The sequence below is a fragment of the Haemorhous mexicanus genome, chromosome 2 (genome assembly GCF_027477595.1).
Source record: "Haemorhous mexicanus isolate bHaeMex1 chromosome 2, bHaeMex1.pri, whole genome shotgun sequence".
Lineage (NCBI taxonomy): Eukaryota > Metazoa > Chordata > Aves > Passeriformes > Fringillidae > Haemorhous > Haemorhous mexicanus.
In genome coordinates, this window is record NC_082342.1 from 61,152,351 (window position 1) to 61,296,529 (window position 144,179).

The 144,179-nt window shown below is 40.1% G+C and overlaps 2 protein-coding genes across 6 annotated transcripts; one reads left to right on the forward strand and one right to left on the reverse strand.

Moving 5' to 3' along the window:
* Positions 1 to 789: 789 nt before the first annotated feature.
* DNAJC15 (DnaJ heat shock protein family (Hsp40) member C15) lies at positions 790 to 23,074 on the reverse strand. 2 transcript variants are annotated; one of them, XM_059839073.1, is made up of 7 exons: positions 22,921 to 23,074; positions 16,459 to 16,510; positions 14,975 to 15,048; positions 8,210 to 8,286; positions 6,275 to 6,345; positions 4,052 to 4,125; positions 790 to 3,224 (listed from the first exon to the last, which is right to left on the reverse strand). In XM_059839073.1, the coding sequence occupies exons 1-6, from the start codon at positions 23,020 to 23,022 to the stop codon at positions 4,085 to 4,087; spliced, it is 417 nt and encodes a 138-aa protein (XP_059695056.1). In that variant the 5' UTR covers positions 23,023 to 23,074; the 3' UTR covers positions 790 to 3,224; positions 4,052 to 4,084. The 2 variants fall into 2 exon arrangements, with proteins under 2 accessions (XP_059695056.1, XP_059695055.1); XM_059839072.1 differs by lacking the exon at positions 4,052 to 4,125.
* Positions 23,075 to 30,625: 7,551 nt separating this feature from the next.
* EPSTI1 (epithelial stromal interaction 1) lies at positions 30,626 to 81,659 on the forward strand. Of its 4 annotated transcripts, XM_059839074.1 has the most exons (13): positions 30,626 to 30,914; positions 41,801 to 41,859; positions 43,826 to 43,909; positions 47,793 to 47,866; positions 48,499 to 48,582; positions 54,647 to 54,720; positions 66,233 to 66,326; positions 69,525 to 69,608; positions 72,358 to 72,431; positions 73,884 to 73,931; positions 74,397 to 74,494; positions 79,546 to 79,578; positions 81,034 to 81,659. In XM_059839074.1, the coding sequence occupies exons 1-11, from the start codon at positions 30,721 to 30,723 to the stop codon at positions 74,482 to 74,484; spliced, it is 957 nt and encodes a 318-aa protein (XP_059695057.1). In that variant the 5' UTR covers positions 30,626 to 30,720; the 3' UTR covers positions 74,485 to 74,494; positions 79,546 to 79,578; positions 81,034 to 81,659. The 4 variants fall into 4 exon arrangements, with proteins under 4 accessions (XP_059695057.1, XP_059695058.1, XP_059695060.1 ...); XM_059839075.1 differs by lacking the exon at positions 79,546 to 79,578; XM_059839077.1 differs by lacking the exon at positions 73,884 to 73,931 and having other exon boundaries at positions 30,628 to 30,914.
* The last annotated feature ends 62,520 nt before the right edge of the window (positions 81,660 to 144,179 follow it).

Sequence of the window (144,179 nt, forward strand, 5' to 3'; positions counted from 1 at the left end):
AAAACTTCCACCGACAAAGAGCAAAAACCAGGCAGATGAGCAAGTCCCGCTTCACTAAATAAACTGGGAATCACCCACAGCAATGCCATATAAATGCACTCAGTCCTGCCTGACTTCTGAAGCTGTAGAGGATATCTGGAACTGGTTATCATCCAAGTAGAAAAACACCTGGGAATTCCCAAGCTAAGAAGTTACAGATGAACATTTTCTGAACATTAAAGCAACACATGAAAAATGAGTCTGCTTTTACTACAGATGGACAGAAATTGCACCAGAATAAATCAACCTCTATGCACTTTCCTTACACAAAAACACTTACCCATTTGACAAGTAAAGAAAATAGTCTCAAGAGGCTGAATATTTTTAAGATTAAATTACCAGGCTATGTTTTTAAAAATAGTAGCATCCTGTTCTTCCTAGCTCAGCTAAGCATCAATCCAGGTGCTGCTTTGCAAGGCAGTATCCAAAGACATTCCTCAGCCTGCCACGTTGACTATCAACAACAACAAATTGCGCAGCACTTCCATGATTTGCTTTTCCCTGTCCTATATTCATTCTTCTAAACATCACTTAGTAGGTAAAGCAAGCTGCTGTGCAGGTAAACAGACAAGAAAAAATATGCTATTGTATGTGTGATGCTTTCACAACTGCTCCTCATTAGCTTCATTCATTTTACAGCATTTTCCAGAGATAGGACGAGCCAGTTAATCTGCTGAATTTTTTAATTTGTTAATTTATCAAATTTGTTAAGCAGTCAGTATCTGTTCTGAAAAAAAAATGGAAAAAGCAGAACCAGAACTCAGTTTTATTTCTTTTTGTTAAGGACAATCTCTCTCATAACTAAAAGGCAGAAAAAAGTGTTTCATCCAAAATAATCAGATATAAATAATTATATCAGGAAGGAAATTATCAACAACAGAATCTCACAGAATAAAACAGACCCTCTACTTCTTACAAAGACATGGGAAGTTCATTCTTAAGAACAGAGCAAGAAGCCATCTTTAATGCATCTGTTTTAACTGATACTTTAGAACAGCTCTCTGCAACACATTTTATTCAGGAAAAATAAGGTAGCTATATGAAAACAGCAGCCAGTCAGTTCAAAATCATTAAGCAGAATGTTTTTACCACCTACCATTCACATCAATTTTGATTTTGCACAATGACTCATATCACTCACAGATTCCACTTCAGAAAATTAGTAACAACACCATTTCACTTGTCTCCTCCCAATATGAGAACTGTCATGGTTCCATTTTTTGCCAATACAGACTGATACACCAGTGAAAAGAATGACTAAACCTAAATGTGCATTAATTGATAGCTACTCCTTTAACAGGAACCAATTAAAGCTACAGCATAGGAATAAACTATTTTCATTCAAGATTCTTGTATCAGAGCACTAGTTATATGATGCAACTGTAGTATTTGTATAGCGTATGCTATTCCCAGGCAGGTTTCTCCTGGCAGTCCTTTTTGCTTTATGAAGTGAAATTGTGCCACATCTTGCCACTATAATTGCAACAAAGTCTCTAAAGTACTTAGAATTATTCTTTTCTTTTAGGGTTGATTTAACATGTTTCATCTCCCTTTAATGAAAGTAAGGGAATTGTGACCAAAGTGTGAGGAACCTGATAAAAAAAAAAATCGTACTTTTTCTTCCTTTCAAGGAAAAATCCACATAATCTGAACATCCACCACTGGATGAACTACAAATGCATGTCCTGGTGAATGAATAATTAAAGCATGAAACCTCATATTAACTGCTCTTAGCCACATACCTCTGGCTAAATAACCTAGAAAATGGAGTATCTAAATTTTCTATTTGTAGCACTTCAGTCAGCTGTTTGTTGTACCTTTAATGATAGAGTCTGAATGGACACTAGAGGTTTTTCAGTCTTGCACTGAATGCACTAGACTATCTGTGCTTAGGAGATTTAACTCAACTGCAGGCAACTTGGTGGTAGGTATCTGCAGCAGCCAAGTACCCCAAGTAATACCTACCCTGAACTGTCAATTAAAACTTGCTCTCTCTGAAGTCTGAGATCCATGGCTTCAGGATTCCCCAAAGCCAGCACAAGATTGCTAGGACTCTATATAAGGAGGGAGGTATGTATGTTCTGGGATATGAAGCAGAAATGCAGAAATGTAAGCATTACTGAAGAACTAACCCAGGAAGTGCTCCTGGAGCCATGTGCAAAGAAGGTATTCCTGTTTGTTACCTGCTGCTATCAGTCCTACATTGGGCTCACATGACTCGGCTAACCTAGACAAGCAGTAGCCAGGAAAAACCACCTAAACCATGCTACATGGACCTATCTCCTTCAATCCCATTGCCATGAAAACCCTTGCAGAAAACTCCATGTTTACCCCAACTGCTAGAGATTAAACATACTCTGACTTGAAGTAACACCATGTCTAAATAATTACTTGACAATTTCAGAGATCCTTTAATATGTAAAAGAAGTAACCAAACCCAAGAATCCTCCTTCATAGCTCCAAGCCCCAAAACCACACCTAGTGGAAGCTGCTGTCTGTAGTCCCATCAGTCATTTTGTCCTGAGCGGCAGCTCTCAAACTGCACCCATGAACAAACCCCACTACTTCACAAATGAACAGACTCAAGCGTAAGGTGGTGCTGAAAACTTGCCAAATGGAGTCTGTCATATTTCCTGTGACTCAATGCACTGTCACAGATTTTATGGTGACCCTAAAGATAGGGTTGTTTCTTTACTAGTGAAGAAACAACCCTATATTAAAGACTGTTTTTAAATTTTTATTTTAAAAGATCCAAAATATAACAAAAGAAACAAAAAAGTACTTCTGAAAAAAACACCGTTAAAAGAACTTTTTTCAAGCTTATAAGGGATTATAATTCAGTAAGAATACACTAAAATTGGGACAGAATCATAGAACATCTTGAGTTGGAAGGAATCTGTACAGATCATCATTCTAACTCCCTGCTCCTTGCAGGGGCATAACTGTACATTACATAACTGTAAAAGATTTCAGTTTCCTTTTAAATAACCTTAACATTTTAATTATGACAATAAATATGAACAATCAGTGTTAAGAAACTGTGCAGAACAAGCAGACAAGAAAGTTATTGCACAATATATCTGCTGAATCTCCTATGACCCAAGGCTTCGGGTTTCAGTTTTTGGCGCTGGATTCCAACAAGTCTTTTGCTTCATTAATTTTTGTTGCTAAGTAAGGTGATCCACCTGAGAAGAGAAAGGGGAAAGGAATACTGTTTACACATTAGTATTAAGTACCAAACTACGTCACTTGCAGCATCTCTTTATTACTCATTTTTATTAGCTCTTTCCTACACAGATCCTTTTGGTACAAATGACATTGATAAGAAGTAAACTAATGGATAAAGAAACATGAGAAATGTAATCAAAACTGAAATCACTGTAGAATAACACAGAACAACTTGTCTCAGAGAGAAGACTGAAATCACTTTACATCCTCTGATTTAAATCTGCAGTGGGATGCTACTGCAAATGTATGCAAGGTCAGCTGTCCTAAACATTCATTCAAACCTAACAGCAATTACTTCCACTCATACTAAAAACAGAGAGGTAAAATTTTAAAATAACTTTGACAAAGAATTATTGCGCAAGCATCTCCTGGTGTGAGATGCGAAGAGTTACCAGCCAAAAACCATCACATTAAAGCTATTTAAACATGGTACACCTTCTAACTCCTAGTGCTGACCACTGCCATTGCTTTATGCTCCATCTAACCATCTGATTACAGTTCAGCAGGCTTTTTGTGTCTGGGCTTTTTTCAGTCTCCCCGAGTGCCAGCCATCTGCCCACAGTCACCAAAAACAACACTGCAAGGTCTATATCAGTAACTTACCACTTACTATAATACACCTATATTTTAATGTGAAAATGTGACTCCAGCAGTACTGTGCACTGCATAGCCTTTTCCAAGGCATTTGTTAAACCTTATTTTTTTCATTCACCATTTCCTTCATTCTATTCATCAGAAAAAACAATGATAGAAGAAACATGTAGAGCTAGTTGTAGACACATACAAATAAAAAGGTGAGGCTTGCTTAAAGACTTCTTTAGGTCATTGCTGCAGGAATCCAAATCAGTGTAATTTCAACTGGGAAAAAAAAAAATGAAGTTTTTCCATGGTTTGGTTTTGTTGAGTGTCTTAGTTCTAATAAGGAAGCCACACTGGAGGAAAGTGAGGGAGGGCAAGGGATGAGTGATGAACTGACTGTTGAAAACAAAGAATTTTTTTTTATTTTCTTAAATCAAGTAGCTTTGTAGCAAGGAATAGGATTACTACATTGACTACTGCTTCTTTCACAGAGTAGATAAGAAGATCAAACAAACAGTAAAGACTAAAACCTGCAATAAACAATGTATTCCAAGTAATTTTTAAATGTGCATTGATTTTCTACATGTCTATAATACAGCATCTTAAAGTAAATTCAAATCTGTTGGAAGTGTTTTCACTACATTTACATCCTTAAGTGCCATATTAATTTTGTAGCCCTCCAATGAGAGGAAATTCAATCTCATGATTGCCTAAGTGTTTGTTTATAATTAAGGCAAGTCCAAAAAGTTTCTCTCTTTTTTTTTCTGTGAGGAATGTTCTTTCATAAAATTTGTAACTGATAACTTAGCATACAATGTATATAAAAACACTTTAATACTGAACTGTAAAGATTAACAAGCAACCATTTCAGTAGTACTCTCTGGGGATGTTTTTATGCAGATTTCTATACATTTCTTATTTATTTCTAATATTTCTCTCTCCAACAGTTTGGATCTCAGAACACATGTAACTTAAAATCTTCAATTACTGCTCTTTTTTCTATCATCTCCAGGTGGTAAAATATTATTTCAAAATTACATTATACCATTGAATATTATTTTTAAATGAACATCTGTGCTACCCACAGCCAGAATTGATCTATACACAAGCAAACAAGCCTCTCTGTGATGCCACATGTTCAAGATTACTCCAGGCCCTCACTGTGCAGCTGAAGATATTAAGGTTTTTTTCTACAGCCATGCCAGAAGAGCTTCAGGGGCATCAAGAAGTACAAATCCCTACAACTGGTGCTCCCACTGAGAAAACACTTGGTGTCTCACTAGCACGCTCACTACATCCATCCAAACCTACACTGTGCCCAGCTGCAGGGACATTAAAACTCTCAGAGTGCAGCATTAAAATCTTTGTTAGGGTCATTAGGATCTTCCTAACAAGAAGCATCTCTTCACATACACTCAATATCCACACAGAGATTCACAATTCTCTTTGGCTTACGTGTCCACATACTGCTACAACAAATGTAGAAGTTCATTATTAATAAAACTTGACCTAATAGAGACTCTGGTGGTTAAGAGACTTTTGACCACTGTAATATATTAGAAATGATAAAGAGAATTTCTTTTCTAGGTCTGTGCAACTTATACATTACAAAAAGAATAAAAAATAAAAGTTTGAAATCAAACAAGCAGGACAGCTTTTAAACTAAACTGAGGGATGAAGAGAAAAAAGCATCAACTAACCACTTCCCATGGCCAGTGGACACATTGTTTCATTTTCTTAAAATGGGGTGCTGGTAGGGAGCCTATAATTCTGTCAAAAAGATATAAAAACCCTCTGATTTCCCCTTTTGACTTCTGAAATACAGTGCAACTCTTCACCATCTGTTATTTTAAAGCAGAGACAGCAATGAACATATGGGCTTTCTTTCTCAACCAGCTGTAGTGTAGTTAAAGTTATAATAATAGCCTTTCTCTAAGATAAATTTACATTAAAAACCCGGCCAGTAAAGCAACAGTGCCCAGCTTTACATTCTTTCCAAGTGAATTCCATAAAGTCTGAAATTCATCAATGATGTACATAGTAACTGCAAAACATTTCCCCACAGAAAATTACTTTCATCCATGCAACTGGTCCATCACAGTTCAAAACAGGAATTTTAATTTAATGTAAAATTTTTATAGCTTATTTTTCCCTATTTTTCAAGAAGTTTTTGCCAAGTGTGGAAAACTGGTCCCCGAGCTAATAGTCTTAACTGAAGCAGCACAAGTACAGAAAACAACTTCAAATAAAAATGACTAAAACTGGTTCATAAAGCTCAGTTTATCTGAGAGGACACACAGAAGCTCAAGTCAATAAACAACAAACATTTGCACTTCATGTGGTTATTTACACAGTCAGAAAACTTAAAAGGATTTCGTTTAAGCCTCTTCCTTTCCAGCTCTAGTTAAGAAAAGTAATAATTATTTACCTTTATCAGGATGATTCAAAATCATGATTTTCCTATGCGCTGTTCTGATTTTGTCCTTGCCAGCAGATGGACTGCAAAATCAAATTGAAGTGCTTACAAGAAATGCCAGAGCACTCAGGCTAAAAATTAACAGTTTATACTGGCTTCAAAAATAATTGAAACTTGAGATTTTCACCATCTTGTGGACAAAACATAAAACTGCACCTCTGAGGAAGCAACAACAACAAAGGCATGTAAGGCAAAGAGAATGACATTTTTCAAAAGCCTGTGTATGTGACATATACAAGTATCTTTCAGGTTTTTGTAGAAAGTAATACATCCACTCATTTAAAATAAAAAATTTGAGGGGAGGGAACAGGATAGCCCCAGCAGTTCTAGGGTATATCTGGTTGGTTATTCTAGCATTAAATGCAGAAAACACAATTTTTCCTCCAAGAAAATAAATATCTTTATGACCAGTGACAAAACAACAAATATTTAATATTATCACATTTTGTTCTACTGTAAATATTTTTATAGCAGCTATAAATATTTTTTCTTTCTGCTGGGGCCTGAAAATAATGCCTGTATGTGTTATTTTTGCAAAGCTGCTCAGCCTGTTACATTCAGGGACATGTTGATTTACAGGTGCTACCTACATAATATTGTTTACTTCAATGACATACATAAAATATGTATTTGGCCTAAATTAAATACAAAATATGTACCTTACCAGACAAATAATCACTTATGGATGCAGTATGCCAACACAGTAAAACTCTTGTATGCAAAAGGACAGTTTGAATGCTTCAGTTTTCTATAATTTGTTAGTATGCAGAAATGAATCAGTGTTTTCCACTTCAGGTGACTTCTTAATCAGTGATGATTCAATTAATTAATCTTTTTGTAGATACAGCTTGAATGCAAGGTATCAGCCCAACTAAATTCACGAGGTAAACAACTTCTCTAATTATTATTCTGTCACAGTGAAATTAGGGTATGTTGCAAAAATAGTTCACAGAACTGCATAAGAAAAGAATACTCCAGTTGAACAGAAAGTGACATAGAACGTAAGAAACAAACAGAGGGTGAAGGGTCTTGGATTATATAGATACAAAATCAAAATGATTTATCACATAACCATAAATAACAATCATCTATATTTTGATTTGTAAAGCTGTTTTTAATACTAAAAAGGAAAGCTGTTATACCACATTTAGAACCTCAGATGGTTCTAAACCATAACTGGGGAAAAGTGGCAATTGCATATTACAGAAGATCATGCAAGTCTGCTCAAAGAAGCAGTTGTGAAATGAGGGGTTTACTTCAAATTTCCTTAGTTTATGAGATATTGTTTATCCCACAATGGGCTCTAAAGATTCTTTATCACTAGGAGAAAAATACATAATGTCAAAATCATATTTTCCTTGACTCTCATTGTGACTCACACCAACATCATGCTGCTTTCTAACATCACCCAGTGGCCAAGAAGTCTATCAATGTGGTGGGAACAACTGATATGCTGGAGGGCAGGACTGACATTCAGAGGCACCTCCAGAGGCTGCAGGAAGGGACTGAAAGGAACCCTTCACAAAATTCCACAAGGATGGGTGTAGAGCTTGGTACTTGGGATGAAGTCTCCTTTGCAATGCTAGAGGCTGAGAAATGCCTGAGTGGGGAATGGCTCTGCTGAAAGGGACCCAGGGCACAGAAAGAACAATTCTCCACTGCAGTATGTTACCATGCCTTCAATCCAAACAAAAGTCACATTTTTTTCTGAGCATGTTATTGCTTGCTTTTTTGTCTAAGCAAAGTACTAGAATAATTTATAAGGCATTAGAAGTCTTTTACAAAAAAAAGTTATGGTTTCGGCAAGATTATTCCACATTCTTGCAACATGCATCTGCTTCATTCAAGACTTGCTGAAGTAAAAACATATTGATGCAACACACCTACCTTACACCTAAAATAAGACTTGCTTCTCGCCTACTCATTTTCTGTTCAAATCCTCCCTTATAGTATGATGAAAGACTCTAAGAAGAAGAAAGGGGAAAAAAGCAATAATTAGTTCATGTAAAAGGTGCCAGGAACTAAACTGTAGTTATATGACCTCATTCAGAGCATTACATTCATCTATAATTTATTTTGAAGGCATGGAATGACTGGAAACCAGGTAATATGAACGGACCTCTCCTGAGTGATAACACATACAAAAACAACTTAAAAAAGCCTGCCTATGTTTTCACAATCTTCTACTGGTAATAAGAGATATTAATAGCTACAACCATTGAAATCCTGCCTCCAGGAAAAAAGTCCAGAATCAAAGTACATACCAGCATACAATGCTACAGTGCATTTGTTGGGGAGGGCATGGGAAGGAAAGTAGGATAATTGTTGAGAACAACACTGCTACCATCACAATGACAAATGCCAAAAGTGACAATATTTTGGCATCCATGGATATTAGGGACAATCACTCCAGATACTTGTACGAAGCAAGCTGGTAAAAAACCCCAACTGATATAAGAACAGATTTGATGTGAAGGAATGTTACTGCAAAAAAGTGTATAATGAGGTCTTTGAAGGAATCCTGAGAAAGAAACAAGAAAAAAAAAAAAGAAAAAAAGAAACAAGAAAAATAAATAGAAAGAAACAAGGGAAAAAAAAAGAAGGCTTAGCATAAAGCTACAACCTCTGTTTTAGGAAACCACTGAGCTGCAGAACACTGGAAAATAGTGAAGTATATGGGGAAATCCTAAGCCTTTACATCCTTCCTTCAAAATCAATGACTGAAAACTACTATAAACAGGATCTGGGGTTAATTTTTTTAAACTCACTGTTGTTTGAAACTTTATACACTGTTTTAAGAAGGGAAGAAAAAACAGTGGAAAAAGAACATTAAAAAGAAGATGGAGATGAGAGCAAATCATTACAGCTACTATCATAGAGAATGGGTTGAAAGCATATTTGTCAACCATAAATCTATTTTAAATTATGAACAAAACCTGTGGAACCATCATTGATGGTTAGCAGTGATCACAATGTGAATGTTTCTGTAAGTCCCAGAGGTAGCAGATGTAGCTCCAAGCCTTGGCGAACTGGCACACAGAAATCACTCAACAAGACGAAAGTCTTTTTCTCAATGCAAAACCTATCAACTGGGGGGAAAAAAGCTTCTTTTGTTGCTATCAAAGGAGAGTCTGGCCTAAAGGCTGAGATATTTTTAAGTATTCCCTTTACCCCCAAGTAAAATGTGCCTGGCCCTTGAAAAAACACTCTTCTCACTAAATAAAGCCATTCATATTCAGTGAGAATGCTGCCTTATGTCTACACAAGCTCTCTTATATAATTTCAAAACCATTATATAGCATTTAAAGGACTCTGTCTATGATATCTAAGAAAAGCCTTTAAGCTTAGGAGAGATATTCACCCAAAAGCATGGCTCAGAAATACTTCACCTATTGCTACCATAAAGTCACATGCAACTACAGAAGACATTTTTTTCAGTGTGCTGTTATCGTCCAAAATGAATTTTATCTTCCTTCTTCCCACCCCAAACCATGAACAAAGTAACCACTACTGTAACACTACAGGTATCACAGCTGAAGGAACTGGGGACATACCATGCCAACAATGAGAATCTGTGGAGAAGCCACTTCTGTAACTATAGGGTAACACAAACCAGGTCTGCAACAGTGCACAGGGACATGACAGGTTAGAGGGTGCAACACTTAGGGAACACACAGCGCTTCTCTGGTCCTCTGAAGGGAAATGATGTCAATAACTTAATGGCCAACAGGTAACACCCTTGAAGAGCAGAACTGCACAGAAATTTGCAACAACACTAACAATTACTACAAGCAAAAGAGAAAAACATACTTTAATGGTCTCTGAATTATTTTCCAGAAACATTTGCTCCCAAAGCAGTCTAGGTGCAGATGGTTTCCTAAATTCTTCTCTGACCTTCAACTCTTGACATACAACTCTAATGCAGGAGAACACTAGCTTGCTATTAATGTAGAGAAGAGCAACATTTGAATTTAACACAGCTTGTCTCTGTTCCTGGTAGATTTCATCTAAAACACAATTTAAAACAAGAGACTAGGGAGGGATGGCTGCAAGCTTACATTCAGAAATATTTTTTCATGTTTTTAAAGCCTACTTCTTTGACACTGTTCTAACCTTAGGAAGCCTCGGTTCACCTCCAAAAGAAATGAAAAAAGAAATTCTGTACCCTGTGTTCTTTCACACACAAACAGTTTGTTGAATTGATCTCAATGAAAAAAAACTTTTTTTCATAAGTGAAGGATGTAGAAACAATAATCAATTCTTAAATTAAGATCTGCACCCTAAGCAGAATTTAAAGCAAAAGGAAATTACACATAAAAGCATTTTTCCTGTTGGTTAGAAAAAAAGAGGAAAAAACACTAAGACTTCATTTTAGGCAACACGTAGGCAAATTTCTAGTTCCCTAATGAAAGCACTTTCGCATGCTACTCAAACTAAAACATTTTTTTCCTAGTTGTAAATTCTAAGTAATGGCTGGAAAGATATTTTTCTGTTATGAGAACTCCTTGATGAGCAGGCAGCTCTAGACACTTGATTATTTATTAGCTCCAGCAATTGCAAAGAAAATTTTGTACTGGAAAAATCATTGAAATTAGCTCTTCATTCCTTTGTACTTTTTGGGGGAAGTGGAGGAGGTATCATTTAATTTACTTAATTTCCTTGCATATTATTACTGCTTAGCAATTTATGTAACTCCTCCTTTCTGAACAAATGCTATTAATAGGTTTGGGGCATAAGGAGGGACAGAAAATGGCTGCACTTGCTTTGCAAACATCTATTCAGTCTTGCAAATCTTCACAAAAGCAACCAGATAAGAAAATCCAATGCACAGGGACCATGACATCTCCAAGATACTCTTTCTTTTGTAGCACAGGGAAAGCATAATCACTGTTTCCATGCCAGTTAAGAGAGTGAAAACACCAAAACTGAGACCATACATTACATTACATGGAGTAGTGAATTTTTCTGAAAACTGTATGCTCCTGTTCCAGGACCAACAGAGTCCTCGACCAAAAAGGGAACAAACACCAGAGGGGAAAAAACCAAACACAAAAAACAAACTACAGCTACAAACTATAAGAAGCTGGGATATAATACACAATTCTGCTAATATCAACTTTAACTTCCTTAACTTCAGTTGGAAAAGAAATCTTATTAAATGGACTGCATTGTTCTCTAGAAACTTTATTTTCAATCAAGGACAAGAGATATAGTTGCTACCCTTACCTCTCAATTCACAACTCCATGAGTCTGAGCAGAATTAGATCAACTAAAAGAAATACAGCGAGAAAACCTAATGATGTGCTACAGAAGACATAATTTTCTTATAGAACACGGAGTTTCATGATTGTGGGATTTGAGTATCTTGATAGTTCATTTTGCCTAGAATTTCTGTGTTTGTCTTCAATATCTTCTGTCTGTCTGTCTTTCAATCCTCAGTATCATTGATTCCACAAAGAAAGCTAATGAATGCTATTGAAATACTTGCTTCTTTATCTCATACTTTAAGGAAATATTAATAGTATAACTAATGGCATTAACCCTGAGGAAGAAAAGCCAAATGACTACTTAGAGCTATGCACCTTCTACTGGCAACACTCTTCTCACTCCACACAGAAACAAAACAGTGTCACTGACACCACTGACAAAACTACAGTCACACTAAACAACCACTTCTGTGGGAGCATGCATTATGACTTGCCACAGAGTGGTAATGACAATGTCTCCTCTAGTGTCTTTCTCCACTGAAAGAAAGATGGTAGAAAACTTCAAGACTAAATTACAGAAGCATTTACAAATACATATTCTTAAATACGAAGTGACTGCCTTAAATGAGATGTAGAAATTCAGAATAAAGCTTTTACTTGCTTCTGCTTACTATTTCTGACTAAAAGATGAGTGCAGTTGTTGACTATACATACTTATTTACGTAAGTAAATAGGAAGTGTAAAATCCTCAAGATACAGCAAGCAGCATTTTAAATTATCACTTTGTAATTTCTCAGCTCAACCTTTCCCAAATCATTTATTAGTGAGCAGACAGAAAGAATAAACTGCATCTCTATTATATGGTGCGATTGGGAGGGACCAAAACATCAATTCTGATTTCTACTGCAAACACAATGGGGGACACTTTGTAAATGGGGGAGGAAGAGTGGCAGCTTACAGAGGGAGGCAGCTAGCTTTTCGACAGTCAACTCGTCAGACTCTCAAGGAAAAGAAGGGCATGAGAGACAAGGTTTCATTCTAGAAAGCTAGAATAAGCACTGAAAATTATAGCGACCAAGTTAGGTGCCTTCACCATAGAAACCCAGCAAAATAACACTGAGCCCACACACTGAAGGTCATGAAATTTTGTTTTTCAGTAAGCACAGGTAGAAGTACCAACTTCTTGGTAACCTTTGTCAGTACAGTGTAAAGGGCAATAGGCTGTCAAGAAGCGTGATGAAACTGCTAACTCACAAATTATACTCAGCAGGTTCATATTAGACAAAGTCATGTGAAACTACTAAAATAAGCAGTTTCGAGAATAAGCACTTATATAGGACCTTTGCATTTAATCTTTTCGCTATTGTTTCAAAGAAAATAATCCATTGTTAAGGAGAGAAGAAAAAAAAAATTAAAATATAAGCTGAAAAAGTAGTATCTGTAGAATAGTAAAAGTCAAATAATCTTGGCCAAGAATTATACAAGGATCTTCAATTTGGACCATGGCTGCAGAAGAAAAATATTATCACTATCCTCTCACAAATATAAAGCCAGAAAATACACATAGTAAATGGCAAACAGGAAGAGATTTTTTACTGTCTCCAGTAGATCTCATCTTACACTGAAAACTTGTACTTTCAAGCTCAGAAATAGAACAGCAGAAGAGATACCCTACTGGGAATCAACACACAATTCTGGGCAGAAAGGCAGGATGTGAAAGAAGACAGAGGATACTGCTCCAGGAACTAGGAACTCTAAGAATGCAGAAGCTCATGGTTTGCTCTTTATGGTTTTTCATGAATTCTGCAGGACTCAAAGTCACTGAGGTAAAAATGAGATAGGTCTGTAATGAGCTTGGCTCAGTCAGTATTGAGGGGTGCAGTTTCCTAGGAACAGACACCTCTCCATGCAGTAGCACATCACATTTCAATGTGTTAAAAAGAGTCACTGCATGCTTTCTTATGTGAGTGTATCTGAATTTAGATTCTCCAGCCTGTGTCTACAAATGGATAGAAAAAGAATGGCTGGAGTAAATCAGCTAGGGAGGGAGGGAGGGAGGGAGGGAGGGAGGGAGGGAGGGTGAAGACTGAAGCACTCCATACTCTGAAGCCACATGTACTGCCAGCTACATCTAGCAAGTCTGCAAGTCAGCCTGTATCTGTATCATGTGAAAGCAATTTAATTCACAGTACCTAAAGTCCCCTCTGTTGTTTTGGCAGGCAATATGGGAATATCTCAAAATTTTTTTTGGAATAGGAAAAAAAAAATGACATCGGTCTCACAACAGCAATGCAATAAGAGCAACAGAGAGCAAAAAAAGTTTTCCAGGAGCACAGTTTCTGGCTGAAGCACATGGCAAGCGAACACAAATGGCAACCAGCCCCAAGAGGACAGTTGAATCTCCTCCCCAAGAAGCTTGCCTTGATCAAGCTTGCACCTTCAGCACACGGGAACACAAAGTACAGATGGCAAATTAATTTGGACCACAGTGTCTGTCTAGACAGGCTCTGTGCTGCAACTGGCCTAACATTAGTAGGTACAATGCTAATACCATATTTTTTAAAAACCTACTTGACTATATTCTTCAGGAAATAATAATCTGCAACAACTACTCCCTGAATGTGCTCACCCATCAGCATCATGAAGGGAATAGTACACAGGGGTAATTGGGTAAGTGTACACAGACTATGAACTCTGAAGGAACATACTGCTACAAGCAGACATCTAGCTCACTGGGAATTACTTCAATCAAACAGGAATGGAACACATGTATTTATTTACCAGAGGAAAACAGCCACTGAAGTAGTAAGTAAATGCTCTCAAATATTCCCTACATATGCATCCCACACAACACTCTACTTCTTGATTTTTTACCTAATTATTGTATTTTTTAACCAGTAGGAAAAATCAAAGAACAAAAACCTGGTTGTAAGTTCACATTAGCTGAGGAAGAAGAAAAAGACAAATCATATGTTAACTAGCACACAAGCTCTCCCATCTCCTTGGCAACCCATCCTAGAAGTTCATCTATTTGTCTTCTTGATTTTTAACACTGTATCTAAAAGACTAAATTCTTTCACTTTTAGCTGCTGGAAATGAAATTGCGTGTCATCACTTTGCAATATTTAGGAATTAGTGACTTTCTCACTGTGTACGTGAACAATTTATCTTTACACTTACTAGTAAAGGGTTCCAAAACAATGAACATCAGTATAAAAAACTGCAACAGTTTATCAAACTCATAAACATCTTTTGATACAGCTTCATCCATAGGGATTTAAAATATAGAAGACAACATGCCAGAACTTACACAGCAGGGAGCAGCCCTACCCTGGGAAAAAAATAATCTACCTGTCACTTTACTGTATTTAACATAAAATGTCTCCCTTCTGAATACTTGAAATACAAAATCATAAATTTAGCATAAAGTAGTATCTAAACTTACAGAAGTTGAAATCCTCCTTGCAGCTTCTGTAATTGCCTGCTCCAACGGTTTCCAAACATGGAAAGCATAACGACCTAAAAAAGATGGAGGTTAAATGAAATATTCACTAACATGCAAAAAAACACCCCATAAAGAAGCTCCAATTTATGTTCATCAGTTTACAGTGGAAAGAATTTTGTTTTTAAAAAACCCCAAACTATGGGGAGAGGGAAAAGAATTTTAGTACACTGCATCTAAAAACCTAGTCATGGACTGCGAAGACCCATTGTGTTCACTCACTATATAAATAGATTTAAATACATTTCAATATGATAAATGAAGATAACTGCCTTGTGAACTTTAAAAAAAAGGGCAGTTTGAAACATTGGCTTTGGGTATACATTATTTATTAAATACTCTTCAAAGGTTATGTCTTCAAAAAAAGAAATCCATGTACTACACGTTTCTTGCTGTGATGCTGTATGCTTAATTACACACCTTGTAAATACTGCATTTTTAATTTCGTTAGAAAAAGACGATCTTCTGGGATTCAGAGCCATTCAACTCCCCACTAGCACTGAGTGTCTATAGCGAGGAGAGACTATAGAGGAATTCCTGTAAGGCTGTGTTCCCAGAAGAACAAAGCAGCTTTGCCAACACCAGAATCAAGATTCATGCCATGTTACTGGAGGATTTTCCATGTAAATCCTCTCTCCCCAGTTATTTTTTTAACTATTCTTTAGCAATGTAACTTAATCTTACACACAATAGAAAAACTATTTACAAAAAGTGGCTCTGCTTCATTCAAATAGCATCTTGCATTTATTCTTACAACACATACCCTGTCTGTAAGTTTTAGTGATCTAAGCTTGTGCCTATGGTAACACAGAAGTCAAAACCACATTAGACTCTATTGAAATGCTGTGATGTACCATTACCTCACTCTCTTCTTAATGCTCTCTGTTAACCATTATTTAATGTTAAACTCATGCCCTGTCTTCAAACTAGAAGAATATTTTTAAGAATAACAAACAGTCCAGATGCAAAGAGTTCAAGTAATAAAAAATGTAGTATGGAAACAGTTACTATGATAAATCACTAGTCACTAAAACCTTTTATTTTCCTCTATTTCAATTTGTTGAGCATCACCTTCACATCACAGCATCTTCTTGCACTCTTCTGTACTAAAGGGCCTCTACACTGCAATATGTCATTAAGTAAATAAACTTTTCACCTTTCATGTTGCAGACAAAAAGCAGTGGAGCATTTTAGCTGCTGTCCATGACATTACATTGTCCAGCTTTCTCCACCGTTTTCAAAAAGTATTTTGGAATTTATTACTTTGAAGGTGGACACAATTCTTATGACTTCTATAGGTGGACACAATTTTCCATAGTACTCTCGAGCAACCTTTCCACTTTCCACTATTTATATTCACAAAAACTTCATTAACCCTTCCGCAAACTGCAGCTCACAAAGTGAGTTCTGCTGGCAATTTACCTTACCTGCAAATGCAACAGTTGCAACGCCAAGTCCGAGTGCTATCATAGTCCGGGCCTAAAGCAGAAAAACAGGAATCAGAATAACATGTGAATTCTAATTTGATATATACATACTTTATACTTTGACAAAGAGCACTTCTGATGTCTGATGTGGACATTTCATTTATAAGCTATGAAAGCAATGAAAGTAAGTTCTGCATTCCAGAAGCTGTTAAATTTTATAGTTCAGTCCCATTAACACCCACCATTGTATCAGGTTTAACTTGAACTACCCACTAGCAAATCAGTGAACACACACTGAAATCAGCTCATAGTATGCACTGATAAAAACACAAGACACATAACTATACAGGATTATTTGAAATTACTTGTGCAGTCTAGTTCTACATAACAAAGTATCAGTTTACGACAAAAACATGAAGAACTAACTCATAACTCTCATATCAGGTGTATGCATTCTACTACACTTTAGTGCTTTAAAAAGTCAGGCACTTCAAGAAGGGTAAGAAGTATTCCTGCGTTGATCAAGAAGCTGAAGAAAGATATGAAGTAAACCTTGAAGAAAGGACTGCCTTTTCACATGTTTGCAGAAATCAGGAAAGGTAACAAGCTCTCCACTTCTGAAAAGCCTCCATGCAATCTTTGAAACAAAGGAAATAGTCATCTGTGGTATTACCTGTCTTATCATACAACAGTTCAATAATGCCTTGAATTTCCCCCCAGGAAACCTGAGAAATCAGATTAGGTTTATCTTGAATTCAAAACATAATGACAGTGAAAATGCTTTTATCACCAGTCTCCTATATATGACTTACTTCCACAATTATCCCATAACTGGTTTATACCTTTTATACAAGCAATTCTGACAGAAGGACTTAAAGCTCCAACTTCAAAGTGAATGCCCTAGTAACTGGATCTGGAACCCAGAAGCCTTTACCACTAAGATTTCCAGGGCTAAAATAGTTTGTTTTCAATTGTACCCAACCTCATTTCTAGACTGTGGGAGCAGGGGAAGAGTTCAGAAAAACTGTTTTCAAAGCCTTCCTACAGCTGGCTTAGTAGGACCTAGATCATGGGTTGGCAACTTGCCCAGAAAAGGGCAGCTGCATAAGACGCCCTCATGCCCAGTGGCTCCTACAGTTTCGGCTCTGAAGGCGAGGGGCTGTGACTGCTGCCTGTAGCACTGAGCTCAGGGCAGAAGAAGTCCCAGCCTCCTCTGAGGTCACCGGTAGATGCAGCTATATTCCTCTGGATCTGGCATCTGGATGCTGCAGATTTTAACTAAACACCTACCTCCCACCTACCTGAGGGGGAATTCTTGCCTTAGATATTTGCCTGTATATTACATTTTAGTAATTTAACTCTTCCATTTCAGTGTAGTCTTCAGTCTCAATATTAGCATTCACTTTTGAATGTAAAAATAATGTAGTAGCTTTATGTCTGTTGTTCCGTTCAGTTCCACAAAATTTCCTCTCATCTTTTCCCCATGAAAATGTTCAAGCATGTTATCTTAAATAGTAAATTCTGTAAAATTGTAAAGCATACAGTTCATCTTCTCACTAAACTAAAACTCTTTTCACTTCTTCTCAGAAATCAGTTTTCCCAGGCTCTCAATATTCAAACATTCAAAAAAAAATTCCTCCACTTAGACACAAACCACAAACAGCCACCTTTCTGGAAATATCCTAACCCTATAGGAATTCTATATTATTCTGTCTTGTGGTTTGTGACCATGGATTAATATTCAAGAGTTTCCTGGACTTACTCAGACTGACAGCAAGAATCTTTTACTAAGTGGTTACAGGCAATTAAGAGCTCAATAATGTGTGAAACATATCATGCTGGAAAAAAAAATAATTATTAGCCTTTGATTGTCCAAATTAAGTTATACTTGCTTTGTCACCAAAAAGGTGATTTAAGTCAGCAGTTTACAAGACTTGCAGGTTCCAACAAAGCATTAGCAGCAGACACCTCATCACAGGCAAGACCAAGCACAGAGACCAGACTAATAACACCAGGATTCTGTCAGGTCAGTGCAGAAGTAGCTGAAATGTTTTTGCACAGTAGTCTGGGAGAACAATGGGAGACCCTGAGGGCTTTTGACACAGTCGGCCATGTCCGCTGGAATGCATGAATCCAACCTCAGTGGAAAGCACCAGCAGTCAGTGGAAAGCTACTGCTGCCCAAAGCACAGCAGGTAAAAACTATGGCAGCAGCCCTTGAATAGGAGCACGATGCAAGATCAAGGGGAAAATAAAGACAAACTGGTACAAAGCTCAAGCCAGAGAGGAACGAAAGACTGTCCACACATTTAAGTGAGGTACAGACAACAGAAAATCTGAAAAATACTGGTTTATGGTAACTCACGTTATTTGCATTCTGAGCACGTTAGAGAAGAGTCACTTGCCACATATTAGTAAAGAAGTGATAACTTGACACACCAAAGCATCTTGAATGTTATGGTGTGAGTGTATCCTAACTATACACATGTGATAAAGACGGAATTTGGATCAGTGTGAGATTGCAAGTTGGGTCTTTTTCTTGACACAGACTATCATAATAGCAGTGGCAATTCCAAGTATTAACCAGTAAATTCTTCAAGTCCAACTTGACTCAGTTTCCTTTTCCAAGCTCTCTCAACTCAGTTGAATATTTAAAAGAATAAGTCAAGGTTAGCCTGGTGCTTTGAAATGTAAAGTCCAAAGCTTTAATTAAATGCACTCCTTTCACGTCAATATTAAATGAAAGCAACTCACTCTCTCTGTGGAAGGCAGCAGTTCATTTACAGCATGCTAATACAGCTACCACCACGACCATTTTTGTCTCCTATTGCTTGAAATTGCATTGCATAAGGGATAAATAAATAAATACATACACACTGACTTTCAATTATGACAGAATTGATCTCCCCCCCCCCCCCCCAAAAATGCTGTTAAGAAACTTCCAAGATGGGGATTTTAAATGAAATCATTATGTTACAATCCAAGAGGGAAAAATAAAGAAATAAAATATTAAAAACTAACATCTGTCCCTTTCTTTATTTAATGAATCAGCTCCCAAAGGTTAGTCATCAACCCCATACTATTCTGCTGATCTCAGTATTTTAATTTTACTATGTAATTCAGTCTTCAATAGCAAACCCTGCTAAAGGAAACTAATGAAAAAGTTATGCTAAATCTGTAAAACCTGAATTCTCTTAATCCTTTCCAGAAATTAGTATAAGAAAACACAAGCATTAGAAAGGCAACTGCCAAGACCTGATTTACCGAAGCACTTGGCAAACAAAAGACCATAAAGCATATTAATTAATGCACAGTATGTTAGAAAACCGAGAATTCCTGCCTATTCCTTTAATATTTAATTCTCCAGTAGCCTTAATTTTTTAGCAGAAGAAACGGGAGGATGAGATATTATTTTTGCAAATCCCCAATCCATGGTGCCCTTTTAACTTACACATACTCAAAAAATAAAATTACATATGGAGTTCTTAGCATTAGAGCTTCTTCTTCTTCTGTGTAGTAGAAAAAAGTTAAATTTATAAACAAAAGGAAAATTTCAAGTGCATCATTTTAAAGCTTCAGCACAACACTCCAACATCTGACAATGGGCTGCAAATGCTAGTGCTTTCCAAATGTTAAAACCCATCTGCCTGCATATGATTTGGATTTTATAGTGGTTCTTCTACTACAACTACTGGAACACCCTTCTCAGTCAAATGAAAAATATTTTGCTCTCCTCACTACTAAGTTTCACACACACAGCAGGAGTCCTACAGTCTTTTGCCTCAGAAACCTACAGTGAGCAGAACAGAATAAAAAGCACAGAGAAAATAATAATTTGTTTTCATGGATTGAATGGCATTTTGCAATTAATTCACGCTTAATCGTGGACCAGCAAAATAGGAAGTAGGTACCTACATTCAAATACACACAAGTATAAATTGCTTAACTAAAAATGTTTAAGGTTTGGTTTGGTTGTTGTGGGGTTTTTTTAGTTCTGTACGCTGCTAAGAAGTAGGACACAAAAGTATATTAACTAAGTGTACAAAAATATTTCTGAAAATAGATATTCCCTTAAATAAAAATTCTTGACTGGAAATATAATTGATTGTTTGGCAGTCAGAACAGGGCTTCTATTCCTCAGAAGAGTAGCTACAGTTTATTGGAATACTGCTCTAGAGCAAACCACCTTACTAACACTATATGGAGGCAGAACCATTGTGAAGTGGGATTATATTATAAACTCTATGCAACTGATTTGATTTCATCATCTAGTGTTTCCCCTCTAGTCTTAACCTTCCTATGAAATTTAATTTGTTTTCCTACAGTGAATTAAAAGTAATTTCAGCTGGATACTGTTCTCCATACGGACACAATTCTCACGTCATTTTGTGTCCTTTAATTTCCAGCAACCTTTTTGGTTTGTATATAAAGCTACAACTACAGTTCTGGATGGTTTTTCACGGGAAATTGAACCAGAGCAAGATTCACTAATAGAACAATTACCATAAGGTATTTAAATCAATCTTCTTGAGTATGCACTAATTAGCAAAGGCTCCTGTGGGTGATCTTTGAGAACAGACTCCTCACGCTTCCGCTGCTGCTCTTCCATTGCTCCAAATGCTTTTGTAAAACAACTATGAGAGTAAATGTGACCATGATCAGGTGACTTTTAGCTAATACCCTGGACTAAGGAATAAATTCCAATAGAAAACTGTAGACATCCAGATTTCAGTCCTCTTCAGGCCCACCTCAGTCTCCAGACCTCAGTAAGAATGTGACAATACTCACAACAACAAAGCAAGCCATGATAACTCCAAATGCAAATTTTTTCCCAGATGGGTAAGAAGGCCCAAAAAATCAACAGAATTCTAGGAATTCCCTGCCAGCATTCCACAAGGAGAATGGCCATGACAATAATGAGTTTCAAAGCCAGCTTCCTAAGATTACACACTTGCTGTTAAATACACAGGAAGACTCTTCTGTGGGGAAAAAAAAAAGTCCTAGACTGTAGTAACAATGAATAAATAACTTAGAGAACTGTGATTTTTAAACTGTATTTTAAAAAAGTAGAAATATTGTAGAGACAACTTCACACACACAATTAGGTTAGGCAAGTAAGACTTTTAAGCCATTTAAAAAATGTGAAAACTTCACCATCTGGGGCTTTAAAGCCGCGTGTTTTTCCCAATTCTCTTTTCCAATGGGAACTGGCTGTTCCCTGAACTAGTTGAAGTGACAGGAATGAAGAAGAGGGATAAAATCCCAGCATCCTTTCCTCTAGAGCATGATACAGCACAGGAAACTTTGGAGACACTGCCTCCACCCAGCCTTTCCCACTGCACAAAGTACCAGATGAGAATTACTTTTCTGAAGCAGAGCTCTACAAAACCTTCAACACTCAAACCTGTCTGTGGTAATAACACTTGCACAGCGGGTGAAAACACATCAGGTATCACCTTTTCACGGCAGGGAACAAAATTTTTGGCCTCGTTTGTGAGTGCTGGGACTGAAGCGTTCCCACGTACCCTGCTGTGGAATCCCAGCAGATAAGGGACTAATGTGTATGTTCCAAACACACACTGACTGAGGAGCCAACCACGGACGCTACGTGGTGACAGACAAGAACTGCTGGGAAGAAGCAAGGATCATTGGCATTAACACACCATGGGAAAGAACAAGATGTGGCTGGAGAAGGGGCCTTGCAGAGGCAGGGCAGCGCTTTTCCCTGCTCAAGCTCCTGGAAGTAAACACAGTACAGGGCAGGGATGAGGCCAAGCACTGGGCACGGACTGTGGGGGGGAACAAAACCACCAAAGACACCCCAAGCCCTCCAGCCTGTTTCCAGAATTGCACAGAAAGAGAGAAACCTGTCTTCTTGGTAGGGAAAAAAATATCCATAGAAAAGTATCCCCAGGTCCCCCCCAGAGAATTTCATCAGCTGTACTGAAGCTGGAACCAGGACTGGTGATCTCCTTCACTCTCTCACTTTCCCTCTCTTTCTTTTTCTCTTTCTAGTCTTCTTTAATTCACATCTTCTTTTCTCTCTTGCCTTCCGCCCTACCCTTGTACCCAAAACCCGCTGCCGTGTGCTTACACAGTAGGCCAGAGCCAACATTTCCACACCGACCGTGTAACGCACTACTAAAACTTTCCGATTGAGGACCCTCTGCCTTCCGCCGTCCCCTGGGACCACGAGCACCCACGAACCCCGGCTGTGCCCTCCCCTCAGGGGTGGGACACCACGGCCGCTGCCCACGCTGCAGCTGCACCCGCGGCACTGGCCAAGGACCCGCTGCCCCCAGCCCCCTGCCCGGCCCGAGGGGAGCGCAGAACACCTGTCCCCGCAGCCCCGGCCCCCGCCCCGCTCACACACGTCACCCTTCACACGTGTGAAGGCCCGGGGTACGGACGGGGCAGTAGCGGCCTCACGGCCCCGGGGGTGGGGGTCCCGCCATGCGCTCACCAGCCCCCGGTCCAGCTCGGCTTGACCCTTGCCGGCGCCCGTAGGGGTCCGGGCGTACTCGGCGTAGCGCAAGCCCTCGGCGGAGGCCGCAGGGCCCTCCATGATGGCGCGAGGAGGAGCGAACACTACGGGCCGGCCGGAGGGACAAACAGCGCGTCAGGACGGAGCGCGAAGAGCCTCCTCCCGCGCGGCTAAGGCAGGCGCGCCGCAACCCGGGAGAAGCGGGAAACGGAGCGATAAGGAATAATCAGCGCATTAACAAATGGGATCAGGAGGGGGAAAAACATTCAAGGAAATTATTTCAAGGAAATTATTCGTGCCCATCTTCAGAATACAGGATTTTAGAAAGAGGGGGCGGGGGGGATATATGTAAAGGAAAGTATAAAGCGTAATTAATCTGGGAAAAAAACCCGCTAAAATGCGTTTTAAAATTTACATGCTTACTTGCACCTCACTTGATGTCTGTTTATGTTTCACTGTGTTTATACTTTGATTCCCTGCAAATGCTGCCACTTTGGATCGTAGCTCACCCTTCTGGAAGTGCTTCTCATCTGACGCCTATCTGTGCAGAAGTTGTCCAGTGCCTTTCGTCCCACACCACAATCAGTAAAATGCCCAGCCCCGTGTCCGTACAGCAATGAAGCCACTCTTCCCTTGTGCTGCTTTTCCTTCCCTCCTGCCTGGTAGTGCTGGCGATGGAATGGGATCATCTCCGTGTTGCTAAGCGGTGTGACTGGACAAAAAGAATTATTCTCCTTACCTCCTATTTCAAACGACGATTGCTCTTCTGAGCATCTCTTAAGTATCTTTTTAAAGTACCGCAGAGGAGAGCTGACCACATACAGCATTTCATTAACCTTAGAAAGACATATAAATTTAACTTTCTGCTGAACAGAAGTCATTGGAAGTTGCATGATGATCCGTTTGTCAAGAAATGCATTCATTTTCACTTCTTCCTTGGACATATAACATACAATCATGCATGATTAATTCTTTAAACCTTCAGTGGAATTGGATTTCTTAGAAACTTTAAAATTATCTTAGAATCAATAAAAATGTCCCCAACTAATCTTTTTTTTATTCATTTATTTGCATAGAACGGATGCAGAATAGCATGTCACTTACTACTTTCTTGATTAGCAAACTCATCTTAAAAAACAATAAATTGAAAGTTTTAGAATTTAGGGTCTCTTCCTAAGTTTTCCAAGCTGATCTCTGAGACCCCTTGACAGGGCAGATTCTGTTCTCATTTATCCAAAGCTATTTTTCCCAAATACTACTGTCTCCTGGTCACAGCAGCCAAATTCTTCCTCCTTTGTAAGTATCAAATCCAGAAAAGCATCTGCCCCTGTCAGGTGCTTGATCACCTTTGTATGGAAATTATAATCTATGAACTCAAGAAATATTTGATGTCATTGTAAGGGTCCAAGCAAAATTGGACTCTTAAAGACACTAGGTTATAATGTGGTCCATACAAATACATCCAGGCACACTCTGAGATGGAGAACAGTGCTCAAAACATCTTTTTCATATCACCAGCCACACCACTGCTACTGTTTTCTGGACAGAGAGCCGCAGGAAGCGTATTGATTACACGGAGCAAACCAGATAATCAACACGAGGAAAATGTATCTTCTGCCAGGAGTGAAACAGTGCAGTTTGTGTTCCTTGGAAGCCAGGAGGGAGGAATGAAAGCAGCTGGGTCTGGTTATGGTTCTCTCCCGAAGCTCCTCTCAGCGTGGCACAGCTGTGTGCTACTTTATGCACAGGATGGTGCTGGTAGAGACAATCTGTCCATTACTATTTAATTCAATCCTAAACACTGGTGTGTTCCAGCATATTGTCACTATTAATGTGTAGCAATGTTGTCCAGATTTGTTATGCCATTGAAGTTAATTGTCTGCATACTTTTCCCATAAATTATTTCCCTAACCGGTCTGTGCTGCAGTATTCCATGTTGCAGTTAGGATCCATGCTGGAAAGAGTCTCTGTCAGGAATGAAGGAGAATCTAGAAATGGTTAAACCAGGTTAAATCTTGTGAAATTGATAACAAGGATCCTGTGTGTGTTTGGGAGTTTTACCATTGAGAATTTCCAAAGAACCTGTAAATGTAGCACCCGATCAGTGAAATTAGAATGGCTGTGACCAAAGTTTCATCCTAAAGATTAAAGTTTCTGAGGTCAGGCAGAGAAAAGAGTATAATTGAAAGTTATCAAGGAAGTCATGAGGCATATCATATAAAACTGGAAAAGTCAGTACTTGAGCCTTGCTGAATTGTCATGTGCATACAAATGAATGAAGAATAAATCTTCCCAGCCAGGATTAGAAGTTGTAAGAGTTAACTCTCCTACAAGCATTTGTATATTTAATTACCACAATATACTATAAAAGTTAAACCATGAGCTGTGGACTTCTACTAATTTCTTTAGGTAATGTATTTGGAAACATAACACAATAAAGAATGTAATGTTCTTTCTAGACACTATAATTGTCTGTATGACACCTTTGGTTGACTAGGTACCACAAGGTAGTATATTATATAAAATCCTAAGCTGGAACTAATCATGGCCTTTAGGAATTCAAAGAAGATGGTATATATGCCAAAAAGCTCATGTATCTTTTGTGAATAAGTAAATCTATGCTTTAAAAGCTGTTAAGAAAAAAGATCTATTCAAGAATATAGCAAATGCCATTTTAATACTGCCAGACTTCTCAAGGACTTTTTCGCTCTGGACATAGAGCTGGAGCAATAGCTCTTAGAGATCTTTGTTTCTGATATCATTTGTGTAGTTTACCAGTTAATTTTGCCTTTTCCAATAGATTTTTGCTGGCATTTTTAATGACATAAATCATTCATTTGTAGTCCTGATTGTTTTTATAACATCAGACCTTTAAAACAGCCCTGCTTTATTATTTAGTGTTATTTATATAGCAATATGATATGCATAGTACACTCCAGGCTGTAAGATTATTATATATAATAATTTATGTATAATATAGCAATAAGATATGCATAGCACCCTCCAGGCTAAAGAGCTGCTCCTAAAATGTAGCAATAATCTTCAGGCACTGGACCTCAATACAGCAAATTCTGGACACCAGGTTAATTATATTTCTAATGCCCGCTTCCGTTTGCTGAAGCAGTATTAGCTAAAGGAGAGGAGGACTTGCTGTAATGCTGTAATACTGTAGAGAAAGCAAGGGTCAATTTTCTTTTAGAGGGTGGAAGATGATAGTTTTTGATAGGTACCGTCAATTTCAGCTTTTTGCAATAAAATGGGAAGTGTGTGCAGCATTTTACATCTCCTAAACAGATTACCCAACACATCCACACACATGTACTTGTCAAAGCTAATGGCATTCTTTCTGCTGAACCTGACAAATTCCAGTCCTCAATCTAAACAAGAATAAATCTTAACCAAATGTTGACATTTTACTCTCCTCCTGGGGCTCCTCTCCAGAGATCATAGAAATTTCTCTTCTCCAGATTCTTCAGCTGTAACAATTAGTTCTATCAACCCTGCAGAAAGCAATCAACCTAATTGTACAGGAAAGTAGAGTATTCAGCCAGAAAAAACCCTGGTAAAGCAAAATGCACCTCTAAAAATTCAATTCTTATTTTGCCATCATGGTATAACAACTCAATAAGCATTTCTAATTAGAGATATTCCTCTGGGGATATTTGCCATCATTTGCCATTGCTCTAAAATGCAGAGATATGTTCCCAATAATCAATTATTCAATATTCTCTGTTGTATATTCAGCTGTGTGTCTTACCTACTTAGCCAAAATATCCAGGAAAAAAAGCTTTGTATGTGAACCCTTAAGCATCATATTCAGCTGTTGGACTAAGTGTATTAATGCTGATTACAAAGGAAAAAAACATTTCTCCAGCAATTAAGGCCTTCTGACAACATTTCCTGGCTTCTGAGAAAAACAGAGAGTGGGCAGTATAAAAGGTTGCCTGTCCTGGCTGTCCTTTCAAAGTTCTCCTTCCTTTTGATGCTTTTCTTCAGGCTTTAGGCTTCTAGTATCCTTGGATTTAAAAAAAAATCTTAGATTTTAATGAAACATGTCTGTGGTTGTGGAAAAAAAAAAAAAAAACTTAAAAATTCAAAACCTTAAAATGCCATAAACCAACAGTAAAATAATGAAGAATTAACAGCTGTCTTCAGGGAAGGAAAGATAGGGAACATTACATTGGTTTAGTTTTATGGGGGTTTTAATACTATTTCTTTCAAAGAAGAGAGTTTTGTCCTATCTAACATTCCCAAAGAAATGATGACTTGGCTGACCCAGATCCTTTATAGTGAGAAAAGGTCTCTGATGCCTCTCATTTTTTGTATAGTTCATGATGCTGCAGAGTTGGAAATAAAGGTTCAGTACAAAATGTTCCTCCAGAGAAGTTATTTTGTTTTATTATTGCAATTTCATGAGAAACACAGGTGAGGGAGGGAATATGACGATTCTTAATATTTCACATGTCCACTGAGGAATTTTCTCAGAGCAAAAGAAAGATCATTTTCTGTCTTTCTGTCTCCCAAAAAATAAAATATAAAATCTGTTTTTAATTGCTAGAGGCAACAGAGCTTTACAGACACAAAAGCTTTATTTTGTCAAATGGATTTTCTCACTCCTTTTCCTCTTTTCTCCCCTATCCTACTGGTGGGGAGGGAGGGAGCCACCAACTGTGTGAGTGCTCACTTGATAGCAAGGGCCAGTGCATCACAGCCTCAGAGCCAGTTAGGGATGTGCAGCAACTACAAAAATAGCTCCTCAGGTAGAATTGGCAGTCAGTATTTGGTGGGTCTAGAAAAATATAAGTACTGAATTAAAATCCTTATGGAGGATTTGGGAAGGCTGAGATTTGGTGGTGTTTCAGGCGACTGAATACATTGGCATTCTGATGTTTTAGCATCTGTTTAACATCTATGACACCAAAAAGAAACAGGGCTGGAGGCTGATCCTCTTTCTTAAACACAGCTAGTACAGACCCATATATGCTGCCCAAGACTAGTCTCCACTAAGCTAGAAGTAGCTAAGTGGCTGTGTGGATCCTAGTGGAGGCAATATACATGTCCTTACCAAACTCCAAACATCCTGAGAGCCTTAGCTGGTACTGCCATGATGCTGGAACTTGATTATTATTTTGGGGATATTTCAGCTCAATGCATCTGAAGCAGTGTATGAGCTGGGTTGCAGACTGTGAAATGTTCTGTTTTAGCAGCATGAAACTGAAGGGCTGATGAATGATACACTGGAGTATCACGCAGAGGCTGTGGGGTGAGTTTGAGATTGCTGGGATAGTGATGAAGAGATATTTAGGGTGGACAAGGTGAATTTGGTATACTAGTCAATACTGACCTTCGGGGGGGTCATGTCTGGCATGAACCATCCTTAGAGCCAGACCTGGATGTTGTCCTGGATAGAGTTAGTTTGGATTGTCCACAACAGAGCTATGAAATAAATGAGCATGGAAGCAACAAAAGTGATCAAGCTTCTAGTGCTTGGGTTCATTTTACATCACTCTTTTTTGAGCAATATAGATATAAATATTTAGATTCTACAGTTACTGTTTTCAGCCAAAAGTTTCTAAATTTCAACAGGGAAATGACACTAGATCTGAATTTTACATAACATTATAGGATTGAAGACACAGCAGCAGTGGCCACATTAATTATAATCAATTTTTGTAATTAAATATGGGTTATTAAGACATCAATCTGCGTGGATAAGAACACTCCAGATGTCAAAGTTGGATTATTACCAGATAGGGTGTCTGTAGGCACAGCTGTTATCCCACAAATCTTTGCAGTCCTCAGACATGATTTTGGCTATAATTTCTGTGCTACTTCTAGTGCTTCGACATCTCCTGTATCGACCCTCCAGTTCTATGGAAGGGAGTGAGCTTCGTGCTTGCTTTCATTTGCCAGCACCTTGACATTAAATACATACATATATTTGTGAAGGGAAGTGATGCAAGGCACTATGCACCAGTTCATCCCTTTACAGCACACTGCCCTTGCACTCCAAAGTCTGCAGAATGATTTGTGTACAAATGAAGATCATCTGTGCTGCAGAGCATGTTAGGAAGAACAGGGGGAGGAGAGACCATTGGTGCTGCCTTCTTGGGGCAGCCCTAGGAGATGCATCCTTGTGGATATGGAGGCTCTGGGAGGTGAGCTGGTGGTGGCAGGGTCCCAAGGAGCATTACAACCACCAGGCAGCCTGTGGCTTTCCATATAGCATTTTACTTTACTCCTTCCCCTGCATGTGTGGAGAGTGCTGTAAGACCTAGGTGGTCCAGGCAGTCAGGAAACCTGGCCAGTGGTGTGTTTCTAGTGTAGCTTGATCAGCTGAGGACAAAGAGGGATGAGATCTGTGTGAGTGGAGCTGGATCTCCTTAGTTCTGCTGCATTAACCTGGAGTAGCATTGCTAGCTCCTTTTTGCTTGGGTTAGAAGTTGCTGAACATCTTTTATTTACTAATGATATCAAAAAGGTTGCTGGTTATCTCCAGCCCTGCAGATCCCATAGATACACTACCACTGGTTAGATGTGATCACTCAAAGGATCTCCCTTTTCAGTAAGTGGATCATGTATTGGTCCTCTATTCAGGTAGAATTAGGAAAGTCAAAGTTTTCTGATTGTGCAGAATTGAAAAGCTGAATTGGAATTTTTCAGGACCATTGCTTTAAGATTTATCTGAAGGTTAGTTTTTATTTTCATCTTTCCTTGTACACTCATGCAAAATAGAAACCAAAAACCCCCTTGTGAGAGCCTGGACTATGACTCAAAGCAATTGCCCATTTGTGAAGGCACCAGGGTTCTTTGCTGAGACCAGGTTTGCAACTCACCAAGAATAAGATGAGTTTTTGGGTGTGTAATGACAAACGTCTGGTCTGCAAAAGACAGAAGGGATGAACTTACAACTGCCAGAGTCTACAAGCTGGGCTTTGGGGCTGATAAGAGGCAGATCTTGTGGAAACAGGGTGGTGCTTTCCACCATGCCAAATTGCATGCTCTTACACACACCCCTGCAGGTAGATCAAGACCTTCAATCATCACTTCGACCAACAGCAACACTCAAGTCTCATTGTAAATCCAGAAGTGGTAGATATGTATCTTCCTACTCTTATCCTTTCTTTCTCTTTCTTCCCTTTTTTTTTTTCCCTTGCACATTTTGTGGTATCTTTATGTTTTCATATTGGCATATTACTATAGATAATAATAACCAAAATGGCTATATAGCTGCTTTCCACTGCAACCAAATTGTTCATAAATATATAAATATACATACACATATTTGCAAACACTGATCATTCAGTGTTTTTTCACTTTAATCCACCCCAAGAGATTTATTAACAAGAACCCGCACTACTTTCACCGTCAGGGGTAGGTAATAACGCCCCCAAGAGTAATTCCCTCTGTCATAGGGAAGTGCTGGGTTAAAAAATGTCCAGAAATATATCAGAAATATATGTCAGAAATATATCAAAAAAATGTCAGACCTCCCCATACTTCTGCACAAACTGTTGTCACCTGGTTTATTAGTGTGGATCAGCTTTGCCGTCACCCTCTGACCCCTGTCTGCCTGGGTGCTGTGACTGAGATGATGAAACTTGAGCTTCAGCTGGTGGATGCCTCAGAAACCACAACATGTATTGGCAGCCCAAAGTTCAGGAAGGGGAGGAGTTTACCAGGAATTGAAACTGATTTCTGGCAACTCCAAAGTTTTGAGTGTTCCCCTAGCTGTAGCAGCAATACTGATTTCTGTCAAGGCAAGGTACTTGCGAAACCATGTCTGGGGTTGGAGGATGGAGGGAAGGCAGCAGATACAGAACAGCTACTGCTTTCAATACTCCATCTTCCTCTCAGGGTAACCCTCATGGCAACAATGAAACCGAGAAGGGTGAAAACACCCAGAAGCTGACAGCATCTGAAGAGAAAAAAGGAGGCCAAGCATCAGCACACCAACAACAGCAAAAGCAGTAGTAAGTAACAAGAAGCCTGACTAAGATGATTTACCTGCATTGGGAGCCTGTTCTCCAGCTTACTTTAAAGGTATATACCTTTAAAGGTGAAAATACTGTACAGAGAGCCTGAATGTGGCTGAGCACACAAGCAGCATGCTGTCATATCCTTGGAGCTTCCTACATGGGACCTGAGTTGTTCTGGCAGGCTTCTTGACAGCATGGCTTACCCCCTGTGCCCTAGCAGTGGCCAGTTCTGTACCTTGAATACTGGCATAGGTGGTGTCTGGCATCTTTTTTCAAAGTTTCTTGGCATCTTTTTTCAAATTTCAAATCTGGTTCTAGCTCCCTGTTTTCTGTGTCTCCTAATATTTCATCCTGGAAAGTCTAAAAATACTTACTTTGGCTTAAGAGATGGATGTAGGCTGCATTCCAGCACTGCTCTGCATGCAGTCAAGGACACAGAACAGCTTCCAGGAACTTCATGCTCACAAAATTAAAACCGAAGATTCAGCATTTGGTGCTTTATTGGAATCTATGCTTAGTCCCTCTCTTGCTTTCCAGTGACAATCCTGAGATAGCTTGTATAAACTCTGTCTTGCAGATATAATACAGAATAGAAATGAAAAGCTCTGTGTGTGTGTGTTTTATATAAATATACTTGGATGACCATAGCTAAGTGTTTATTCCTTTTCACAATTATTCTTTCTTCTGAGTTCTTAGTAACTGTGCATGTAATACTAAGTTTATTATTATTGTTGTTGTTGTGTGCTGATTTTGCTTAGCTTGCTTCTTTTTCTTCCGTCTTTCAAAGGGCAGCTGGCAAATCTGCAAACTGTTTCAGTTTCCTTTCCTTCTTTCTGGGTGAAGAAGGTGGAGCCAACCTCTGGAGGAGGTGGCAGGCAGCTGATGGTGAGCAGAGATCAGCAGCTTTCCATTGAAACCCATGAATGCTTCCCTATTGGGTAGTAATGATACAGGGACTATTAAGAGCTGAGTCCCTTTAAAATCCATCAGCACTTTAATGATTGACTTTCAGGAGAGCAAACAATAATTCTTCAGTTGATGTCTGTTTATTTTCTGCCATTTCCAAATATGAAAAATTCTCTGTCTTGCCTGCTCTCACAGTGCCACGTATCCACAGTAGAGCAAGGACAGCCCCAGTTTGTTTATGTAGCTGTGGTGTATGCATTTTGTTGCTGTTTGGGGTTTTTTTGGGGGGGAGGAGGGGGTAGCAGGGCTAGTGGGAGTTTTCCCATTGGCATCACGGTGTTTACCCAGTTTGTCTGGCATACAAACCCCCTGGCAAAGGTTAGGTGAATAATTAATCAATTGGTTTGCCAGAGCTCCCTGCAGAATTTAAGGCCAGAGCACATATAATCACACAAATCCTTGTTCCCTCTTTCATCTCACATGTTTCTTGCAGACATAAAGCTGTTGTGCATCCACTGCAAAGCCTGAGCACTATTTTCTGCTATGTGAAAATATTCTCTCTGTGTCTTCATAATGTACTAACCAAGAATTAGTTCCTAAATCTCAGATCTACAAATTAAAGTCTGCATTAATATTCAGTTAATGAGAAGAGGGATGAAGGAAAGGCAGGTTGGAATAGAAACCATGTAATATGAGTGGGAAACTATTACTCTAATAAAAAATGAGAGTGGGGTTTGCATCCTTCCCTTTAGAAGGGGGATGCTACCTGGCAGTTTGAATGGATGAAGACACTTAAACTGCAATTTCCTTAACACAGATTAAAGGAGAAGGTAGCATCTGAAATACTGAAACAGAACAGTGGAGATCTTTATTCTTTAAAAAAATTGTTTCATTAATTATTACTTTGTTCATTTTCTCAAGCTACATTTCAAGAAATATTTCAGATTAAAATATAATTTTAGCAGTGATAAAGCTGACTCAGCTTTTTACCTTCCAACCTCTTTTAATATGACCTTTAAAACTAAAATACTGGGACACCCTCAGGTTCAGGTTTTTGGGTTCTGGGATAACAAGAGCAGTTGGAGAGCTGCAGTTAGAGGGTGACAATAGATGAAAAAAAGAACAGACTGGCATTACTAAAGGATTTCTGGAATATGCATAGCAGAGGGAACATGAGGGGCCCAAACAGGATACCTCTGTGCCAAGTAGCATCTCTATTCCAGCTTCTGCATGCTATTTTTTGGAGACAGGGGTATGGTTTTGCTGCCAGCAAAGCAGGAGATGGAGTAGCTTTTGAAGGCTCTGTGTGAATTGTTCCAATGCAAACTCTCTGTCTCAGGCTGTGAGAAAAATTGGGAGTGGGAAAACATCTCAGGAACATCTTAGGGTCAGATCAGGTAACCTTTTGTTTAGATTGTGGGATGTAGCATGTTGCAGTCCTATTCAGTACTTGATATTCAAACTGGACTATTAAAAATAAGCAGCTGGTATTAGAGTTTAGATAGTTTTGCTTTGGAAAAGCCCTTATATGATATGTCAAGGGCAAGAAGGGACAATAAAATGGTCCTAATTAAGAAAAGTACTTGTTCAAATGCAAAATTGAAGTCACACTTTGTACATCCCCATCCAGTTATACATAGAATGGGGTTTCAGGCTATGGAGAAAAAAGTCACCAGGATGACAAGAGCTTGAAACTGCTTATGATAATAAGCTTGCATTTAAGTGGCTTCACTTTGTCTGCTAAGTGCCATGAAATTAACTTGTAGAAAGCAAATTCCCAAATTGCCCCTGTTCATACCTATTCAGAAACAAAAGTCTGTACAGAAGAAAGGTGGAGAAAAGTGGGGAAATTAGAGGGTGAACTATAGCTAGTGCCTGAAAAAGAAACTGCTGCCCCCATTCAGCCATTTGCCTTTAGCGCCTTTAAAGCTGCCAAGAATAATATTGGTTCTGGTAAAATCCATTAAAAACTGAAATTCAAAATAATAAAGCCTGAAGATATATTGCTGCACAGCTGGTAACAGTCCCTCATAATTTTATTTGAAAGGAGAGCAAACTTGCTAGAATGCTTGACTCAAGAAATTGTATTCTTTGACCGCTGGAGCCAAATCTGTCAGAGCTTTCTTTCCTTCCTTTTCCAATCTTAATCCTGAACTAAAAAAAAAAAAAACCAAACAAAATCAAACAAAAACAAACAAAAACCAAACCAAAATATCTATGGTTTTATTAGACCCCTCATCCTGCTGACAGACTATACTTAGCAGTTCTGATTTTTTTTTTCTTTCATGAACTAAAGTTTCTTTAAAATAAAAATAAAAAAAAGTTAGTCTGTGTTCTGGTTTGAAAGCAAAACCAGTAAGAGAACTCCATGTCAGAAATACAATTTATTAGGAAAAGGAAAAAAAAAACAACCAAACTAAAATACATGCAATAATACAAAAGAAAAATCACTGACAGAGTCAGAACTCAACCTGACACCCTGTCGGTGAGGGAGTTGGTAGCAGTCCAGTTGGATTGGTGGCTGCAGTCCTCCTGGAGTGGCAGGTGTGGTTCTGTTGGAGCAGTGATCCTGTAGAAGGGTGTAGTCTTCCTCTGAATATCCAGTGGAAAAGGCAGCCATTCCTCTAGAAATCCAGAGGATAGACTGCTTGTTCTGTCCCAAAGCCCAGATTATATCCAGGTGAGGATGCTTAGCTCCTCCCCCCTGGGCAGAGCATCTCACAAAGGGCTGATATCATTCTGTAAGTCATGTGGTGTGTCCATTAAACAGAAATGGCTCCTACAGGGAGTTATCCCTGAGTCATACAGACAGGCATTGATGGGCCCATTAACAGGAGATAAGGAAAAACAATGTCCTTCCTGGTTTCAACAGGTCTTGAGAATGGGAATGGAATACATCTTTATATTGTAACCTAGTACACTCTACAAAACTGTAGGTGGATTTTTAGCAAAATACTTACTTTGCCCACTGCCCAGCCACTGGTGGGAGTGCAAGACAGATAATTTGAATTAGGGAAATCTGTTCAGACTTTAGCTCTCCACTTGCTGCACAGGAGAAATCTCCCAGCTCTCTGTCTTCAGGTTGATATACTGATGTTTATAGCCCAGTGGAGCACTTCAGAAATGCCTGGCTTCACCATAGCCAGCCTTTTCTCCAGGCACAGGATTGGTGGCAGGGTCTATGTAAGACAATAACAATACTGTCAGTCTGGATGGGGGGGTTACTGTGCCACATAATGCTTGGGGGAGGGAAGGAAGTCCTTCCAAAGTCTGTATTAGAAGCTTTTTTGGAAGAGCTTGCTTTGCACGAGCCCTGACATGTTCTCTTGGTACATAGCTTGATGAGGAGCTGTGGCAAGGTGATGAACAAGGAATGTATGGGAGGATGCTGCGTTTGGGCAGGGGCAATGAAAGAACAAATTCTCTGATGCAGAGACAGCGGAGGAGGAAATACATTGTTGAAAAGAGTCAGGGAAGCAGGGATGAACATGCCACTAGCTCAAATCTCAGTGTTCATGAGGTACAGCATCTGACCTGCTGGGCTCTTCAGGCACTCTGGCAAGCCTGACATGCAACACATGCACACCTCTGCAGGGCAGAGCTCAACTCAGCACTTGGTGCTGCCAAGCCCAGCGCCTGGCCTGCCCACCTATGATGCTCCACGCTTTTCAGGGCTAGTGATTACCAGGGGCTCCAGCTGGCTCTGGCATGCTCCCTACATGCCTACATCCCTCTCCCTACATCCCTGACGCTGTGCTGCACCGAGAGAACTGAGGTGCTCTAGCACGTGGGGACGGCACGAGCATGGCCATGTCTGAGTTTTCTAGACTTTGCCAGGTCTGATGCTGATCTACAGTCCTGCCCCTTTGGTGTTATCTGCCCAAAGCACAGGCTGACTAATGACATGTTAGTGTTTTCAGAAGAGAGAAAGCTGTGCTGTGAGCCAAGTTTGAGCTGAGAGCTACCCCTTGGCTCCCTGATTTGATCTGTCAGGGTGGCAATTTCCTTGGATCTTCAGAAGTTGGTTGAGAGTGTCCAAAACAGAGTACAGCTGAAGCCCCTGTCCTTCTTTCTGATATGCTAAGACCACAACAAGCTGCTGAGTGTGAGCCTCATCTAAACTGTTGGAAATTCAGTTCCAAATTTCAGTTTTAGTCTTTTGACCAGATTTTAGCTTCATGAATTTCTCTGCAAGCATGTGGGTAAAAGCAAAACCTCAGGTCTGTCTCTTTCCTGCAGGTTTCTGACTCTTAGTTTCTCCTGGGCTGCTCTCTGCTGCCCTCTCCCTTCTCACTCTTCCCCCTTGCAAGTTCGCTTCTTCAGGATTTAACTCTGCTTTAATCCTCACAAGGCCAAAAATATTGTCTGTTCTTAATGAAAGGGACCAGATACAGAAGTGAGTTACCCTGGTTTAATAATCTTCCAGACATCCTTTGAACTGTGTTAATTAAGTGCATTCCTGGCCTGTGGCAAACACAGGACAAAATCCATGGAGGTAGACTTTTGGTGATAAACATTTCCTGCTAATGTAATTCATTTTCTGCCTCTTGTGTTAAAAGCACATGTGCAGTGAGGATAAATCAGACAGTGTGTAATGCCAAGCCCCAGTAAATCACTTTTGTCTCTGAGCTGCAAACTGGTAAGATGATGCCACTGATAAAGATGGAAAGCCAGAGCCCCAGGCCTGCATGTAAGGTTTGTACACTCTCCTAGAGATCTGCTTATGGCACTGCTGGGACACAGAGCATATTGCTCAGCTGAGGTCTAGAATTGTGGCTGTCAATTATCATTAGCATCTGGCTGTGTGTGCCTTGCAAAATAGGGATACCTACAGGACAGTTATCTGCTTGCTGGGATTTGGCATCTAGTAGCCCTTTAATTTGGCAGCTTCTGTGCTGCTCAGCAGCATGTGGCTGCTCCATCAGGCATGGGAGCTTTGGTGAAAACAACACTTTGTGGTGGTGTGGACTTGACAGCTCTTAAAACAACTCCTGATAAATGAATGCAAAGTTCAGCTTAGTGTATCTTTGAAGGAAATTCGAGAGTTGGCTTTGGCAGTTTGATCTCTTTTAAATTCAGTCTTAACATACTATCTAATGCAGTATCTCACCCTAGGTCCCTCCTCTGACTGAATCTGCCCATGCCTCCTTCCCAAGCTTTAGTCATTTTGTTGCTCTCCGACTTCATTCTCCTTAGTTTCTGTCTGTTATGCAGAGTACTCTGCCCAGCAGAGCAGGATATTTGGCTTTCAGCTCTGTGACATTCATGTACCAATGCACCCACGGTATAAAACACAGTGGAACTGGAAATTATTTAGAACACCCAGTCCTTTTGTAACTCTTTAAGCTATTTCACACTTCATTTGAATATTTCTCCTGTGGTAGATGGCTGGAGTGGACCTAAGGAAAAACTGATGAGCACAGCTCTGCAAAAACTATTACCAGTGAGCAGCAGTCCTCATGGTTTTTTTCAATTTTAGAAATAAACTCTTTTATACAAACCTGAAAGGAAATAGAACAAAAAATGCTATCATCAATGCCTTTAAAGCACTGAAGAGGTGTCCTTGAGCTAGTTAGGAGAGTAGACTTACACATATGATTCAAAATTTAAGTTTTCAGACTTGGTGCTCCTAATGTTACTGATCACTCGAAGTGTAAACTATCACTACAGATTATCTATGACGTTAGTGTGTGTTTCTCCTGACTGAAATGTTTTAGATCTCTCTCTGTATGTGCTGGTTTTGGCTGGAATAGGGCTTATTTTCTTCACAGTAGCTGCTATAGGGCTGTGGTTTGGGTTTGTGGCCGAAAGTGTGTTGATATCACAGAGGTGTTTTGTTATTGCTGAGCAGGGCTGACACTGAGTCAGGGCCTTTTCTGCCTCCCACCCCACCAGAGAGAGGGCTGGGGGGGGCACAGGGGGTTGTGAGAGCTGTGGGACAGCTGACCCCAGCTGGAAGAGGTGTATCCTATAACATATGGCATCATGCTCAGCATACGTAGCTGGGGGGAGGAGAAGGAGAGATGTACAAAGTGTTGGAGTTTGTCTTCCCAAGTCACCATTACATGTGGTGGAGCCCACCACCAGGTGTGCTTTCCTGGGGATGGCTGAACACCTGCCTGACCATGGGAAGTGGTGAATCCATTCCTGCTTTGCTTGTGTGTGCAGCTTTTGCTTTACCTGTTAAACTGTCTTAATCTCAACCCATGAATTTTTTCACTTTACCCCTTCTAAGTCTCCATCCCATGCCATGGTGGGCAGAGTGAGCGAGCAGCCATGTGGTGCCTACTTACTGGCTGGGGTTAAACCACAATGATATCTTGTTACATAGGCATTTATAATCCCCCAACTGTGGTATATTATGTGTATCTGCTTGAAAAATCATAGGAGGTTCCTTTTTTTTTAAATTTCAATATAGATACATTCTCTTATTGGGTTCTAACTTTCTTACGCTCATTAATATCTGTTCAGTCTGTGTAATGAGTCAATACATTCCCATTTTCTGCAGAGAAAATAAAACAAAAAACACTCATCAAGATTAATATGATCCATAAAGGCAGAATATGATTTTTTCTTTTTTGAAGAGCTAGAGCTGGAGTAAGATGTTCTTTCTCCCCCTTCCAGTGACTTCTGTATTTGTATTTATAAAACAGCCCTACCTCAAAGATAGGCTTAATTCTTATAACAATTAGAATCATTATTAGGGAAACTGTAAAGTTAAATTCTTTATAATCTTTTCTGTCTGTGGATTTTGAAGCACTTCATATACTGGTATAAAGTACAAAATTCTGCACACCACTGATAGCTTAAAATCTTCACATTTCTTTAATTGCTCCCCAGGTAAGTAGGATAATTTGCTCCAGACTTATGGCTACTGTGGCAACCTAGAAACTGACTGGAATATTAAATTGGCAGGCTGTAGCTGGCTTTATAGGATTAACTGGATCAGAGGTTTTGCCTGAACAAAGAAATGACATAAAATATCCTGCAAACTGGATAAAAACACAAGGTGGAAGCTGGTATTTTGCATTAACTTTCTTTCCTTCAGAAAGAGAATCTCAAGAAAATAAGAAATATTAGGTGCAGATTTTAGGACTGGTAGGGCATGTGGAGTTTCTCAGGAAACAGCTCATTTGGCTTCCACTCCTGTAGGGTTAAAAAGGCAAGTAACCAGTGTGGACCCTGATTTTCACCCCTCACACAAGAAATTTACCATGTACTTACTCCTCCTTGCCCTGATCAGATAATCATAGAATGATTCTTTAGGAGACCTTAAAGGTCATCCAGTTCCAACCGCCCTGCCATGGGCAGGAATCCTTCCACCAAACCAGGCTATTCAGAGCCCCATCCAGTCTGGTCTTAAGCACCTCAAGGGTAGGGAATCCACTACATCTCTGGGCAACTTGTGCCAGTGCCTTACCACCCTGCCGGTAAAGAATTTCTGCCTAGTATCTGACCTAAACCTGCCCTCCTTCAGCTTAAGGCCATTCCTGATCCCATTACCCAAACCCACACTCTGGCCTATCTTTCCAGAGACCAAGGTGAATACTACAAAGTTAGATAGACTCAATAATGCTCCCCCTGCCTTTTTATTTTTTCTTATTATTTTTAATAATAATAAGTAAAACAAACCATTAGATAAAAGACAAAGAAAAGTTGGTGTCCTGTTCTCCCCTTCCCTCCCTGACTGAAGACTTGGTATCCTCACTTTCTTTGCATTTTTTTAAATAAAATGGAAATGAATTTTGCTTTTAAATAAACACTATTTTAAACAACAACTCTTAATCTGCTCTCTGGAAAACAGACGGTGAATGTACTGTCACCTCTACCTCTTTGGTAAACTGATTGATCTTTGTTGTATTTCACGTGCAGTCCTTTTGAGGTGCTGAAGAAGAGGCCACGATCAGGTACCAGAAGAGTTGGCCCCACCTGGCTTCCTGGGGTGTGAGCCTTCCAGCCAAAAAGCACAAGCAGATAAAGGAAATGATTCATGGCAAAAGGGCTAGATTTGATACCATGATTTCTCGTACGTGTTCAGACAAGACAAGGTATTTTTAAAAAAAATTGATTATAACTTAAAACAAATCAACCAGACAAAAGCTGTTTGAAGTCATCAAAGTACATGGTATAAAAACTCTTCTGCCCTCTAGTGCTGTGAAGCAGCGTGATATCTTAGATGCACTGATCGATTTTTGGGAGAGGAAGATATGTAGCATTGCAACCCACAATTTCAGCCACTTTTATCACTGCCAAAGGGAAGGGAGGGGAGTTTAAACGGTACTTAATAATTTTTGTGTATGAACTTGAGAGAAATATGATCTTAATATCTGAAACAAAAACAAAAGCTGTAAAAAAGTCTTGAAAGAGATACATTGTGTAGAAGCTTGTTAAAGGCACTTTGGGATAAATTGGAAATGCTGCCACTCAATCAAATAGAGAAAAATCTGAAACAACATCATTGATTGGGAGTGTTGTGCCATAAGCAAGATGTGTTGTACAAGCTTCTTTTAAGTAATGTTTGCAGTTGTGTGGTGAATGCCACTGGGGCGTTGCTGCACTCTGCATTCCAGCCTTGATTTGGTGGAGACGTGCAGAACGGTCTCACCATCTCAGGGGCACCAGAGTATGCCAGCAGAAAGGGAAAAGATCATGTTAAATGGCACCATTAAAGCTCACGGCTCTATCTTTACTAGTTTAATCTCATAAATTAATCCACATCCTCCTAGAATAAGTCTTCAAAGAGAAAGAGGTAATTGGATATAAATACTCTCTTACCAAATCCTGAATTACTGTGATACAGCAGCTGGCAGCTTTGGGCACTTTGATCTCTTTGCATGATTTTCATTCCCCTTTTAAGCCTTAGTCTTGGGCCTTATTGTTTCAATTCTTTTCCACTGCCAACTTCTCTCTCTGCTTACTAGCTTGTCCTCTAGCCACTCCCTGTGGTCCTTCCTGAAGAGGCTCAGCCTTCACTCCTAATTTTTCTTTGCTAGCTGTTCTTCTCCTTGTGCTTTCCCTGCAATGAAGCCAGATGAAATATTTGTGCCCACATGTGCACATAAAACCCTGCCTAGACTCTGATGTGTGGGGCCAACTGCTGCTTAATGCATTTCTGGTAAACCTGCACCCCTATAGCACAGCTCCTGATAAGTGGGAGCCGTGTAAACTCCTACTCACACAATACACCATGGAGATAAAACCCTTTGTCTTCTCCAAGTGGAACTGACAAGTTTTCATCACTCTTTTGATCACCTCGAGTCTCTTAATACACTCTGAACCCTGGCTTGCCTCTTTGCTGTCACATTAGATTGATAGCTCCTTGAGACAACAACTGCATTTTGAATTAAGTCTGGCAAAACAGGCCCCTTGTCCTGATTCAGTGAGTCGCACCTTAGGCGTGACAGCAAGATGAATATGCTCAAGGAATTCCTGGTGCTGAAAATGAAAGGCTGACAAGGAAACTGAGGCTCAGGCTGACAGTAAGTCATCTGGGTCCATCACAAACAGTGTGACTTTGCACACTCCTTGGACAACTTTTGGGCAGACGGCGTAAGTCCGCAAGGCGCTTGGTGCCTGCCCACAAGGTAACGGGTGGGACTGTCAGCACTAGTGCTCTTCCTGCTAGACAGTGGTCTTCCACATGGGACATTGTGATTCAAGGAAGTGATTTGATTTGAAATGCATGAAATTTAAGGTCAGCAGTCTAGAGTAAGACTTGAATAAGAACAGCAAAGGCTATGCTAGAAGTTCCTGAAAATATTGTTCTCAGTATATGCTGCCAATTCCAAATATTTCAGGTATTCCTAGAGTACTTACCAAAAATTCCTATAGAACTGAATCAGCTGAATAAATACTAGTTTTTCTATGAAATTATTTGCTACAACAGCAGAAAACTGACTTTGCTGATGAAGGAACTCCTTCTAGTTCTGGTTTTGTGTAAACAGGAAATATAAGAGTGTATTCTTTCATTTTAGTGTTGGCCCATATGTCTTGGTAACTCCAAATGAAACCAGAAGAAAACAGTTGCAGCAAAGTAAGTTGAGTTGTCTAATATAATACATTATTTCTACTTGAATAACTTTGGGTTTTTAGCATTTTATCGCTCTTGCAATTTTTTCCTTATTTTTGCTTTTATATGTACAGCTATGACAGTAATGCCAATGCTATGAGCATTCTCCATGATCATGTCACTTTTTTTAAGAGTGACTCATCCTCTGGCTTTACTTCATGCAGAATAAATCTTATTTGGAAGAGTTTTGATACTTTCAGTGCAGGAGTTGTTCAAGATGGCTTCTGCAAGACTATGCTGGAATTAGCTCTATCCAGCTTTTACAGGATTGAATTCGTATTGGGGAACCTTGAACAGTCTCAAGGTTAGGAGTAGGAAAAATAAAAATATAAATAAGAAATATTTTTGAAAATACTCCCATGTGGAAACAAAAGCAACTGCTGATACTGTTGGTTCTTGAACATGCGTTTGAGTGTAGGTGGTTCTTCTATTGAAGCTGGTAAAAGTAATTTTAGGTGGAAAGTATTTGTGGATATATGTTCACTTTTGCTTAGCTTTGAGTCTTGCTGGTGAAAGTAGCTAAGCAGGAGCACCCTGAATCTCTACCAGAAAGATCAGGCATATGTTGAAATCTTTAATTGGCGAAGTTACAGCCAGAGTCAGATGTGAAATAAATTCTGTATACAGAGCTGACTGACTGAGCACAGCAGTCCTACACACCTGGGTATTGATTTATGCAAGACATGAAAGCTGAAGGAGTGTGAGTCAGCACTTCGCATGTCTTGAGTCCTCGAGGAAACAGTGCAATCAAATCCTTTCTTCTCAAACATTATGAATTTAGCTGAAATGCTTTACCAGCAGGCTGGTATGGGTTGGGTTTCCTTTGGCTGTGAGAAAGAAATTGGACTTATCATGAACCAAACTATAATCTTTTTGAAGGAAAAATAGCAGCATATCATCTTAGACCTGACTATGATGTTAACAGCAAAGGTGCTGCTGCTCTAATAAAAATCTGTTTTCATTTTGTCGTGCCAGTGTGAAGGGTCTGAAGCATGTCAGGTATTTCTGTCTTGGACACTGGTAGAAATAGGACCTCACTGGATGCAGTCTCTACTTAAATGCTTGTTTTAAAGGTGAAATAAAAAGCTGTTCTCTATCTTTTGGGTCTCTCTAGAGGTTTACCCAAATACTGGCTTTATCCTCTTAGAGGAGGGCTGGTGTTAGCCTCCAATAGCCATAGCCAGCCATTAGGATGCACAGTTAGTAAGAGTGAAATAAACCCCTAGAGCAACTGAAGTGCTAGTGTAAAACACAGCTCCTCTTTCCATAGGCTTTGTTGGCCTTGCTATTCAAAGGAATTGGGGTTTTCCCTCTGTCAGTCCACAAAGAGAGAAGTTAAGTCAGCCATCCTGGAGCATATGGCTGCACCCCGGCTGTATTGACTTTCACTGACTACACTGGGAGCTTGCTGCCCATCTCACATGTGGGTGCCTATGCTGAAGTGTCTTAATTTGAAGCTGATTCATGCATTCCTCCTGTTTTTATTTAGAGAGCATGTGGTTGGGAGGGAAAATTACTTTTCATTTCCCTGCTGGGGAGCATTACACCACAAGGATTTCCCTCTACGCAGTAATAACATCTTCATCCCAACAACTTCTGCTTTACCTGCAGGAGTAAATACTGTGGCACTTACCTATAGGTTCCCAGGGGTTAAAAAGCAGTCTATTAGCTGTCTCCTAGCTGGTTTTGGCTTTTTTTTTGGTGTTGAGTCCTAGGGTTGCTCACCATTATAGTCACAAGTTAGGGAAAATGTTTTCCCTATTAGCTAATTATTGCAGTGACTGCGTAACCTCTTGTGGGGGTGTCTGCATCTCTTGAGAACCAAGCTGGTTCCTGGATGGTCTTCAGGATTACATGCAATTAGCAGTAATGGCTGCTTGTTAGTATTCCTCTAACTTCCATATATTTCTTTCTTTTTATACCTGCTCAGTTGCTAAGAAAGAGCTCGATGACCTGGAGCAATGGAAGAAAGAACACAGGCCAGGGCCAATTACATTGGTGCCACAGAGACTGGGTAAGACATGTAAATCAGCAGTTGAGAATTGCAAAATTTAATTTTCCATGACATAAGACATTTTTAACTTTTTCTCACTACCTGTTAAAGAGATTCAGTTTCAATAAGGGCTGACATGAGTCTATTATATGTTCTCTGTGCTTCTTGATGATCATGGCAAGGAAGATGTTTCTGAAACAAAACAGCACAGACTGTCACTCAAGAAATCTGTCAAGGGCAGGGTAGAAAATCTGTACCAACATTTGGGGAAAACAGGTGGATTAACCCTCCTGCTGTTTATACTGCCTGTGGTTGATGTCTCTGAGGGGGCGCACACTTGTCATTAGTGTGCAGATGGACAGCATGTTGGAGACCCTCCAGTTACCCATAAAAAAACTCCTCTGTGTCTGTGTGTTGCTTTCCTGGCTGTTGGCTCTTGACGAGGCAAAAGTGATCCCTGCAGCTTCAGCATTTTCAGGCTAAATGTGTGAAATCCTCTATCACCAATTTTTTAAAGATAACAGACAAGTAAATGAAAAACAGGGTAAAAAGCCGCAAGAACTTAAGACCCTGAACATAACTGATGTGTTTGCTAAGATAAGCAAGATGTTTTCTAGGTGTGTGAGGGAAAGTGTAGGAGATATCTTGAATTGTAACCACTATAAAGTACTGAATTTAGTGATATTTCAGACTTAGTTTAAAAAAGTTTTAGAAAAGAAGAGCTTCTCTTCCTTACTTTGGCTTTTGTAGGAGAATTTGGGGTGCGCAGGGTGTGGTCTGCTTTGACCTGCAAATTAAGTTCTTTCTCTGCCAGGCTACACAAGATAAGTTGTTGGTGGTGTACAGTGTATAAAAATAGACAGCAGGTGGGAGATAGAGGAGTTTGAACTGACTCCAACCCAGAGCTGATTTTTAGCACAAGGTGATCCTGGTCCCACATGTTCTGCCCTGCAGCTGAGTCACAGTTGTTTGCAGTGGTGGCAATGCCCTGTATTCAAATCACATGCAGTTGTTTGGCCAGACACAGTCTTTGTGAGTTCATGTGTAACATCTGCTTCTTGCTTGTGGGTAGTTTCTAGAAGATATACTTCTGTCACAAGAATACCATAGAGATTTTTGCTGAAGAAAGTGAAATCTGGAAAAAAAAATTTGTCATATTTACTGTGTGCGGGCTGGCTGTGTGACTGAGGGTGTCCTTAAAGCTGCAGGGACTGAGTGTCAGGAGTCTTAACTTCTGGCCCCACTGCATTTAAAATCCTTCTGGGCAAAGAAGAAATTTAAGAGGAAAAAAAAAAAAAAAAAAAAGAAAATATGATGTCATTAGTCACTCTCTAGCTGCCACTTAGACTCCCGGAGGCTGAGACACAGGTAGTATGTTAAGTGCCTTTGAAAAGAACTGAGGTGCAAAGATTATTAGAACATATCATTCCCACAGGAGCAAGTTTGGAGCTGAAATGGCATCTCTAATTTCACCCCTGTAGGTACTCATTAGGAGAAAAAAGTATCATGTGCTATTTTCTCAGAGTGATTTTAAGGGACTACACATCTAGTCCAAATCACTAAATAAAATCGCTAAATAAAGTTGAAGTTTCTTAAAGTTTTTTATCACTTGTGGTTTCCACAGGGAAATAAGTATTCTGGATTTCAACTCTGTAATATTTGACTGGCAAACTTTCAGGCATCATGGAGAGATGAGAGCAATGAAGGATGCAAGTTCTACTCTCCTCCGTAAGCAACAAGTGGAGCAACAAATCATGCCTGATAAATGCAACAGTCTCTTTTCTGGTATTATTATATGGGATCACAACACCGTCTGCCTTCGGTGAGGCATTTGACACATTACAGCCAAGGCGACTTGAATGAATTAAACCTGGCTGAAAGGATATAGGCAATTTCTGATAATGATCAGGAAAATGTTTGTTCTGAGACAACATCCACCAGTACTGGCAAAAAATCTACAGTGCACAAAAGAAATTTTGCTATTAAAAGGCTAAAAAAAGAGAAAGATTAGGCATCTAAGAGGTTTCAAAACCTGTTTAGTAGCAGCTTTATTTTCTAGACCTGGAGATGGGACACTCTACGATGCATACAGCTGTGTGTTTATTGCTACTCTAAGCTTATTGCTTGTATACTCTATGGCCGTTCTCTCTGCAGAACTTACCTTAGGGATTTATTTGTGTCCATAGAAATGTTACCATGCTTAGGGTATTGATCTCCCATTCACTGAATGTCACAAAAGCTCCTAAAGATTAGTTACCTTCAATTAGCAAATGGAGAGAGCTACCTTTAGACAAGAGTGATCCCTCCTAGTATTTCTTACATTTCTGAAAGGTCTTGCAATTCATAGAATGGTTTGGGTCTGAAGGCAACTTAAATATCTTTTAGTTTTAACTGCCCTGCTGTGGGCAGAGACACCTTCCACTTGACCAGGTTGCTCAATGTGCAATTCAACCTGGCCTTGAACACTGCCAGAGATGAGCATCCACAGCTTCTCTGGACAATCTGTGCCAGTGCCTCAGCACCTCACAGTGAAACATGTATTTATTATATTCCGTCTAGACCTCTCCTCTTTCAGTTTAAAGCCATTCCTCCTTGTCCTACCACTATATACTCTTGCAAAAATTCCCTCTCCAGCTGTCTTCTAGGCCCTTTCAGGTACTGAAGGGCTTACTAGGAGGTCTCCCTGGAGCCTTCTCCTCCCCTGGGGGAACAATCCTGGCTCTCTCAGTCTTTCTTCACAGGAGAGGTGCTCTAGCCCTCTGATCATTTTTGAGGCCTTCTCCTGGACTCAATCAAGCAGGTCCAAGTCCTTCTTCAATTGGGGACTCCAGAGCTGGATGCAGCAGTGCAGGTGGGGTCTCACCAGAGCAGAGCAGAGCAGAGGGGCAGAATCACATTCCCTCAGCTGGCTGCCCATGCTGCTTTTGATACAGCCCAGGCTATCAGGCACCTAAGGTAACACAGGTTGGTCCAGCTGCTTCTATAGAATTAGGAGGCACATAGAGGGAAATTTCTCATGAAAACAATGAACTGGGGAAATACAGCCCCCATCCTCAGAATGGAGTGAGCGCTGTCAATTTTTGCAACAACTGAAGGGAATAAATGATTTCCTTTCCTACAACAAGAAAATACTTTGGAAAATAGAGCAGAGTAATAGAATCAAAATCACTCCCTCAATCCCTTGATACCTAGTATCACTTTCTTTGTGTGGTTGGTTTTTTTGTTTGTGGGGATTTTGTTTCTTTTTACTGAAGGCTGAACATTATGGCCAGAGCTTTAGATGTTCACAAAAGAGAGTCCATGGCTTTGGAAAAGGATGCTTTCTGCTACCTGGATATGAATGTGAGGTCTGTGGGAAAGGCTTTTACTTCCATTTCAGAAAGGGGATTCTTCCCTGAGCCCCAAGACATTACTTAGAAAATATTCAAATTACAGTATCCCATTGGAGCTGGAAGAGTCCAAGATCCTAAATTTGATAAAAGATAAACTTTTTAGCAATAGAATTTCTGATAAACCTTTTAGCAATAGAATTTCTGTGTGTGAGCAAAGGTGGGGATAGCTGGATGTGAAAATGAAAACTCACCTGCAAAGCATGACTGATTTTCTGAAAATGGAATAGTTCCTCAGTAAACTGATCATATATTGTAGGGACATATTTGTTGGTAGAGTGGATGATACAGTGGGTGCTCTGTAAATAATAGGCAAGTGCTTTTGATGGATGAAAAAAATGATCAAAAAGGTCTCTTCTCTGTTCTCTTTAAAGTCAGACAGCTACTGTAATTATGAAAAATTTCCTGTATATGCATACATCCAATCTGTTATATTGCTGTATTCTGAAATGACTGGCATTTGCAGTTAAAGTGCTCATACAAAGTGCCATTTATATTTTTGGGGTTTTTTTAAGGTGGAAACGAATCAGAGGCTCGAGTACGACAAAACCAACAAATGATTCTCATGGAATCTAAATACCAGAAAAAGGTCAGTAAGAATAAATGTGTTTGTTTATTTTTAGAACTCAAAAGAAAGCTTTTCCTGTAGTGTTTTGTATGACTATAAAATGAACTCACAGCTGCTTGACAGGAGAAAGTCATGAAACCTGAAGGAAGCAGCAGAAAATCAGAAACTAATGTTCTGCACCAAAGAAAATGAAAAATCTTTCCATAAATATGTAGCAATCTATATCACAGATGATATCTCAAATAACAGCCAGAACAGTTGTAAAGCCACTTAAATGCCTTGCTGTATCTACCAGCATGTTGCTTATGCTTGGACTAATTGATCAATGTACCACCCTGTCCCGTGCTTATGTGGAAATGCTGTTCCTGTTACAAGAGGTATAAATGCTTGCAAGTTATCAATCAGCTGTGTGAGGCCTTGCATGGATGCCCATTTATCAGTCCTAGATTTTTCAGTCTTCTTAAAGCCAATATTGCAGTAGCTGTTGCAGAGCCTGCATTATTCAGTGTCTTATTTTAAGTGAAAAAAAATCCAGAAACTTTCCCCTAACACATTTTAGATTTGAAAGATGCGCACTAGAGGAGTCAAGTTGCCTTATATGTTCCTTGTATACATAAATATGTAAAATAACTTCCTATGTTTATGTCACACAGCACAAGAGAGAAGAGTATGTAAAAGCAAAAAAGGCAGCTGAAGAAGCTGAAATCCTGAAAAAGAAAGCAATTCAGAGAGAAAAGGTAAATCTGGTTACTGCAGACCTGAGGCCATATAACAGTTCATGTCTTGATGCTTGATTTTGCTGGACTACATGAAACTGGCTAATTAAATTAGGTGGTAGCCCGGGATGATACCAAGAAATCAGGAAATGTAGTCTTCCTCTTCTTTGTAGCTGACTGAAGGATGCCTGCCCGGGGTTTTTGGGGGCTTGAGTGTTCCTTTGACTCGTCAGAAACTCCAGCCTTTCAGTCGCATCTATCTGGCAGAGTTAGCAGAAAGGGAGAACACAGAGGTCAGGAGTAAATTGTGTGCTGGTTATATGGTTCACTTTGGCATGAGCTCCCTCTCTAAGACTGGATTGTAGCAGTTGGCACAAAGACTTTATAGAAATCCATAATTGCCTGTGCACATGGGAAGAATTCTAGAAAATCCAGCCTCTCAGGATGGAAAAGATATCCAAATCATGGAAAGGTCAGTGTAGTCTACCTGCAGTGTAGTCTGCATTGGGATGAGAGCACCCTGAAATTCAGCTGGCCCTCCAGCACTTCTATGGCCAGTGCACACAAGTGTCTTGCTAATAGGTCAGATCATTTTTCCTTCTAATATTCTTCATACATTGGCACCAATGATAGCTCACTTGCAAATTTTCTTTTATTATTTTTAATTTTTTTGCTTTCTCTAGTTATTCTCACAAAGCATCTCCTTCTTTGTGCTGCACAACCCTTTGTAAAAGTTCATTTGTGTCTCCTTGGTGGCAACCAAGTAGTACTTGCTTGAGAATGCAGTGTGGAATTTAAATTAAAAATGAAAGGAGAGGGAGCATGATACTGATGTGCTCATTAACAAGAAGAGAAAGGGAGATTTCAGGTTAGCAAGTTTTGTCTCCACAACAGTAAAAATGATTTTCAGTGCAGAAATTGAATGTTGAGAGTCAATTAAAAAGTCATTGATACTGGTTGGCGTGCAAGGGCATGCATAAACAAAAATAAATGTATTTGCTTCTGGGTGAGGGTTAGTCTGTTCCTGATCTCTCAGTGGTTAGTATTATACTTTGGGCATGAGCCTATACACAGTAGCTTACAGGGACAATAAATACTGTCCCCTGAAAATGTTGTTAGCTGTTGCCATCTCATATACAGCTCCAGACACAGTGATGATAGCAGTGGAAGAGAGTGGATTAATTATTTAATATATGTTGTTTGCCCATGGGCATCGGACAAGAAAAATGTTACAAGACTGCTACAATTTCTAGTTACACCTGGAAAATATATTGATGTATCAGGTTTGTTTTCATGCTCTTTAATTTCCTTACCTTCACTCCCACAGATTATAAAATCTTTATAGATGTTGTAGGTAGTAAAACTGTAAGTATCCATTTTTGCTGAAGGAGGATGCAACATTGCAGCAAGCATCTTTGCCAAACAGACTAATTTGACTAAATAAACATATACCCACACAGCAATCACACAAAACAGAGGTGCGTGAAAAGGAACTCTTAGTTTGAATTAGTTTATTCAGATTGTCTTCCACAATAGTGATTGAGCCGATGGAGATTTCTTCTTGGAAGATGATTAGGTATCAAATATTCAGCCTTGTGTTTAAGAACAGCATGTTGAAAACCCACTGGAAAGTGCCAATTTGGCTATCTCTCCCTGTCTACAGATGAAAGGCTCCCAAGACCTGAGAATCACACGGATCCTACTGGTGCTGTACAACCAGCGTTGGGCTCTGTTTACTAAAGGAAAGGAGCTTTTTATTTGAAGTGCTAGATTTGTATTCAACTGCACCTGTAGGGCATTGGCTGAGAGCATGTCTTTCTGCAAGTTCACAGGCCGTCTTTTCTTGCCGGCCAGCCCTTCCTTTGCTCAAGGTTATTATTCATTCACTAAAAACCAAATTGTGTGACAGTCTGAGAGGAGATAATAGCTAGCTAGCTTTATCAGCAGGAGCCCTGGAACTTTCACAGCTGGAAAGCTTCTTTGCCAACAGACATGAATGGTGAAGCCTTACAGACTAATGTGCAATGACTAGAACGAGTGCTGGTACTCAGCTCAGCTCTTTCTTGATTGTAAGGATGATGTACTGTGAGTCAGTGCTGCTTGTGAACTTAGGATCTGTTATGCCATTAAAACCCTGTTTATGCCAGTGTTTTAATGCTGCTTTTGCAGAGAAAAGCAGCATCCCCTTTCCCATTATCTTTGTGAACAAGCGAAAACTGAGTCTGCCAAAGCAGTACCCAAATACGAAGGTTTGCCTTACTATCTGTACGAGTCCACCTGCCTGTCTCTGTCATTCTTTAATTAACCATGGGGTTATTACCTGCTGGAAGACCAGCTTGGCACCTACCTTGTCTCTCTAGCTTCCAGAGAGAGGAAAAAGTCTTCATTCTGTGCTCTGCAGGGCCTCCTTGTGTGACCAAATACTCAGGACTCCCGTGCACTTCAAGACAGGCAGCTTGTCCTGGGACTGTTGTATCGTAAATCAGAGGCAATTCCGATGAAGGGGAGAGAGAAAATGATGCATCTGACTCCATCACCAGAAGGCTAATGAATTACTTGATTATACTATACTATACTATGTACATTGTAGCTAAACTGAATCTGCCATGCACTCACTCTTGCTCACAACTGCACAGAACTGCACTCCTCTCTCCTTCTCTCCTGACTGTCCCGCGACAGTCCCACACACACACACACTTCTTGGCCCTGATAGGCCATGGGGGCAAAACATCCTCACTTTGGGTAAACAATCTCCACATTGCATTCTACTTTAGCACAACACAGGCACAGCAAGCGAGATAAGAATTGTGTTTTCCTTCTCCTCTGCTTGTCTCACAGCTTCTCTCTGTTCAGAGGGCATGTGAAAACCACATTGTTGGGGTTTGTTCGTGGGGTAACCGAGGGCTGCCTGAATTTGGGTATTTGAAGCTAATGATGAGTGCTCAGTGAAATAATTTGGAAAAGACTTTGTAACATGAGCAGGGAATTCCCCTTTTCTGTATTTTTCCCAGATGCTGAGATGTGCGTCTAATTGTCTAATCCACAGAAAGTGTTTAAGTACATGAGAGGTAGTTTTTTTATTATTTGCTGATTAGTAGTAGATGTCTGGAGTTGGTATTTTTTGTGCAGCCCTTCACATCACAGTGTTTGACCAGACTAGATCATCGTTTCCTTTGTGTCTATTGGGTGAAAGGTCTGTCAAAGTTCCCCAAAAAATAAGCAAGCAGCTGATACTTGGCTTCTTGTTTTTTAAAGTTTTCTTATTTGTGTTGCATGTAAAATTGGATGACTTCAGCACAATGGATATTTCTGTTTCCTGTGACTGAATTTCTGTCGCTGTTACCCTGCCTTTAGCATTTCCTTTTATACTTTAGGTCTTGACTGATTAGTAGAAGATTCAAACAATTTGTAACGATAAGGCTCAGTGTCATTATACTGAAGGCAACATTTTTTTCTCTTAGATTATGTAGTAAACAGTCCTGCCATCTTCAGAAACTGTCTTACTTAGGATAAGCCGTAATTTTGTTTTATTCTTTATCAAACCATGTGCTCTTTAATTTGACTGTGTTAATCAGCATGAGCGGCCTTTTTTTGGGATTTATTAAAACTGGGCACTTTACAGACCTTCTGCTAACATTTTTCAACGTGTTTACCTTCAATATCACAGCTGTTCCACTCTTGGCTTTTTGAACACGGTGCCAAATGTGGAGTGCTTTGGCAATGTCTATTGATAGATTATCATTAGTTGGAGAATGTGCCCGTCTTGTCGCCTGTCACTTGTATGCATCCTTAAGCCGGTGTCCTAGGGTAAACTTCCAGAGTAAAAAATAGTCACACCAGCCACAAGTGAGAAATTTTAAGATGCTGGAGTTTTCTTCCGGTACCATTCTGGTGGTAGAATAGCTGTAGGATATTCCTTTATTTTTTCATCTAGTGGGAGACAGGGTTGGTACTGGAGGTTTGTATTTATCAAAGTTAATATCACTGTTCTCTAGATGTCACTAGCTAGGAACTAGACCACAACAAGTCCTGTGAAATTTGGATTATTTTGGAACTTTTTCAATTTCTCTTTTTGAACTTTCAGGAGCCTTGCAATATGATGGTGGATCCCACATCCAATGCTTTCTGAGAGGTGAAGGCATCAGCCTTGTGGTATTGGGCAGTGTTGGGGAAAAGCCTGGGAGCTATGGCTGGTATCTCAAGGGTATCAGCATCACCTCTGACAATAACACAAGCCATAAGATTTCTTTTCTGCCTCTTTCTTTTCCTGTAAACTGTGAAGATGCACAAATGAGTGGGAGCTTTTTTGCCTAACACATCATCTGTGTCTAGGTTAGGAGCAAACAATATATCCCCTGAACACACTAGAATCATCTGTACTGTGTAGTGATGTTCCTTACTACAGTTTGGTTAAATTTTTCAGTTGCATCAGTATGTCATGCATTCTATCACATTCTCTGCGTGTCAAATGAGTCAACAAGACATCTTATTCAGAGATTCCCCTTCCTCCTTTTGTATATTTCTCACTGCCTTTTTCCAAATAACAGCTTCTAAGTCTTTTGCCTTCCAGCAGTTTTTATCATCACACAACATAGTGGCTCTTTTCCTATCTGCAGACATCTGAAAGGATTTTTTTCTTAATCCTGTGCACGCAAAAGAGGAATTTGCACTTGTTTTGCAAATCTCTTTCAGACAGTCATTCTTTATCCAATTAAAAAATATGCATCCTGAAATTGCCAAAGGCAAAGTAATTGAGTATCTGCCAGCAGAATTGTAATTTTTCTGAAATGTTTTTCATTGCAGGACAGAAAGAAGATTGTGGAACTGGGGATATCAGCCCCCTGTTCTTAGCACCCCTTACTCACTTACATGTTTCCCCTTCCTCGTTCTCCCTGTCCTTGCACAGTACCTCTGCTCAGGCACTGTTCTCTCCCTGATTTGGGGCTCTGGCCACAGGGGCCATTTTCACCTTCACCCCCCTTCTCATCTATGCAATGTATTGTCTGAAATATCCAGGGCACTTTGTTCAGAGCAATGTCTGGTTGCTGGGTTACTGAGCAATTACCTTTTTTTCCTTTTAAGGGTGGGCAATGAGCAGAGTGATATCCGAGACTGTATTTTGCTCTACATGGGGGTTGTTGTGATCATTTCTTGGGAGCTCTTACTGGAGTATCCCCCCATCAACTGCAGTGTGGGAGTTCAAAATACAGCAGGCTGAAATCTCAGGCTGGAACTTCTAATTTGTGCTTTTCATACACTGAACTGCCTTTTAACTGCTCTTCCCACTGGACCTAACTGCATCCTGTGAGCCAAAAAAAAAATTTGGCTGGCCTCCTTTTCACTGGAATTTTGTTTGAATTGCACGTTGCTGCTGTTGCAGCAAGTTCTGTAGTTTTTGCTTTATTTCAGTGTATTATTCTACTTGAATTTGGGATTTGGGCAGCTTAGATGATACTTCCACTGGAAATTATGTGCAGTTTTGTATTAAAGGACTTAATCATATGTGCGGTACCCAGATTTACACAGGAGTTTTACGTGTCAAGGATTTGTTGGCTCTTGCACCAGATATGGTATCACAGGCAGAAGAATGCTGGCTAAGAACAAATGTCTCCCACCTTCATTCGTCTTAGCATGTATTCAGCTGGCCAGTACCCAAGGCTCCTGCAGGACAGCTCTGTGAGCTGCATGTGTTCACGTCGCTGCACTGTCAGTGCCGCGGGACTATCATCTGCTTTGGTGCAGCGGTTTAGGTCTTCTGCCTTCTTGCAAGGACCAAGGTTGCATCAGCTGCACCCCAAGATGTCCCCCAGCAGGGCTGTGACATGATAGCTGTGAAGGCTCACGAGGCCTTCTGGGTAGATGGGTACAAGGAGCACCATGTCATTTTCTAATTTAAGTAGGTCTCTTGACTACGAGGTGTTTGTTCGTGAGTGAATACCTTTAAATTTGAGATTGGGTCACTTCTGTACCCAACTGCTATAGATCTTTTAAAAAAAAAATATTGAAATATTGGAATTGAAATAATTGATGTTTGGTTTTGGTTTTTTGAAACCTAGAGTATTTTTTCCTGGTTTTAATGCTCTAGGCAGAGAGACTTGAAGTTAAAAAAAGACAAGAAGAAATGCAAAGAAGAGAGATGCTTCTTGAAGATCAAAAGTAGTAAGTAAAATTTGAAACCTATTACCTAAAATTCCTTATCTACTTGTCCTTTTGTTTTGCTTGTTTGGGTTTTTAATTATTATTTAATATTATCTTATTTGTTTGCATTTTTTCCCTGGTTTGGGGTTCAGGAAGGATTTGGCTTCTGGACCACAGGAGGTTCCTACTTAACCCTTTTTTACTCTGAGAGTGGCTGAACATGAGCACAGGCTACCCAGGCAGGTTGTGGATTCTCCATCCTTGAACACATTCAAAAGTTCTGGGCAGCTGTCTCAAGGTGGCCCCACTTGAGGAGAGGGTAGGACAAGATGACATCCAGCAACCTCAATGATTTTATGTTTCTGTGAAATATTCAAGCCTCCTCCACACCTTATTCTGTGAGAAGTTTTGTCCTGTAGACCTCTCTTAGCTTCCTAAAACATACACTTTGAAATGAAAGTTGTGAATTATAAAATGACTTTGTGCTTTTATTCTCTAACTGAATCAATATGTAATCATTCAATCCAAGACTAATTATCAAAACAGAATCCAAATTACATCTCCACCCATTTATTTTGTTGATTAGTTAAGAAGTCTAACCCACATGTAAATAATGAGGACTTCGTCTATTTAACGTAGTCCTACTTAAATGAGGAGATATGTTGTAAAGACCTATTTCCCAAGAATACCCCCTTAATATCAGATTTAGATACAGCCTAAGTCCTGATATAATTAGTTCCACTGGCAGTGAAGTTCCTGCCTTGCCATTCACTACACCCCATTTATTTGTTTTTAACTGATCCAAACCGATGCTATCACATAATTAACACACAATGCTGTTTAGTCACCTTTACCTTTTTTATCTTTGCCTTCTGAAATTACTCACCTGTATTCTTAGCCTGATTGATTGCTTTTTCCTCCTCTGTGACCTTTAAAGAAGTCACTTCTGTCCCATGCTAGTGGCTCTAGTTCCTTCATCATTTGCCCAGACTGTTCTCTGAGGTACAGACATTTTAGTGCTTTGTCACTGACTCCAGCTTTTCTTGTAGTTTTCCTTTTGTTTCTTCCCATTTGGCTTTAGGCATAGCTCTTTCCCTTAGAATGTTGCCAGTATTTGTCTCTAGATATTGGTGTTTGGCTTGCTGCTTATTCTGTTGTGGATGCCTACACACACACCTCCCCCACCTTGATTCCTCAGGAATTCTGAAGACTGCACAACTTTAGATCTCTGCCTGTTTCTGACAGACTAGACACTTTGATTCTCTTTGAGCCTAAATCAACAGCAGACACATCAGATCTTTGCAGTGCAAGGTCCTCAGTTATGGGTCTTGCTTTTCCTCAGGGGATTGTCAGGGTTCTTGTCTTCCCATTTAATCTGATTTTTTATCTTAAGGCATATTCAGTTATGAATGACACATATCTCTTCCCTTCCTTCCCCTTCCCTGCCTGTACCTTTTTTTTGCTTAGGGTGAAATGAATTCTGCTGTTAAGTGCTCTTTTCCATTAAAAGTAAATCTGGTTTTCCAAAAAGTAGGTCCAAACCCTCTGAAACATAGGAAAAGAGGAAACGGCCACAAGTGAAAAATTCCCTCACCAAAAGGGTGGCCAAGTATCGGAACAGACAGCCCAGGGAAATGGTTGAGTCACCATCCCTGGTGGTGTTTAAAAACTTGTACTCAGGAATTGGTTGCTTAGGGAAATGGTTGAGTGCTGGACTTGGCAGTGCTGTGTTAATGGCTGGACTTGATGATCATAGAGATCTTTTCCAACACAAATGATTCTGTGTGGGCAGCCAGGCCATCCCCAGGTGGTGCAGGAGCTCTGGCTGCCTGGGCACTTCCTGGCAGCCATTCTGCCCGCTGATTAAGGAAAGCCTTGTGAGCATTCAGCTGGTGTCATCTCTGATGAAACTGCAAGTGAGGATGGACTCATCACTACAGTGTCTCAATCTCCATTGCTTGAGTTTAACTATTAGAACATTATTTGTGTGTACTGTGTATTGAACATACACCAGGAGGGCCCTGCAGATCCTTCACCTGGAGGAAGTGAGCTGAAAATGAATGCAATTTTGGTAAAGCAAAGCCCTGCAGTGAATGCAATTTTGGTAAAGCAAAGCCCTCACATGCTGCAGTATTAAGAAAACTTTCCTGTCAGACCATCCAGGAGCCACTCTGTCAGTCACTGCACCTGAGCTGGTACTGAGGCCCCTTTGCAGCCACACCCCCACGCTCACAACCCCACACCATGTTCAAACCACGTTTCCCTACCAGTTCAACCCCAGATTTCCCACTGCAGACTCTCAGACACCAAAAGACTGAAAATAATTTAATCATGGTGCAATAACTAAATAATAAAAGAGCAGGTTGAGCTGCTGCTTCCAAGGAGGCACCCTAAACAAAGGAATCCCTGGGCTTTTATCCCCTCAAAGGCTAAGCACAGGGAACCCTGGGGGTTGTGGGTTCCTGTCGTTTTTCCCACTGTCCACTCCCCTGGCCAAGTGACAAGTCCCCAGGCCCTTTGTTATGCAAAGCGTTGGCAGTTCATGACCCTTTGCCTGGGACTCAGGCTCCAGCCCCCCAGGGCTCAACCTGCAGCTGGACACTGAGCTAGCTGCACAGAATTGTTCCTCTGCAGACACAGTGACACCAGTGCCTTCCCTGGCCTGAAGAAATTCTCTGGTGGGCACAGGAAGAGGAGGTTGTACCGCTGGAGGATGCATTGCTAAAAGATGTTGGCATTAAGGAGCACAGCATCCAAGAGTAATGAAAAGCTGTGTGACATTTCAGATTTTGTGAAGTAACTCCATTGAAGTACTGCTGGTTATTAGTGACATGTTCACATAGAAGTGCTTGGTATTTAGAGATGTGCTTTTGCCTGCCATGCAAAAATGAGTGACTCATTACTTCCCTCCTTTAAGGCCCTTCGTCTAGAGGCAAAGAGAACAAATATGAGGTTGTGCCCCTTTCCTCACTGTCTCTGCTAGGGTATTTTGATCTCCTCTGCTTGCTGGGAATGGAGGGAAAGAAGGTCATGTGTTGCATATAAAGCAGTGACCTCTGCAATATCGTGGCCTATAGAGCCATTTCAAAAGATAAGCTCCCTTGTTAGTCTGTCCTCTGTAAGATCTGTAGCTGCAACATCACAATTTTCCTGAGGAGATCAATGCCTACCAGCAGTCTCATTAACTGGGAAACCTTTTAAAATTGATCACCACCTCCAGCTGTATCAGTCGCCAAGGGGTACAGCCCAATCAGTACCTCTCCTGCATGAAGTGCCGCTTCTATTTGATAAGGAAAGGCACTTAAGATTCTCATGTGATTAACATGCTCTGACAATAAATATGATGCTGACCCGAATTTTGTTTTTCTGATTAAATTCCTGTCACTATTAAAAACAAGAACTTCTCACTGAAATCCCCTTTCAAAGGGTCTAACATGAAGTGAGTGCTAAAAAGAAAGATTGTCTGTAACCTTGTGTGCTGTCTGCAGAATATAGTTATTTCCCATCTCTTGAAAGACTTGATAGCTTCTTTGTGTGCAACAGGTCCTTGAAAGTCAGCTGTATCTGTTACCGCAGTTTCTTGAATATGTGTTTGTGTCTTGTGAGAATGTAGTCTAGACAGGCATGCAGACTGCCATGAAAAAGTCTTCAAGCCTCACAATTTTGGGATCAGCCCCTCCTTTGACGCCAGTGGACTCAGGCTTTGTTCAGTGACTAAAACAGAAAAAACACACAAGGTGTCTCCTGAAATAGCTGTGTATTAAAAGTCTTAAGAGCACACAGGAGCAGACTTTGGGGTGGAGAAGTTGCTGAATAGCGTGATTACTGTAGGTTGTGCTAACAGAAGAGAGGCACATGAGACATTTGTTGGTGACAGTGTTGTGGGGGCTCTGTCCCTGCAAATACCAGATTTAGAAAATGGGAAGTAAGTGTTAACTTTTTACCAGAAACTACGTACACATGAAATGGACTCTTTCCTTCTGAGTCAGGGTAACCTGGATGTGTTTTGCATTGTTGGCCTGATTGTGTTTCTGTCAGAGTGCATTAGAAGGTAATGGAGGCTCATGTAGTCCGTACTTTGCAATTGCTAATCCATGCGAAGGAAAAACTGAGTGCACATCTTTCCAAAAGGACACAAGGAACAGAATTTTTCAGGACATTCCCTCTTCAGTTAGTATACCACATTTGTCGTTTAAACAGTAATGAGGATGGATATGTAATGACTGGCTGTTTCAGGGGCTTGCTGTGCAGACTGTGTGGATCTGTGTCTGAGCTGTCGGGTGTCTTACCATGCTGTTTTGGCCCAGATTTCTAGTTAGATGCTTTTATTATATTTGTATTTGACTTCCCAGAAATTGTAGCATTGGATGGGATACGCTGTTTTTCTAACAGCCATCTACCTATTTATGTAATGGAAAAAGTAGTCTAAAAAATAGGGTTACTTTCTAATAGTACATGATGACAGTTGTGTCACTTCATCTTTCCCTTTGCTATATATTCATGCCTCTGTTTTTTGAAGGTTGTATTCCTGCAAAAATTCCTGGCACAGCTGCACTCGGGTACATGTGCGCACTCAATATATTCCGCTCAGAATTTGGAGCTGGAAACAGAATTTGCCAGAGTGTCTCTGAGTGCATATTCCAAACACAATGCAGGAGGTTCACCAAACCAAGCTGATATACACTTGCCTGCCAAAGGAGCTTTCTCAAAAGTCATAAAATGCAGGAGAATAAAACCTGAATCAAAACAGAATTTTTATTTATTTATCAATTTTTACAGGATAAATGCTAGTGTCCTTGCCAGTTTTCAGTCCCCTATGATGTGTGGTTCAAACAGCAGGCTGGCAACAAATTTTCCCCACAGAAGTGCAAGTGTGAACCTGACCAGACTTTTAATACAGGTTGCTAAAGAGAATGAAAGAGGGCTCGCACAAAAAGCATTTGCAGCCTTGAGAATCCTTTGTTTGCTTCTTTTTGCCACAATTGTCTTCTTTTTGTTCATTTGCTCCTGATTATTTTAAGCGTTGTCAATTATTTAGCTAACAGGCAGAAAACTAGGCTTTTATAGACATCCAAAGGGGCTCTCTTGAGTGTAATAATGAAAGCAGTTTATTGAACGCCTGTGAGGTTGCTTTCTAATTGTGTGCATTAATCTGCCCATGCAAGCTGGCTGAAAATATAGAAGCAGATTGCACATGCAGATGGAGCACACAGAATGGAATGCAATAGACTTATACGAAACTGCATTTTCCTTAAAACTGGATTTATGCTTATTACTTCAGGTAATAAATGAAGCTTACATCTAAAATAACATCCAGGAATAGCGGATGACTTGGTGGGAGGAACAAATAGCCGAGCTGTGTTATTTCATCCAGTCAGGGAAACAAAAAAAGCAGGTGGGTTGAGAGGATAGATTAGTTTTGAGTGTGGGTAGAAAATGATGAAAATAATTCTGCTGAGAAAGTTGCTTTTTATTTTTCTTTAAACAACCTGATTTTATACTTTCTTGAAGCCTTATACCTAAGATGAACTAGTGCCACATTTTTTGTTCTTATCCTCAAACTCAGGAATAGAAGCTCAAGAGCTTGCAGACAAGAAATCCTCCTAGCCAAGGATAGCAGTGTTTGATAATTTTCATTAGGTTTGTCCAAGTCATCTGTACTATGACCTAGCATTACTGCCAGTGAAGTCTGTGAATACTGTATTAAGCTTGGTATGTGGCTACTGAGAGGATTTCTGTTGGAAAACAGGTGAAATTTCTGTTGGAAAACAGGTGAACTAAATAACTAGAGAACGGCCTTTCTTCACAGTAAATGGCATTGCAGAAGAGCCATCAACATCATACATTAATTTGATGTGTTAACAATTTCGTGTAATTTTTTACCATATAGCATCTGACATAAGGTGAGTCCCCCACCTACATATGCTCCAGAAATGAGCATTAATTCATGCTGGCAATTTTGGACATGGCTGATTTTTGTTTATTATTCTTACCCAAAAAGTGGACTCTGTCCTGCAGCTCAGGGTAAGAATTGAGGTACAGGAGAACCATCACCCCTATGGAGTTGAAGGCATGTTTGTTGCTGACAAACAGAAATGTTTTTACTACCTTGCCCTTTATCATGGTCCAGCTGTGGGAAACAAGGCAGTTGCTTGTAACCTTCTGAATTTATTTAAACTGAGTGTGATCATGTTCGCAGGGGTCCCAGGATGAGGGAAGAGACGAGAATATTGACTCCATGTTTCAGAAGGCTTGATTTATTATTTTATGATATATATTACATTAAAAACTATACTAAAAGAATAGAAGAAAGGATTTTGTCAGAAGGCTAGCTAAGAATAGAAAAGGAATGAATAACAAAGGCTTGTCTCTGACAGAGACAGTCTGGACAGTTGGACTGTGATTGGCCATTAATTAGAAACAGCCAAATGAGAACAATCACAGATCCACCTGTTGCATTCCACAGCAGCTGATAATCATTGTTTGCATTTTGTTCCTGAGGCCTCTCAGCTTCTCAGGAGGGAAAAAATCCTAAGGAAAGGATTTTTCATAAAACATGTCGGTGACAACTGAGTAAACTGGCTGTGGCACAACTGCAAAGAGGAGGGGATGCGAGAGAAAGCATGTGTAACTGTGTACTAGCAAAAGCCACGTATCTTTGATGGGATTATTTTCACAAACAGTATTATTGGGCCCCCAGCTTCATTCTCACTTTACCAAATTATTTTCAGTAGCTAAAGTCCCAACTGTATCTCCCTTTGGAGTCTCTCTCTCTATCTTCCAACCAGGAAAGTGTTGGAGAGCTTCTCCTCTTTTAACATTTGGTCTTGTTAGGCCAGTGGCCCCAGTACCAGCCAGCCTACCTTGTGGGTGACAGCAAATGCCTGACCAAGATGCACATGGCAATGCACAAGGCAGAGTTCTCACTGAGGAAGGAGCGAGGGCATCAGTGTAAACACATCCACCACGGACCTTCCTGAAATGAAGGGCAGCATTTCTTCTGGGTAGGCTTTTGCAGGGTTATGCAACTGATCTTAATTTCTGCAAAAGTTGAGAAAGTTGTTATGCTTAGCCAATTAAGTATGTTGGAGTGAGAAGAAGTTGTAGATATAATTGCTGGTACTGCAAAAAGCTGTCTTGAATTAAATTTGGGGTTGAGTTTTTGTTGTTGGATTGTTTTTACTTTTCAGAGAGGGCGAGTCCTGCTATTTTTAAAAATTATCATGAAAATTCTGGGTAGATGTGTGAAACTAACATTATATATGCAGTATGCTTCTTAGTTTTCTAGATGAGTTGGAAGAAAATGGTGAAAAGTCACTTCAGCATTGCTTACAGGCAATTAATTTGGAAGCTGATGAGTCCAAGTCATTCAGCAATAAATGCTTCTCCTGTGGTCTTAGTGGCCACTCAAGTTGTCTACTCTTTGCAATGACTATGATGCTTTACCTGCTTTGAAGTTCTTTATTTTGATTTTTTTATTACTATTTTTGAATGCTCTTAGCATACTTGTGGTTGTTCATAAGAGCAGAATTGAAGTGGTGGAGATCCTGCAGCTTGAAAAAACAAGAAATTCATGAGCTGTCTTGTTTTCAGTAGTAGTAAGACTTGGCCATTATATTTTACAAATTGTCAAGAGAAATAAATAGATTTATGATACATACAAAAGTATTGTGTGCCTTTTTTTTTTTCCCCAAATGTACTGGCATAAACGCCAGTATATTTTTTGGTATACTGGCATTTCAATATCCATCAATTAAAGCAAAAGAATTAACTGCCACTGGTTCCATTGGGGAGAACTAATGAAGATTACAAGAACCATTTTAATTAATGCATTTTTAATGTTAGTCTGTAAAACAGACTTAAAGATGAGAACTTTATTTGTAGGCAGAAAAATTATTTTCTCTTTGTCTTTGCTCTGAGAGGAATACAGTCTCAAATGAAAAGCTTAGCAAATGAAAAGCTCGAATGAAAAGCTGGTGCTGTGTGACTCCTGGATGGAGGAAAATACTAGGTCCTATGTCCATATCCTTATTCATGTCCCTAAGGATGAATCCTTTTCAAGACTTTTGTTTTCCTTGTAGATGTGACAGTAGTTAAAAGCAATTGACACACAAAATTGAAGACCTTATTCTGCAGAGGAATTTTGACCTTGGATCTTGCAATGAGATCATTGTGGGTCCTCAGATCTTTTGCAGTTTCATTCTGGAGTCAACTGTGGAGCTGTCTGCTTCTCAGCTGTCAGGGCTGGTGATCATATGAACTCCTACACAGGCCAAAGGAACCTTGGCTCACTCTAGCTTTTACAACCATCCCCTCATCTCACCCTAGTGGGAATGTGGGCAGAAATTAGTCCCAAACAGTAAGAAATGCACGTGGGCTCACAGGTAGCTTGTGAGTGCAGACTACCTGAATTACACCTTTCTCAGTGGAACACCTAGCATACTCATGGTTCTGCACTTTACACGTACTTGTTGAGCTTCAAATAAAGGGTTTTGCATAACAGCTTTTTTTTAAAAAAAGGCCTCTGCCTGAAGAGTAGCTGTGGAATGTAAAGCTACGTCTGTATATCTAAGGACCCGCAGAGAGCATCTGCACATGGACTGATTTCCACTGTCATGCACCAGCCCCATCTAGCACATTACTCAATGACACTGGCAGCAGAGTTAGTATTTTCCCCTGACAGCTCTTAAGAGTTATTCAGACCCCAAATCCAGCATTGTGCTTCACTCCCCGGCCTGTGCATCTGTACTGATAAATTTAATGCTGTCAATCATTATAATTTCTGAGGCCAACTGGCCTGAAAAGTGCACGCTTTCATTGCTAGAAAACTTTACCACCCAAAATGGTGTGGTAGCATCTAAAATGCCTGTTGGGAGCTGCAGTTGATATTCATTCCTGGACAGAAGCCGGAATTATTTGCAAAAGTGCTGTTTGGGACAGGTCAAAACTATTCCAGGAATAGTTACCACACTATAGATGCTGAGTTGCCATGCTAAGAGTAGTGCTTGGTGCTATTAAGCACACCAGTATGGGAGGAAGCTGTTTTATTAGCACAGCAAAAGGTTTTTTCCCAGTGTTGTAATGGGAGATGAGGCTACCAAGACAAAATATCCTGATAAGATTACTCCAACTTAACCAGAGTGTCTGTGGCTCTCTTCAGAGGGATGATTAGGGGTAGTCAGAACTCAGGCTAGCAGCCTATTAGGAGGGTGCCTTCTTGGTTAAATTTTTTATCTCCTTTTGCCTAGCTGTGTTTGGAAGGTATCAGGATTAAATTTCTTCATCTCATGCTCTTCTTTCCTTAATGTTACTAAGTTTAGAGGAACACATTTTAGCATTTTTGATTAGCCCTTGAAGTTTCAGCAAAGTGGATGAGATGTTGCTCCAGCTGTCTTACTGTGTACTGATATGCTGGTTTCCTTCTGGAGATCCTACTTTCCTTCCCAAAACATTAATTGAACAGTCATCTCCCTGAATTCTCTCTTTCCGTGCAGCCTGGTTTAAGCTATGTTCTGCATTGTTATGACTGCAGGTTTAGTGTTATGAAAAATTCCTTTCAGACATTGTCAGGCCACCCTAGGTGCATTGCTAGGTTTCCACAGAGGTGACACACAACGGATCAACATATATATAAGACCTGACTTGTCTTCCATCAAAAAAACTCAGAAATCTGAGTCCCTTTCTTGTGATAGGAACACTTCATTAATGTCTAACTTAATTTGGTGGAGTCAGGTGTTTCTCCATTCAAAGGCAGTACACAGTCTTGTTGAGGAACTTTATTTGCTTCCACTCTTGTAATCATCTTTTCTGATACTAAAACTAATCTTTTCACCTATCAGTGTGCTGATATGCAAAATTCAATGGCCTCCACCACATTTTACTGCAAATAATGAGAAATTCCACATACTCCATTTAATTCTCTTGCCATCAATAAGGAATTAGAGCAACTAGGTATAGCACCAAGTTGCCACATATTTTTTTGCAGAGCTTCAACCTTCTCAAATATTCTCCAGGTTTTCTGTAGGAGTTCTTAGTCTTCCTGGGGTAGAAATAAATTGTTATTTGATCAGTTTTAGCATAGGTAGGAGAGAAACACAAAATCTGCAATTTAAATCTTCACTTTGCCAAAATTACTCTGTGCAATCTTACCACTTAATAACTCATCTTTCGTGGAAAAATTGGAGTGCTTAACACTTGTATAAGAAGACTATTAATTTGTTCAACCTTTAGGCATATGTACTTTGTATATCAGGGAAAACTGTTTCATCTGGTTCTTTCTTTGTTGTGCGTTGTCTGAGGTCTGTTAAATACCCAGGTAATGGAGGAAAGGCAGTGAACTGGGAATGGTGAGACTCTAAAAGCCTGACTGGCTAGAATTTGAGCAAGTACTTTGTACCTAAAGTGGTAACATGGTTTTGTATTGTGTAGAGTAACAGAGAAGAACTTGTGGTTTCTTGTTCCTTTTCCCAACTTCTCAATATATCAGTCCTCACTGACCAGCAGGACATTTTACCAATAAAGTATTTACTCACAGTTTTAGGTCATGGAGTGAAATATAAAGCACACTTAATAGTCTGTTTCAGCTGTTAATCAAAATCAGTCTTCAGCAGCCAATGCTTTTTCTCTAAGTCTTTGGTAGTAGCATCTTCCCCTACACAGAGCTAGCTGTGTGCCCTATGAGAAGAGTAAATCTTTGCGTTCAATATCTCTTGAAGCACTTTTTCTGCTTTCACTTCAGTGCTTTCATGTTTTCCAAAGCTGTACACAGAAATAAAATTGCCTCTTTACTCTAACTCTGTTCCTTTGAGTGAGAAAAGACTTCAATATACGTGCCTGGGAGTGGAGGTTAAGAAACTGATTCCTCACCACAGCACACAAACTCCCATCCTTTGTTTTTGTTTGTGACCTAGTTTAATTGTATTTGGTCGAAACTATGAGCAAAGTGATGCTACTTTGAAATTCTGAGTTTGTTAGGCATGCAGCTGGAAAAAGAAAATTACCCTTGCCAGAATAAGAAATGAAAATGTTGTGCATTAACGAAAGACAAGCATTTTATTCTTGTTACAAAATTCTTGAAAGCCTTTCTGCTTGATAAAATAATCTGTTGTAAGGCTGCATTGCATTAACTGTGAAAATAATCTTTTAAAGTACTTAGCTGAGATTTATAGATCTCGTAGAAGGATTTGCAACAATTCCTTGAAGCAGTTGGCATCCTCATGAAGTCCAGTGATGTGTGAGTCTGTTGTACAGGAACTTTACAATGAGGAAAGCATAGCCACTCTACACCCCAAATATGCAAATGACCATAATTGTTTGCTTAAAAAATCATCCCAGCAAATGTCTTATCCACAGTGTGCGTTCTGTATCCTCTGCCCCATTTGTCTGTTTTCATAACCTTTTTTTTTTCTACCTGTGATGTTTTTCAGCAGACGCATGATAAAATGTCTAGGCTAGATTCCAAGGGTGGAATAAAAAGCTGTGTTTATTTTTATGGAAGCACTAACAATTCTATTTGGATTGAATTTCTTCATAGCAAAACCAATGAATTACTGAGCAGATTGGACGTGGGTTTGCCAAAGAGTGATTTCTGTCAGATTGCTAATCCTGGCCCAGAATCTACAGCATGGGTAAGCAAAACCAAAGCTTGTGCTGTATTTTCTATCAGCTTTCCAGGTGCTGTCAATAGTGCTGTGTTAAAATCTCCTAATTGAGCTTAATTGCCAAGACGTAACTCAGTGAGTACCAAGGAGCCTTTCTGGGTGAATGAGACTGCCTACCTTGTCTCTTCCACACTGGCAGGGTATTTGACATAGTAGAGGACTGCTCACAGATCTCTTTCTGATAAATGAGAACCAGATTTATATTCTAAGGTTAGATGAGAATCTTAAGTATGCCCTGTGCCCATCCACTGGTGGTAAGCTTTTATGAAATCTTAATAAATTAATGTCAGCAGATGCTTTACTGCATTAAAAATCCAGTCAAAAGAGAAGCTTGTTTCTCACTGCATCCTAAAAGTGATTCCATACACTGCTTGGGGTTTTTGTCCCAGTTTGAAGTAGTCTGGTAAGTATCAGTGTAATTGGCCAATAGATAAAGTATTGCTTCAATTTCATTATTCTTATTGGCTCTAAGAGGCTTTTCCACATACAATTAGTCTCTTCAAGTCTAAACCAAGCTTTCCTACTAATGTAGAAAGTTTCAATGAGGAGTATTAACCCTGAAAGAGAAGTATTTCTCCTGTAGGGAGGTTTGTAGTTGGGGAAGGACAGAGAACAGGGAGCCAAGAGGACAGAAATTAACATTAGAAGCAACTGAGCAGAAGTATGGAAGTATCTGATCTGGGCAGCCCTCTGCTGTATACAGCCTTCAGCACCAGCTGTTGGGTAACAGGAAGGGAAGATTTGCCTCCATATTTCCTTGGATGCCTTAAAAATGGGGAAAAAATCCTCCCTTTATAGAACTTGCTGCAAACAGGTTATATGACACATCTGTCTTGCCTCTAGTATCTCTTCCTGGTTTTCATTTCATGAAAAGGGAAGCTGATATTGAAAATAGGCCCCATTCCTCTTTAATTCTTCAGGATATCTTTTATCTCTGAAAACCCTAAAGGCATTTTAGCAAGTGTGGGCAGATACATATCTAGAAAGTGCCAATTTCTGCCCAGCGCTGCTGGACAGAAGGTCAGTCATAGGAGAGCAGCTTTCAGAATGTATTTTGTAGTCCTGGGTGAACAACCAAGATGAAGGGATATGGAAAGGGACAAAAGATGTCTTGAAACCATTTCTACCTCCCTCTTGAAGCATCCAACACTTCAAACAGCAGTGGGAGTTTGCTCTTTGGTAGGGAAGGCCTAGCTCTGCAGCTTTTGTACAATGTGAGCACTGAACTGTGAAGACGAGAGAGCTCATGTCTGCACGACTGACTTGGATTTCAGCGCTTTGTTGTGCTGTCTTCATATCCACAACAAAGTGGGTGAATTGCTGAAGGAGCTGTACACTATTTCAGTTGTACAGGTCCTACTTTTAGCCTTGGCCCTCTGCTTTGCCTACCTATATGTGGCTTTCTCATTCCATGTTCTGACAGGTTTCTCAAAGAGTTGTGTCAAATTACATCCCATAGTTCATCTTTCACTCCACTAGTGTTCTAGCAGATAAAGTGCATCATTTATCTGTACTGTTCTTTAGTACTAGCTGACATTATACTTGTCTTTTGTGTGGCTGCATTTCTGTAGCTTTGTGAATCAAATAATCACTTGTTTGTAATGTAGCAATGCAGTTAGCAAAGTCTTCCCAAACAGCTTGGATGAGGTCCAGTCTATAGGCATGGACACAGCCTCTGAGCCAGGAATCCAGTGAGTTCTTATCTAAATAAACTTGGCATAGCACCAAAATGCTAAAACAGTAGGAAAATTGGGACTCTAATTTGTATGTTACCTTGAATGTGTCCTTTGTCTGGAGTGATTTAAAGATTCAGGAACAATGTATTTGAAATACTGAAGTGTGATAAGCTTACGACATGCCTAACGTGCATGCTAAAAGGGGCAATATACATACACGTATGTGAATTTTTTAATTTGAAAAATTTGTTCTGAAAACAGTCTGGGACAATGTGATGCAGATCAAAGCTTTTCCCCCTCACATAATTTCTTGGATAGTGATATTAATTTAGCACACCTGGCTCAACTATCCTTGCCATATGTTACTTCACATCCATGAACAAATTTGACTTCTTTTGAGGGGCTCTGCCATTGATGACTTTTTGGGCCTGCTTATTTAATCAGGCTCATAATTAATTTTAATCCTGTCTTTCAAAGTGTGACCAATCCTGTGTAGATTTTTATTGTCTTCCAATTTGATTAACATATTCTCCACACAATTCTCCAAGCCATTACAGAGAGTAATGAATAATATCGGACCCAGAATGAGTCTCTCTGGACACATGTAGCAACTTCTCCCAGCTCAAAATTGAGCTATTAATAATTGCTTTCTCTATTCAGTCTTTTTAGCAAATTATGTGCCTGTTGTTTTAACGGTGTCGTTCTGCATGCATATATCAAATTTTGGAAATAGTCTGTAGACCTGTAACAAATCCCTCAATTAAGTCAAACCTGCACAATTCTTGTATTAAATTATACTGGCTCATTTTTTAGTGTGCTACCCTACATCTCTGCTCAAAGACCTTACAGTAGAAGTTCCAGTGAATAATATCCTAAGGATCCTCTACGACCCTAATTGTAGGTTGGATTTTTGCAAACAATTACAACTTTGAAAGACCAGGGCTAGGTATTGTAATGAAAACCTATTGCACAGTTATTACATTATTCATGATGTGTAGTTCACATTGTCAATTTTTTTGATGCCTCACAAATAATAGCAGGTTTGATCTCTGCTGTTGCCCTACCTCCACAAAAAAAAATCCTGTGTTCCCTCTGTTACAAGGCTTCCATTTTGCTTTTTAAACTTGGTAGTGTGTTTTCATTACTTTTCTTTCTTCCCAGAATACCCCATCTCTTATCATATATCCCAACAGTGTTTTCTGACTGCTCAGGATATCTTTATGGTTTTCAGTGGGACACATAATAGCACTTGCTGTGACTACCTGGGTGTGATGCACAGGTGGACATTCAACCAAACCGAATGACTGGGAGGCTCTAGGCCACTTCTTGTTTAAATTCTAGTCTTGAGACTAATCTATTTCTTAAGTCACTGGAATCATTCAACCTTATGTGTTTGTTAATTACCCATATAAAAATTTGAGAATAAGGTTTGGGAGTTTGGCTCTGCTCTCACCACACTAATATATTTTTATTTTCTGCTGAGCAATAGAAAAGAAGCCATGCTTATAAGCAAGCTCTTCGAGAGGATGAAAACAGAAGATTAGAGGAAATGAGGCAAGAACAACGGAGGAAGGTAATTATACATTAACAGTTTACATATTGTATCATTTTTGCATGCTGTGAAACCAATTAAATACACTGATTACTTGTAGCCCACGCACAGAGCTTCTCTTTAGCAAAAGTGATTCAGTCACTGTTTTCAAATATTGTGAGAGAGATGAGTCAAGCTGTAAAATTTGAACAGGGACAGGACAATTATCTTCTGAGTTCAAGGCTGTTTGCATCTGGAAAATGAGCTCCTTTTCACCTCTTCACTTGAATAATTGTGCAGAGGGCTTTTTGAGCATGGCAACCGATTTCATAGTCTAAGGAAACCAGTTTACTCTCTTGCAGGCAGAAGTCGTCTTACTGAGGAATTAAGGATGACCTTTCTGAATTGTCTCTTTCTAGAGAATTGAGGGCCATGGGCCCTGCTTTTTCAAATGGGGATGCGGAAATGCTCAGATTCCCTCTTAATTATGGCATGCCTCTGTGTGCCCTTGCTGACTACCTAACTAAAGAGTTTTGAATTGTCTAAAAAGCAGGCATACCATAAATGCAACTTTGAACTCCATATTCTGCGTATGCAAAATGCATTGCCTGAAATGTGTAGTTCCTCTGGTATAGATTTGGGTACCATATCCACATAAAGTCCATCAACCAAAGGTGATGGCACTCTGCAAAGTTACCTGTCTTGGCTCCAGGTTTACTGTGAAAGTACAGGGAGCGCAACATGTGAAAATCTAGCAAAACATTTGAAAATATGTGAGCAAGTGCTGAGCCACTTGCTGTGCCTCTGCTGTTACTAACATCCAAATTAATGTTAGGCTACTTCCCCTGTGGGAGAATTTTAGCACAACAAATTCCATACACTGAGTTACTTCTACAACTGGAGAAGTTACTCATTCCCTGTCACTGATATCTTTCTTTACATGTTGGGGATGTGTCCTCATTTCATAGTATTCTAAGTATAATACTGGGGAAAAAAGGTGGGGCAAAAGGGAGTCTCTTCATTGCTATCCCATCAGGTATATGCTTATTCCCAGAACCTATACAGAGGAAAAATTTTTGAAAGCCAGCCTGGATGGGTGTAAGGCTGGTGCCTGTTGTAGTCTGTACATGGATCCTTCCAAAGAGAAAATAGCTACAGATGTAAATTAGCACACCCCTAATTCATGGGTGTGGTTGAAGGGACTTGTGTGGAGCTGTAGACTCTTTACCAATTTCCATGGCTTGCTAAGGAGGTATTGGCTGCCTCTAAGGCTGCTCTTGTTTGCTATGTGGTTCCAAGGTCTCCTTGCCTTCACAGGTGCTGCTAGCTATTGTGCAGAGTAATGCACTACTTACAAACCCACTGTAAATAATATGGATTTTAAGGGCTCCAGTAATTGTCCCTCAGATATATGTTGGCTCGTTTCTACTTCAAACTAATATTTATTAAAGTAATTGTGAATTCTGTCTTGTGTGTACCTCCTAGCACAGTGTAGCTATAAAATGTGTAGGTATTGTCAGTTCCCTTTTTTTCTTCAGTACAGGTTTTAGTATGTATTGCTTGATTTAGAAATTTTCAGTACACTTTGAACAGTGCATCATATACACACAATATATTTCAGAACATTACTCCAAGAGAGGAGTCGGCATATTGGAAAGTCAGATACTGAGTTTTAATTTTCAGGTTGAATAGTTATTTAAAATAGTGAAAATTGAGGTTGGCTTTTTTATTTCTTAATCCTGTTTCTTCTTTTAGGGCTAGACAAATATTGATACACAACACATTCTCAGTTATTGATTTTCTCCATACATTTATTGCATAGTTTTTACTTAATGTTCCACTTAAATTGATTTAAAAAAAACAAACCCAGTCATGTGGTTCCATTCAGTTATTGAAGCTTTTATCTAAGCACATCATTTTATTTTACTTTCTATTCCTACTGCTGTGCAGTTGCTATGGAAAATATGAAAGATGGGTGTGTTCCTCTGCCTTCCCCCTTGCCCTGCAAGCCCAAATCTCCTTTGCAGAAAGATCTGCTACTTCTTGGGTGCATTGCAGGCAGAAGGAGCTGGACAAACAAGCACACATAGAGACCAGAGTCATGCCAGCTGTGTTTCCTTCACAGCTTTGGCTAAAATTGCTTGAGAAAACTCTCCTCTGAAAAGAATTCCCTTTGACACTTTATACACCTTAGTACTACATAAGGCTGGCAGTCTGCTGCAATGCTGAGGGCTTGTATCTGTTCCCACTACACCATTTTCAACAAGTACCTATTTTCCTCCTCACCCTGAAGGGAGGAGCCCCAGGGAGCTGGAGGTGATACACCACATCACATAGCCCAGATCTCATCTTCTGCTTGCACTCTGTAGAGGCAGGAGGCAAGGACATGTCTCCTTCTTACTCTGGGCAGGACAGCTGTGTCTGCTCCTGCTCCTTACTTTGGCTTTCGTCTCCCTCTGACCCACCAGGAAATTCAAATCTGCGTTTTGGGACAAGGGGAAGCAGACTGGTGTCTGGCATACTCCCTTAAATGTAGGACTGTAAATGTCTAAATCCTGTAACTTCACACTTTTTAAGGCACAAACAAAAAATTATCCACATGTTGAACAGAAAAACCAGCTCAGTTTTTAACATAGTGATGTCACATAAGGAATATGCTGCTGAGAGAAGTTCTGACTTTACCTGAGGTTAACATCATGTGGAATTAATAGGGTTTGCAGCATAAGTATGTAATTAAAAGTAAGTTAGTTTATCTGTTTATTTGTTTGTTTTTCACTTTTATCATTGCCAGGCTGAATTATTGGAATTTAAACAAAAGCAGGAAGAGGAAACCAGGACAAGAGCACTTAAAAATGAACAGAGGAGGTAAGATGCAAAATAAATGCAGAATGCACTCAAATTGAATTTCCACCTGGAAAGGGTCTCAAAATTGTAGGCACTTATGCTTTAGAAGACTATTGCAATGAGGATCCCTGCCCTCAGCTCTGGTTTAGCTTTGCTTTCAAATGAACCACTAATATCCATGATTGCAGCTGCTCACTCCATGCAGTATGACCCAGAGTACCTTTCTCACTTTGTTTATCCTATCAGCATAGGACACAGCATAGGGTAGGAAATTTTTAATAGTTTTATGGATGACTACTAATACAGTAGTTTTGGCTGGGACACATTTTATCTGTGTATCTTTATATGAATCTAGATATCTATATATTTTTATTTTTATATCTATATTTTTATTTCTTTTTAGAATGGTCTACTTTGTCTATCTTGTGGTTGACTGTCTCTGAGGTCAGCAGGCAGGGCTAAACCTGGGACTTGGTATCGATTCAGATGGAACCTGTAGTGCAGCAAGGCCTTCTGCAGCTGCATTTCTTTGTGCCCCAGGCTGTGCCCCACTGCTGTGACCTCTCTGTGCTCAACAGTTCTCATCTTCCACTTCTTTCACTTAACTGACTTTTCATTATCCTGAAGCACAGCTTTATTCTCAGCTTTGTGTTCTGCTGGTAAAAAGAAACAATGCTCAGGCTCAAAAGTAAAAACAACATTTGTTTTTTTTTTTTTAAATCATTATGTAAATATAAAAAAAATTTGCCTTCTTCTGTAGGCAACCACTCTTCAGATTCTTTCATTTCTTTTTTATTCTCTAGCAAAGACATTGAAATAATTACCCATTGAAGTTAATGAAGGATTTTTTATTCAGTCCATCTCACATGCCTAGACAGAAATAACCCAGTATTTTCCTTTTTATCTCATTCTTGCCAACACCATTGTAAAACATTAAAACAACAGTCATGTCTGTCAGTATGTATGCATGTATGTCAGTAAGCATGAATGTCAGTCCTAAGCAGTAATTAAGGAGAAAAAGACACAGTTTTCCAGAGGATCATAGAATGATTTGCGTTGGAAGGGACCTTAAAGGTCATCTAGCTCCAACCTCCCTGACATGGACAGGGACACCTTCCACTAGACCAGGCTGGTCAAAGCCCCATCCAGCCTGGCTTGGAACACTTGCAGGGATGGGGCATCCACAACTTCTCTGGGCAACTTGTGCCAGTGCCTCAGCACCCTCATAGTGAAGAATTTCTTCCTAATACCCAATCTAAATCTACCCCCTTTCAGTCTAAAGCCATTCTCCCTTGCCCTTTATCACATGCCCTTGTAAAAAGTCCCTCTCCATTGCTCCTGTAGCCTACTTTAGATGCTGAAAGGCTGCTGTAAGGTCACCCCACAGGCTTTTCTTCGCCATGCTGAACAACCCCAATGTGAAAATATTTAAAACAGATTGAGGAAAACTTTGTATTTGTCCATGCTTTCCAGATTGATAGAACAGTGCAAGAAAATGCTGGAATTTCACAGCTGGATGGAGTAAGTTGTCAGCTGCATAAATTGTCTCTCTTAATAACCAGCTTAAGTGGGTTCTTTGATTTTTTTTATTTGGAAATCAGTACTTCTAGAAACTTTCCTTGTGCACTGAAGCCTGAAAGATGACCTGAGGTGACTTGTCAAAATATGTAACCTCCCTAAAAAGGTGGGTGGTGGTACACAGGTCATTTTTCTATGGAGAATTTTGGTGCATTATGAACAGCAGCCAAAGTGTGCCTCTTAATCCCAACAGGCTGATCCCAGGATTAGGATGCATCTGGTGAATTGAAAATTAAGTCCACCTGATCTCATGCCCATCCATGGTTATGCAGCATAGGCTTGAGAAATACAGGAAGATGGGCTCTGAACAGATGGGAAGGGAGAGCCACTCACAGAATGTTAAATTTCAGTAGTTTGTGAACTTCTCGGCTGCCTTCCATCATTATTCATTTTTTATTGTACTTTAAGGGTAAATAATGCTTTCCTGGACCGACTCCAGAACAAAACACTGCCTAATAACATCTACCACCCTGGATATACTGGACTACCTCAATAATGGCACCTTGGTAAGTTTTTTGGTACAGAATGGAGAAGCAATGAGATTCTTTAAACAACGTTGAGTTTTTCTCCAGACACTGTTGTGTGTCTGTGTGTGTTTAGCCTGCCTGACAGAACTTACAGCCCTGGCTGGCTGTCCTTAATACCTTTCAAGACGAAATTCTCTCTAAAACATAAGCTTTTCAAATGGGAGGAGGGAGGAACAGCTGCTCTTGCAGCAGAACTCAATGGCCTTGTGTGTGAGGTACGCACTGGCACATCCAAGTACTTCCTTAAGCTCAGAACAAGGATAGTGAAATCATTAGGGATTTTTTGAAAGTCTTTAAATGAAAGATGCTTGGATATGCTATAAATATTTTAATATGGTATTGAAGTTGGAGGGAAAAAATCCCATCACTATATCTGTAGCTATCTATCTATATATATCTTTCCAGGTACAGCTATTCATTTTTTACTTATATAAAATTATGACAAAGAAGGCTCAACTACATTTCTTTTAAAATCAGTATTTGTAAGGATTCTTTGAAGAAAAGATATCTTGGCTGTAATCTATTAAACATCAATTCATTTTTTCAACTGTCCTAATGAGACATTAATGTGACTGTTGTTTAGAATTGCACTTTTCAGTGTGAAAAAAAAAGTAATTCTATGTATTCCCCCATAATGGAATTTTCCATTAGGCTGAAAATTCTATTGATGAAAGGACCCTAGTACAGGAATGGAAGAGTTAGGAAAACTGAGAAGCAAAATGACGAGAGTCTAAGAGAATTAAGTGTGAGTGACAGTGTAGAGAAAGGTGTTTAGCTGATAAAATATGAAAGCTTGAATTGGATTAGTTGGGAGGATGTGTATGTTAGCCAGTGAATACCAGGAAGGGTTTGGTTCAAGCATCTCCAAAGTCAAGGAATGGTAAGAAAGCAGATATTCTTGCTACTGGAATTTTTCATGTCCTGAAAGTGGGAAAAGGGGGTCTCCATCACTACAAGCTTTGGGCAAGCCCTGGGTTCAGGAACCTTGTAGTGGTTCTTGGTCTTGGTGAGAGAAGACAGAACGTGCCAGCTCAAGCTCCCATCAGGTCTGTGAGCAGACATCAGCAGCTTTACTGATCTGAAACACAAAGAACATCAGGCAGTCCAGAAGCTGATGGAAGCCAAGTTACACATGTCCAGGCTAGTTAAAGAGTGTGAGTAAGAGAGCACAGTGTATGGCAGGCCTGAGCCACCTCCTGAAGGACAGCATGTCTGCAGATAGCAGAATTAGAGACTGCAGGTGGGACACAGCCACCTGATAGATAGTGAAAGTGCAAATGGTAAAGTCTGATGGAGGGTGCCTGGTTAACAAAGGCAACAAGGGCACTTTGGGTCTTTTATCCCTATTTGTGTGCTGTTTCCTGATAAACTCCAAGGAAAATGTATGACACAGCCAAGATCCCCAACATCTTACTCAAGCATCTCCACCAGAGCACCTGCCTTCACCCCTGGAAACCTTGCCATTGTCTGCAGAGGTGGCAAGGGTTTGCCTTTAGCCAGATGCACACACCCTCTTTCACAGGATGAGTTTTGGTACCACCAAATGAATGTGCTCAGACCAGGCACAGTTTTAACAAGAGATGACTATGTGAGGGTTTTTTAAAATATATAAATTCAAAGAATGCATCCACACAAATGCAATAAAACCCCATGTATGGAAGTGATAAATGTCCTACTCTGTTATTTACTTAATGACTCCCAAAGAGCCTGCCTTCTGTTGGGTAATGCTAGATCTATTTTTCCTTTATGTTATAATGTGAGATTTGAAGACTAAACAGAGTAGGAAAATACTAAAATATGAAAGAATATGTCATAATGGATAGGAATTAAAAAATGGGTATTGGTAACAAGTACAAGAAAGAAAAATAATCTCTCAAAAGATAGGCTGGAGGCAGCAATCTTAGTGTCTTTGATTATACCAAGATTCTTCTCCTTTCCTTTGGGATTTAAAAAAAAGAGCTGAACTCCAGGCAGGGCTTACAAGTCATGTGGTCTGCAGCCTGGCGTTTTACATTACAAGGAAGCTAACTGAAACAGGTCAGACTATATACTAAGATTAAAAGAAGGTAAAATGTTCCCAAAGTAAAGACCTGAAGGTAATTTTTGAGCCTATTCCATCTGTGCAGTGGCACCAAAGAGGAAATATTTGTTCTCTTTCCCTCTTGTATTTTTTTTTCCTGTTTGAACTCTTAACAGTCGCAACAACTTTACACTTAACAGAAGCTGAATGCTGTGCTCTATTGTTGATGTATCTACTCTATTTTTCACTGTTAGTTCTATTAGCTTGGTTTCCTAAAGAAATGAAGTTTGTACAATCACACTGTCTGTCTGCATGTAATAAGGTTTCCCAGCTGCTGGCCAATGTTAGCCAAATTTGAAAGGGATTATAAGTCTCAGAGATAATTAAATTTCTGTGTGTTTTGTGAAAAGCAGTGACTGGCATAGGAGACAGCCTAAAACAGTGCCCACTCTGAGGGGTGGTGCATTCTCTGCATTGTTTGACTGCAGCCCTCTGGCGGATCAGTGTGGGCCCAGCTCCAGAGCAGCTGCAGCTCTGCCCCGATTTCCTGGGGGCTAGGGGATTCAGAAAGGGACATGGATATCACAAATCACATGGAGAAAAGGGGAGGAGGCTGAATATATTGTGTGTGTCTGGGAAGAGGGCAGTTGCGTTGTCCAATTGTCCCTTAAGCAATAGGAAATGAGCTTTCATTAATTCAAATCCCCTCCAGACATTTTCTGTTTTATTAGGAATATTTATAAGCTGTTGTATCAAGAAGAATCTTCATTACTGTAATTTTTCCTGCCTTTTTGATTATAAATGCCAGGGCACTCTCTGGGTGGCTATGTAGTTTCCTTTTTCGATGGGAAAACAACGTAATGAAGATCCACTTCTATCTGTGAGGTACTGCACCCTTGAGAAAGCTCCGAGTCTTGCTGTATGCTATCAAGAAAGTTTTAGTGCCTTTTACACTGCCTTTGACAAAAGGATAAACCTTTCAAGATAGGAGGATAAGAAAATTACCATTGTCCTTTCAATATCCAAATAAGATCATATAATGGAATCACAGAATGGTTTGGGTTGGAAGGGACCTTAAAGATCATCTAGTTCTAACCCGCCTGCCATGGGCAGGGACACCTTCCATGAGATCAGGTTGCTCAGAGCTCCAGCCAGCTTGGCTTCAGCACTTCCAGGGATAGGGCATCCGCAGATTCTCTGGGCAACCTGCTCCAGTGCTTCACCACCCACACAGTAAAGAATTTCTTCCTAATTTAATCATGATTCATCTGGGACTTAGAACTGAGACAGTATTTGTTCACTGTTTTGGCACAAATGATCAGTAAAACAATTTTGTTGTTACAAAAGAATAACTTTAAAACAGTTGCACATTTTGTTATTCAACGCCTCCTGAGATTTGCCCATACCCAAGTACGTAAGGATTTTCAGAGACCAAAACCTAATGCATGGCAAGTCTGGAACAGAGACCTTGTTAATTTTTTGCAAGAAAATGGGGCACTGTCAAGTACCCTTTTGTTTATTCTGTAAGTGGGGGGAGGTCACATTGTGAACATAGGAAATTTATAGGTCTCCTCTTCTTTAATGAAATACTCGTTGTTAGCTGAAACTCCCTGAGCCATAGCAAACCCAGAATCTAGAAGGCAAGGTGACATATTACATCTTCCTGTCTCATGTCTCCATTATGTCCAGTGTGATGCATAAGAATGAGAAATGCTCCCTCGAGTGCTGACTCTGCTCTTTCAGTGGATGCATAATTCTAGATATTTGCTGTGCAAAGCAGCTGTGCCCTGAATACACAGGTGTAGTGGGACAGGAAACCCCATTCTCTTCCTTTTCCATGTGCAGAACAGGAACTCAATAAGATGCTGTATAAATTTGTTTTGAGAAAATATTTATGGTTAAAACTATTTTGAATAAACATGGTTTGTGGGTCTGCACTTTGTTTAGTTCTTGCAGCATGACCCATGGGAAAGTTTCTTTGGAGTCTCAACCAGCATTTGATTTATGCTGTTTGTGACCAGTTGAAGAGGGAACAAGTCATGAAGTTTACTGTTGCACAGCAAAAAGAGCCACAGCTCAAAGGCCCCTGAAGTCACAAGGCCAGCATACATGTCACAGGTTATTGTAAACAATCCATCTTTAATATACTTTCAGAAGGATCAAGTTGCATTAAAAATGCTGCTTTCCCAAAACAAAGAAAAGGCTTTTCCTTAATATGAGAATATTGAGAAAAGAATATTTGTGTAAGAAGGTTCCAGAATGCAATCCACAGTGGTTACATTTGTTTAAATGAATAATGTGATTTGCTAACTTAGCTTTAACTTGGTTAGTCTATGTACAATCTGAGTTGAAATGGTTATTAATTTCTTTCCTAAAACTGGTTGTTTTCTTGTTTGGTGGGTTTTTTCTTTTTACTGAAAGTAACATACTTGTCTTTCCTGGCAGAAAATATAGAAACTACTTAGCAGAAGTGTCAGCATCAATAATGGGACCTCAGATGAGTAGGTCCAGGCAGGCTATAGCTCAGTTTAGTGACTGAGCTCTGGCAAGGCTGCAAAACGTCATATGCAGATGTGTTTCCCCTGCCTTGATCTTGAGCTCAATCATTCTTTGCTTTGAGAATCTCATCCTAAATGAGAATAGTGGCAGTCTGGGCAGGAAGAGAAGAAACTTCTCACTCTTTCAAATGGTATGAGGTTAAGGATTGAAGAATCTTAAGATATTTGAAATACTTCTAGGGTTATTTTTTTTTCTCAGCAGAAGCAAGACATGTTTTTCTCTTGAGTCAATACATCCTGCTCTTTATTTGGAGTTCAAATCAAAGATGTTTCTTGCTAGGACTGGAATCTTGAAGAAGGGTTTGCTTGTTATTTTAAGTGGAGTTTCAAAACTACTTCAAATAATCAAGAAAGTGCCACACAACTAGATAACCATAATTCCTTGCATAAATATGTGATATACTGCACATTGTACATTGTACTGTCCTAATGCAGTTTTTATTTTTATACAGGAGTCAAACTACTTGGAATAAAGGAGGAGCAAGGTAACAATAATGGATTTGTTCTTTTTAGGACCAATGTCAGTATTAATTTAGTTTTGAATTTGACATTTCATTATGACAACTTATGTAGTTTAATTTTGAAACAGTATGAGAAGGGATCTTAAAATAAATGCATTCCAGCTCTGTGTTTGGGGGCCATGTAATGGCACATACCCAATCTGAAACATTATTTATTTAAAGAATCACAGAACATGTATTGCAGGTAAGAAGAGCAGACGATGGCATTGAAGGCATCTTCTGGGAGTGCCTTGATATTTAGGCTAAAACTTCACTACAGCCACATTCTCTGCAGCATAGACTGTGCCTAGATAAAGCTGAACAGCTGAGGAATGTAGCAGGGAGTGCAGGAGATGACTTAGTGAACTTTCAGTGTTCTTTAGTGAGAGGGATACTGTCATGGGCTGTGTTCTTCCAACTATTTTTCATGAACAAAAAGGGAGACTATGCATATCAGTGGAGGCTGTCAGTAAAACACCACCACAGAATCAGAGAAATTAGGCTCTCTGCTTTAAAATGTCCTTTTCTTAAGGCTCACTGCATCTGTGTTCCTTTCTGAAAGGGGTTCCCTACTCCAATTCTCAATTCTGTTACAAGTATGTCTGCAGAGCCTTTACTTCTAGGGTTGGAAACTTTTGAAGCAAGTTCAGGAACTGACAAAGATTATTTGTTCCTTAGGAGATGAGTTTGACCTAACTCTATTTTATTTTTTTTTTGAGACCTGGCATTTTTTGAAAAGGAATTTAAAATAATCAAACCTTTAAAAGCCCCTTTCTTCCAACCCTTCTCCCACAAATCTAGATAGGAGACTTTCTTCATAATTTGCTATTCCAACACTTATGTTAATATTTTTACAGCAGAACTTTATTCTGAAGACAGTGTCTAAATAATATTGTTGTCTTCAGTTTAATGATAAGTAAAATTTTTATTAAAAATTAACTCAAATTCACTATAGAAATGACAATGTGTAGATAAAGGCAATTCCCTGGAGGGGCAGAAATGGCTATTTTTTGCAGTCCACAGTTCTGCTAGGTTTTATAAGCTTTGGACAGCTGAAGGGCTTCAACATATTGGATCCTTTGTTATTGGTATTATATAATACCAGTAATGTATTTACATATGAGCTGTACAAGAAATATGGATGGGTGTATTTTTAAGCCTTGTTTTTCTGTTGTTCTGAAAACACATTTCAGCCTGCTACGCTAATATATTGTTCAAAGAGTTATTAATTTGTCGGCAGATAATTAGGACATTTTGTGAATTTAATTTACAAAAAGATAGAAATCCCTTCATGAAGGCTTTACATAATTAAAAGCTAAAACCTGTTGGAAGAAAGGGAAGACTGTTTTCCAGTGGACTTAATCCCTGAGAATTTGACTTTGAATTTTGTTTTTGTTGTAAAAGATAAATTTTAATTCTGTTTTCTCCCTCTTGTTACAGGGTATTGCAGAAATATTCACTTTTATCTGGCCTAGGCCAAATGACCTCATAAAAGCTCCAAGAAACTGCTCTTCATTGTGATTCTTTTCTTACCCTGACTTCAGCTGCACACCCTCTTCATGAGCAATCTGCAGAGACTGGTTTCTAGCTGTCATTATTCATGCATACATATTTGAAACAGCTGATTATGAAAGTCCTATTTAATTTTTAATAAGAATATGTGTAATTTTTTTTTTCATAAATTGTTTTGCCTCATGGAGAATGTAATTATCCCAGTCTTCATGATCTCTGGAAAAGAAGACATAAGTGACTGCAGAAGCTGCAGTAATATCTGTGTTTACTTGCTGCTCTTAACCCAGGGAAAAAAGAAACATTTCAGAGACACTCTAAAAAAGCAGGTAGAGAGGGTTTTTTTGGGAAGAGAGTGAGAAATGTTGCTGGGGTTTTGTTTGTTTGTTTGTTTTTCTGTTTGTTTTTGTGGAAGTTTTGTGAAATTATTTTACTCTTGTACTCAATAGCAGACACTCAAGAAGAAAAATGTGCATTGTAGACAGTATCTTTTAAATAAGTTCTTAGAAAAATACATAACATGAAAGAAATAAATAAAGCTTGAAATAAAACTGAAATGTATCTGATCTCTTCACATCTTTTGTGATCCTATGTAGTCTCTTTTCTCTTTGTCTGTTTTACCATGGTAACTTCTGTTACAGGAGAGGGGAACACTACTCTAACATTAGATTTAGTTTCTCGCTTTTCTTTGTCCCTCTAGTCCAGTGGAATTTAATTTGTGTCTCCCTGTCTCTGAGACAGATGACAACTTTTTAATGCTTTCTAAAAGTCATCATATATGGCCAAGGTACTTCTAATGTAAAAGAAGGGTTCACAGTGCATATTACATAAACCACACAGAGAAGAAAAAGTATGGGTGGCATTTGCAAGTGTGTCTTAGGCCCAGTTAAAAGTCACCAGAGCAATTTTGTTCAGCATGGAGGCATACCACGATGTTTTTCCATCACCCTTGCAATACAGAAACTTCATAATGAGTCACCTGAAGGTTTTTTGAACCACAGATGTTGTGATGTTTGCTGTCCCTTGTGGGACACTCTGTAGCTGTCTTTGGCTCAGACAATTACTCAAATCTCTCATACTGCTGGCTGGCTGATGTTCATTGGGAATGCTGGGGATTTGGCAATAGTTTCTGGTTTAGCCTTTTTTTAGGTAAAAATTCCTGGGAAGATTCCTTGGGAAAACTTTTCCATACCTACACAGTGGTATTGCACAGCAAATGGTATTTGACTGTGTCGTTGGACTTCTTCTTTGGAAATTGAATTTACCTCTCCCCCCAAGAAGTCCCTCACCTGGTCTCCTTTGGTAGATATTAGGGCTGGGACTAAACGTCTGCAGAGTGGGCAATATAAGCATGCATACACATACATTTCAAAGGAAATGTCTCTTTGTTGTAGTCAGACCCTGGTATTGTACTCTAATGGGACTCACACTTGTAGGTGGTCTTTTTGAAGCAGTGAAGGCTGAGTGGGAGGGGAAGTCACCATTGTCCCCAACAAGCTGAAATTTAGTCTGTGTTGTTATGTTTCTGTATCCAACGAAAAATAACTTTTTATTAACCTGCTACTTTCACATTCAGGAACAGTGATAGCAAGTCACCTTGTATAACCTCTTCCATTAAGCTTTTTTGCTTTCTTTTAGCTGTCTTCAAAGTGCTTCCCCTTATCCAGCATTTCAATCTCTTTTTTGAAATGCTATCTACAAATTATTTCAGACAATAACTATTCCAGCCCTTGTAATGGAGAAATATCATAATTTTTCCTCCCCTATCTTTCTGAACAGAACAAACAAATCTATGTTAACAGTGGCCCAGGAAGTGTCTTTGACAGCCACGCCCTGCAATGGAGATGATAAGAAGTTACATCCATCCACAAATTGATGTTAGCAGGATGTCTGGAAAAAGCAGTTCTTATCCTGTTGGAAAGCTTCCAGTATCTCAGAATTACCACCTCCATACACACATACCCTGCCCAAACTGTAAGTTTGAGAGCAAAGGGATGTAATGACATTTCTTTAAGGGCACTCTAATGAAATAAACTGGTGTTAGACTGGGAAAACAGATTCAGGTTTGTCAAGAGTTAGGAATTGATAGCTGGGCATCTTTTCTGTCTACTTGTTAGAGTAAACATTTGATAAAGGTTTTCAAACTCAAATAGTTTCTCTAGTTACAACTTACACAAACCAAACTAATTATCTTTGCGCTGTTGCATAAAACCAGATTTTATTACTATATAACAGGAAATGGAGAGTTTGGGGTTTTTATTTTGTTTTGTTTTGTTTTTAAATTGTTGTTGTTACAATATAATTTGCACCGATGATCTCCTTGTTTATTTTAGAAAAAAACCTTCCAGCAGGGAGTTGCGTGCGTCTGGAAGCTGCAAGAGGAAACCCCCTTGCTTTTTCGTTGCTGAGTCAAATTCATTTTAACAAACTGACTGAACCATTATGATCAGCTATTCTGAATTCCAATATAACTTGACAGCTAGAGTCCTATGTTCAGATTTTATGGTCTGCCTAAATAAGAAACTACCTTTCTACGAAGAAATGTGGTATTTATTTAGGACTTAAGACTGGTTCTCTGTTATGTAACCAAAAGTTGTTCCAATGGTTTATCTATTCCTGCTTTTAAAAATATCTTCCTGACTCCTAGTATAAACTTACCAAGTGTCATAAAACTGTTAATTAATTTTCTTAAGCATTTACTTGGTAAATTAGAGTTTCCTGCTCCTAAGACTCTTCTTTTTCTTAATGTGCAGAATTTGGACTGCTTCATTCAGTTTACAGGTTTTGTTTAGCTTTTATTTTAAAAATATTCCATATTTGAAGAAAGCTTTTGATGCAATGGGATTTGGTGTAACTGTATCTTCTTTTTGGTATGTGCCCCACTACTCAGATACTAAGGCAGAATATTATAAGCTACTAGAAAGGGAGTTAATCCATAGCTTACATTTTATGGTATTCATCCATGTTCAGTTCATGCCTCTGCATCAAGAAATTCAAATCCCTGTCTCCTGTCTGGGAGAACATTTTAACCACTGGGTTCTTTAGAGCAGTTCTCAGCACCCAGGCTATGTTGATTGTGCTGCTTTATGCGAAAGAATAGAAATTCATGTGAAATGAGAAGGCAAAGTGGCTTTATCTGTTCCAGGAGCTGGATGTTACTGCTGTGGCCCATGCCATGACTCTGCTCCCCATCATAGTCTTTGGAGCTCTGAGTAACCTAGTCTAATGAAGGTATCCCTGCCCATGGCAAGTGTTTGGAACTGATGATCTTTAGGAACAATTCCATGGTTCTGTGATTCTAGTGGCTCACTCACATTGACTCCTTCACACCTCCAGATATTTGTTTTCTCTACTTTTGCTCCTGGAATACAAACTGTCTGGCAGAAATCCCTTCTGCTCTCTCTCTAAGTATTACTCCTCATTGCCTCTAGTCATTCCCCTTTTCTTGTAGTCCATGGGTTCTTCCTTAGTACCCTTGACCGCTTCAACAAACTCTTTTTCTCCTATATCTTCTGGAATTAAAAATGTTATTAAATTGCTATATTAAAAATAGCAATGCTATTGCTATTTGCTGCTTCAATGTAACATTTATTCTTTTGCAATCATTTATCTTTCCTTTCTGACAGACCAGTATGTTTTCTTGACTCCTGTCTATGTCCCCTATTTTTCCCATCCTTTTCCATCTTGGCATGGGGCTGCATTAGGAAGAGCATTGCCAGTGGGTCAAGGGATGTGATAATTCCCTTCTGGTTGGCACAGTGAGACACATCAGGAGTGCTGGGTCCCTTGCTTGGCTCCCCAGGCTGAGAAAGACCTGGACACACTAGAGTGAGTCCAGCAAAGGGCTGGGAAGGTGGTGAGGGGACAAGAGCATCTCTGATACGAGAGCAGACCGAGAGAGCTGTGACTGTTTGGCCTGCAGAATATAGGGCTCAGAGGGGTCTCATACATGTGAGTAAATATTGGGAAGAGGGGGAGTGAAGGACATTAATTCAGGTGCCCAACAACAGGACAATGGGCACAAGTTAAAATACAGAAACGCTTAAACACACAAGCTTTTTTTTCTTTTTTTTCTTTTTTTTTTTTTTTTTAATAGCTTATCAGGCAGTGTCACAGCTTGCCCAGAGAGGCTGCAGAGTTCACATCCCTGGACTGTCCTGAGCAACCTGCCATCAGTGACCCTGCTCTGAGCAGGACTGGATGTTGTAGCAGCCATGGGCAGGCACTCAGCTGATGCTGACACTGCTAGTAGAGGGCAGAGCTTTCACTGTGACTGTCACTGGATAGAAATGGAAGTTTGAAATGAGAAAATTCACCTGAGGTTCTTCAGTCTCTCATTAAAGACTTTCCAAATTTCAAACCATTCTAGGGATTTCATCTGAACTCTCTCTGATCTGCTCTCATTAAAAAGAGTGGGTTTATTTCTTGCCAACATTAATTCATTTTTTTTATTTCACTTTGAGCCCCCATTCCCTGTTCCTAGCTGTTTGATCTTTGCACTTAGCTCCTTAATTAAAAGAAGGCAAGCCAGCTTTTCCTGCTGCCTGGCCCTCTCTCTAGGAGCCATCTTTATCTCTCATTCAGTTAGCGCCAACCACAGTCTTTACCACCAATTTCTCTTTCCTTCCCTCCCAATCCACGAACTCCCTTGAACTATATTTGGGTAAGAAACCCTAACAGAAATGTTATTTTTGAAAGATGATTCCCATTTAGTATTTTCTTTCAAAGTCTCTCTAGCAAATTCTCAATTTTCCTATCTAGACTTTGAGTAGTTCTTTATTTTTATACGAGAAAGTCATATGGCCTTGTATGACTCTGCTCTTTTAACAAATGCACACTTTTTCAGACTGGAAATCCCATCACAAATGCAACTCCTACCTATTCAAACTTTAATCTTTCATTAAGCTGTGTTGTCTGGTATTAATTATGTTGTTCACCCTTAATTCTTTATTGAGCACATCCTCCTTTGCTTTCCAAAGATTTTGCCTTGGGTAAGCATTAAATTGACAGACCTAAAGTTAGTTTTTCAGCACATTATCCTTCGGAAACATTGAAAAATTTATTTCCTGTCTTCTCTGTTCAATCTTTTGGACAGTCACCATATCTCAGAGGATTTATTCAGTATCCTGCTTTGAAAACACTGTTTTTACAATCTCATCACTTGATACACCTACAGCCAGTGGTCCATTGTTGATATTTAGTAACTCAATCCTTTACTAAAGGAATAAAAATAATATATATTTACCTATTCCCATCTGAAATAATCATCTGTCTGTTTCCCAGAAATAAATATGTGTGTACATTACTATCAGAAGTGAGGATTTTGCATTTTTGCCTCTTCCCTGGCACAGTGATGGCTGTGGAGCTAATCTGTGGGCGTGGCAGAGTTTCTGTGCTGGTTGGTGTTCCTTTGATCTCTGCCTGGAGTGGGGTGTTTTCACAGCCGTGGTACACGACTGGTGGCCACTGGAGAAGCAGGGTATTTCATTATTGTAAAATTTCATCCTCACAGAAGATAAGCTTTCAGTAGCCACCTTCCATGTTTACTCCCCCAAGGAAAAAGTTAAGTCTAGGGTTGCAAAGGCAAAAATAAAATTATGAAAAGAAGAAAGTAACAAATGCAGTCTTGGCATAGCTCTGATAACAAAGGTCTTATCCAACTAACTTCAAAGGTGTGAGTAATAGCACAGCTCAGCAGCCAAGAGCAGAACAGCCAGGTTGAATCTTTACAGCCAATTTCTTAGCTGGTTGGTTCAATTGAATATGATCAATAAAAAACCTAGGAAAAAAAAGTGTTTCTCACCTTAAGAATCTAAAATTTCCTCCTAAATGTGAACTATCCTATACTATTTCTTGCTCTGCTTTTGTGGAGAGACTCCACTGCTATTGGCACTCTCTCCTTTCCCTTTTTTTTTTTTTTTTAAGGCACAGAAAACTTGTTGGCGTGCTTGATTTGTATTTGGTTTGTTGATCTACATGACTGAAATTCTTCCTCCATCTTCATGGAGCTTGGTAAACAGATGTTGTACTGTTTTAGCACATCTCGAAGGTCAGCAAGTGCTAGCACAGCAGAGACCAGAGCCTTCAATCCTAGAGATTGGCCAGCTTGTCATTATTCACATACCTGATCCAACCACATTTGAATAAAACAAAGACCCTTGTTACAATGAGCTAATCTGGACCTTTTAGTGGAGGTTAGTGTAAGTGCAAACTTTGCAAAGGTAAAACATGTACTACACAAGGAATTTCTCAGGTAAATTTCATTCAGTGTGCCCAACTTCTTTTTAACCTGAATAAAATGGAAAACAAATAAATAGCAAAAAAAAATCAGAAAAAAAACCCAAAACCCCAGACTACAAAACAAAATTTAAAAAAAAAACCAAAAAAAAAACCCAACCAAACTCCTTTTTTAATTTTTTTTTTCCATTTCTTCCAGAGGCAGGAAATGGTTTCGTTTGGCAGGCTAAATTTTTTTGGATTAACCTTTATTTTACATGGCTTTTCAGAAGTTCTGCTGTACCTTTTCACTCTGGATCAATTCTGATTAGTATTCTGTTTTCTTGAACTTTTTTTGCCTCTATGTGAGATCAAAACTCAAAGTGCCAATTACTTAACTCTTTAAATCAATGTCTCTCTTGGCTCTCCTTCAAACAAAAAAAAAAAAGACTGTTTGAAGCAGTGATTCATTCTGCTTTCTCTGTTTAATCTGAGAAAATGCATTGCTTGCTCTTTGCACACTGATAATTGTCTCCTGCAGAAGGCAATAAAAATTTTTTAAACTGGAATAGGTTAAACTGATAATAAAAAACCACAGCCATAAAGATAAAATAATTTAATATACAGATTCAATGTGATTACTCTCTTACAGTTTCAGCTCCTTTTGACTTCAAGTAGGATGGCCAGCACTTGGGTATCCTGCAGGTTACCACAAAATGGACCTGCAAAAAGAGCAACTTTTAAGACTTGAGAGTGGGTCTGTGGGCTAACAAACAAGTACTGAAAACAAATGCTACTGTGTTAGCATTTTTCAAAATCTATGATTCGTAGAGGATGTCTCTCTTACTGGTTTTATTTCAATTCTAACACAGGTAGCAGTAATCTTTACAGCAGTCTTCCCATGGTGTGAGACAGAATAAAGTGCAAAGGAATGTGGAACACAGATATGGAGGTGATACAGGTAGACCTCGTGCAGGTTTGTAGGAGTGGAGGACACAAGTTGCTCCTGAAAGAGTAGTTAGTTTTCTCTTCCAAGGAGTGTTTTTACTGAGGAAAGGATTCAGTTTTCTGAACTGTCTGGAGAGCAGATCTGTGTAGCCATCTGTCAGGGGATCTTTGGTAAGATGAATCAGCCTCTGAGAATGTCTGTCTGTCTTTGCTTTCAGTGGAGAGAATAAAAATGATCACCATGGACTATGTTCCTAATATTTTTGATTATGTGAATCCTAACTAGAATAGCCAAGAGAAGTTATTTGCAGCATATTCCCATAGTTGCAACCATGTGTGTAGTCCTGGAGTCTTTCTAAAAAACTGCTTTTACAAATAAACACAAGGGTTTTCCAGGAGGTTACAGCACTCCACCCTTCAATCTGCCTGTTATCACAAATTGGTCTTTCAGGCAAGTAAAGGGTTCAGAGTTAAAAATTGAGGCCTTGGCACTAATTGATATCTATTAGCTGAAATCCTATATTGATACTTGTGGCAGTTTAAGTTTAAGGGCCATCTGAGATTAGAAATCTATTGTGTGAGCACACAGCATGGTGCATGGCTGTTTGCTGAGAGCCCTGGACCCAACAAGGCTGTGTTTAAACAGACAAGGCTGTGGTCAGGGGAATGGAAAACAGAATACAGCAACACTTGCTCATATATCTATCTATCTATCTATCTATCTATCTATCTATCTATCTATCTATCTATATATATATATATAATATATATATATGTGTGTGTATGTATATATACACTTTAAATAAATTCTGTGATCCTACATTTGGATCTGAGTACCCCTGGAGGGATTGTGAGGAAGAAGTTCTGACTATGGCTATATGGCTAACTGGCATCTTCCCCTTTCTTGCCTTCCTACAGCCTGCAGAGGCACTTCTGCCATTGATAGGCTTTCATTCACATCCCAACTTGAAGACACCTAGGCAGGGTGAGACCTTGAGAAGATGATGTGTTACGATTTTATAGTTGCTAAAAACTTTTTCATCCCTGAGCCACCTTGCTTTACTTGCCAGACATCCATTTGAGGGAGAAAACACCTCACATAAATACCATGTACCAGTACTGAGGTTTATGTCACTTGATACACTATTTCATCCTAAAGGCAATATGGGCCACACACGCATATAAGATACCTTGGATCTGACAGCATTTTAAATAAATATGTATGGTCAGATCATAAAGAGGGATAAATCGGTATAACCTTGCTGAAATTGGGTTCCTTGAGCTGCACCAGTTACATATCTCAGTGCCAGTAACTCTGAGCATCTGAGTTTCATGTATGCAAGGAGTCACACAATTGCCTACAGGCACGCTGGGGGGAATTGCAGACACCCCCTCTGCCAGATTGGGCTGGCAACAGACTTAATAGTGGGAATCCTTTCAGCAACCTACAGCCTATTGCTACCACACCTGCTCACACCTCCTAAACACATCAGCCGTGACACACTGTGGGTGCCAAAGCAGTGGGATCATGCAGAACAGTAAAGAGATACTGGAGATGCCCACGAGGTCAGTGAAGTGCCAAGGCACGGCCTGATCTCAGTGACAGCTAAAGCCCACAAACAATGGCAGAATCAGCCCTTGTGTTTAATTGCAAAAAACATCAACTACAGAGCTGTAAGGACAAGGATTTGGCTATTATGTTCAACCCTTCCACATGTCAGAGGAAAAGGCCAGTAGGGTTATGTGCTAATAGCTCCCAGTAGTGAGGAGCTGGTCTTTTCCGTGAACGCTTCCTTGCTAATGGATCTTTGAAGTGTTTTCCTACTTTAATAAGGTACAGTTAGCCGGCCAGAGATGGTCCTCTGTGCCAAAGCCTACTCATGCAGGTTCTACAAATAATTTGTTCCATTTCCCCAAGCTCCCGGAAAATGGTTAAACATTCATTGAATAAAGGTTGCATTTTTCAAGCATTAAGGGGCCACTAAAAGTCTACCATAAACTTTTGCAATGAGCTTTTTCACTCAGCATCCAGCAGTGCCACTTTCTCTATTATCTGGCCTTGTGTATGTATTGATCAGATACAGCTGGTTCTGGAGAGACCATGTCTGTTGGTAGGAATAGATCATGCTGGAATTTATTAACCCACTTTGCTGAGCTCTGCCACCCCAGTCAGCATTGCAGCGTAAGTTGTGTTCACTCAGGACTTCCACTCCTTATTGAATGAGGATTACATCTGAGCAGCAGGGACTTGTGAGTCATCAAAGGGTATAAATTCCAGACTCTGTTTAAATGTTAAAAAGGTGGTAAATGGATGATATATGAACAGTTAAAGTCTTCTACAGTTCGGAAAGCAGTGTGCTATAAACACGATTTATTTTCAATGTATTAAAAATTTCTTGAGAATTCTGCTGATAAATATCACAAGGGGCTTCATTCTTATTGTGCTATGATTAAAATGAATGTTTCAAAAATGCCTGCCCCAAGGCTGACAGTAATGACAGTGGAAACAGGTGAAGAAAATAAAAGTTAATGAAACTGGACAAGAGTTAGGAGATGTCACAAAACTGACTTTGTTCCATATGTGCACGTTCCATTTAGGAATATTTAATAGAAAGCATATATGTATTATTACACTTATAAATTAATCTTTGGTGACAGCAAATAGTTCATTATTGGTTACTCAGAGTCAGAGTTTAACACTGAGCACAGAGCTTGCCAAAACCTTTCAGCTTAAGGACAAAAATCTACAAAAGATGACAGCAACAAATTTGCCACACATTTAATCTTTTGGATACTTCTCTGCGATCTTGTGGGGGGCACCTCAAGACAGCTTTTTGTTGGAAGTGCTGACCTGGCTACCCCACAGGGCTCCCCCCATAGCAGAGGGGAGTCTGTGCATTCAAGTGTGCCTATGGCATTGGCACTAAGTCCGTTCCCAGCCCACTCTGCCATTGGGGTGGCTGGAAGGCATCCATATGTCTGGGGACTGAGCAAGTCAGGGATAACCATATGTTCCCCTCTGCTCTTTAAAAAAAACCAACCAAAATCACCCTCAACAACAACAACAAAATATTGACTCGGTCTTTGGGCATGGATTAGCCTTTACTATTACTTCCTAGTCTGATCATCAGCAAAAGAGGAACAAGTTGTCTTTGTTGTAGGACTCGGCAAAAATTGCAAGAATGAAGCAGAATGCACAATACAGAATGCTTCACCTAAGCTGGCATAAGGAGCAATTCTGTCTTAAAACTGTGAAGGGGAGTCACTGGATGGGTGGCCAAAGAAACCTCTCTCAAAACCATAAGTCTTCTTATAAAATAAAATAAAATGCCAGGGTGGAACAATATCAGATGGGATATGAAAAATATTTTTTAAAAACTCATAACCAAGCATAAAAACTCATTTTCTTAATTACAGTAATCAGAATGTAAAAACATCTGAGTCAATGAAATAAGAAGATTTTTATGTTCTATGGTCTAAATAAAATGCTTGTAAGAAAGAAATGTGCTTCTAACCTGATAATATGATGAGAAGTAGGTCAGGAAGAAATACATTGAATTTAGGAAGGAAGTCCTGAAAGGAAACAAAGGACTGAAAGTCATAAGAAATAAAGGAAAGAGAAAGGAGCCAAGGGGAACAGCTAGATAGAGATGGAAATTAAGTGTCAGTCAAGCCTTTAATAGCAAGATGTATGAGCAGGATTTAGGTGTTATGCACGGCTCAGAGCTATTACAAGCCTTTCTTTCACATGCCCGGGAGATAAAACTTCATTCTGAGGCCCCTCTTTGGAAGAAGTCTTGTAAAAACAATTGCATTAAAAAGAGGTTGGTCAAAAAGCACATATACTTTCTTTCACAAGGCCTTTATCCATCTTGTTTTAGTGATAGCACCAACCAGCAAAAGCACAGTTGTTTGCTAAGTGCAGTGGTATGGTTTTAAAGTGCCATAGGCAGCGGACAAACTCTACTGATTTCTATATGACTTACAGGAGGACAAAAGTCAAAGAATCAAGGAAGAAGGAAATATGTGGAAGAGAGAGACCTACAATTTATACTGGTTGCAAAAGACTGATACCTAAGTACAGTATGGAAAGCATATCACTAAGCTGGGACAATAAAGCAGAGGGATGTTTCTCTATGGAGAAAACTTAAATGTTCTCATCTAACTTCAGTAGTGTGTCAATTCATATACCAACTATATTGCAGAATAATGGGGAGCAAGTGACAGGACAGCAATTTTAATGAGTTGTGATGACATCCACAAATCCCAGTCCGCTGACATGAATTATCCTCTACTCTTTACTTCATAATGGAAATAAATGAATAAAAGGAAGGGGATAGAGGTACTTTTCCATTGCTAAGTAAGGCAGCAGTGCAGGCAAAAGTAAGAGCTATAAGGTGTAAACTGGATGATATACCACCATGAAAACTAATGACAAATGCCTTATCCTCACCATGAAAGGGAAAAAGGTAAAAGAATTCACTGATATTACATGACTCCACCAAGGTGAAACTTAGCTTAAGACAATTATGTTGAGCAGCAGAGCTATATAAATTTTTTTCTACAAAAAGCCTGGAGAGTGGAGCTCTTAGCTGATAATTGTTTATTGTATGCATATTATTCTGACTATGGACAATACTTTTATCTCAGTTAAATTCTTCCATGTAACAGCAAATTTTGTCCCTGTCCTGTCCCTTGAGGAAATTTTCATAATTGTAGGCATTTTTATTTTGTTATGCTGAGACTTATAATGGCTTCAGTAGAATATGTAAATTTCAATTTTCTACTTCTTAAAAATCTTCATTTTCCATCTCTTTCAAAGCAGTTCACAGACGGGATTCATCTGCATCTAAAACCAAAATTAATAAATCCAACATAGTTACCTTTGAGTCTTTTTTGTGTAGTAAAAAAGGTATCTCTGTTGGGGGACAGCTCTTACCCTGAGGTTTTAATGTCTCATTTAAAATGATTTTTGGAGGCCCATCTCTCTCCATTGGCTACAGAAGGAGCCTCCTGGGAATAGTTCAGCTTTAGATGTCCACTGCTAGATAATGAAAGCAGGCTGATTTGGATCCCTTGAAAATAATGAGACCTTTGTACTCCTCTGTGGGTTGTGAATCAATGGACCACAATGAAACTGCATCAGAAATCAGTGAGCAACCTCTAGGAGTCCAGATTCTTCAAGTTCTATCAGGTCCTCTGCTTTGTTCTTAGAGAGCCCAAGCTGATGACTCTAAATTGATATCTATAAAGGTCAGATCAGACTGCAGGGAACCTGCCTTTGTGAAAACTAAGAATCCTGCCTGGGGCTGGTAACAGAATTGATGGAAAAAACGTTTATATAGTAAGTATCATGAAGGCTAGCAAAGATGTTGCTTGAGAAATGGTGTGCATTTAAACATGTGCTTTTGTTAGGTTGGCTGGAGTGCAGCAGCTATGCCATATTGTAAAGTCGTTTGTTCAATAGGATCAGGTTTGTAGAGCAAAACCGTTGTTGCTGATGTACCCAGACCCATACTATCCTTATTTTTAGTGGTTTGACTATGGACTAACTGCAGATTTAAGGCCCATTAGTGACTGGAGCACCACAAGAGTCCTTCCAATACTTTAGCTCTGTCAATGAAAGCATGATCCAAGACTATTTTGAAATAAGAGTCCAAGTGGGGTAACTGGCACATCAAGGAAATTTGCTTCAAATGTGTGCTGTTGATCTGAATTGAAATCAGATGTAGTCACACAAAAAATTTCAATTCCACTGAATATCTCAAGACTTTGAGAGAAACATTCATGCAGAGTCCAAGTGAACCAAATGAGCCAAAGCATTTCCTTCCTTTTTGCCTTTCTGAAGTATTTTCTTTCAGAAACACTTGGAACAACTTTTTCTTCTTATAATGATGTATGAGTTCCCTGTGTCTATGAGATTTTTAAAAGCAAGGCTTATCTGCCTACAATGCACAGAGGACTCCTTATGAGAGTGTGGGAGCTCTTGAGGCAGCTTGCCTGGGAATACAGACAAGATGTCAGACAAGTCTCAGGTGTCAGTTTCATCGTGTGCAATATGTGCATCCCCATCATGCCCCTCTGAGTTTATTGAATCAGCATATTTTGTGTGTGTGCTGAAAGTTCTCAAATTGTTTACGGAGGCCAAACATAAAGTCATCCCTCTAGAAATAAAGAACATGGACCAAATGGACTAGATGATTGTCCTGCAAAGCAATGACTTGGAGAAGACCTTGGATATCTGATGAGATAAACAACTAATCTTTATCTCTCAGCAGTTACTCCCAACTCCTGTGGGGCTGTCTGCTTGTGGGGACACTGATACATTTCTTACATCTATGTGTAGGATGCTTCCCCTTTCTCTAGCATTGGGAAGAAATGTCATGGCTATCTGGTCTAATCTTGTTGTCTCTGTTTTTTGAAAAAAGTGATGAAAAAAAAAGTCAGAGTTTAGAGAAAACCATTATCAATATGAAGCCTGGAAAATGCATTTCAGCAGGACGGGCTGAAGGTGTGCAATCTCTGTGTTTGTTGAGAAGTTTGCAGACTTACTCAAAATCAGTGAGCTATATTGCAAGAAGAAAGCATAGAAGAGCCATCTAGTTAAGTGTAGAAAGGAACCAAGGACTGAATGTTAAGAATATGGCATAAAAGCACACTGGAGGCTAACTTCAGGACCAAGAAAGAGATATCCATCTGGAAAAATGAGAAAGAGGCAGCAAATTTTGCAAGTAAAGAAGTTTTACTCTGTTTCTAAGATAAGAAGGGGACACATGCTCTCAGGGAAGTGATTTCTCTATGTACCCTTCCTCCAAGGTTTTAGGTGTTGCATCTCTAAATCACTGTCTCAGAGTGACACCTATTGCACTAAGGCTGAAGAAGCAAATGACCAGACAAAACAGGTATTTCTCCATCATTCCAAATCATCAAGCAAATCTATGTGTCTTTCTAAAAATATGCATTTTGATTCCCACAAATAAGACAAGTTTGACTTAACAGTCAGAAAAAGATTACAGGACAAATGTTAACAATTTCATGTTCTCATTGTGACCACCTACTTGAAATTATGACACCACAAGCTTAAAAATGTGGCCCCTAGTTCAACAACAAATGTGCAATACTGATGTGAGAGCATGTTATTCAATGTAATTATATCGTCTTTGATGGTATGTAGGAACTCACATAATCAATCCTGGGTCCCTTAAAATTAGCAATTATTTCAGTAAACTGTGTGGAGAACTGAGCCATGTTTGCCATGCTTCTGAATGAGTGCTAATGTGGAAAAGAATAGCTTATGAATTGGAAAAGGGCAAGTGAACTAAACCATGGCTGTTGTTTGATCTATGCTGCTCAGCTTCCAAATCTCTGCCCTCTTTTAACGATGGAATGGAGATGCTGAAGTGATCCAAAATTCAGGTTATTTTAATGTATTCCTGAGTATTGGCTTGAGGACTGGGGGTACCTCTCCTTTTCTGCTGAAGTTAGCACAGGCATATGCACAGTGCAATAGGAATAATAAACAACATTAATAAGCTGTGAAGACAGTCAGATATTTTACTGTTTTCAGTCTTGTTAAAAGATATGGCAATCCTGCACTGGTACAGTACAACTGAGTAACATTAATGTGTGCAATCTGTATCTAAAAATTAATTTGGTCTCAGGTTTGAACGCCCACATTTTTAAATTCCAATACAAGACTAAAAGACTTGGCAATGTAATTTTCTTTCTAAGCTTTTTTCTTTTAAATTGAATTCATTTCTCTTCTTCGCTTTGTGTGCGTACAGATCAATCCCACCTGCTCTCTTGATGTCAGTAAATCTATTGACACAATGTGACCACTTTTGAGAGAGAGCATTGCCTGCCCTGGGATTCCTGGTGCACAGCAAAGCAAATTTGACACAGTTTCTAGAATTTTATGGCATTACAGCTGCTTTCCTCCATGCTGCTTTTGTGTGCCCACAAGCTCACGTCTCCCTTTCTCAATTATCCTTGCTGGAGAGATGACTGCCATCTAGTGATCCCTGAACCTCCTTGTTCCCCATTGTCACTTTACAATATGCTTGTCTTCCAGCTCCAATCTCTTAGTTTATAGCCTGCCCTCCTTCTCTTTTCCCCTAGTGTTATGAGCAATATCAATTATAAAGCTTTGAAACACAGCCTACCAATCCCAGCAAAGGACAGACTAAATGTGATATGAAGTCATAATTCTAGTCCACATAATTTTTTTCTCCATCTGTATTTTATAGAAGGGATATTGGATTTCTGTGTTTCGCTATAACCTTGCTGTCAAATAAAATCCTTCAGCAAGGAGGTGGGTTGTTTAACCCACCAGCAGTGAACCATTGATTATGGCTGAATGTATTTACCATGTTAATGTGCCCATCTACCCTGGTACACGCTGCCTGTGCTTTTTGGCTGTTCCTCTGAGTGACTTGGAGCAGCTGCCTGTGTGTTGAGGGAGAGACAGAGATCAACTGTTTCCAACACCACGGCAAGAAAACCCACTCGGAGCAAACTCTAACGACTCCATGCTGCAAAAGTGAGCATCCTCACTGCACAAGTCCTTAAACCTCAGCCATCCCCCAGCAGTGACAAATTGAGACACTATATATAGAAACGCTTTTCTTGAGTTGTTTAGCCACCTAATCCAAATTAGATACAAACTGTCCTTAATTCATTAACATCTGAGCAAGGCTCAGAGGAGGTAAAGCTGTCTCTAACTGCTGATAATTAATTTCCACGTCCAATCCAATTAAAATGAACTTCAAAGGGATTTTAAGCAGGAAATCCAAAATATGAAATATTACACTCTTTTCCCATACAGTCCTACCTATTTCCACTTTAGCAAGTGAAGGTCTTCCTGCCTATTTGTCTGTGTGTCCATTTGGAAATGGAGAAAGGAGAAGGAAGATAGCAAATTAAGTATTTCACAGTGGCAGGGTAACAGCATGCTCTCCAGACTGACATGTAGCCAGTCTGATTTAAAAGGAAAAAAGCAACAGCCATGAGGCTAATGTTGAGCTGGCAGATTTTTCCATGCATCAGAATAGCAATCACATTAGAAAGACAGGTGCTCAAAAACACTGGAGAAATCAGTGTGATTTATTCAGTGCGTTCAGGGAATCCCAGACACATGTTGATCCTGGGAGGAGGACTAAAGGCTTCATTTTTCAGCAAGCATAGAAGGAAGGGGCAATTTGTTCGAAGACCATGAAGACCCTAGAAAATGCGATATATCAAAGCATTACAAATACAGTTGCTACAGGCAGGAGAACCACTTACGTCCTAGGACAAACCAGCCAAAAGCTGAGGTGCAATATACCTGGGGTAGCCACACTGATCACTGAGCTTCACAGATCTAGAGTTAGTGTAAACAACATAACTAGCTTTGAAAATTATTCAGGTGAGATCTGTCATTTCTATTCTCTTCAAGAAAATGACTTTCCAGAAAAAATGAAGAAGAAAGCATGCACAAATACTGGGGGAAAGTGCATGCAGGAGGGATTTTGCAAATGAGCTGGGTCTGTTTTCAGCCTCTACTACTACGAAAGTAGCTGCTAATGTGTCCCTGCCTCAGTCTCCCCATCTGGAAAAGGTGATAATTGTGGCAGTTTTTGTCAAGCATCTCATAACCTATAGAGGTAAACACAACTCAAAAATAGTTTTCTGCAGTGTTGCAGTATGTATACATAACAAGGTCAGAGCTGGCACTGCAGGTCAAAGTCATGTCTCCAGCTCAGTTTCAAACAGCTTTCAAAACTCCTTCCTAAAAGCCAGGCAAAAGGGGTGGCCTATACACCTCCTACCCTGCTAGCAGCACCTGGGCTGATAGTTTGAGGCCAGTTTATCGACAGAAGCTCAAGTCGTGGGATATGCTATGGAGAAGGCACCCTTTTGTGCCAGGCATTTGCATTGCTGGCAGAAAGCCTTCACACCTAGCAATTGGCTAAAGTTAGCGGTGAACAGTGGGGATGTTCCAATTTGGCTGTAGTGGCAGGTGGCTTAGCAATAATTAGTCACATTCTTCTCTCCTCACAGGCATCAATTAATTTCCACATTATGTCTCTGTGTCTGTCTTCTTGATTAGTGGTACATGGTGCAACCCAGGGAAGCCATTCCAGGTCAAACAAAACTCTTCACTAACATGCTGTGAAAATTGTCTACCCAAGCAAAGTACTCAATAAAACAGAAAACAAAGTCCCCAGGAGACAACCTGTGTTGTATGCGACCCTGTCCACTCATAACATGGTATAGCCAAACTGCAAACCTAAGTGCTGCAGGCATCTTGCATCTTCCCAAGGAAAGCATTCATAAGGGAGGTACAAGCTCCAGAAACCCAAAGGATTTTTGTCCCCATGAGCTGGGATATTTTTCTTGTGAGGCTCAGTCTTCACTGAAAGAGAGATCTTGTCCCAAGGCAGCCTGGAAGGTTGGTGTCTTTCCACAAAAACAAGCTGTCCTTGAGAGATGAAACCTGGCTCAGCAGATGTCATTAGCAGCATTGACTTCAGCACGAGCAATGCTTCCCAGGGCAGCAAACCGTGGCACAGAGCATCATCCACCTTGCAGGTTGGACTAATTAAAGGGCAGCTACTCTGCCAGCTGGACAATCAGTGTTTTTTGTACTCTGATTACAGAAAGTATTCATTTGCTGGATACCTTTATGAAGTAAAAGAGCTCTCAAGGCCCCTTGATTAAAAAGAGGACAAACCCCACCACATTGGATGGATGCAGAGAATATTTTCTCTTTTCCTGGGTTCGTACAGCATCAGAATTTGAGGAGTCTTGAAAATGCTGGTTTCCATACTCTCAAAGGAATGAATTCCTTCCTTCCAAACAATACCCAATATTCCACTGGAGTGCTGAGAAAGCGCCAAGAATCGAATTGAAACATTGTTATTTCATGTTGCTTCCAGTGATAATGGAGCACTTTTTTCTATTATAAAAGAGCATTTTGCAACTCATTCTGTTATTTGGGCTGTAAAAGGTTTGCTTTGAGATGTTTATTATTTACTCAATACTTAATTGCCACGCTAGAATGCATTCACAGAACAGCACATACTGATTTTTATTACCAATTGGGTGGTTCTGTTTTTCCTTAAGAAGCAAACAAAATATTTCCTGCTGTGTTTCAGTTATCCATTGATCCTTAGGCAAAAACAGCAAAAATTCAGAATAACATGGCTGTGATATAATACACATAGAGTTTTATTGTGGAATTGGTTTTGTCCATTTATGTTTCTGATTGGCTGCTTAGGAAGAAGGAAATTAGGCCATAAAGAATAAGTTGTTGTACATGATATTTCAATTTTGGAGGAATGGCACTAGAAATGAGAATGCTGGGGGCCCACATACATTCATCTCTCTTGGTATCCAGAAATAAAATGAGATGTCACATAGAGATGCCCTAGCTTTTCACAGCTTTTTTCACTGTAACATTTCAGTAAAATATGGCATTAAAAGGAAACCCAGATCCTCAACCAATGTAGCTGTAAACAGCTTGAATGTGACTCTCTTTTTACTACAGAGCTCTCTGCTTTACCTCTCCAGCCATTCCTTTTAAGTCTGTCTGACTACCATACCATTTCACCCAGCACCAAATGGGCAGCAGTGTGGATGTACTCGTTTTGCTTATAAACAGGTCTGAAAGGCTCCCCTCAGCCAGTGGAGGTTTGAATAGATTTTGTATGCCTTTGGGCAGGTGGATAACTAACCACAGCATGACCGTGCTGTGAGATATCAGATCTATTCTCCCATCAGCACTTCTCCTTTCTGTTGCCTAATTTTCCTTTTTTTTTCTTTTGGTACCTAAACAACCAATTAGCAAGAGAGAGTAAAAATAAAATAAGTCACTTAAAATACCCCATCACATTAAAAGTGCAGATTTAAAATGCAGTTTGATAAGTAGATGATTTATTCTTTTGCAGACACCTTTGCTGTTTTTTCTGCAGTGAAAGAAAACACTTTCTTTTCATGGCCACTGGCATGCCAGCAGGGGGTTGACTTCAATGGAAGGTACACCTAGCCATAAATTTGGATGTGGTGTCAAGCTGACATGATTAAGACATTACACTACGTTAGGTTGTGAAAAGTGAACAGAAATATTATAAAGAAAAAATGGCATCACACTACATAGCAAGGCAAAACATCCTCATATGTATTTAAGCAGACAGTTCAATCAGTTTTTCTAAGTATAAATTTTTCTCACGTAATGGGCTCATTTTGTGGCTGGTCCATTTCTGGTCTCCTGCACGGGGCCAGCCCAAAGGCTCCTGCAGGCCCCAGGACTCCATCACTTGTAATCAACAGGTTCTGGACAGGAGCTCCCCCATGGTTCCCAAGCCAAGAAATCAGCAGAAATGGTGACTGCTGAAGAGCAAAACCTGCTGATAGAAACAGGGAAAGACATGTACCACCCCTGATGTTCATAAAAACAATTTTAAAACATCTTTTTTTTTTTTTTTTTTTCCCGGGAGAATGCATGTATGTATATAGAAAAACACATTTAATAAAAGCTTTGATTTTTTTAAAAAAGAAACAAACAATAATCCTCCGTCAAATTTCAGTAGTCTCTCAACTTTTTGTCAATATAGACTTAAAGTTCAAAATAATCTGAATTTTAATGTAGAAAGTCATTGTCTGTCAGAGATACAGACTGGATGGCAGAGCAGCAGTATATTAACCCATAAAGTATATGGCTTAATCTTTTGATTGTTTATGATTTGTTATATTGTATCTAGTACATATGTATAGTACATATGGATCAGACCATTTTTATGAGCACTATTTCAAATTTGTGTATAAAATTTATGTATAAAAATGCTAATATGTAATAACCATGCTAATGTATAATAGAAATCACTATATAGATATATAAATACTTGCATCGACACCAGTGTGTTCAAGTATAGATACATAAATGTATCTATATATATTTGAAATTATATGAGATAAATAAATAAATAAATAAATAAATAAATATAAGGTTTACTGACATTTATGGAAGGTGGGTAGGGTTTATCCTACTATGTGTCCTTCACTCTGTCTTGGTTATTCTGAATCCAGGATCTGTTTTAGTGTTGTCATTATCCTTACTATTACCATCTCTGTTTTACTTTGGGCACCACTGACAACCCAGATGCAGTAAGGGCATTTACCATGGGCAGAAAAGCCTTACTTTGGGGAATCATACTTTAGGTAATTTCTTGCCAATCAACAAAAAATCCACTGACTTTTCTGAGTATTAATTAAAAGAAGATAAAAGCTAGTTTTTTAAACTGTACAGAAACACCTCTCTCCCCTCTTCCCCACCACATTGCCACCTGCAGCCACAGTCCTTCTAGATGTTCTTGTTCCAGCATGGATTGCTCATGGCTGCAATCCCTCAGGGCTGTCGCTGCCTCAGCACTGATCATCCACAGCCACATTCCTCATGGATGTCATCACCCTTTTTGGCATCAGTTGTCTTCTCACAGAATCATTAAGGTTGGAAATTACCCCCATGATCATCAAGGCCAACACTTAACCTCAAAAGATGGCCACTGCCAGTTTCTTTCTTAAATTTTTCTCAGCAAGTGCACTGTGTTTTTCACTGACTGGATAATGGTGGAGATTTGTCATGGTGTAGTTTCTCCATCACTGCTTTCACATGTCCTAGGGGCAATGTGCAGCTGATTTCAGCAGGCACACAGTGGCCTGTGACCCTCTCCAGCACAGTCCCTTTGATCAGAAAGCCTGCAGCATGGAGCTGTCAGGTAGGACCCTGAAAAGCTCCACCCATCACCCCTTAAAAACAGATATTTGGAGATCATTTTCTGAGTGTTACAAGTTAACCTGAACAGTCAAACCGAACAACAGGCAATGCTCCAGTGCCCCCAGCCCGGGCCATGTGCCGTTCTTGGAGGCTGAGGAACCCTGACCTGCCCTTGGCTGTAAAGACACCCATGCACAGACTGCTTTGTGTGGAGCACATGAGGCAGTGGCTGAAGTTTTCCTATGGGATCCAAGTATTTACCTTAAATCTTCAATTACTCAGTAAACTATCAAGCCATGTCCTTTATGAGGCTGGCAGTGAGCTTACTGAACTGGAAGGAGAGCGGGAGTCTGTGTAACCAGTTCTGGCCAGGTACCCGTGAGAAGTGGGAAGGGTGTTGGCTGTGTCCATGTAGAATAAATGTAGGAAATGCTGCCCCTGGGTCACGGCGTGCCACTAACCATGAAGACTTAGGACAGAAGACCTTAGCAGGGCCTATTGCAGGCCAGTGCATCTCCTTACCTAACTACAAAATTGAAGGAAATGTCACAGAGAAGAGCACTGGGGACAGGATGGAGATGACCTTTTCATCCATACTGCACACCACGTGGAGATATCCTGAGTGAAAGATGACTCAGTGCTTTGAATAGCATACATTGTTCTCCAGCATATTTTTGTTTCCATGGGCACTAACATAGAAATTCATGCAGGCTAAGCTCCTGTATTGCTTACCTTGCTGTGACTGCCACACATTCTTATTAAAGGTTCCAGCGACTTTGCTCCTCTGCCATAACAACATTCTGCTTTGAAATGAATTGAGTTTCTTTCCTGCAAATGCCAGACTGCTCAACTACTCATTCAGGGTGAAGAAGATATCATAAAATCATAGAATAGTTCAGATTGGAAGAGACCTTAAAGGTCATCTAGATCCAAACCCCTGCCACATACAGGGACATCTTTCAATAGACCAGGCGGCTCATTGCCTGGTTCAACCTTGCCTTTAACACTTAGTGTGTTGGGGCATCCACAACTAGGGGTAGGAAATTCACAACTATACAGAGCTCCTTAAGAAAGGAAAATAGAAAAATAATGTGCTGAGCTGGTGTTTCCTGAGGTTTCTAGGTTTTCTGATGATGCAGGGTAGGAGCCTATGCTGTGTTGAAGGGTCGCGCTGCAAGTGCCCACCAGAGAAGAAGGCACTGACCTGGACTCTTCAGGTCTTTAGCCATCATGTTGTTTTTACTGTTTTCCAGCTGAAAATGCTCCTTTCCTATCATAGGCCCTGTCTAAATATGGTCCCAATAGTCTGTGAAAGTAAAGGTTTTCTCATTTGGTGTGTGAGTGGAGGTAATACGTTGAGACTGCACTCACTGTGCTTCTGACATTCCTTTCTGCTCTCTGTATACCCCTTGCACTATTTCCCACTCACTTTCCACCAGTAATTTGTGCCATATACTTCTGCCTTGTTTCAGTACCAATTTCATGACGGCAGCAATAGCTGCACTGAACAACATCCTTTCTTGCACATACCCAGCCTATCCTTTACCTGGCAATGTCTCCTGTCATTACACCTTTGAAAACTGGCCAGTCCTGGACAAGAATGGTTTCTCTGCCTTCATGCTGCCTCATGATTTCTTTGAGTGCATGGAGCCATTTGCAATATACACTTAGAGGAACTTATTCCCATTTATGGCAAAAGTCCTGGGAAGCCTTCAGCCCATGGCCCACTGATGACACAGCTCTTAGAAGCACTCGGCAATGGCTTCTTCATCATCTTTTCTGGTGGCTGGTGACCAGACTGCTTCAGCCCATGGCCCACTGATGACACAGCTCTTAGAAGCACTCGGCAATGGCTTCTTCATCATCTTTTCTGGTGGCTGGTGACCAGACTGTGTGTCCATCTCATGCCTGGAACTGTCATATTGGCATAATTCTTTCCTAAGGAGCAAAGCCATCAATTTTTTTTTTTTTTTTTTTTCCCCTAAGGAAATAATTTGCATGTGCCTCCTGGGAGTCTTTTAGCAAATGTGCTTATCAGTGGTTTTGCATCACTGAGGTTTTGCAGTGGAGTTCCAGACTTCAGCTGTAGCTGATCCACAGAACTGTAACACTGCAGAAATGGTGTTGACTTGGAACTGCCTCTAATCTTACACAAGCTGCTCCTTTGGTCCTCCCCACTCATTATGTGGTGACTGTATTAATAGCTCTTGGCCTTCTGACACAATGTGCTCATCCATGGATGGCAAATCTTTTAGATATTGGCAGCAAATTTAGCTTAAAAAGCACCCCAACTCTCTCATTACTGATGGTGCCAAGACTAATCTCTGTCAATGTCAAATCTGGTAACAGGGCCAAGGACTTAGCATTGCTTCCCTAATTTGAATTTCAGATCTATTCTCTTCCTTTCAATCCAATCTTGTCTGTTTAGTCCTTTTCCCTTGGTGTTTAACCATATGCTGAGGAATCCAATTCTTTTTTTGGCTCTGAATCAAGATGGGGAGACCTATTGTCTCTCTAAATCCTGATGTTAGGTTGGTTAAATTTCTTTTTTTCAAACTGAACCTGATGATGTGAACTTCTCTGCTCTCTATTCCCTACTGAGAATTTGCATTTGCTTATGTGCTGCCAAGGATGCGTGGCTTCTGCTGCTGTACGATGGTCCTCATGCATGTGCAGGGAACTATATAGAATTCCAGGAAGATGAGTCTTTGGGTAATACACACTCCTGAACTCCTTTTATTGTAGATAAGTGATTTTCTTCTTTTTGCTCTGTGCTACAGATTTTTTTACTGTTATTTCCTGCCTATCTTGCAATAATTGTATGAAAATGAATCAGTAAATGTTTACAAAATACTCCAGACATAAAACTGCCAGATAACTACTAAGTATTATTTTAATTGGAATTAATAGCAATAATAGAACTAGATTGAGAGCCTTTCCAAGACTGTAATATTCGTTTTCAGAGAGAGACCTTAAACTGACCTGATTATTTAGCAAGTTACAGCTACATAGTGTAGATAATTAAAAATAAATTACTATCAGGGTTCTAAAAGTAATTGAAAATCATGTTAATAAATTTAGATGGGAGAGAAAAAAGAGCCCAAGGCAAAAAACAAACCAGCTCATCTAGCCATCCCAGGGGTTTCTGAACAAATGCATAGGATTGAAGCCTACAGGATATAGAACAAACCTATAAATCTCTGGACACCACTGGCAATTATTAGTGCTTGCCTAAAGACCTGACCTCTTAAGAAGTGGAGCAGAATCAACATGGCAGAGTGTGTCTAGCAGGGAGCTAGATGTAACCATCCCTTGAGGCAAAACAGAGTGCAGAATATGATGACAATGCTTTGCAGGTAGATCAGGTCATGCTCTGTTTGGATTAAGTGCTGTTGGAAGCTGAAAAGGGCCTTGGCTGTCTTATTTATCACAGAATCAAAAGCACACCAGTGGCTGACTGCATCAACTTCCCCATGCGATGTGCACAGCCAGTGGCTCTCCAGCTCCAGATAGGACCTTCCCTCTGGAAATGGCATTTTAAGCCCACTTGGGCTTAAAATAGCTGACAAAGTATATGCAGACAAATGGATAGTGCAGGCAGACCCAGAGGGCTGTGACCAGGAGCATGCACTCCTGCGGGAGGCCAGACACGAGCGGTGTGTCCGAGGGATTGGTGCAGGGCCAAGTGCTGCTCAACATCTTCGTTAGGGACCAGATGATGGGAGAGAGTGCACCCTCAGCAAGCTCACAGATGCTACAAAACTTGGAGAAGTGACAGACACAGCAGAAGTTCATGCTTCCATCCAGAGGGACTTTGACAGGCCAGAGAAATGGGCTGACAGGAACTTCATGGAGTTCAGCAAGGGAAAATGTCAAGGCAATTGAACAATAAGAAGTAATCCCAGGCATCAGTACACACTGGTGACCAGCTGACTGGAAAGCAGCTCTGCAGAGAAGGACTTTGGGGTCTTGGTGGATGGTAAGACAACTATGAGCTAGCTGTCATGTGCCCTCACAGCGAAGAAAGCCAACAACCTCCTTGCATGAGCAAAAGCATTGCCAGAAGGTCAAGGGAAGTGACCTCTGCTCCACTGCACAGCCCTGGTGAGGCCACATCTGGAATACTGCTTCCAGTGCTGGGCTCCTCAGTAGAAGAGAGACATGGACATGCTGGAGAGACTCCAAGAAGAGGCTGCAAAGATGGTTAAGCAGCTGGAGCATTTTGAGACAAGGAGAGCCTGAGAGAGCTCAGGCTGTTCATCCTCTGGAGAAGAGAAGGCTGAGGAGAATCTTATCCAAGTGGATAAATGCTTGATGGGGAGAGTAAAGAAGATGGAGCCAGGCTTTTGGGGGGGTTTTTTGAGCAAGGGGACAGAGGCTGCCACAGCTCAACACCTTTCCAAAGACCTGCACTCACTGTTAGGTAAAGGAGCAGAAGTGCTGTCCCTGAAGAGCTCAGACTCAGTCCACAATTTGCAAGTAAGAAAACTGCAAATTTTCAGGATGAGTGGGATGCAGCATTTCACAATTCAAAAGCCTACTGGTGCTACTGACTGCCCTTAGGGAAATCCCTCCTCACAGTCAGCAGGAACCTTATCATTCAGGAAGAAGGAATACAGAACAATAAGAACTCAATCCTATGCACTGTCTTTGGATATTCAGTGGCTTTGTTGGGTCAAATTTCTGTGTTTGCGTGGTAGAATAGGAAGTAGGAAAGACTGAGTTATAACTCTTTTAACAGCTTAGACACTTTACCTTTTAGAGTCAAGCAGTCATTACACTGTCCCTGGTTTAAGATCCCAAGGAAAGTGTCTAGAATTTGTTAAAAGAGAAGCTAGGAAAAAGAAAGAATCCTGTAATGAAAAAAAAAAGAGGTTGGAGATGAAACTTTGAGTCCCCCAAAAAACCAACTGTGTAAAAAAAAAAAAAGAAATAGAAGCCAACATGATAGGAAAGAAAGTCTGTTACTTTGGACTAGGTGCTGAGGGAGAAAAACAAAATCAAAGCATCACTTTCTGATAAGGCAGAGCTGCCTGTACCTCTGTAGATGTGCATCAGCCACTACAGAGATGAGAAAGAGTTGCAGTAAGAAGGAGTAAAAGGAGATGTTGCAGATAGCAGCACTCAAGAAATCAGTTACTCACTTACAAGTAGTTTGTGACACTTGTGTACATGTGCTGCTACCAGTGCTGCCATAGAATTTTGTTATTCTCTGATTTTAGTATCTGTAAAAATGGGCTCAGCAGTGCATGAGTTAGTGTTAATAACAATGGTATGGTTGGACTTTGTCTGCATATTCTTTGTTATCCAGCTCTTTTCTAATTCCTGCTAGGTTGCTCGCTCCCTAAGCTTGGCAGCCAAGAGCTGCTGCACTAAACGTGAGTGAAATGAGAGTCTTGACTGTTCATGGTTTAATCAATAATAGATTTAGGAGATGAAGTCGCCCATGCTCTTCATTTTTGAATCTCAAGCCCCATCTGCTGCTCACTCACTGATTTGGTCTCATCCTGTGAATGCCTCTCTGATGATCTTGTTTACTACAAGTAAAATACTTGCCACTCAAGAGTTCAGTCAAGTACATACTTTTGCAGTCTTACCAATTATGGAAAATATTGGTATTGTCAAAATACAGTCTCTTTTGTATCATAAATGCTGCCTGATACCACATGAATGTTTATTTTTGAGCATTTTCTCACCTGAAAAAATCTCTCTAAAGACTGCAGTATCAGACAGAGAAGATCTGGATGATGACATCCTTCCTCCATCTTGTGCTCAACTTCCTGCTGATGAATAAGAGATAAGCTAATTTGTACTTCCAGAAAGCACATTTGCATAACAGCCCCACATACATTTTGTTCACTCTCTTTTGCTACTTCAGTGCCGCAGTTGCCCATACAGAGCAGGTATGAATATGTAAGGCAGCTCTCATGGATTTTCTTAGGAGCAGTTGGCAGCAGGCTATTAATATGGATGCTCCCGTGCTGAAAATTAGGAATAGGGAAGGACACACACTGGTTGCACTAAGCACCCCATCAGCAGAACATCTGCCTCCTGCCTCCCTCCAAGGCCGCTGTAAGTGGCCCAGCTGCACCAGTTGCTCTCTGCTGACTGCCCCTCGTGTAAACAAGCCTCAACCCTTCCGCACGCTGAATATTTCCACACACACAACAATACTGTAGGAACTGTGCAAGCAAAAGTGGCAGCACTCCATTCCTAGGCACCACTTCCTGGTGTCCACTGACCTCTGGTTCCTGCTCAAGCGATGCATCCTGGCAGATCCAAATGACAAAATTAATGGCAAGGCTCAAATATTTGAGGGGTTTGGTCCCAGGAGTTTTACCACAACCTTCCAGTAATGTTTCAGTGTTAATATCTTCAGGACATAGCAGACAGAATCTGCAAAATCTATTGTGTTACTGGATCAATAAACTCTCTCTCTCCCAAAATCAGATCTGTAAACAAAGAAAATTTCCTACCAGACTTGAATTCGGAAAATAACTTTGCTTCAGCTGTAATGTAATTGGGTTCAAAATCCCTCAAAGTGGGAAAAATTTCACCCTTTTACACCAAGATTAGGTGCTTCTTAGAACAACCAACTCTTTTCTACAAGGCCACTCACACTGAAATACTGAAAATCTCCATGGGAAGTGGGGGTGGGTCACCTGCATTCTTAGCATGCATTGTCCCTTCATGTCACTGACGCCAGGTGTGGGTGCATCATTTGATTTCTAGTGGCATTCATGTGAGGTGACAGACATAATAGGTTGATTTGTGGCTCACCAATACCCATGGAAAAGCACATTGTTTAAATCACCAGAGAAAGACACAAACTCATTTCCATGTGTAGCTATAGAGAACGTAGGTAATAGAGTAACTACAGAGTGATATTTTTAAAGCAATTATACTGGTTCCGCTTCTAATACATAGGACAATCTATTATCTCAAAAGCTGCCCATTTCAGCTCTGTTAATCCTGGAGAAGGTTTGTTTTGCTTAAGCACTATCAGTCCTCTCAAGAGAAAACAACATCTGCCTGTGTACTTGAAAATTTAACTTTGTATCCTAATTGAAATTGATGCACTCAGGAGAAGACCTGCTTGTTGCAATTTTGAAGGGAAGTTTTCTGCAGAAGTGTCGGCAGTTCTTTCCTCCCTTAATACTGCCTGTGTATTGCTACTTAGTCATGTCTCTAATTGCAGCACATTGGCATGAATATTGGATGATGATTTGGAGATGCTTAGTACCTCAGGAAAAATAATTGCAGCATGACCTCAGGTTTAACCCATCACCTTATTCTTATGCATGGCAGCTACTTTACTCTGTATTTTTAATAGGGAAAACTCCTAATTTCCTGCATCTTACTTATTGCAGACTGCTTTATGAATGAGATTTGGGCTTTTTTTTTTTTCCCCAAAGCTGAGTAGATTGCTCATCCACCTCTTTAAAAACTCACATCCTCCTTTTAAAGCATTTTAGATTCTACTAAACTTGATTATCTGGGGAAAGTGTTAAGTAAGCTCTGCTCCCATTAACGGGTTTAAGTTTACCATGACAAGATAGACAATGAATTGACATTCTGTTCTACTGCATCTGAATTTTATGGTGCCTGTTGGTGTAAGAGGACAGTGGGAGTCAGGCCCTCAGCTTTGCACTCCCCAGTCACCTCTTTTCAGCTTGCAGAATCATGGACACAGCAGCTGCTGGGTGTGTGCAGAATTACACACTATCACTTTTCTTTTGGTTTAACTGTCTTGTCATATTGTCAGACACTCAACACAGCACGGATTTTCAAAAAGCCAACAGAAGTGCAAAACAGCACAGTACAGTAATGGTGCAAGAACAGGCAAGTACAGAGCATAAAAAACATTAAAGAGACATTTGCCATTGGCTGGTACATGCCCCCACCACACAAATGGTGAATTTGAGTATAATATGAACTTCTAGTATAATTTTCTGTGAGACGTCTGCCCTTATTTCTTTTATGTTTTCTTTTATGTATTAGATGCATTGTAAATTGAAAGCAAACACAATTTTATTTATAAAGCAAACCTGAAATAGAAGATGTGATTAGAATGAGACGTATTTTGTCATTTGCATCATTTATTCACTAAGGAAAAACATGATTTGGACTGACAATACTTGAATTCTTTTGGCAAAATGCACAAATATTTACAGATGAAAACAAATAGATTTTGTGTGTGTGTGTGTAATGAAATTCTAATATATTATTTTCTCATACTGGAATAATCAAAATATTTCAAAATTTGGAAGCATGTATTATGCTATATATAAGTAGAATTCTTCTAATAGTATTTCAAGACTAACTTTAGCTACACTTTATTTTTTAAAGCATGAGGGAAATGCACAAAACTAAACCAAAATATCTCACTTGGGATTGAACTAGAAGAATGTCTGTCAGTTGAAATGCATATTTTTTTCATTATATTTTTGTTTTACTTGTAGATTAAATCATACTCAATCCACAGCATTACTGGAACAAGCTGGCACATGGAGCCAGGATGCTTTATAATACATATTGTCAAAGACAAGTGAAACACTGGTGAGAGGAAAGCTGTCTTAGCCCAGATATGCTACTGGGAACAAGGACTTTGTGTCACTCTTGAAAGCACCTCTTACCTACTAGAAAGCAATACATACACCCTCTGTAACTCACCTTTCTGGAGAAAACTGTCTGCAACTGCAATCAGCCAAGTTGATGAGAAGAAAAGGAGGTAGACAGAGGATTCTAATAGCAATCCCTGTGCTGGCACAAAGGAGGGAGTCAGATTAAATATGTGATGGGTTCCAGGACCACCAAGATACCTGCCAGTACTTTCACAGGAAATGAGAAGGGTCCCCAGAGCTCTGAACTCTGTGCCTGGTCCCTAGGAGATAAGGTGGAGGCTGTAGAAAGTGGTAGCAGTGACAAAACAGAGCAATCTGAAAGCTGCTGTGGTAATTTTAGCCTGCCATTTCCTTGGTAGCTATTAGACATGACAGTAGCAGAAGTCTGTAGCAGAGGATTCATCTCCTTGAGATTGCAAGTCCTTATTACAGCATTTCCAGGAAAATACTGGGATACCCTAATGACTGTTCTACACATGGACATCATTGGCTAGCAAGCAAGGGCTGCAATGTCCACTGCTGCTGTTACGGTAAAGGGAGAGGAAATGAAGGAAGTTATTTAAGAACTCATTGTTGGATTTGGCCTGGGTACAAGGATCCAAAAGATTTACACTGCAGAAAGATGCAGAGACTAGGTTTAGGGTTTTTTTTCATGATACTTCCACTTTATTTGCACAATATCCTTCTAGAATTTTCAAGGAAATAGTTAACCTACAGAGATTACCTAAAGGTAATTACCTAAAGGTAATCTCTGTCCTAAAGCACAGCAGGACAGCACCACTGGTGGATATGTGATTTCCAGAATAATCAGTTCCCATTTCTGTATGGTTAACTTCCTTCTTATTTGTTGATGCTTTGGCCAGTGCAGGTAATACAGAGACTTTACAGTTCACTGAAGATAAGTGATATATCATTTAAAGTATTCCTTTGCTAGGCAAGAACTACATACAGATTCTGTGCTGTCAGCCCTTAAATCTCCAAGACTATGGCAGCAGTCCCCTTGGATGTAGATGATGGCACACATATTTGTTTGAATGCTCTTCTCTAAATCGTGGAGATCACGCACTGTAGATTGGCAGACCCTGGAGAATTTGGTGCTGTTTCTCTGACGTAATAACTGGCCAGGCTCAGAGTTAACACCCATACTCCAGTTCTCTATAACCACAATATGCTTTTGTTCTTGCTTTTTTTTTTTGTTATTTTTTGCTTGTCTTTTATTTTACTTTTTTTTTTTTAGCAGTTGTGGACTCCATTGACCATAAAATTCTTTTCAAATAAATTGGGAAACAAAGCCATGCATTTCTTAAAGAAAAAAAGAGACATTTCTGAGTACTGCTTCCAATTATCTTCTCCATTTGCTACTGATGATTTCTTAGAGAGCCAATTCTGGCCAGAGTCTGAATGTCACCTGCTATTTCTCTCTCCTTCTTTGAACTCCATGCCTGACCTAACATGACATCAGTTTGCCCAAAAGGTGGCACTGCATCTTTGAGCATTTTGTGGACTGGTGCAGAAGAGGTCTTCCATGTAAATAAGTAGAGCTTCTTTGCAGATGTGCTAAATATTTCCTACTAGCTTTCCAACCATGGATCCTTCCTAAAGTGTGTCCTTAAAGTTTTTAATAATTTATAGCTTAGATAAAAACAAAAGCTTGTCCTTGAGTTTTCAAACTTCTAATTTTAATGCTGTGGCTAAAAGCAAGCTGTCCAGCTGAGAACATTAGGGTAAGAAATAGCTCCTCTTTGTGAGGCTCTTCTGAGAGAGTTGTGATTCTGAGCTTTCAGAAAAGGCTAACATCTTCTACCAGTACAGGGAAATTGTTGTCCTTTTTGATCACTTGCTTTCTCCCTTTCAATTTTTTTTTTTTTGGTCATGCAAAAACTACAGTTTTAATATAAAAGGTTTATACAGTTTTAATATAAAAACTCTTACTTAAGACTCCTCTTTCTCCCCAAATCACCAGGCACAAGTCACAGTCACAGTTTTTCAGGCCCTGGATGGTCTTAGGGGTATACAGTTTGGTAAAGGAAATATGAAGCTCTTCTTTCCACAACACTCCTCACAAAGCAACTGGATTCACATCATGATGGTATGTCCCAAATTAGCTCCTCTGCTGGCTGCAGTCTCTTTCTCACAGTTTTCTGGTACCACACAGATGTTAGACCCACCACTAATCCCTCTACCTGATTTTTGCCAGGTTTCCCACAAGGACATTTTTGACCCCTCCTTCCTTGCCTCTTGTGTTTCTGGGTCTTGCTAAGCCCTGGCTCAAGGCACCTGTTTTCTGATTCTCAAGGCTGCTGCAGAGATGCCAGACTCCCACTCTTACTGCCTTCTCCTCTCAAGTCTATCTCTACTCACTTTTTATCTTCCTTGTCTTTGGAAATCCAATTACTTGTCCCTTTTCTATCTTCTGGTGAGTTTGATTTCTTTCTTCCTGAATTCCCACTCCCCTCCTTCGTTTCCCTTCTTTGGGAGATCAGACTTCAGTTTTCAGGTTGACAGTCAGCCTGGCTCTAGTCTTTCACTCCTTGAATTAAAATACCTGGATTGCTGGCAGCTTTCAACTTTCCTGTTGACTGGTAGAGTTGCTCACTACAGTTTCTACTCAGCCTTTTCATACCATTTAGTCACATCCTGCTTTCCTTCCCTGTAATCTAGTCTTTCCTGTGTTTTACAAGCCCTCTGATGAGTTTCAGTCTCCTAGCACATCCTTTAACCTGTCTTTTCCTCTCCCAAACAGCATTCCTCCCTGATTCCTTTCCTGTGATGTTTTCCATCGATTTACATCAGACTGTAATCAGCAGGCATCCTTTAAATTTTTTACTTCTCTCTTCTGGCCTTTCTGCTGTAGTTGTGTTGCCCTGATTTACACTCAGAGCCCAGTTGAACAAGAAACCCCATGCAGGGCCAGTTCAGTTGCAGGAAGCTGTGCTCTGCAATTGGGAAGGAAAAGAAGCACCTGAAAAGCTTGAAGAAGCTCTGTCTTGGTGTCTGAGGTTGATCAATGCCACAAAGCCTTAATGAGAATTTACCGTCAAACTAACTTTTAAAAACTGCCCACCATTATATAGTGCTGGTGTGTGAGATGTGCTTCAATAGCACTTACGAGCTATAGGACAGATGTTGTAGCTATCCATGGCTTTGTGAATGTTTTATAATGATCTCATGCTCCTTTCAGAGTGGCCAAATGAATAATGTAAAGTGCCACGATGATGAGAACTGCCTAACTACTTACATAGATGTGGGAGATATCCATGGGGTAATTAGCAGGTATTACCAATATAAGCTTAATTCTTAAGAATCTATTGTAGCCAGAAAGTCTTTTTTCAAATTTTTTTTTCTCATTAATCCAATCATCTTCATGTTTAATTCACTTCTTCTCCAGTGAGAGCTAACAGTACTGCATAAAAATATCTTTTGCAGTAAAATGCATCTTTAACAACTTGGATGGGATACAAAACCAGATTCCCACCAGAGAAGATTTTTTATCTCCAAGCATATTGCAGCCAGTTTCCTTCCTAATTAATACCATACCCACCCCCAAATTCCATTTCAGTTCCCAAATGAAAATTGATGAGGCAGTCAACCGCAAATAAGCACAATATACCACCAATGGTTCAGTCAGCTCCATTTCCAGCATAGCATGTTGCTAAAGCACAACCAGCTTTCATGGCTTATGTCCCTTGGACATTCCCTGCATCTGCCATGCTTCTATGATAGCTTCAAGTTACACTTGCAGAGGTTTTTTTTAACATGAAGTTTGATCCAATGGTCAGCTGTGTGGATGTCACAATGAAACAGGATGGGTGAAGCTCCTCTTCTCTGAGGAGCAAAGGCAGGGCCCGAGTGGCAGCATTCTTGAACGGGAGACACCAGGGTGTGGAGCAAAGCAGGGGTGCATGGACCACATAAGCTCCACTGAACAGTTTGCAGTACCACTCCCACGGCATGGTATGCAGCTGCAAAGCAACAAAGCTGCAAACAGCCCTGCAGAAGAGGAGTTAAAATGACTTTTCTCAAGGTGAATAGTGGCCCTTACCAGCTGTGGTATGGATTTATCTCACCCCAGTGCTACCAGTCAGTGCAATCAATGCTGATGATGGTGTCAGTATTTCTAATGTGTTCAGCTTCCTTGAGAACAAAATAATGGCTTGTTCTTGCTGGCCTCCTTCTCAGAATCTTCTTGGGAACTGACATCAGGGAATGAAGTGAAAATCAATGATTAAATGTGATGGCTATGATCTTCCAAAATATATACAAAGCTTAAATGTCTACAGTGCAATCATTCTCCTTCCTCAGCAAAACCTATGTGAAATTCCATACTGCCTTCCAGGAAAGCAAGTGTGTTTAGCAAAAGAGCTCAGACCACCAAAGTCTTTGAGTTTCTAATAAGAGGAAACTCTACATTCATACAAATGAAAAAGTTTCTGGTTTAGAGAGCCCCATGTTTGCTCACCTTGCCTCTGTACAGAAAATTAGGGAGGAAATTCTGAAGGGTTTGTTTTGCAGTTCAGAGGATATTTACAAAAAAAATAATTTTATTTTGAAGTTCCAAAACACTGAGAAGAAAGTGGCAAAGCTAGGTATTGGCAATAGCCTTTTAAAATAGCTGTAACAGCTATGGACATGTGTTCTTCTGCCCAGGCTTATCCAAGAAGCACAGCTGTTGGTTGTTAAAAAAAAAAAAAAAGTAATCTTTTCATTTAGATAAAAATGCTCTGCCTCTAATGTTTCTAAATCTATTTGCCTAGGTCTGGTAAAGGTTACTTTAAAGGGTAAGTTTTTTCTTTAGGAATTTCTCAGTAAATAACATATTATGCATACCTCACTGGAGGTATTCTCAAAGCTGCTGCAAAAGCTACTTTGAGGTAATACTCCAGAAATTGAAGGAGTCCCAGCCAGGGAACTATACAACAGAAAAACTGCTTTAAACATTAACTCTAGCTGTAGCCAAGCTGATTAATGAAATAACCAAACAGATTAATAATAACAGTAATAGAGGCAATTAGTGTGATGGAGCTAGAAGACCCCATGCTCCTCACAGACCTCCTTTTTCTCTGCCCAAATGATAACCACTGCCTTGAAAAAGAGCAGTCAGTTAATTTGTTTCAACAATTTCCTACTATAACTACTACTACAACTATGGCTGCTTCTATTACAACTTCTGCTGCTACTGTTGCTACACCATAAATAAATGTGGTGCTTGTAATGGACATGACCTAAAACTCTCTGGATTTATGGGCCATGCACAGCACATGGCAGGTTTTATCCTCCTCAGCAGCCTTAATCCTGACCCAGAGGAAAGAGAGTACCAGTACCCTCTATCCCCTTCCAGCCCTTTGCACACCTTCAGGCTCTCCACAGAGCAGGAAGCTAATGCCAATAGTGATATTTCTTTTTCATCATTAATATTACAAATGCCATCTGTCAGAGGGCATTGCCCAGGGACACCAGCCAAACCAGGGCAACAATGTGCTGAACAAGCATGTAGCAGCAGATGTATTATCATCCTGAAGGAAATAAAACTCCAGAAAAATGAATTATCTGTCTTTTTCATAGGGCTGGGATGTTAGGCTGAATGCCTTGCTCTAAAGAAAGCCTTGAGCCACATTCTTCCCAGATTCTTCCCTAACATATAGCTAAAATTGAAATTCAGCTAACCATTTACAGCAGGTGGCTGCTATACATGGAACAAAACCATCATCAACTTCAGCAAGAGCTGGATGCAACCCATGGATTGTGAAAGAGCAACCTCATTTCATTACATTTTCTCTTCATTTTCATTCAAATGGAAAACAACTTTCATAAAGTTTGCAAGGCTGCTCAGGCCATCTGCCATTCATGCAGTGATGTCTGATCCTGTACTGTTTCTACTGATTAACTCTTCCTCTTTTAGTGATGAAGTTTCCAACTAATAAGAACTTACCTTATGGACTATTTTCATATGTTAAGCTCTAGTTAAAAAAAAAAAAAATCAGTTTAATAGGTATACCAACCACTACATAATGATATACTGCTTCTCTGTGTTATCTCTCAGACAATTATATTTGCAGTCCCCCAGTTTTCTAGAAATCAGCATTCATTCTTGCCCCTGCATTTCTATTTTTGTTCATTCTGGTTTACAGAAGCAAAACTTTGCCTGATGGAAAACCACTGTTTTCCAGATACTTAGGGGACGTGTCCTATTTTCATGGAACGGAGGAATTTCCATCCCCTCATGCATTGTGAGTAGATGAGTCATGCCACAGCTCCACAGCTACAGGTTCTCAATATATTTTCCCTGGAGAGCAAATAAACTGTTCAGACCATTACAGTTGCTGGAGTTTATCCTCTAGGGACAAGCCCAACCTTGCCTTCAGCAGAAGTTGATTTCAACTTCTGGCTTCAATGTATGGATCACAGAGTTAAACTGCAGAGTCCTGGAGGCCAGGAGACACGGTTTCTCCATCTCTCCAGTTCATTGTATTCAGGCTCCACTAACACCTACAGCTTCACAATTTATTTCACTGTGTATAAAAATTAACAGCACTGACAAAATAAAACCTGGCTGTATGTTCTCCTTGCCGATAGAGCTTTTTGGCTGCTAAAACAAAAAAAAAAGGAATGTTGTAGCTTGGGAAAGCTAAATTCTCCATGTTATTGCCACCACACTGTCTAGACTGCCTAAAAAGAAATTGTTTTGGAATGGTCTCATATTGTTTTTGACACTGACTATTTGTTTCAGTGACTACTTTGTTGGTAGATTTGGCCAGTGTTATGTTTGTTTCAGATTTGGGGGATTTCTTGAGGGGTGAAAAAGACTGAGGGCTTCCTTTTTGGAAGAATTACTTTATAAATATTAGTCTTCTTAGTTCAGTAAAAACCAGAGAATGAAAAAGTTTTGAATAGCTTCTGCCTAAACAAAATAATATTACACCAGTCTAAGAAGCAACATCAGGAATGACAAGTGATTATTTAATATTCAGGGCTTGACCTTGCTAGTCCTCCATATACACAAGTCAATGTGAATTCCATGCATGGAGGCTTTAAAGAATCAAGTTTGGAGTTTGTCGAGCACAAAAAAGCCAGTGCTCATTTTTGAAATGTCAGTGCACATCTAGTCATCAACACAGTAATACAGCACTGCTTAGGTCATTGTGTTTCTCTTGACTTAGTGCTAAATGTCATGTTTTTCCTGAAGAGCAACTACCCTCTGATGTGTGAGAAGTGTGGCATTCATTCTGCAAGGGGCAAAGTGCTCTGTGCTTCTAAGCATCTGCTCAAGCCCATGTCCTCCTGCAGCAAGCTTCAGAAAAGGCATCCTTTTATTGCCACTGGTACCATATTAGAGAGTAAGGTGGAACCAATGAGATCCCCTTGGAGTGTGCATACACCCTGGATTTGTACATAAAGATTATGCTATTTAGTACTAGATTAATCCAGATAGTATCCTGTTCTATACAAGGACTGCAGTCAGGGGGCAAGTGCTTGTTTTTTTGCCCTGAGGATATGCCACTGTAACTGGTGATTAAAGTTACCTCCACTTTTTTTTACTCTCTCCTGTCCTTATGTTCTTCTGTTGAAGGCACTTGACAGAAGCACAGCAGCTTGAGAACAGCACATGCAGATTCCAGTCTTCACCACAACCTCCTCAACACTTCCTCAAAAGGCCCAAATAAACATACAACACATTTTCCAAGTCACCTAAAACTCTATTTTTGCTTGTGATCTGTACTTCCATGATCTCTCCTAGCTGAGCACAACCACATTTATCTGAAATCATGATCTGAAGAGAAGGGAAACATCTCTTCCATCCCATAGCAGCAGCAAGAGGAGTGGGACCTCCACAGAAGTCAGATGTGCAAGATGGATTCCTAGAGACAATTTTACCTTAACAGCTTCAGACTGTAACCCAGGAAAACATCCTAAGCTGTTCTGTGACAAAAACCATTCTGCCCTTCACTGCTTGAAACAAGGACATTTGGGAAAAATAACATTCCACTAAGTCAGGAGGAGTGAGCACAGAGTCATAGAAAAACTGGATTGGGAAGGATATTCAGAAGTTGGCTTAGTCTGTCCACGTAGCATAAGGAAGGGTCATTTATCCCTCCTCCTTGTCTTATTTCTACTGGTCCTCCTCGATAGAGACAGCCATATCTCCATAGGCATCTGTGCAAGTGCTTCCCTATGCATAGATTTAGGAGAATTTTCCTGTTATTCTTGTTTGTGCTATCCATTTTAGGAAGAAGGAACAGGTTATTTTCTTCTCTCTAAAAATGTCTGTGGTCTGTTGTCATGTCCTTAGTCAGTTTTTAAGTTAAACAATCTCAAGTCCTTTAATCTTTCCCAAGAGGCCATGCTTTCAATAACACTTTCCTCTAGACTGTCTCCAGTTTCTCTTTTTGATATCCAGAACTGAACAGACAGCTTCAGCTGAGTTCTTACAAAAAATGGAACAAAACAGGATGCCTTGGAAGCTGTTCCTCTTCGTGTAAAATCTGATCTGATGGCTCCCATTTTTTAATGGAAACGATGTTTCAGTTTATGATGCCCAGCAGAATACATGTACATTAGCATTTCACTTGTTACAAGAATACTTTTGAAGTGGTTGACTTTATCCACACATAAAATGTTTTATTTTCTATTACAGAGCAGTCTTGAGGTGCATGACCTCCTTTCCTTTGGGATGAAACCAAACCAGGAGATGATCCTCAAGAATGCAGCTATTGAGCATTTTCTGCTAATAGATAGTCAACTCTAGGATGGACAGTCATGCAGATTTTTTTAATGAGAAAGTTATATGAGACAGTGTTCAGATGAAAATATGTTGAATTAACTGCTTCAGCTGTAAGATGTTGGTATAGACAGAAGCTTAATTGGTATGATGCATTCTGGTTGTGATGAATCTCAGTGGACTATTATTTGTCTTCTTGATACCCTTCAGGTCCTTATACATAGTGTATTTATTTGCTCTGGATTTTTGACAGGAACTGATGTTGACTGATCTTTTCCCTGTTTAAGAAGAATAACTACAATTGTTTTTTTTTTTTTTTTTCCTGTCTTCTGGTACCTTTCTTGACCTCTACGATTCTCAAAGGCTTCATTTTGCACTATCAAATAAAACAGGCTGAGGCACACACTCTGGTCCTGAGGCTAAGTGGGCAGCATAATTCATCTCCACATAGCAAACCTTTCCCCCTGCTCATCACAAAGGCATGCACACATTCAGGCTGTCCCTCACTCCATCTGCGTCCAGAAAATGTCTGGGAAAATAGTAGAACAAAAAGACAAAAATATGCCAAAGAGATTTTAGCAATAGACAGTTTGGGTGGTCCTAGGACAGCACATTAGCCTATAACCTGTCTCTGTTCTATTTGTCATTGCAGGAGTAGCCAGAACATGATCACTAAACCATTTGAGATAGCCTAAACCAATTTCATTGTCATGACGATGACAATGATGCTCAGCTCAGTGCTTATGACACAAGGTCCTTTTATGCCCCTAAGAACTGCAGTAACAGCATGGGGAATGGGAGAAGCCTTTTCAACCCTGCAGAGAGAGAAAATTGCCTGTATGTGCCAATTTCATTTAGGAATCTAACTTATTCCTTGCTCTGCGCCCACTCCATAATGAATGTTTCCTTTCTTTTCATTATATCTAATTTTCTTTCCTTTAGTTTCTTACTTACTTGCCCTCATTTTCAAATGACCTTGTTATTGTGATTCTGTAATATTCTCCGCTTCCCGTTTCAACACAGGGCTTCTTTTTAGTTGTCATATAGTTACATTATGCAAGAATCATTATTTGGTCCTGTCTTAAAGACAGAACCCCTAGCTGCTACATAATGCATGTACAGATTCAATGCATTTCTAATGCTGAGAATTTCTCTTCGTTCCCATTGTTCATACAACCAGAAAAATTCTGTGGAAAAACTAAAAATAAATCTTCACCAAATAGAATATGGTTTGTAATGTCTCTTGATATGGGCATTACCTCAGATTTAGCTCAGCTTATTTTGTATGGGAGACGGAGTGAGATTCAGCTCTAATTTAATATCTCTGAGATTGATCTGAGCTGTTTGCAGTCTCAGTCACACGTAATAAGGTGAAAGTACAGTGTCTGGCTGTCTGACTGAACTTTTATGCTGTGCATATCACAGTAACATATCTAAGCTGCTTTGGAAAAAAAAGGAACTCTGAAAAGGCAGCAAAAATTAATAATGACCTTCCAATATCATCAACCTAACCTGATTCCTTTGTGCTTGACACAATTCATTTTAATTTCTTTAATGGTGTACCTCCCCATTCTGCAATTCTGAAAATGGCTGGAGTAAGCTCTTTTCCAAGGTTGAACAGAAAGATGTGTCAGATGCCCTCTGACAGAGTCACGCCTCCAGATGGAGACTGGAGCTTGGATGGGTTGTAAGGCTCATGTGGCTGCACTGTAGGTTTTGGGGCGAGAAGAGAAAACACCACAGGAGGCATTGCTAACAAAAGCAGGAAGAAGAGGTGGATGGAACCTACAACTTCAGCACTAAATCTCTCCCTTGTGAATTCTTACCAAAGATAATTCAAAATTAGTAATTTCTGAAATATCTAGGCTACACAATTCAGCCTAATGCTGTGGTCCCTGAATTAGCTCCAGAAAAGCTAATATAATTACATTTCCCTGTCAGTCAGCTCAAGCTCCTTATTCTTCTAGAGGCAGATCTAATTACTCTGGGCACAGCACCAGCCTTATGCAGCCACAGCTCTGCTGGGACGGAGCCAGGACATCTGCTGACGCTGTGCTGGACTGGTCACTCTGACCAAGCCTGCTCAGTGGTGGCTCAGAATTGTCCTCCCAAGCCCTTGTGACACATTTCAGGTGTGTCCTACAGCCAGCCTGTCAAAGTAGACCCCGAACACAGATGAACTGTATGGCTGGGTTAAAGAAGCCATAACCAGGGAATATGTAGTTTCACCTCCATATCTTTGCTGCAGAGCAAGAAACAGTGTCAGGTGTCAGACTGCACATGACATACAATCATAGAGCCATAGAATTGTGTGGATTGGAAGGCACCCCTCTGCAATAAGCAGGGACATCTTCAACTAGACCAGTTTGCTCAGACCCTCATCCAACCTGAGCCTGAGAGAGTTTCAGAGGAAAGAATGTAGTCCTAAGAGACTAAAAAATAATTTCCTATGGTATTAATGGAAATATCTTAAGCTAGCTTTTACCTAAATACTGCTTCTTCTTGCTGCAAACCAGCACGAGACAAACATTGTACGTCAGACAAACAGAATGCCAGCTTCATTTTTAGAATGTCTCCCAGAACAGACTTCTGTACTGAGAGAAGGACTGTCGGTTTTTTCTGTGAGTTATTCTGAAATTCAAGCTTGTTACCTCTGCTTTTTTTCATTGTAACTTAATCAGTACATGAAGAACTGTTTGGATCCCCAGATTCACATTATGGAACTTTTATTTCTAATGCAGAAGGCCACTGAGCCTATCAGCACTGTTTGTGATTATAAGCTGGTGTGACACTAGTGCTGCCTCAGTTCAGTGAGGAGCTGTGGGCCACTTTCAGTATCATCAGACCCTGCAGGCTTTACAAAGGCTAATCCAGTGAACACAGTAGACATTTTTTGTGACTTCAAGCAGCCACTGGATCAGGCTGATAAATGACAAACAGTAGCCTGACTTATACTGACTTTTTTTTCCATCAGTGGTATAAGAGGTTGGACCCTGGCAGTTGTGGGCTGGAGGCAGTCTGAATTGCTCACCCTGTCTTGTTGTCCCACACAGTGTGAGGCAGAATAAACACTAGTTAAACTTTGCACTATACCATGGCTGTACAAACAACACTCTTTTAGAGAGTTGCCTACTGAGTGAGACCAGCCTGGATATGCTGCAATTCCTTGCATGCTTAGCAGTACCAGCAACGTCACCAGGGATGCTGGTGCCTGCCTTCCAGCAGCATGGTTTGGATCTACTGCACCTTTATTTCACCAAGTGCCTCAAAGAAATCAAGAGGATCAAGGGTGAAGAAAGCATGCTAGCATGACAGCCTAAGAATCTAATCTATCCTGAACAAGTTCTAAATTCTACTTTAAGTATCTCATCCCTTCCTTAGACTCTGTTCAGGCACATTTTTTAAAGCACAGTAAAAATCTGAAGATAGCCTCATGATGTCTTCAAAGTCTGTTTGTTCATTTCTATTTGTACAATGTTTGGCACAACAGGACTCTTACTCCAAAGACTTTGGGGCACCTGGGAGTGCAGAAGACTTATAGCAGAGATGGAGTGTCTGAAGCCAGGGGATAGTTAGCCACTGAAGCCAATCCACAGCTCTTCATTCTCCATCAAATTTGGTAAATCATGCTGAACTCAGTGGAAAGTTCTCTTGGGGAATCTTGACTCATTTGAGTGACTGTGGTGTTCTCCATCAAGCCATGACATGTTTATGGGCCAAACGAACTTCACTGCAGCAGTCGTGCTGCACTTTCCATTCCATAAAATGCACTGTGCAATTTACTGTTCTCTCTTCCCCTTTCCAATTTTTCTAATCTAGAAGAACAGTAAGCACATATATTGCTTTTATGAGGGAAAGTTCTGAGAACCTGGCAACTTGCCTCGCCTCCTCATTTCTTTGTCTTGGGCAACAGGCAGGATATTTCATTGCAGAAAAAGACTGAGTGGAGTTCTGTCCCTCTGAAATCAGCTGCAGGAGAGTACAGGACAGAGCCAGCATGTTGAGGTCTTTGGGAGAGACAGGGGATAATAAATCACCTCATTACTTCTTGTTTCTCATTACTGCCAGTATCAGGAGGAATGTGTCTAATCTTACTGTGTGGCACTGCTTTGGCGTGGGTGAGAGAAGGGTAAATAAGGTTTAGAGCCCATCCTGTCAGCTCTACTCTCAATATCTCCTACCCAGAAGAGATTCTGGCATTCTTGTGGCACTGGGGTGAGAGTGTGGATTCAGGATGAGTTTCAAAGGAGCAAAGTATAGAAATCGTGCCTCACAATTTGGGGGTTGGCCCATGTGTGTGTGACAAAAGACACCCTGGGACTGCCTAACCAGGCACAAAATCATTTTGAGTATCTGCTAGATCTCTGCATCTCTTGGTCGTGCCTCTAATACCGCTTTATCTATTCTCTCCCTTGACACAGGAGGCTCTGTGATTGGATTTTAGTAAAGTCAGTGACTTTTTTTTAATTTACTCCTGCCTCTCCACCCTCAGCTCTCCCAGACAAGCCCTTCCACCTCTCAACCACTTTCTAGTGCTCCTTTTAGTGTGGCTCCTGCACTCAATGTAAACAGACAAGAGCAGACAAAGTGACCTTGCCTTGGTGCTTGATGCACCACTGCCATCCAAACAGTGAGAAAATCTGAAAGAGTCCAAGTGCTCATGGGCAGAGTGGTCTGAATACTTCTGGGAAGGACTCGTGTTTACCTGTTTGTTTTCAGTATGTGGTAGAATTAGGGATTTCCTTCTCACACAGGTGAGCTATTCCTTGAGTAGTCACACTGGTACTATTTGCATCAATGTTTTATTTCTTTGTAAGAAAGGAGTTCTCTGTCTGCCTCTTACTTGAGGACTGGTGGAGCTGTCTGTATTAGACATTCAGGGCAGGACTGGCACAGATCTACATGGCTGTCATTGAAGAAGAGCCTGTGCAATGCTGCTTTCAAGCCCAATAGCATCAGCCTCTGCATCCTCACTGTCTTGTACCCTCTCCTCTGAAGCCGGTAGAGGTGGATATGGTTTGAGTAAGGGATGTGACTTCTGTGTCAATTCACTGTTAAAACTACAGGAGAATTTTCCTGTTCTTCAGACTAGGAGATAGACCACTTCCAAGTTGGATGAAGATTCAGCAGATGGAAAGTGTTGGTGGAACTATCACTGTTTCCCTGGAGATATACCCACAGTGACCTGGCCTTCACTGATATCCAGCATAAAGCCATGAACAATCTTCAGATGAAATAATTGAAGTGCCAGTAATATTGTAGCTGTGACACCATGGAGCCAACTCTCCACCTCACCCCTCCTCAATAATAATTAAATAATTCTGATAACTAAAAAAGGAAAGAAAATATTTCCTGCTTCACGCACTCAAGAAACAGATGTTGCCATTGATGAGCTTAACAAAATTGCGACAACCAAAGCCTCTGAGTCATCTGGTTCATCCCCTTAGCTCAGAATTAGTTATAAGAATGCCTTCATTAGCTCTTTTTCAGTATAGCAAACATAGCCTCCTGTAAAAGGGAGCAGGTGGAATGAAAAAGAGTATCTGTCCATTAGCACAAAAAAGTAGAAGTCTGCAAGGCGAGGTCATGGTTTTCTGTAAAGCTTGAGAGATGTCTTTCATAATGTAAGTGCTACTGAAACTATCTTGAGTGTGTGAGAATCTCTCAATATTTTTATAGGTGTTAATAAATACTGTAAGCTGCTAGAATGCAGACTTTGACCTTCTCAGGTAGATCTGACTTTTTCTCCTCTTTTTCCTACAGGGAATATTACATCAGTCTGTGGGCTGTGTTGCATAACTGATTAGATTTTATGGGCCTGTGTTATCAGGGAACAAGGTCAAACATCCTATCTTTGATCATCAAAATGACTCATCTGATGATTTGTCTCAGCCAGCTCTCTCCCAAACAAGGCTGCTCTATAGGGTCCTGTGCAAGGCACTGTGGACATTGTCCACCCTATTTGGTTTGAGGTACAGCAGCTGGGCACCTGAACCTTTTCTATTTTGGCAGCATAGATAGATGGACCATATTCAGACCACTTGCCTTTGTGCCAAAGCCAGACTGAGGCTGTTAAGACATCCTTCATTGTCAGGAGAACAATGAATGACTTAGAGGGGCAGTAGACAAGGCTGCCAGACCCTTTGCAACCAGCAGAGGTAAGAACTCAGTGGATGTGAGAAAGGATGTCACAATCTGGCCATCATATCCACAGTCAGCCACAGGCAGTCCCAGTCTATAGCTTTCTCCATTGACTACAGAGGTAGCCAGAGTCCAACTGCTGGTTACAAGTCGGACTCGGTCACTCCTGACTTTAGGAGCTGAATGTCTTTTAGCACGCTTATCCTGCATGTCTGTCATTATAATATGGCCAGCACCAGGCCCTGAGCCTGGCAGGGGTGGATGTGCATCCTCAAGCCTGTGGTCAAGATGGATGATGTGCAGACGTGATTTACCAGATGTGGTAGGAGGCCACTGTTGTAGGACAGGCTGTGCATGCGGCACAAAGTCTGCATCCAGCCTTTCGTATAACACTCACTGCTGAAACCATGGATCATCCCGGACCCTCAGCACTGTTTCTGGCTTTAAAGTAATGCCCAGATCAAATATCCAAGACTCTGAAGTATCAATTTGATCTGAATGTTTCAGGATTACCTCCTCTTGTTTTTGTTAAGTTCACAAAACTGCAGGTAAAGTTTGTGATATATTAATGTGTTGCACAGCAGCAAGCTCAGTGATAACTTCTTTAATGTAGCTTTTGTCCCTGCTTTTTATTCTAGCACATTTTCTTAGTCTTCTAAATTATCCCTTTTATCATCAGACTCTCTGCCAGCTTTGGTAACTTCAAGGAGGCCAAGTTTATAGGTTCTATAACTTTAATCATCCATTTTCTCATTTTCTGAGTTCTGACTAAAGAGTTCCCTTTACATTTACTCAAACTGTTATGAGTTTTTAAAATGTTTTTTAATAGAAAAAGGAAGAGTTTTCTAAAATAAAACTGAATTATTTCCTGCTGCTTCAGCTGAACTGAAACAGTCGAATTGTTGAAACACATTGTTCTGTTAAATTCCTTAGTTCCAATGTATGTTACTGGTTTTCATACAAATGTGACGGATCTGGTTTATTGCTGTAATAGTGATGACAGAGAGGTGTAACTGACTATGACACAGCAGGGAGTAAGGACTTGTGGATACGATAGATTTGCATTTGCCATCAGCTTTTAGGGGGAGATTTTAATCATGAGATGCTCACTGAATTATCCTGGAAATTAGCAGCATGGATTTGTGTGAGGTCCTGGCCATGCTATGGAGAGCTGAGAGTTTCTTTCACTTTTGTACTCTGGCTCAGGTGTGCCATTGTTTAGTTTCTTCGCGTAGCAGCCTCTTCCCTCATGATCACTTGGCGCCTAATCCTTATGATGTGGGAGCTACACTGAGACTTTACACTTGAGACCAAGAGACTGGGGAAGGAATTAAAAAGATGTTGCTGGGCACCTTAGGAACTCCTGTTTTACTAAGCTGGGAAGACCTTCTCTCACCAGAGGCAAGATATTTCCTAGTCTGTGGTTGGTATATCAGAAGGGACAGAGCTGTGTTCCCATCCTGCAGCACCAGGTCCAGCATGGTTTTGCTCAGAGAGGCTTTCCTGGACCACATTACTACAGGTGAGTATAAACATTAGCATACTGTGAACACTTCACTGAAATCTATAGCATGATGCCACTTAATTGCTACATTAATTAGTTCCAGATTCTGTATAGTTATAGTTATGACTAACTGGACTTTACCAAGCAACATGCTGCAATGAAGTAGCAAAATTAAATTGCAAAACCATTATCCTATGCTTGACAAAATTTCAGTTTAAGATTACAGTAGTATTTCTAGTTTATATTCACTTTTATATATGCCTGTTATAGTCAGAAAGAGGGAATGTTTGTTTAAGTTATTCCTTTCTGTGAAATGCATTATATTTTGGGCAACAGAAAAAAAAGAATTTTTTAAAAAAATATTATTTCCTTACCAGTGTCTAGCTAATAGCTAAGACCGTGCTTTTCTAAAGAGGAGACATCTGAAGATATTTGGATGGAAACTGGGGTTGAGTTGCTGTCTTGTATAAAGTGGACTTCTGCTTCGCATAATACTTCTTACTCTCACAAATTCCTTGTCCCTAGGCCTATGTTTCTCCCTCCCTGTAGTCGTCCCCTGAGGGACCAAGACTGACATGTGAAGTATATTTGATATCAGTATTTCATGGGATGGCACGGTGGTGGAAAAGCACTTTAGTATTTTCAAAGCAGCTTTGAAGACTGTGTGTGCAGAGTCATGGAATGCTGGTCATTGTAAACAGATTAGCAGAATGCTGCTCATTGAAATGAATTTCACTGAGGAACAATTTCAAATACTATTTTGACACCTAAATATATTTATGAGATCGGAAAGGGATTAAACTACCAAATATAATCTGTTCATATCCAGATATTTTCTCTTCTGCGTACCTGATTCTACGGTAGCTCTAGGTAAATACAATATTACCTTTTGCCTTTCTTGCAGGGAACTTGGTGTAAACATATCCTGTGTTATATAAACTTTCATGCTGTATCACTGATGACAAAATCTGAGTGCTGTTATTCAGTTGCCATGGCTGCCAAGAGATGGCTAGATTGCAATGATAAAGGGATTTTATTTACATCTACCCACGCAGAATGTTGTTTGGTATCCTGGCCAAGTACACATTGGCAGAAGATGAATTTACTAAGCTGGGATTTTGTGGGTGTACTTGGCAGTGGGGAATAGAGATTGTACTCACCTCTGCATAAGCATTTGGTCCTGAATTTGAAGTGGCCTGAGACCTTTCAGGGTAGAAAACCCCTCTTTCTCTACCCATGCAAGTGATTTGAGACTCAAAGGAGATGAAACCGAGCAGGTCAGCAGCAAGCACAACTCAGAGGGGAGCCAGGCATCAGGTGCAACCATACGGTCTGGGGCTGCAAACAAGGCAGCAAGGCAGACAAGGGAGATGCCTTTTAAGAAGGTCTTGAGCCAGGAGCAAGTCCCCTGTGGCCAGGAGTGCGAAGTCCTGTCACAAGGGAGCTCTGCCCCAGGAACATCTGGTGCAAGTCTGTCTGCACAGTCCCTGCAAGACTGGTCATCCCATCAAGCTCTATGAAAAGGGACAACTGCATCTTGCAGGGATGCAATTGCTGTTATCTCCTTACTGAATGGAGCTTTTGAGGAAGTTGGAAGGTGTGTTGCCAGGAGACGGGAGGTGAAAGAAGCTGTTCTAGTGCTGTGATGTCTGGGTTAATGTGCATGCTGTACCTCACTGCATGGTCATTGTAAATTTTAATTAATAGTTAGGGCATTTAAATATTTGCAGATGGGTGGTTTTAAAATTCGAATAAATGAATCAATTCAGATTTGAGGCTTGAGCTTAACATGATATTTCCAAGTGCAATTGAAAGCTGGCAGGATACCTTCCATTTTTGATTAGTGATAAATCTAATTGCAAAGGAATGGCTGACTTTCAGAGACAGGACTCTATTACAAGCCATCTGAGAGTAGGAATCAGGCTAAATGAGCCTGATATAATGATTTATTTACAGCACCTCTAATACTTTTAGCAATTCATTATAATTGTATAGACAGAGACTTCATTATCCCTTCACATGTCTGTGATTCCTGCAGGGGCTGGGAGCTACAGAGCAAACCCACAGGAAGGGGAGCACACAGAAGGCTTCATCCTGCAAGGCACTGAGCAGACTGCACCCCTTACCAGGCTGAATTGGGTATTTGGTTCATTGCACGATTTCCCCCTGTGAGTTATTCAAGCTGATTGAATGAATGATTGAATTTATTGTGTTTAGTGTCTAATAAAGCAGGCTAGTTAATTTCTGCTGGATAATTAGAATAAATCTCTAATTGAATCAAAGTCAATGCAAGTAAATATTTTTATTAGGTTGTTAATACGTTACTTGAATGTATTCCTGCACATGTTCATAGCCTGAACGTAGCCCTTGTTCAGGGGAAGGAAGTGGGTTTAGAAAACACAAAATTAATTAACCTTGTAAGAATTTCTTTATTCCTTTTGGAAAATATTTATTATTCAATTTAAAACAGATGGGTCTCTTCTTTGACTCAAGCCTACATATTTTTTGAGAGAAATAGGGCAGGTGGGTTGGGAGGATAGTGGAATAATAGGATATCATAGGATATTTAGGAATAATAGGATATCAAGGATATTTTGCCTTCAAAACTAGGATTACACTTTCCAAGTCAAAGGCTTCCCTGGGGAAACTCAATTTTCCTCTGAAAAACAATGTAGATGGAACCTTTGCAGAAAAACTGCCATCTAGGGCAACCCTTATGCATGTTTTTTTCATAGTTCAACAACAGCAGAGAGGAAAGGCATTATAACAGTGCTAGTTTTGTGTTGCTTAAGTGCTGCACTTCTGCCAGGAACATCGGTACCCCATCCTCTCCTCTCTCTATATCTCTGGGAATTAGTCCATTGAGGGAACATCCTAAACCAGAAAGACGGTTTAAAACCTGTCCAAAGAGTAGGGATCCTTTGTCTTTTTCAAGAGCATTAGCTAGGCTGATGTGTTTTTCAAGAAGCCCATGCGCTGAGTGAGATCACTGATGCCTTGTCTAAGGCTGGAGAAGTTAAATGAAGAGTCTTATTTGTTCCTTGCTTGTTTTGGGTAGGAACCTGGTTTTTAAGCTGTTGTTAAAGAGATGAAAGTTCTCCAGAGAAGGGAGGAGCAGAATATCCTGTTTCCTCATCTGTGTATCTGCCAGGCTTAAGCAGACATACTGACTCTCATAGAAGACTCTGAAATGGGAGCAAATACACTGAAGTACTGCTTCTACAGGTGTAGCTGATTGGGGCTAACAACAGGGAAAATTATTTGAATAAGACCTGTGTAAAAACCCAGGTCTTATTCAAGTAATTTTCCTTTGAAAAGAAACAAAGCCTGTCAACAAAACCCCTAGAAAGTTAGCAGTTAAGTATTTCAGTTGTGGGCCACACAGTGATGCTTTTCATCCCACATTAAAATCTGGGAACCTGACAAAGCATTCTGGCATGAGACACCTCACTACATCAGGTGTGTCTTTAAAAATCACAGTCAAAATCATTGCCACGGACAGATGGGAACAGTTTTATGCTGCCTTTTGTAACAGCCCATTTCTGGAGAGTTCCTATCACAAATCTGTCTTATCTCCCATCACTCTTATCAACACTCAGGTAAAACAACAACCTGGATTCTTTTTTGTTGGTGGTGTTTTTTAAGAAAGAACACATTTTAATGATTAAAGTGGAGAATACCATGTGCACCTGGAAGGACTTAATATACATTAATTCCTGGATGTTGATAGCACAAAAGGAAATAATACAGGTTTATAACACTTTAATTTTACATCCACCAGAAATAGGGACCACCTGAAGGTGATGGCCAGAGAGGAGCTAACAGTTCTCTTTCCTTGGGATCTCTGGGATGTCTGTACAATTAATTTGGTTCATACCCACCTGAACACTTTGCACTGAGATGCTGTTTCTAGCTGAGACTGTCCCAGGGGATCTCTCGTAGGCATGGTCCAGAAAAGAGAAGTAAAAAACTGACTCATTCTTAGGTAATGTGGCCTGGATGACAGGTGGGGGAGATGAAAATAATTCTGCTGTGAGATAAAAACAGATGCAGTCGGTCCATTGCTGCTGTCCCAGTCACAAGGCCACATACCCCTAAAAGTGCTGAAGAGCTGGTTCAGGAGAAGCATCCAGCAGCACAGGAAAGCTGGCTCAACCACAGACACAACAGGTCTGGTTAAAGCAGCAGAAGGTTGTAAATTTGGCTGGCCTTTGCCAAGAGTGAATGATGGAGTATGAAGGTACTGTTTGCAGTTAAAAGCTGGAGCTGCTGAGTTTTCTGTTGGCAGTCAGAGCCCTGGCACTGCGGCCCTACTCCTGGGATCAGTGAAAGCAGCAGCATTCCCCTGTGCGCAGGAAGCGTTGTCTGTCCCTGTGGGTGTCGGCAGTAACTCTGCTGAGAAGAGCACAGAGGGCTCATATCCATAGGCTCCCAGAGGTCCTCCAAGCCCCTGGGTCTCTGTGTGTGTGTGTGAGTGTGTGGTGACTGCACAGCCCATAAACCTCCCCTCATCACCCGCTCCACCCCCAGCTTTATCCTCCAGGCTCCAATTCCTTTAGGTTACTGCTCTGATGCTGTCGCCAGCAGGCACTTCCCTGGAAGCTGAGCTTGGATCGGTGGCACTGTGTTTCCCTCACAGGCTTGCTGTCATAAAGCTTCATGGTGCTGTAGAGATAGCACTTCTGCCCTTGCCTTAGGACCTGTCACAGAAAGGCTGCACACAGCAATTTGTGAACAATAGGACTGAATTTGCATCTGATTCAGAAGTAATTTCACATGGCTTTGAAAGGGTTTGTTTTTTTTTTTTTTAATTCCTCTGTTCTCTTGCAGGGAATTTTATTTAATGAAGCATGGAATATAAGTAAGGAAGAAAACTATAGGCTGAGAGATACATTGGAACATTTTAAGCATTTAAGTCCACTGAGAGCATGCTTTTATGATGCAACACTTGTTAGAGACCCCCTTGGTTACCTCCAAAAATGTTGGTGCTTTTGAGTGGCAGATGGCAACCACCTGAAAAACAGCAGCTCAAAGACTCAACATGTCGTGACATGCCAGTGCAGCTCTTCACTTTCTGGGGACTAAGAGCCCAAGGATGGGGAAGAAAGGAAGCAGTAAAGTATTTTGGCCAATTTTTATTCATGTTACTAAAGCTGAGGATTCCTTAAATTCAGTTGTTGAGTCCCCACTGTCAAGCACAGTAATGATTGGGTCTTTGCTGCCTTACACTAGTCAGGAATAGAAGCTTGGGAAGTGCACACCAGATTTATAAACATTCTGTTAGTCTTGAACACTGAGCATAAATGGTAAACATGCAAAATATTCTGTTAGTCTTGAACACTGAGCATAAATGGTAAACATGCAAAAAGGAAGAGAAGGATACTGAACTACACCAATAAAATCCTCCAGCTGGAAAAGCTCAAAGAATATGTAGAGTTCTCTTGGAGTCAGAAATGAGTTTATAAAAAGATGCACCAGAAGTGCTGAGATAAGATAATGCAAGGATGAGCCTGTGTCCATTTTTGCCTCCTCAAAAAAAAAAAAAAAAAAAAAAAAAAAAAAAAAAAAAGACAAGTGGATGAGGAAGGGAAGAAAGACTTGGAGAAAAGGAAAAAGGACACAGGCCAACCTGCATCTGCTACGCTGCAGGAACACAGCCTCATTGGACACAAGGAAACACAATGGCTCCATGAGATCCCCACTGGCACCTTTCCCAGTCACATCCATTGCACAGGCAAGGATCCAGAAACATGCAATCCTCTGTGTCCCCTTCCCTCAAAGCTCCTCTTTCATTGTCTGCCTTTTCTCTCCATCTTGCACTCAGCTTTTCAGCCATCTTGAGACTGACTGTGCTGCAGCCAAAAGGCTGAGATATCAGGAGCCATCCACAGCTAGCTGTCCAGACTGGGAAAAATCCATAGAAAAGAGAGAGAGAGCTGACCAGGCCACACAGTTAACTGGGGAAGGGAGCCAGAAACCAGAGCAATAGCTGTTGTGGCTGACCTGCCAGCCCAAGGCATCCATCTGTGACTGACCATCTGCCTTGGATCCTGCAAGCCTCAACAAAACACCACTTTTTTCTCCAGCTCTGCTATCCTTTCTCTCCTCCCTCCTCTCATGCCTTCCACGCCTGGCCACAAACAGGGAAGGCAGCATCTCAGAGCAGAACAGAAGTAACCACGGCCCTCCATTTGCCAGGACATCCATACAGCAGTGTCAGAGCTGTGCAGGGTTCCTTCAGCAGCTAATCTCCTTTCCCACAGGAAATTAAAGTGCAGAGTAGCACCAGCTACTTATAACAGCATCTACTAAGGCATGTTATCAGGACATGACAGGACATAGGACACAGCCAATGAGACATAACAGAAAAGGCACTCAAAGGAAAGGTGGAGTTTACTTTCAAAACAGACAAAGCTTCTCTTTTTGATCTTTGTATTACTGAATCCTTGCATTTTAAATTGTGCTATATTACTTTGTTTGGAAATAAGGGCAGCATGAGCAAAGGAATGCCTGCTGATGAGAGTTTCACTTTGAGGAGGAAGATAAATAAAATGTAAAATATAAAGATGGCTGGAAAGACAGAGACAAAGCAGAGCCTATTTAAAGCAAGGTGATGCTAAACATCTTCAGCCCAGTGTGTATTTAAACCTTCCTGTAGAACTTATCAAATACTGCCCACTGAGAAAGACTTTGATGAGCGTTTTACCCCTATTTCTTTGTTAGTGAAACTGTTTCTAATGACTACAGCAATGCACATTGCTGCTTAATGCACAAAGCCTGCTGTGTTTGCCTACCAGCTTCCCAAGCTGGTAGCATTAAATTCACAGCTCTGTGCTCTGAGTTACTCTCCAGAATGAAAGACTTCATATATAAAACAAACTCTACTCAGCTCTGACTCACTCTCGCTTTTCCACAGGAGATAGCATTAATATTAAATTCAATTTCTCCTTGGGAACAGTATCATTTCCATTCTGTTGACAAATATCTCAGCAACATGGGGCTAGAGGAAAAGGAGACAGAAAGTGTGACAGAGAGCTCTGGAAACTGATGTAAGTGTTTTGCACAGCCTCAGCCGTGGCCCTGCTGTTTCTTTCAGATGACCACATCTTTGCTGTTTTGCAATACATCCGCCTGCTCTGATTCTCCCTATGCAACCCCTGCCCAGGCTTCAAAGTCTGTCTCTGCATGGGTGTGTAGGGATGCCGAGAGCTGGAGCACACATGAGTAGCATCGTGCATCCTAAAGTCAGGCAGACAACAAGTCCATGCTATGCAAACCAGGCAGCAAACAGTTATCTTCATGTAGGTAGAAATAACAGATCCAGGAAAATCCTCTGAAATTGTTCTGTGATTCAAACAAGCCAGTTTCAACTGTGCTAATAAGGCAGAGGCGGAACATTTAATTTAAATCCTAATGAAATGGAATTACAGTGTCCCACTGACTTTCATCAGGGGGTTGTGGGTTGTGAAGTCTGTTGAAAATCTTGGAAAGCTAAAAATCTTTTTTTTTCAAAGGGATCTCTGAACCCCTGTAACTTTCTGTACCACTTTAGCACAAACATAGCTCCAAGTTAGTAAGTGAAACTGTAACTTTCCAATAAGTACTGTAAGATAATAATAGAGCTGAAATTTTAATTCACAATCTGAAACTTTACTGCCGAAAATTAATTACACTGAATCAGGAGAAAGACACATGTAGCATGGCTTATGCCTCTCCATGAGTATTTGGAATATGGGTGTTGACAAAGAGCCCACAAGCCAAAAATTACTTGTCAGAAGAGTGCAGTGAATAGTACCAGATATTGGATGCATTTAGGATGATCACACTTAATTCATAATTATTCTAGGGAAAAAAAAAACCCACAAAAGGAGGTGATGAAATATATCAGCACAGTAGCTGCAGCGGGGAGGCTGCTGTTTAGCAAATGGCTAGCACTCAGAAATGACGTCTTTTACAAAAATGTTGTGGTGAGACTGAAGAGTGGGTAGAAAACACTGGTCACTTATTTTCCTTTGTTCTCCAGAATTAGCACAATAATCCTCATTCACTGATGTTCATTGCAGAAGGCAGAACACATCTTGCCCTGAATTACTTGGAAAACAAAGCAGCTTATTGAAGCCAAGTGTAGTTTTGCAGACAGTAAATCAGGTAGCTTATCTAGAAGTTTACTGGTGTGATTTTAGATCTCATCTCCTGTGCTCTCTGTAAGAGGTATCTACCATGCTTGTGCACATGCCCCAGCATGGACTGCACCCAGAACTGCTGGACAGATCTCTATGACTGCTGAGCAAGCTCTTGAAAATCACCCACACTGCACTTAGGGAAGATCTGGATTCCCGTCTGTGGTGTCTGTAAAAAGTATGCCATCCCCAAAACATATCCCATCTACAATTAGGAGTCAAGAGTAATTTTAAGGAAAAGATTTCTCTGGGCCTAGTGGTGTATTTGTAGTCTGTATTTGTATAGAGGAAGGATGGAGGCAATTTCAGCCCCTTTACTAAATATTTGGCTTTTAAATAAGTACATCAGTGCAAATGTGCACTGTACATGACTGCTTTTTAAGGGATCGTGGAAGTTATTTGCTGTACACAAGGATGTTTGAACAGGATTTAAAATGGGTAGAGCCTATGTAAATTTAATAGAGCTTGAAAAGCTTCTCAGCTCTGTCCCATAACATTGTTTTACCAGCAGACCTCAATATTGGAATTACGTGAAAATCCTCTCCCAAAGGGACAGTTTATGCAAAATCTTTGCTAGGTGTTGCCCTCCAGCTGACAGCGATAAGCAGGCACCTCTCCTCACCACAGTACACATACAAAATTACAGAAATTAAATCCCCATGTGCACATATGCCTAGCTGCACCAAAAGGCTTTGCAGTGCTGACTGAAACACTGGGCTGTGTCCCACACTGCCTCCCATTCTGAGACAAGCATTTGGCCTCCAGACCCCTATGGTTTCACCATGAATTGTTCAGCTTAAGGGCCTGATACACAAAGAGACTTGAAGCAATGTAAGAAAAGGGGTTGGGAAGACCAGATCCCATCCATTTGAGGAAAAAATCTTTGTACAACAGATTTCAAGTGTAGTATTGGAAGTGAGTTTATTTTCAGGGGAAAAGAACCATGCTGGAAAAAGCTGGCATAACATAAACACCTCAAGGAGCAAGATTTTTCTCCCTACACAAAAAAAAGGATGAAGTGATAAAAGGGAAGAAGAGCACACATCCACAAAACTGGCATCTATCTCCTTTCTACCATATCCTTTCTTAGACCCCTCTCAGTTTATTAGTAATATGGTGGGTTTTAACATTCTTTGCATACTTTATTACCTCCACATATATCTCTTTACTGGTATGGATTGAAGCTTTCCACATATCAGATTTGATTTTAACATCCTTAATGAAGTGTCAATCTACAGCCACCATAATGACTGAATTCAGATCAGTCTGTGGGATTCTCATGGCACAGTGAGGAGCAGATATGGGCAAACTGAGTCTGTTTTTGTCTCCATTGCCAGCAAAAACCCATTTTTCAGTTACTAAGGCAGAAGACCTGAGGATTTTTTTCCAAATGTAAAAGCAATTTAATGTTATCTTGACCTTTTCAGAAAAGTACTGAGGGTGGAACAGACTTCAGGAACACTCTGTGCGTGACCTTGTCCCAGCACAAGATTCCTTCTTGCAAAGCTCTTCAAACTGTCATCGGGTCCTATGATTTATCTGTCTAAATGAGATCCTGTGGTTTATCTGAGACTCCCTGTCAAACCCAGAAGCCAAGCAATTTCCATGACAGGGACTCCTTGCATGAACACGTTCCCTCGAGGATCACAGGGGATGCAAGGAGAAGATGGAGACTTCTGTGCATTGCTGAAGCTGTGTATGAGGAGAAACACAGGACAGCCATCCAAGGCAGAGCCAATTGTGAAATCAGCTTAGTTTGACTAGCCTTTGGTGGCACTATGCTGCATCAGGGTGGAGAAACCGTGACCTCTGCGTTGCACCCTGGCCTCTCCTAGAGAAGAAAGGCTTTGCAACACACTGGCAGAGCCGTGAGCTGGCCCACCCATGGCCAGCCCCAGCACTTGGGATGGCCTGAGATCCCAAGGCACTCAGAGACAAATGAAGTTGCAATGTTGCAAATTTCCTTTTAGGAAGCAGAAAAGAAGGAATGGGAGCAGGAAAATGTTTATTGTACTTTCCTCCACTTTTTCTTTTTCTGGTCTTGTGTCAAGCATATCTGGCCAAAGAGAGGGGAAATGTGGTTTCCACAAGACGAAACTTTGAATGGATACAAGCAGTTTCTAAGGAGACCTGCTCTATAATTGTAGAGGAAATTACAAGCTGAATCATCTGTGGTGTGGGGAGAGAAATCAATGATATTTTGTAAGTTGAACCCAACTGTGATGTCTCTTACCAATAAGGAAACTTGAAAGAAATCAATTCCAAGAACTTTCAACAAAAATTCATCTTAATTCAGGTCTGACAGAACAGTTTTGTTCTCCTTCCCTAAAGCAACAGTGTGCACCAGCCCAAAATCCCCAATACTATTGCAGAGACAAGCCTTTCACAGCAGAGACAGACTGATGCACTATGCTCCAGGCCTGACAAACCACTTGACACCGAGTCTTGGGAATGCACAAAGGATTGCCCACCTTTCAGGGTTGGCCTGCCAAAACTGCTGGTGTTTCTCTGGAAGGCAGATTCAAAGCAGAATCCACCAATTGTGATGCACTGCACCACACATTGAGATGGATTGCTGAAGCAGAACTGCACCCACTGGACCCTGTAATGACAGCAGCAAACTAATTCTGCTCATAACCTAAATGGTATCTGACTCTTAAATGAGTGCTCTTCATATGCTGATGCTTTGCACAATTTTACTTTTTTCTATAAGACAGGGGAAAAGGGGAGATCCTGAATATCTAGCATTTGCCCTTCATTTTGAACTTTTACTTTACTGTATATCCCTGTGAAATGCTGAACTCACTTTAATCATAAGAGATAATAGGGAGACAATATTCTATTTCCTGGTAAGATGAGCGAGACTTTGCTTTTGTGTTTATTCTACACTTTTTTCTGGTGTTGAGAACTCTACAGTCAAAAATTGCAGTGCTTGGTTCTTAATTTTTGGCAGAGTTAGTCCTGCACATGGTGTAATTTCTAACCCAACTCATCAGGACTCTTCCACAAAACAGAATGACAAAATATGTGTCAGAAAGACTTGATTAGTTACAAAGGCCATTGCTGCTCACTCAAAAGAGAATAACATGAACACAGGCTGAAGCACAGGCTCCTTCAAAACTTAATTTTTTTCTCTACTTAATTTATTCCCTACTTCATTCAGTTGTTTTTTTTTTTTGTATCTGTCTGTTTTTTTTTCTGCTTTTCTACTTCTCATTTTGTGTATCAGTGTTGACCAAAAATCTCTATATTAAGCTCAATATTGCTGGTGAGGTTAGTTGCACTCTATGCAGCCATAGGACACATTCAGGTGTTAACAAACCAATGCCTGTCTGGAACTTCTAACTCCTGAAACTTTTATTCCTTTCTCATACCATTCAGTCAACCTCATTATGTCAAGGGTTTTGAGCATGGGGTCTGAGTTCCCCATGCAGTAAAATAGGGCACATATAATGCATCAGTGAAGGGAAGGCAAGGAACTTCCTGGGGATCCTTTACTGTGATGGGACACAGAAAGAATGGGTTAGAGCTGAGGGTTTTCTCTCTTTGCTTCCCACATGACACACAGCATGATGTCCACCAGCTACCTGCCTACAGCCTTTCCCTGTCATTCATCAATCCTCCTGTGAACAGTGTAGCCTGTTTCATCCTCACAGGACACAATTGTTAATGACATTCTGACTTCACCTTGCTCTCTGCTCAGATTATATCAGACGAGCTCTGTAACTTGAAACCCTGTTCCAAAACTACTTGCTCTACCTTTCAGAAGCCAAACACAAATGCTTCCATAAATGTTTGCCTTGAGGTGCCATAGCTCTCCTGAGCACAACTACAATAGGGTACAACATTTAAATCCCTCAGGATGGTGAAGGGTTCTCCTCTGAGCCTAAACATCAACACGATGCATGCTCTTGCATCAAGGCATGGATGAAAGTGTACTAAATACAAAAACAGACTCCTGAGGACTCCTGAGTTTGTTTGGAGAGAGTCAGAGGGGAGAACTGTCCCTCTCTATTCCATTCCCAAACTACATGGGGACATAAGGAAGAAGCACTGTAAGTATATCCTTTCCAGACAAGTTCTTCTGATCTATCAATTTCTACTCACCTGTCTTTTTATATTTCTTTTCACTGTAACTTTCATTTTGCCCAAATTTACCTGCCAACAAGGGGATGAGACCTAGGCTGTGGTGTTGGGTAGGGTCCTCAAATGACAGCAGCTTCTTCCTATGTCCCCTCAATATCTTTATTACAGTGGGTATAAGACACTTTGGATATACCTCCCATTCTCTACTGGCTGTGCAGAAAACTAATTACCACAGGCCCAATTTACAATCACCAAATAGCTGGTAGGATCCCATTGTTCAGGATTTTGTTCAGGTAGGATCCCATTGTTCAGGATTTTGCTCTTTTTTTCTGAGCAACAGAAAGAAACCCAGTTCTGAATGGAGGGAACTTTCCAAAAGACAAGCGTTTCATGACTAGAAATGCAAACATCAGCTGAAAGAACTCTATGATTCAACTGATAAAAAAAAAAAAATCTAGTATAAAAAATAGAGTTTTTTTCCAAGTGAACATTTTCCCTCTGTAAATATGGAAATTCTTTTCAGTCTCAGCAAAATCAGGGGAGTTATCAAAAAATTGTGTGTTTTAATCTTTCTGTCCTTTTGTGAATTGAAAATGGGGGAAGATAAGAGCTTTAGGGGAAAAATAGTTGAAATGGTAAGCTTTGATCAACAACATTTGATTTATATAAGGAAAAAAAGTTGAGAAAAAAATTAAAAAGAGAAGTTGAATGATGGGTAATTTAATCTGTATTTAATCTCTGGCAAAATGTCAGGTCACTTAGTGTTATAAAAAGCTGTATGGATATTTTCTTCAAAAGTCTTTTCATTAATTTCTTCAGAGCTTCTTCCTACTTTCAAATATTCCAGCCAATGATCCTGCTAGAGATATTGCTGAGATGGTGAATTCAGAATTAGCATTGCAGAATAGTAAAAGCAAGTGAATTGCAGATTTGTAAATACATGTTGGAAGTAGAACCTTGGTTCTGTATATTTTACCTGTGTAACAGGGCACAAAAATGACCTGTAAGTCCGTCCTGAAAGTCTCAAATTTTGAATGTCACCTACCTGAAATGAATGACTCGTGAGTTCTATAATCTATTCTGAATAATAAATATATTCAAGAAAATTACAACTTATTGGAGGACAATTCACAAAGAGAGGATGAGATGAAATTAATCTAATACGGAATTAAAAATGAATTATTCATGCAATGCTAAAGGACAATTATATCCTCACAAGTAATAACTGTATTGACATCCATGTGGAAGAGAGCCCCCATCTGGTCCTTCTTCCATCCCATCAAATATGAGTGTACCAAGCTTTCAGAAATTAATAGCAAATTGTTGTAAGATTCTGGATTGATTTTTGGCCTGTAGGGGTCATTCTTTTAAAAATGCATTGATGAATCTCTGACAATCTTCATCCAAAGGCCTCTGTTATTCCTTTTCAGATCTGTTGGATTAGTAGTTAACATAAAACTGTTTCACATAAAAATTTGCCTGATCCTTAATATTTGAGTTAGGTAAAATCTGGGGTGATTTATGGTTCACATAATTTACCTTGTTCTTGAACTTCTGCTGTACCTGTGGGAAAAATATTTCCAGGATTAGACAGAGAAAACATAATCTTCTTAAAATTTGCCCAAAGCTGCAATATACACACCATGGGAAGGAAAATTAAAGGAAATTGGATTTCCAGAGACTAAGCTGAGACTGAATGATTTCATGTCAGGAGTGAAAGAGTTCCCTTTTTGCATCTTCTTGTTTACCTTTTTGGTCTCTCTTTCTTCCAGGCAGGGAGGAATGGGACCAATCTCCCTTGCAGCAAGTGGCTACCATTCATCTGTGTTTGCAATCCAAAACTGATGCACCCTCAACCTGTCACTGAACCACTGATGAAACCCGACTGGCTGCTGCAGGTCTTGGAATAGAGTCCAGCTGCAATTCATTAGTGCAGAACAATTCTTTGTGTGGAAAAATCAGGAGCTTATACTTAAAAAAGCAGAGCTGTTACAGCGTGACACTTTTCTGTTCTGTCCGCATTATTGTAGCAATGTTCTTGTAGACTGTGTTTAAAATGATGCTATAAAAATAAATTCTGATTAGATTTGAATGCTTGATGAAATCAGCATACAATTTATTTTTTCCCACAGGGTGTTCAAGAATATTCATAAAAGCTCTTTAATTACTAAATAATTACAAATCACTCTTTAAAACATTATTCATTTCACCACATAATCATGCCAAGTCATATATTTCAAACCCTAGAATTTTCCCTTTCTTAGTGCCAGACAGATCCAAGCAAAGTTAATTGAATATTTTTAATATTTATGTAGTTAAATGGCTAGTTCACTAAACTGCAGTGGAGTCATAAGATGAGGCCCAAATCACAGGGGCAGCTCATGAGTGTGTCATGGGCTCAGCAGGTAGTGCACCACTTGGTGAAATGCATAGGATGACACTTCATTAACTTGGAAAAATACCCTTGCTAGCACATTAGTTTGCCCAAGTTCTCCATAGGACCCATGAAGTAACATTTTCACTTTGTTTTCCTTTGGTCAAAGTACCTTTATTGCTTTTGACTCGATCAGTTACTTGCCAATCCTATTCCAAGGTACTTTCCCTCACTATCCAAGAAGATAAATGGAAAATCTTGGATGAGGAAGGTTTGCTTGACTCCTCCAGATGATGACAAAACACCGCATCAGTTAGAAGGGATGAGGACACTAGCAACTAGTGAATCCCATTTCAGCCATCCCAGCATCCAGCCTGACCTCAGGGAAGGATTACACCAATATCAAGAGGAGCTGCCTTTTTAACCTAAGCATTTTCTGTGAGGCAGGTATCACATTTCCCCTTTCAGGAGTAAACCGAGGGTATGAGCAAGCCAAGAGTAAGAGTGGTTCAAGGGCTGCATGAAGATCAGGCTCACCTGCTGTTAGGAGAACAAACACCTAGTGTGGGCAGCACACCTTTTCACATCCCAAAATCCCCTGGGTTGTGGTCCTGCCAGGGAGACCTGCCAAGGAGCAGAGGACACCAGAGAAATGGCCTCTCCAGAGACTCCTTGTCCTTAACACTGGCATAGCTGTGTTCACTCAGGATCAAGGACTTTCCCTGCAATTATCTCAAGGACCACTCACTAACCATAACAAAATTAAATTATGTTTTCTACAAAACATTTTTTTTTCCTGTTTGGCTGTCATTCCAGTATTTTAATAAGATCCACAGGGGTTTGTTACCAGGAGGGATGGTGGTAGACCTGGGGACAAAGCTGAGAAAAATCTCATTCTCATTCTTTCTATCCTCCAAGGAATGCAGCTTCCCAAATCAAAGTGACAGGATGAGTTCAAAGGTAAAGCAGCAAATTTACCAGTTAATCCAAGCATTATTTCTACAAATGATACTATATCATACTGACAGAGATGAGGTCCACTCCTAGACCTTATTCTTGGCAGAATTGCTTTCTCAGGAGAGTAAAAAGCATTCTGTATCCTTGAGGTAGAGTTGTGAAGAGCCTTATTAGTAATTGAATATAGTTTCTTTTCTTCCCCAGAAGGCTATTGAAGATTCAATCTCTTGGCAGAAATAGCCATGGAGAAGCCAACAAAATATCTGTTTACAAAGGCACGACGCAGTGTGGCTACCAGCTTCCTACAGTAAGAGATTAAAGGCTACAACCAGGCTGTTCCACAGAAAGACAGGTCAGAAGGGTGGATGACATTGCAAATATGCAGGTGTAGCAAAACAGAGGTCTGCAACGCCTAGAAATCATAGTTGTATTAGTCAGAATATAATTAATATGCCTGCCTTCGTTTTAAATATGTGCGAGGATGGTGTAACTAACAGAAGAATATAAGTATTTTGCAACACTCAAGGCACAGCAAGTTGTCTTCTAAAAGCATTTTGCATAAGTATGTGAGCAACATGACTGTCAAAGATGGGCGAAGTTGCAAGTAGATGGCACTGAGCTAACAAAGATTGCGAGACAGAGAGTAAGATAAGCACATGGGACTGCAAATAGACAGGACAACCTGAATACCACGTGAGAAGGATGACTTGCAAAGCAAAGAGCACAGGAAGAGATACTGGGAGGAGGTGAATTCTTCCCTACTGAAGGCAGGAAACAGCATAAAACCATCAGGCAAAAGCAAATAAAAAAACAAAGAGAGAAAAGAAAGATGACAAGCCCGGTTCTGGCTTCTCTCATAAATGAGCTTTCATCCTGATCACCAAACCTTGGCAAACAGGGACCACTGAAGACCACAACCATCAGTGCCAGCTGTGAGGCAGCAACCCCTGCAGCACAGAGTGCCCACGGCTGGCTCACAGTGTGGCTGCTAAACATAGTGGTGATGTTGAAATGATCAGCTGTGAGCTCAAAGGTTGTCCTTAAGGAATGGATAGTAAAGGTAAAAGTTTAACACTTCCCTGACCTGTCAGCACCGGAACATCTCCACAATGGCAACCCCTAATTCCCACAGCATATATGCTGGCTCAGTTGGCACACCTGCAACACGAGTTTTCTGCAACAGAAGGAATTTCTTTGCAAGAGCTCATAACTGATCCTGAGGAAGGGACCCATCCTAAGAAAACCCAGGTGCTATGATCATTATTTTTCAAAATGAAAAGACTTTCCACAGATAGGGGAGAAGAGCAACAGATTAGGGGGTTCATAATGTGCATATCTCCAGTATCAATATGAGCCATACTATAGGATCTGTAGCCCAATCTGCATTCAGTGGATCACTGTTAAGCTGTTTAAACTGAAGCAATTGCTTCAGTTAAGCTCCTAATGAATATTGGTTCACACCAGAGGAGCCTTATCACAGTTAGCAGTAACTCACAATTTAGCATATCTTGGGCAAGGTCAGCAGAAATAGCAAGACTTGGGCAATGAACCTGAGTCTTCCCTGGAATGAAAATAGTC

What these genes read in the sequence shown, in the direction of transcription:
- DNAJC15 (XM_059839072.1), bottom strand. Translation starts at nt 23,022, where the DNA reads ATGGAGGGCCCTGCGGCCTCCGCCGAGGGCTTGCGCTACGCCGAGTAC. An exon ending in TGCAACTGTTGCATTTGCAG is followed by an intron (nt 15,049 to 16,458) that starts GTAAGGTAAATT and finishes CATCTTTTTTAG; the next exon opens with GTCGTTATGCTTTCCATGTT. An exon ending in TTTGAATCATCCTGATAAAG is followed by an intron (nt 3,225 to 6,274) that starts GTAAATAATTAT and finishes TTCTCTTCTCAG; the next exon opens with GTGGATCACCTTACTTAGCA.
- EPSTI1 (XM_059839074.1), top strand. Translation starts at nt 30,721, where the DNA reads ATGTCTGGGGTTGGAGGATGGAGGGAAGGCAGCAGATACAGAACAGCT. An exon ending in AAGCAATTCAGAGAGAAAAG is followed by an intron (nt 48,583 to 54,646) that starts GTAAATCTGGTT and finishes TTAATGCTCTAG; the next exon opens with GCAGAGAGACTTGAAGTTAA. An exon ending in GGCAAGAACAACGGAGGAAG is followed by an intron (nt 69,609 to 72,357) that starts GTAATTATACAT and finishes TATCATTGCCAG; the next exon opens with GCTGAATTATTGGAATTTAA.